Here is a 144,179-nt window from a genome sequence, read left to right on the forward strand (position 1 = left end):
ACTTAATCGGGGTTCCATAAGTTCTCTTGTGTTGACCCCAAAAATAATTAAATTGATTACTTCAGTGATTAGTTTGGTTATTCGTTTTCCGATTAGATTAATTATAGGTTATCTTGTAGTCAATCTAATTGAAGTTTCAAATATTCCACAATCTCTTGTGTTGAGTATTTGAAATACTATTCTAATCATATTCTTATGGTTATTGTAGTCAAATATTCCGTAAGGTTTTCCTTATGTCGAGTATCCTTATATTCCATAAGGTTTTCCTTATGTTGAGTATTTGAACGATTAAGTTAATTATCTCCGTATGATTAACTTAGTTTTTTCCGGTTGCTCCGTGAGTTTACTTGTGTCGAGCACCTTTCAATTAAATTGATCACTTTTGTGGTTTGATTTAGTTGTATATTCCAATTGAGTTAATCATGGGTTTACTTGTGGTTAACTTGGTTGAGTTTTGGATATAAAAGATCATCTTTTTGATTTTTGGTGTCCAAATAAAATTCCTTCTTTTCTTTTGAAATTAAGGTCGCTCATGTTGTTCTCTTTGGGAATGACATGAAATGGGGGAGAGTTCTTTTGAACTTGTGTTTAATGGTAATATCTTGTGGGGAGTGCGGCTGTGGAATTTTTTAGGGGTTATCTTGTATCTTTAAACTCCTTGATGAATGTGGTTAGCTTCGGCTATAAGATTGCATCTAAATTTAAGATGATGTGTGTCTTCTCTTTTGGTCATGAAAAGACTCTCGTGGAAATTTCATTATGAACCCGTTCTTTTAACTTTGCAAATTTTATTGACAAAAAGGGGGAGAAATATTGTAGGTCACACTACAAATACATATGGTTCTCGGATCATTGTGTAAGGGGGAGTGGTTTCCATGATCGAGATAGAGTATTGACTAAGGGGGAGTGATACATATCACCATAGTATTATTGTTAAAGTCGTGATGCAATTGGACTTTGATGTTCATAATAATACTATGACACTGTAAAATAATGATCGAGACTCTTGATTTCTCTCATTATTTGTGTTATGGATCTTCAACAACTATGATGCTAAACTTACAACCTTTGGGATCATTGGAGTACTTGGAAGGATGAAGATTTCAAGGAACGTTGAAGATTAGACTATGGAATAGGAGACACTAAAGTTTATCTTTTTTGTATTCCATATGTATTAATAGTTTTGTCACTAAAATTGACAAAGAGGGAGATTGCTAGAGCATTGCGCGGTCGAACTCACATGTGTTGCTATATCAAGCATGTTTGTCAATGTTAGTGATCAAAACTATAAGTCTTGATTTCTAGCTTATTAGATAAGTCTCGGACTAGGATAGAAAAGGTGTAGTTCAGCTCAAGGACTTCATGGCGATTCAACGACAACGACGAAGATCTACACCAAGGAACCGTAACAAAAAGGTATGTGAAGACTTGAACTTATCTATCACTCAAAAGTCTATCTATTCTATCTCCTACTTCTTATGAGACAAAAGTCGTATGCTATATACACTAGATCAAACACATTTGATATTTCGAGCTGAGTATTCAATGCTTATCTTTTTCTCGAAATTCGTGTGTTGGTAAAGCATCTCGCTTTGATCAGGTTTATCTTCATCTTTCAATCATATTTGCGAATTGCTCTGACGTGAATACGATCTGTGAATAACGGTTGGGATAGCGTCCTCTGAGAATGTCTCAATGATTGAAATGAGAGTTTAGATTACATAACCATGTATTCATTGATCCAAAGTTTTCGAACTTTGATGAGCAAGAAGAATCGGGTGGATTGTGGAATTGGCTTGCCAAGTCCGTGAACCCAGTCCACAGACTCAGTCCGCAAACTGATGGAAGTTTTCGAACCGAAAATTTCTGCTGGGTTTTTCCACTAACTCATTTCCGTGCTCAGTCCGCGAACTGGCGGAAGTTCTCGATCTGAGAATTTCTGATGAGTTTGGAAAACTCAACCGATTAAACTTAAGTCCGCAAACTTGCTGTGTACTTAAGGGGTTATGATCTAAATATGTGCTCTGAACATATATATTAAATTACTAAGGAATGCTTTATGCAAACCGTGGCTATAATGTTCATTGAGCCAATTCTAATCGAATCGAATCATCTTGAATTCAATTGTGTCTTGTGTAGTTATATAAGATCTCATAGCAATTGAATGACTCTCTAACTAGTTCGTTTGAGTCAAGCGAACTAGTTATGATGAATGAGGAACCATGTTAATATGAGAAGCTCATACGGTTACCTTTTGGGTTACTATGTTGAACCAACATAAGCGTACACGTTTGGGCCGGTTTTCACGAACCTGGAAAATGTCTACAAGTTTGTTTGACAAGCTTTGTCTTTCGATCTAACGGTTGAGAGATATTGGCTTGAATCTAAATCAGGTTTCATCTAACGGTGAATAAGGATTGTTTTGTACCTAAGGCAAAACCCTGATTTGAAAGGCTATATATAGGAGACATCTAGCTAGAGCAAAACTTAATCCCCACACACCTTTCTTGTGTGATACTAGTGCGCTCGCTAGAGTCGATCTCCATTAACCCTTGAGTTTCTTCTATAAATTCGGGTTAACGACTTAAAGACTTCATTGGAATTGTGAAGCCAGACCGATACTACTTTTATCGTAGTTGTGTGATCTGATCTTACTTTTCTATCGTACGAGAACAATCGATTGTTTGGCTTGAGAACGTTTGAGTTCTCCGATAGGTAAGATAAAGAAGTCACGAACATCTTCGTCTCACTGTTCGTGATTCCTCGATATTCTTCTTGTGTATTGAGGAATTGAGTATTGAGAGGTGATTGATTTATCTAGGTTTTTCTTCGGGAATATAAGACCGGATTAATCAATTGGTTCATGTGCTACCTTGATTATATCAAAAAACGGAAAAAACCTAGGGTTTATCCGTGGGAGACGGATTTATCCTTTGATAGACTTTTCTGTATGAGACAGATTTGTTTATTTATCAAAGCCTGCATTTTTGGGACGTATCAACTCTTTGTGTGGGTGAGATCAGCAAAGGGAATCAAGTACGTAGTATCCTGCTGGGATCAGAGGCGTAGAGGTGCAACTGTACCTTGTATCAGTGGGAGACTAATAGTGGTTCAACTATAGTCCAGTCCGAAGTTAGTTTGCAGTAGGCTAGTGTCTGTAGCGGCTTACTACAGTGTGTATCTAATCTGGACTAGGTCCCGAGGTTTTTCTGCATTTGCGGTTTCCTCGTTAAAAAAACTTCTGGTGTCTGTGTTATTTCTTTTCTGCATTATATTTTATATAATTGAAATAATACAGGTTGTGCGTTAGATCATCAACTTCTCTAATCCAACCTTTGGTTGTTGATTGTAGTTGATTGATCCTTGGACATTGGTCTTTGGTACCGTCCACGTTATCTCTCTTTGATAAAGACTCGCAGATTTCTATTTGCTTGAGTAAAGATCAAGTCGAGAGATTGAGATAATAACTCCTTGAGATACTTTTTATCTATATTGAGTCTGACTGTCTAGTTGATTCTCTAGCAAAGTATTTTGGAGTTAGTCCATACAGACTGCTAATCGAAATATTGGGTGCTTTTTCAGAGACCTTTAGCTACATAGGCTAGAAATCAAGACTTATAGTTTTGATCACTAAAATTTACAAACATGCTTGAGATAGCAACGCATGCGAGTTCGACCGAGCAATGCTCTAACAATCTCCCCCTTTGTCAATTTTAGTGACAAAACTATTAATACATATGGAATACAAAAAATAAATAAATTAACTTTTGTAGCTCCTATTCCACATGTCTAATCTTCAACATTACTCGAAATCTTCGTCACTTCCAAGTACTCCAATGATCCCAACGGTTGTAAGTTTAGCATCATCGTTGTTGAAAATCCGTAGCTATAACAATAATAAAATAATAGTTCTCAATCATTGTTATACATTGTCATAGTATCATTACACAGCGTCAAAGTCCAATTGTATCACAACTTCAACAACAATACTATGGTGATATGTATCATTCCCCCTTTGTCAATACTCTATATAACATGGAAACCACTCCCCCTTACATAATGATCCGAATACCATATGTATTTGTAGTGTGAACTACATATTAATTATCCCCCTTTTTGTCAATAAAATTGGCAAAGGTAAAAGAACGGAATCCTAATGAAATTTCCGAAAGAGACATTTCATGACCAAAAGAAAGAAACACACATCATCTTATTTAGATGCAATCATAAAGCCGAAGCTAGATGCATTCATCAAGGAGTTTAAAGATACAAGATAACCCCTATAATATTCCACAGCCACACTCCCCACAAGATATGGAAATTAATCGCAAGTTCAAAAAGAACTCTCCCCCATAATATGTCATTCCCGAAAGAACAACAAGAGCGACCTTAATTTCGAATGAAAAGAAGGATTTCTTTGGACATAACAAATCACATACAAGTATGAATTTGAATCCAAAATACTTAATTAAATTAACCACAAGAGAACCCATGATTAATTTAATCGAGATATAAAACCAAACTAATCACAAAAGTAATCAATTTAATTGGCCATACTCACATAAGAGAATCTATGGAGAATGACTAAGTTAATCATGAAAATAATCAACCCAGTCAAAAAAATTATGGAGTCATAACTAAATAACCAAACATGATGATTAATTTAGTTCAATATGCTCCAGATAAAGTACCTTATGGAACAACAACAAATATAACCATGAAAATAATCAACTTTGATTGTTTTAGTGCTCAACATAAGGCACATTACAGAGCCTTACAGTAATGCACAAAAAATATGGATCAGGAAAGATCAATTACTGCGGAATACACAAGGATTCATTCTATTTTCCATCACCATTTGCACAACGACAAACAATAAACATAATCCTTGAAAACAAAATATTTTAACCTATCTTCCATCAATAATTGACAATACAGGCTTAACTTTTGTATTTGTCAAAAGTCCATTCATTCCCTTATCAATATAAGAATATCGACTTACGAAAGACTTTACTTTTGACAAGATATGGGACAATCATAGTTCACGGACGCAAACACACATATCCCATAAACAATTACAATATATAAAACCATAAAGATTAATACTGCAAAAATCATCTTCCAAACAAGTTTAGAATTTAAACCAATAAATCTAAAAAGCATGAAAATGAAAACGTTGGACATAGCTATGTGAAATCACAATAATGGTTATTCCAATCTCTAGTTATTCTTCTAACAAAAACAGAAAAATAGAAGATTTACTAGATGTTAAGACCTTTGAAGAATTCTTTATCGTCCCCGAACTCCTTGTCGTCAACAGCCATTGGGACATAAGGTTCATTAAGGTAGGATTTTATATCAATAAACCTTCTTGGCTGATGATGTCGAACCAGGACCTTCTGAATTTCATGAGTCTTATACACAAAAGCCTTTATTTTTTGAATCTCCTTTCGCATCTCTTTCAAAACTTCAAGAACATCAGAAAACTTCTTAGAGTTTGAAGGAACGGCTCTTGGCTTCCTCACATTCCTTCTTTTTCTTTTCAATGTTGGAGCTAACAGATATTTTTCGTTTTCCTTCATGATTGATGGCTTGACAATCATATTAACATCCTTTCCATCAGAAGACAGAGCACTTGGAGCATCCATAGGAGTACGGGTTTGTGAAAGGAAATCACAGTCTCAACAAGTAGCCTTGGGATAAAAAGGAGTTTCAAATAACGAAAAGGAATGTAGGGTTTCGAAACCTTTAACAGGTTCGTACACGACCACTCTCAACCCTATGAAAAGTAGAATCGTCGATAATACCCTTCCTTTTTGTTTGATAGACACAAAACAAAACTAAGAAAAAAAAAACTTTTCCTAAAGCCTGTGAGGTACAAAATCATTGTCTCTTTGATTAGGCACATGAGACAATATTTTCATCAAACAACACAATTAAATTGTGTTGCGGTGAACAACAATTTTTCCACCATTTTTCTCATGAGAGAAATCCTCAGACTTCTTTATATCAAACCGACTCGACCATACTTTCTTCTCTAATGGTCATGGTTTGTCCTTGGAAACTAACTTCTTAGATGAAGATAAAATCCTACATACCTCAGCGGTCTTCTGAGCAAGTTTAAGCTTCCTTGTTAAATGATTTTCTCTTCGCTGAAGTTTGTTGACGTACCTTAGTTGGTGTTTGTACTTGTAACACCTTGAAAGTTCATGACCCCTTTGAGAACAATACGAACACGTCAATCTAGGATAAAAGTCAGGCTTTTGAGATGTGCACGCATCTAGGCACATAGTGGAACCTGAAACATTATAAATAAAGTTTCCAAAGTATGGATCAACTTTATCTTCCAGAATAGTTGGATTATCTTCTGAAATAATATCAAGATTGATGTATGTATTTCTAGAATTATCAAAATAAATACTTTCACCAAGAAGTGCAACACTTGATTTCTCGTCTTCAGTAGAATCATAGTTGACAGATATTTCATCAAGAGTTGCAGCAAGACCTTTGTTCCCAGTGTATTTTCTACGATTTGGGAACTCCTTTGCAAAATGACCAAATCCTTTACACTTAAAGCACTGAGGCATATCCTCGTCATCAGTTTCATCAATATCCCTATTTTTAGGAGGAACACGATTATGAGGTTTGACTAATGCATTAGGCTTATCTCTGGAGAACCATTTACTTATCTTCAGCAGAAGATCCATAAATTGTCTTGTGATCATCGAGACTGATTTGTCAATATCTTTATCTGATGAATCTGTCTCAGAGTGATCATCTTCAGAGATATACACTTTTTTACTTTTATCAAGTAATTTAGTGTCCTTTAGTGCTTGGAACGCAACATCCCTAGTCTTGGAAGAATGTTCATGATCAAAGATCTTAAGCTTCCCGACCAGCGTATTTCTGGAGAGATTATCAAGGTTATTTCCCTCAACGATGGCATGCTTCTTAGAATCGTATCTGGATGGCAGCGATCTGTGAATTCTCATCACAATGTCCTTTTTAGGAATAGTCATACCCAATGCAAAAGATGCATTAACAATTTCAGACATTTGTGATTAAACTGATCAAATGTTTCTTCATCTGCCATACGAAGGTTTTCCCAATCGGAATTAAAGTTTTGAAGCCTAGCTTCCTTTTCACTGGTATTACCTTCAAAAACGGTTTCTAAGATATCGCAAGGTTCTTGCGACTTAGTGCAGTTTGTCACATGGTGCTGAAGATTTAAGTTAATGGCATGTATGATGGCATTCAAACGGTCGAAATTTTGCTTTGCAGCAAGTACCTCAGCAGGGGTGTATTCACCAATATTCTTGGGAACGTTTACATCACCAACTTCTACGACGGGAGGATCATAGCCATTAACAACATATACCCATGATTGAAAATCACGCGCTTGAAGAAAAGCTCGCTTAACAATTTTCCACCATATGTAATTTGTAGTTGCAGGAAATCCCACAACACACCCCTTGTATTATCATGACTATAATTTCTAGATCTAAACTTATTTGATATGAAAATAAAGATAATAATAATGAACATAGAAAATAAGACACAAGATTTACGTGGTTCGATCAATATGATCTACATACATGGGGTTAGGGATCTTCACTATAATTGTTTGTAATTACATATGGATTACAATTGAGACTCCATTAATGAGTATTTGGAGCTCTTGGTTGAAGAAGGAAGAAGAATATAATAATAATCCAGTTCTCTCTCTCTACAAATGTGTCCTCCCTAAAGTGTCTCTCTCCTTTTTATTTTTTTGATTATCCTCCTTTCTCTCTCTTGCCTTTCTCTTTATATAGGTATTACATAGTGGATGACAGCTCATATGTAGTGGATTACAGCTCATATTCCCCCATTTTCGGATCCCGTGCTACGTTCTCTCAGGCTCTCATTACAATTTCGCAGGCTCTACTATTGTACGATATTTGGATCCTACATCTTGCCTCTTTTTCATTGAATATTGCTTGAAGAGAGATCTTCAGGAAAAAATCCGTTTTTGTAGTTGTAGGAGCGAGATACGTGTTGTTGGAATAGTCTTTCATCTTTGTTGATGAAGGAACGAGCGAAAGAATACTGGACTTGAAAAGTACGTACTTGCCTCTATTCTTTTGTGAAGTTCCGGAGCGTTGCGAAGTAAATAATAAGTATCATCTCTTGAAGTATGTGAAGTATGAAGTATCCTTGAAGAAGTATAAGAAGTACTCAATCCTCGAAATATATAAGAAGTATGAAGTATCCTTTGAGAAGTATAAGAAGTATCCGTCCTTGATTGCGAATAAGAAGTATTGCGAAATTATACTCCACGTTCTCTGCCTCATGCAATGATGTAATGCAAATAAGAATTTAGATTAGTATTCAACATTTCTTTTATCAAAAATTTTCATTTAATTGCAAGTTCAAATCGTTTTTATTTCTTTTGATTTCCTTTGTATAACTTGTTTCGTCTCATCCGATAAACATCTTTCATGGAAATGATCCTAATGAGGTCTTATGCAGCCTGTTGATGGAAGGTCTTACTAGCCTGTTGATGGAAGGTCTTATTTTGCCTCCTACTACTCTCCATGTTAGATATCATTCTCATTTGAAACAAAGAAAAATTTCAAGAGAAATATATAAATTGATCTGTGCGAGATTTTTCTCGGTTTCTTTTGTAATTGTGGAATCTTTGTAATTCTAAAATTTTTGTAATTCTGCGATTATATCGCCTTTTGTAAATCAAATCAAAAATCTTTTATTTTCTGTAAAAGTAAAATATTCAAGGAAAGTGGTACTTAGATTTTATGTGATTCGTTGTTGTTGTCAATCTCGCGCGAAAAATACGTTGCATGAAGTATAAGTGTCGCTTAGCAAAAACAGATGCGAAAGGCAAGAATTAAACCCGCGACCTGCTACTTGCATATTCTCGCACCATACCAACTGTGCTAAGCCTCTCTTGCGAAATAATCAAAGTTCTTGCGAAGTAATCAAATTCCAACTGTGTGAGAGACATTCTGTATAAATTTCGCGTAACAAAAATAAACATGCGAGAAGCAAGAATTGATCCCGCGACCTGCTGCTTGCATTCATGCCTCCTGACCAACTGTGCAAGCTTCTTCTTTGTGAAATATCTCTGCGAAATTATCATCAACTCTCTTCCGTGCGAAATAATCAAAGAAATATTTGTACGAAAAAATACACAGGTGTTGGGACTTGATCACACGACCATGAACTCATTAACTTCGCAGATGACCAATTGTGCTGCCTCTTGTTTGCGAAATAATGAAACAATATTGCGAAATTATTCATTTTTTCGCTCTCTGTAAAAAAAAAGAAAACTATGTTCGCAGGCGAATTCGAACTTGTGACCACGAACGCACATACTGCTCTCTGGACCAATTTTGCAAGAACCTCTCTGCGAAATTAACGCATAACTTTTTTCCTTATTCTTTTATTCTCCCATGCAAATGAGAAAAAAATGAAAAATATGTGTCTCTGCGAATTCGAACCCGTGACCTATTTGTTGTTCGCTCAGCCTTGAACCATCTGTGCGAATTTCTGTTTGTGACAGAAATTACAGCGCCTGCCTCTTATCTTATCTTCGCCTTTCCCTTGTTTCTTCTCCTGAATATGAAAATCTTCCACTGAAACTTCCATTTTTTCCTTAAATTTCACCACAACAACTAATTTTTTTCTCTCACTCTTTTCATGTCTTTGAATTGTTGATGATGTTTACTCCCTGAAAGTGTGATTTCTTCCATGAAATTTCCATTTTTGAACTTAAACTTTGTAGATCTAGATAAATATGAACAGTAGCTAATCTTCATGGAAACTTCTTGAACCAACAAGCTACAGGAGGGATAAATCCTTTACTCCTCCCTGTTTCTAGCGCCAAAAATCCCACAACACACCCCTTGTATTATCATGACTACAATTTCTAGATCTAAACTTATTTGATATGAAAATAAAGATAAAAATAATGAAAATAGAAAATAAGACACAAGATTTACGTGGTTCGATCAATATGATCTATATCCACGGGTTAGGGATCTTCACTATGATTGTTTGTAATTACATATGGATTACAATTGAGACTCCATTAATGAGTATTTGGAGCTCTTGGTTGAAGAAGGAAGAAGATGATAATAATAATCCAGTTCTCTCTCTCTCTCTACAAATGTGTCCTCCCTAAAGTGTCTCTCTCCTTTTTCTTTTTTCTGATTATCCTCCTTTCTGTCTCTTTCCTTTCTCTTTATATAGGTATTACATAGTGGATGACAGCTCATATGTAGTGGATTACAGCTCATATTCCCCCATTTTCGGATCCCGTGCTACGTTCTCTCAGGCTCTCATTACAATTTCGCAAGATCTACTATTGTGTGATATTTGGATCCTACATAATTGAGCCATCGAAGACTGGTGGTACGTTAATAGAGATAGCAACTCTGTCCATAGAGTCAGATCGCTACAAACACAGACTTATAAGGTCTTAAACGTGTTTGCCTGCTCTGATACCAATTGAAAAGCGGGGGTCTAACAACCACACCCAACAATTCGATTAGCAATCTGTATGGACAAAATCCAATTTACTTTCTAGAGAATCAACTAGACAGTCAGACTCAATCTAGATAAAAAGTATATCAAAGAGTTTATATCTCAATCTTCCGATTTGATCTTTACTCAAGCAAATAGAAATCTGCGAGTCTTTATCAAAGAGAGATAACTTGGATGGTACCAAAGACCAATATCCAAGTGTCAATCAATTTAAATAAACAATCCAAAAGGTCGGATATTCTAATTGATTGAACAACGCAAAAACTGTGATATTTCAATTATATAAACAAATATAATGCGGAATAGAAATAACACAGACACCAGAATTTTGTTAACGAGGAAACCGCAAATGCAGAAAAACCCCGGGACCTAGTCCAGATTGAAAACACATTGTACTAAGCCGCTATAGACTCTAGCCTACTCCAAATTAACTTCGGTCTGGACTGTAGTTGAACCCAATCAATCTCACACTGATCCAAGGTACAGTTATGCTCCTACGCCTCTGATCCCAGCTGGATTCTACGTACTTGATTCCCTTAGATGATCTCACCCATAACTAAGAGTTGATACGACCCAAAGTCGAAGACTTTAATAAACAAATCTATATCACATAGAAAAGTCTACAGAATAGATAAATTCGTCTCCCACGAATAAACCTTTGAGTTTTGTTCCGTCTTTTGATAAATTAAGTGAACATGAACCAATCAATAACCCGGACTTATATTACCGAAGAACAGTCTAGTATTATTGATCACCTCACAATAATCTTAATCGACGCAGCGAAAAAACTATTGCAGAATCACAAACGATGAGATGAAGTGGTTGTGATTTCTTTTCTATCTTGCCTATCGGAGATATAAATCTCAAGCCAATTATTTCAATTGTACTCGCACGATAGAAACAGCAAGATCATATCACACAACTACAAGAAAAATAGTATCGGTCTGGCTTCACAATCCCAATGAAGTTTTTAAGTCGTTAACCTGGTTTTAGAAGAAGAAACCCCAAGGTTAAAGGAGAATCGACTCTAGCTTATGTAACTAGTATCACACTAAGGTGTGGAGATTAGGTTTCCCAGTTGCTAGAGTTCTCCCTTATATAGTCTTTCAAATCAAGGTTTTCAATCAATGTTAGCTTGGTAACAAAGCATTCAATATTCACCGTTAGATGAAAACCTGATTAGATTCAAGATAATATTTCTCAACCATTGGATCGAAACCTTAGATTGTTACACACAAATGAAATGTTCAATTTTGGGTTTATGAACAGTACCCAAGCATTAACATTTGTTGGTCAACAATAGTCAACCAAATGGTTAGCCATATGATCACTTTCATATCAACCATATTCTTTTTCACCATAACTAGTTCAAATGACTCAAATGAGCTAGTTAGAGAGTTGTTCAATTGCTTAGATCTTATGTAACTACACAAGACATAGTCGAAGAAAAAATGGTTTGATTCACTCGAATCAGTTCATGAACTTTATAGCTATGGTTTGCAAAAGCATTCCTTAGTTTAAATAAACATTAGTTCAAGAACAACCGGTTTTAGATATAACCTACTCAAGTTCGCGGACTTAAGCTCATGGAAGTGTAGATGGTGGATTTTCAACAAAGGAAAAAACTGTAAAATCATGTGGCATGTTTTCGACACGGCTTTCAGGCATGCAACGATTCATATTTTACGAAGCCATGATGAACATGTTTTCGAAAAGCCCCACTAGCTGAGCGATTCGATCCCTGGCATCTCATCATGCCCTCTATGTAGAATAACATAATTAGGCGGTTCTCCGTAAGATTGAGAGCAATAACGCCTTCAGGACGTATGTGATACTCACTGTTCCTTGACTACATGAGAGAGACCCCCCTCTACATAGAAGAACGATTGGGCGGTTCTCCGTAAGATTGAGAACAATAACGCCTTCAGGACGTCGGTGATACTCACTGTTCCCTGACTATGTAGAAAGACCATGTATAGATCCAGGTGGTTCTCCGTAGATTGAGAGCAATAACGCCTTCAGGTCATAAACAACATTCGTGATTCCCTGACTATGCATCATTCAGAATGGATGTGACGCTTTAACTGGCTAATATCTTTCTGCAATAGATCTATTCTGCCATGACATTCACCACTGAACTCCCGGAATGATCTATTATTTCTCATATTCCATGGTCGAATCCACGGCCTGATCCCATGGAATGGCAATAACAATTGCTCCGATTCTATGATCGAATCCACGGCTTGATCTCATGAATGGAAATAAACTATTATATTATCTCATTATTCTGATTTCATGATTGAATTCACTGCTAATCTCATGGAATGGTAATGGATAATTTCATTACCCCGATTCTATGGTCGAATCCACGATCCCATGGAATGATAATGCTCGTTTTATTATTCTGAATCCATGGTCGAATCCACAGCTGATCCTATGAATTGATAATAAGTAATTACTCATTTTATTACTCAGTTTCATGAATTATTCTCCACTGAATTTCATAAATTAGTAATAAATACTCAACAACCGGGCATCTGGACCATCACCAAGTAAGCCCCACAAAAATAGTGCAAGTGTACTCAACAATGATGCGCGACTGAGCACCTGGATGCACGAACGAGCATCCAAAAAATATGAACAATGAGGAATCCTACGCAAAACAGGAGAAAACAATAAATATTAATAAAATAATAAGAGGCACCCAGAGCCGGGCCCACCGGTCGGCCGGCCATTCCCTAGCCATGGTCGTCCCATGCCTCTCCCATTATTTTCCTTATTTTTGTTATTTCATGAACCCATGAAAACTCCTTGGTTTTAGCAACTTTCCTTGTTTTTGCAAAACTCATGAATCCTCCATAACTTCATGGATTCATGAAGAAATAATATTATAAAATAGGGAAAGGTGTGTGGGACCGGGCAGCCTAGCCGGCCGGCCATGCCCGAGCCGTGGTCGGTCCCATACCTCACAATCCCTATATTTTTATAATTATTATTCCTTAATCTCACGAAACTCCTCTGTTTCAACAAAACTCATGTATTCTCCATAACTTCACGGATTCATGAAAAATAATATTATAAAATAGGGAAAGGTGTGCGGGATCGGACGACATAGCCAAACGGCCATGCCCTAGCCGTGGACGGTCCCACACCTTGCAATCCCTAGTCTTTTATAATTATTATTTTCCTCAATTCATGAAACTCGTGGGTTTGAGCGAAATTCATGATTTCTTTGTATTTTCTCAAATATTGCTCAAATCATGAAAAACCAAAAGCCAACATGGTGACACGACTGGCTAGCCTCTCACGAAAATTTTAAATATTAAAACACTTTTTATTTTGATGTTTACAAAATAATGATGAATTGAGCATACATGCTCATTCCAACAAAAATCAAGAATTTCAGTCAAGATGAAACTCTTCTGAAAATTCACAATGTTGCTCGAACGCACATCAGAAAATACTAAAACTCTCAGTATGGTGACACGGACACCATGGTAACGTGGACATGCCCTTATGACCGACCAGAGTCATTCCTAAGGCTTGCACAAAGCCGGTCCCACAAGTTTTCATAATTCTGACCTAATTTGCTCAATTGCTCATATTGGGCCCAAACTCTCTCCAACCAACCTGGGGATTGCTCAATCGACCAACAAATGGTCCCGCGGCCACAAGAGCTGGTCCCATGCTCTCTTGTTCGGTCTCCATCTTTCATACTCATCACCTAATGCTGAATCCAGCAATATTTCAGAAAATGATGAAACTGGCATTTAATCATCATTCTTTCACCAACCCTCAAACTGAGAATCCAGGTGCATGATCACTCGATCATATGGGCACCACATGGACGCCTATCATCCCATGTGGTCAGTCCCTAGCACTCATAATCCATTTTCAGTGATTCATCAACTATGATCTGAAATTAGGGTTTCAAACAAATGTTCTACGAATCATCATTCTGAGCAAGACTAAAGAAATGATGGACTTATATTAATTCAGAAACTAACATATGAATTAGTCATATAATATTCGGTAATCTACCAATATTTTAATTAATATTTTATTGGGTCACGTCACCAGTAAATAATTCGCCGAATTGAGCAATACTTGCTCAATTTCTCGAATATTGATCCAACTATCAATATTCAGTAATTCATCAGTAATTTGTCGAATTGAGCAATACTTGCTCAGTTGCACGTCAGATTATCAAAAATCATTAATTTTTCGAATTGAGCAATACTTGCTCAGTTGATCGCCAAATTCTCAATATTCAGTAATTTCCAGAATTGAGCAATACTTGCTCAGTCGCCCAAATACTTGTCAGTAATTCATCATCAAATCTACAATATTGACATCATTTCCGAGAACTATGTGTTCGATCCATGAATCACTGAGCATTCATCAATCATGCTCGATTCAACAAAACCTAGACTCACTATCTAATCAGTCAAATTAAAACACGTTTGTTAGAGCATAGCTCGGTCAACCTCGCATGCGTTACTATATCAAGCATATTTGTCAATGTTAGTGATCAAAATTATAAGTCTTGATTTCTATCTTATTAGCTAAGTCTCGGACTAGGATAGGAAAAGTGTAGTTGAGCTCAAGGACTTCATGGCGATACAACGACGAAGATCTGCACAAGGAACCGTGGAACTTCATCAACAAAAAGGTATGTGAAGACTTGAACTTATCTATCACTCAAAAGTCTATCTATTCTATCTCCTACTTCTTATGAGACAAAAGTCGTATGCTATATAGACTAGATCAAAGACATTTGATATTTCGAGCTGAGTATTCAATGCTTATCTTTTTCTCGAAATTCATGTGTTGGTAAAGAGTCTCGCTTTGATCAGGTTTATCTTCACCTAGTGACGAAAGTCATGAAAAGTTTCAATCACTTTGAGAATTGCTCTGACGTAAATCGGTCTGTAAATAACGGCTACATAGCGTCCTCTAAGAATGTCTCAATGATTGAAATGAGAGTTTAGATTTCATAACCATGTATTCCTTGATCCGAAGTTCTTTGAACTTTGTTGAGCAAGAGAAATCGGAGGATTGTGGAATTGGCTTGCCAAGTACGCGAACTCAGTCCGCTGGCCAAGTCCGCGAATTGACGGAAGTTCTCAAATCGAAAATTTCTGCTGGGCTTTTCCATTACTCGTTTGTGTGATAAGTCCGCGAACTGGCAGAAGTTCTCAAACTGAGAATTTCTACTGAGTTTGGAAAACTCAACCGATTAACTTAAGTCCGTGTACTTGTTTGTGTACTTAAGAGGTTATGATCTAAAGATGTTCTCTGAACATGAAACATTAATTATTAAGGAATGCTTTATGCAAACCGTGGCTATAAGGTTCATTGAGGCGGTTCAATCGAATCGAATCATCTTAGTTTCAATTGTGTCTTGTGTAGTTACATAAGATCTCATAGCAATTGAATAACTATCTAACTAGTTCGTTTGAGTCAAGTGAACTAGTTATGGTGAATGAGGAACCAGCTTAATATGAGATACTCTTATGGTTAACCTTTTGGTTACTGTGTTGAACCAACATATGTGTACACGTTTGGGCATGGTTTCACGAACCCAGTAAACGTTTACAATAAGTGTGTTTGACAAGCTTTGTTTTTCGATCTAACGGTTGAGAAATATTAGCTTGAATCTAAATAAGGTTTTCATCTAACGGTGGATAGATTTTTCTTTGTACCTAAGGCAAAACCCTGATTTAAAAGGATATATATATGAGACATCTCGATAGAGCAAAACTTAATCCCCACATGTATGTGTGATACTAGTGCGCTCGCTAGAGTCGATCTCCATTAAACCTTGAGTTTCTTCTCTAAATTCGGGTTAACGACTTAAATAATTCATTGGGATTGTGAAGCCAGACCAATACTACTTTTATCGTAGTTGTGTGATCTGATCTTACTTTTCTATCGTACGAGTACAATCGATTGATTGGCATGAGAACGTTTGAGTTCTCCGATAAGTAAGATAAAGAAGTCACGAACATCTTCGTCTCACTGTTCGTGATTCCTCGATAATCCGCTTGTGTAGTCAGGAAGGATTATTTAGAGGTGGTTGATTAATCTAGGTTGTTCTTCGGGAATATAAGACCGGATTATCAATTGGTTCATGTTACCTTGATTTCATATCTAAAGACGAAACAAAACCTAGGGTTTATCTGTGGGAGACAGATTTATCCTTTGATAGACTTTTCTGTGTGAGAAAGATTTGTTTATTTATCAAAGCCTGCGATTTTTGGTCGTAGCAACTCTTGGTTGTGGGTAAAATCAACTAAGGGATTCAAGTACGTAGTATCCTGCTGGGATCAGAGGTGTATAGGTGCAACTGTACCTTGTATCAGTGGGAGACTGATAGGGGTTCAACTATAGTCCAGTGTGAAGTTAGTTTGCAGTAGGCTAGTGTCTGTAGCGGCTTAATACAGTGTGTATCTAATCTGGACTAGGTCCTGGGGTTTTTATGCATTTGCGGTTTCCTCATTAAAAAAATTTCTGGTGTCTGTGTTATTTCTTTTCCGCATTATATTTTATATAATTGAAATAATACAGGTTGTGCGTTAAATCTTAATCAATTAGAGATCCAATCTTGTGATTGTTGATTTCATTGATTAACACTTGGATATTGGTTTTTGACACCGTCCAAGTTATTCCTTGTGTTTGATTATATAGACTCGCTATTGTTTTAGCTTGAGTATTAATCAAAATAAGTGAGATATATTAACTCCTTGAGGTACTTTATCTTAGATTGAGTCTGACTGTCTAGTTGACTCTCTAGCAAAGTATTTCGGAGTTTGTCCATACAAATTGCTAAGCAAAATATTGGGTGGTGTTGTTAGACCCCCGCTTTTTCAATTGGTATCAGAGCAGGAAAACACATTAAAGACCTTATCAGTTTGTGTTTGTAGCGATCTGACTTTATGGACAGAAGTGCTATCTATGCTAACGAACCACCAGTCTTCGATGGCTCAAACTATCTATGGTGGAAAGTTGTTATGTGCACATTCCTTCAGTCGCGGGACTTCCAATCATGGATATGTGTTGTGAATGGCTATGCGACTCCCGTTGTTATGGAAAGAGATGTTGGTGTACCAAAAAATTTATGTATGTACAATAATGCCGAGTTAGTTGTTGCAAGGCAAAACTCTGACGGGTTGAATGTCATCCTGCATGCTATTACCCCAAACCTTAGACATCATGTGGCATCTTGCACTACGTCTAAAGAATCTTGGAATACTTTAGAAAGCGTATTCGAAGGTAACCCCATTGAAAAGGAAGCCAGGCTTCAAAACCTTAATTCCGAGTGGGAAGACCTTTATATGGCAGATGATGATTCGTTCGATGATTTTTATCACAAACTATCTGAAATTGTTAACGCATCATGTGAATTGGGTAGGACCATTCCTGAAAAGGAAATTGTGATTAAAATCCTCCAATCGCTGCCATCTAGATACGAATCTAAAAGACATGCCATCATTGAAGGAAATAACCTTAATACTCTTTCGCGAAACACACTTGTCGGAAAACTTAGAATTTTTCAATCGCGAATACATGTCAAGGGATGACCACCAATTGTCCTGCAATCGTGTCTCTTCTCCCAAGAGTAAGACATGTCGTCCTAAATTGACGAACGTGAAAAGTGAGAATTGCTTTATTTCTACGTTGTCTCTGCTGATTCAGAAACTTAAGAAAATCCTAAGACGTAGCAAAAGAAAGTCTCAAAAAGATACTCTGTTAGTCAATATAAAGGATAAGAATACCAAGAAGAGCAGTACTAATGAAACTAGTCTTATGTGTGTTCAAGTCTCCTCAAAAAATCCTGAAACCGCGGTAAGAGAGATAACTAAAGCATGGATGAATACTCTTGATTACTTTCCTAAGGAAATCTATGATTGCTCTATAAGTCTTTTTGCTGAAAATTATTCTCATGAGTCTCTCATGACATGCCCATCTATGGATCAGCAAACCTCTCCTGATTATGTATTGAACTCCAGGAGTCTCTCGGAAAAGATTCTACCAAATCGCTCTATTCAGGAGAGTTCATATCAGGATGATCCTAGCACATCAAATCCAAAACAGTCTCCTCTGGCTAACTGTTGTGTGACGAAAAAGGAAAGGAAGTCTTCCCTTCATCAAAAGACGCTTTCAAGAACGGCGCGGAATTGGCAAAGATCAACAGTCAAGTTTTTTAAAACTGTGATGACATTGGACATGAAAGTTCCTCGTAGCTATCCTTCTCAAATGGACAAGCAGAAACCTAGTACAACGAGTGGTTTCTCTCTTTGCATGAGTTATCCCAGTCCAACCTTGGATTGGATGCCTTGTGCTCAGTAATCTTGTTGTAAAATGGTTCTTGTGCTTCGTCCTCTTATACAAGAATCATGATATGCAAGAGTACTGGGATATAATTTTGTTATTGTGTGCTTTTACTGGTCTTGTTCATGAACGAAGTCAACTCCTTAATAACTAACTTCTGTTAGGGTTTGGTAAAAAGGGTGTTTCTGGGATTTCTACACCTTTATTCTTGTTTAAAGCTCTTCCTCTTATGCATTCTCATTTCATCTTCTCTACCATGTCCTCCTCTAGTCTTTCAAGTAAAGAAAGTGATGTATGGACGATTATGTTTCCTTCAAAGAAGATTCGTTTCGACTCTTCTGATAATGAGACTTGCTATGACAAACATGTCTCTTCCTTTGATGAGAACCCTACTGTATCTCAGTTCGATAAGCTCTGTTTAACAATGAATCTCGTTTTGGAACAAGTTCGTGCTCTAAAAAATGAACTTGAAGTCTCTTCCAAAAGACTTGAGCAGAAAATAGATACTCTTGAATCAAGGATTGACCTAATTGAAGATGAGCTCAAAGAATATAGGGAATACGAGAAGAATATTCAAAGTTAGTGAAATGATTTGCAAGAGATTTAGATACCTAGTATGTCTTCTTTTTGGATTAGTTGGAAGAATAACTAGTGCCTTGAATAACGATGATTGTGACTACACATAGCTATCTTTTGTTTCATTCTCTTGTTGTTATTTTTTAGATTTTTGGTTTAAAAATTCTAAAAATATTTGGAGGATGATTATTATTGAAGTATTTTAATGGTTTGATATATTGCAATATTTTAATGGGATATGTATTGTTTGCGTCCGTGAACTTGAAGGTCCCATATGTTGTCAAAAGTAAAGTCGTTCATGATCGGTATTCGTTTATTGGTTTAAGGACGAATCGACTTTTGACATTTACAAAAGTAAAATCCTATGCAATCATGTATTTGATGGAAAATAGGATGAATCTTTTGTTCGCAAGGATAAAGTCTATTATGTCACTATGTGATGCAAAGATAGAATTGATCCTTGTATGTTTATCCACGGTTTTGGTCTTTATTGATCTATTGTTTGTATACCGTGAAGGCTCCATTATGTGTCTTACGTAGAGCACCTTACAACTAAGTCGATTAATGTTGGATTTGTTGGTTGTACCGTAAGATGTTACATGTTGAGCATTGGGAACTAAATTAATCAACTAGTTTGGTTATTTAGTTTGTACTCCATAAGCTTCTTCTTTCTCTCTTATGTTGAGTACATGTACGGTTAGGTTTGTCATATCCCTGATGAACTTAGTCGGGGTTCCATAATTCTCTTATGTTGATCCCAAAAATAATTAAATTGATTGCTTCGGTGATTAGTTTGTTTATTCGTATTCCAATTAGATTAATTATAGGTTCTCTTGTAATTAATCTAGTTGAGTTTTCAAATATTCCACAACTTCTTGTGTTGAGTATTTGAAAGATTATTCTAATCATGCTCTTGTGGTTATTGTAGTCGAATATTCCGTAAGGTTCTCCTTATGTTGAGTATTTGAACGATTGAGTTAGTTATCTCCGTATATTGACTTAGTCGTAGCCTGTTGCTCCGTAAGTTTACTTATGTTGAGAACAATCAATTAAATTGATCACTTTTGTGGTTTGAATTATTTGTGTATTCCAATTGAATTAATCATGGGTTTACTTGTGGTTAATTTGGTTGAGTTTTGGATATAAAAGATCATTTTTTTGACTTTTGGTGTCCACATAAAAATCCTTCTTTCTTTTGAAATTAAGGTCGCTCATATTGTTCTCTTGGGAATGACATCAAATGGGGGAGAGTTCTTTTGAACTTGTTCTTAATGGTAACATCTTGCGGGGAGTGCGGCTGTGGAATTTTTTAGGGGTTATCTTGTATCTTTAAACTCCTTGATGAATGCTGCTAGCTTCGGCTATAAGATTGCATCTAAATTTAAGATGATGTGTGTCTTTTCTTTTGGTCATGAAATGTCTCTCATGGAAATTTCATTATGAACCCGTTCTTTTACCTTTGTCAATTTTATTGACAAAAAGGGGAGAAATATTGTAGGTCACACTACAAATACATATGGTTTTCGGATCATTGTGTAAGGGGGAGTGGTTTCCATGATCGAGATGTAGTATTGACTAAGGGGGAGTGATACATATCACCATAGTATTATCGTTAAATTCGTGATGCAATTGGACTTTGATGTTCATAATAATACTATGACACTGTATAATAATGATCAAGACTCTTGATTTCTCTCATTATTTGTGCTATGGATCTTCAATAATGGTGATGCTAAACTTAAAACCTTTGGGATCATTGGAGTACTTGGAAGGACGAAGATTTCAAGGAACGTTGAAGATTAGACTATGGAATAGGAGCCGCTAAAGTTTATCTTTTTTGTATTCCATATGTATTAATAGTTTTGTCACTAAAATTGACAAATGGGGAGATTGTTAGAGCATAGCTCGGTCAACCTCGCATGCGTAGCTATATCAAGCATGTTTGTCAATGTTAGTGATCAAAACCATAAGTCTTGATTTCTAGCCTATTAGCTAAGTCTCGGACTAGGATAGGAAAAGTGTAGTTGAGCTCAAGGACTTCATGGCGATTCAACGACGACGACAAAGATATGCACAAGGAACCGTGGAACTTCATCAAAAAAAAGGTATATGAAGACTTGAACTTATCTATCACTCAAAAGTCTATCTATTCTATCTCCTACTTCTTATGAGACAAAAGTCTTATGCTATATAGACTAGATCAAACACATTTGATATTTCGAGTTGAGTATTCAATGCTTATCTTTTTCTCGAAATTCATGTGTTGGTAAAGCGTCTCGCTTTGATCAGGTTTATCTTCACCTAGTGACGAAAGTCATGAAAAGTTTCAATCACTTTGAGAATTGCTCTGACGTGAATCGGTCTGTGAATAACGTCTACATAGCGTCCTCTGAGAATGTCTCAATGATTGAAATGAGAGTTTAGATTACATAACCATGTATTCCTTGATCCGAAGTTCTTTGAACTTTGTTGAGCAAGAGAAATCAGAGGATTGTGGAATTGGCTTGCCAAGTCAGCGAACTTAGTCCGCTGGCCAAGTCCGCGAACTGACGGAAGTTTTCAAACCGAAAATTTCTGCTGGGTTTTTCCATTACTTGTTTGTGTGCTAAGCCCGCGAACTCAGTCCACTGGCCAAGTCTGCGAACTGGCAGAAGTTCTCAACCCGAGAATTTCTGCTGAGTTTGGAAAACTCAACCGATTAACTTAAGTCCGCGAACTTGTTTCTGTACTTAAGAGGTTATGATCTAAATATGTGCTCTGAACATGAAACATTAATTATTAAGGAATGCTTTATGCAAACCGTGGCTATAATGTTCATTGAGCCGGTTTAATTGAATCGAATCATCTTAGTTTCAATTGTGTCTTGTGTAGTTATATATGATCTCATAGCAATGGAACAACTCTCTAACTAGTTCGTCTGAGTCAAGTGAACTAGTTATGGTGAATCAGGAACCAGGTTAATATAAGATACTCATATGGTTAACCTTTTGGTTATTGTGTTGAACCAACATGTGTGTACACGTTTGGGCATGGTTTCACGAACCCAGTAAACGTTTACAATAAGTGTGTTTGACAATCTTTGTTTTTCGATCTAACGGTTGAGAAATATTAGCTTGAATCTAAATCAGGTTTTCATCTAACGGTGGATAGAGTTTGCTTTGTACCTAAGGCAAAACCCTGATTTGAAAGGCTATATATAGGAGACATCTAGCTAGAGCAAAACTTAATCCCCACACGTCTGTGTGATACTAGTGCGCTCGCTAGATTCGATCTTCATTAACCCTTGAGTTTCTTCTCTAAATTCGGGTTAACGACTTAAAGACTTCATTGGGATTGGGAAGCCAGACCGATACTACTTTTATCGTAGTCGTGTGATCTGATCTTACTTTTCTATCGTACGAGTATAATCAATTGATTGGCTTGAGAACGTTTGAGTTCTCCGATAGGTAAGATAAAGAAGTCACGAACATCTTCGTCTCACTGTTCGTGATTCCTCGATAATCCGCTTGTGTAGTCAGGAAGGATTATTGAGAGGTGATTGATTAATCTAGGCTGTTCTTCGGGAATATAAGACCGGATTATCAATTGGCTTTTGTTACCTTGATTTCATATCTAAAGACGGAACAAAACCTAGGGTTTATCTGTGGGAGACAGATGTATCCTTTGATAGACTTTTCTGTGTGATACAGATTTGTTTATTTATCAAAGCCTACAATTTTGGGTCGTAGCAACTCTTGGTTGTGGGTAAGATCAACTAAGGGATTCAAGTACGTAGTATTCTGCTGGGATCAGAGGCGTAGAGGTGCAACTGTACCTTGTATCAGAGGGAGACTGATAGGGGTTCAACTATAGTCCAGTTCGAAGTTAGTTTGCAGTAGGCTAGTGTCTGTAGCGTATTAATACAGTGTGTATCTAATCTGGACTAGGTCCTGGGGTTTTTCTGCATTTGTGGTTTCCTCGTTAACAAAATTTGTGGTGTCTGTGTTATTTCTTTTCCGCATTATATTTTATATAATTGAAATAATACAGGTTTTTCATTAAAGCTTAATCAGTTAGAGATCCAATCTTGTGATTGTTGATTTCATTGATTAACACTTGGATATTGGTTTTTGATACCGTCCAAGTTATTCCTTGTGTTTGATTATAAAGACTCGCTATTGTTTTAGCTTGAGTATTAATTAAAACAAGTGAGAGATATTAACTCCTTGAGGTACTTTATCTTAGATTGAGTCTGACTGTCTAGTTGACTCTCTAGCAAAGTATTTCGGAGTTTGTCCATACAGATTGTTAAGCGAAATATTGGGTGGTGTTGTTAGACCCTCGCTTTTTCAATGTCTGCCTTACAGACTCCACGATTTGTGAGATATCAATCACGTCACAAATGGGGGGATATCACTTAGGGTTTTGGTCTGGCGGTCTACGGCACGTGGATTCATCCACAACGAGAAATGTGTGCAAGTCGTGCAAATGGTTGAAGGAGTTAGCAAAGTAGTGGGTGCACGGTCAGTCAAGTCTCCACACGACATGGAACTGACTTTACCACGATTTCCCACTTTCCCACTCTTTCACTCAAGAAACCGTTACACTTACAGGGATCAGTGGTTCATCATTCTTTCAATATAAATAAGTTTAAATCGAGGACAACAAGGATCATCATTTGTCAACAACTTGATTAAAACTTATTCACAGAACTCAACTTCTGCAGTTCGTCAATTTGCAGAAACCTTCAACACATCCACAATCCTTGATCATCATTGATCCCACACAATTCTCAACTTCCCTCCTACAGATCAACCCGTCTCCCTCTTTGTGACCAAATTGACTCTGGAACGGACATTGTCTTGGTTTAGGTCGGAGTCCTACAGATTGATCTCTCGAATCTAAGCACTCCCTTTGCAGTGCATCTGTGTGGGGTTCAGCAGTTTGCTCGGTCGAGGAGTCTCGATAACACGCTCGATTCTTCATTTTCCTAAAAAACCAGCAAACCCTTTTTTCCCATCCACAGGAAGGGGTACACAAACTCCAACAGAAATTCTCAGGTCGAGAACTTCCGCCAGTTCGCGGACTTGGCTCACGCCACTTCCATTTCTCTTGATCAACAAAGTTCGCAAACTTTAGTTCAAGGAATAAGGACTTATACATATATGTGTTTCCACCATAATTCTTATATCCTACCAATGGTTATGTAATCTAAACTCTCATTTCAATCATTGAAACATTCTCAGAGAACGTTATATAGCGGTTATCACATGCCATTTTTCGTCAGAGCAATTTCCAAAGTGATTGAAACATAACATGACTTTCGTCACTAGGTAAAGATGAATTCGGTTTAAGCGAAAGCTTACCAACACATATTTCGAGAAATAGATAGGCGAGTTAAACCCTGCTCGAAATAACAAATGTGTATAATGAAAGTCTATACGTCAACACGACTTTTGTCTCAAGAGTAGGAGATAAAGTAAATATACTTTTGAGTGATAGATAAGTTCAAGTCTCCACATAGATTTTAGTCGATGAAGTTCCATCGTTTCCTCGAGTAGTCCTTCGTCTTGTATGATGATTGCCATGGAGTTCTTGAGCTCAACTACATTTTATATCCTAGTCCGAGACCTTTAGCTACATATGCTAGAAATCAAGACTTATAATTTTAATCACTAACATTGATAAACATGCTTGAGATAACAACGCATGCGATTTCTACCGAGCAATGATCTAACAGAAGAAAAGTTGAACATAGCATACACATTGCATAATTATTAGAACGAGTATCGACGAACTGGTCTCAAAGACGGAGGCGATGTTTATCTAGGAGATTACATTTACAGCTGCTAACCAAAGAGCAATCATGAAAACCAATGACGTACAGAAGGACGTGCTCGGAGTCACAATATTGTCACTACAGTCTTCCCATTAGTATTATACCAAATCCTAGCGACGATATTAGGAGATACTAAAGCCGAGATGTCAGGAAGAACTATGCCATCAAGACGCGCGACGGAAGTCTTAGAACTTCACATAAGAATAGGTGCAAGTATTAATACTTTTAAAATAAATAATATTCTTATTGCTCAGTCCCTTCAAAAAACAATCGAAGCACCACAATGAAGTGCTAGCCTACTTGCTCATAAGCATCTAAGGCACATCTGAAGAATGCCATAATGGTATTATCTCTTGAGCAATGACAGTGTTGTCACTTATAAGCCTTCCAGAGACATATGCTGCTTGATAAGGAGAAATGATTTTCTCCATTAAAGGGTTAAGTCTTTGAACAATAAGCTTTGATATTATCTTGTAAGATGTATTACATAGCCCAATTGGCCTGTAATCTGCAGCACAAGAAGGCTTTTTCTTCTTAGGAATAAGAGAAATGTAGGTTTTGTTGATTTGTCTCAGAATATGCTTTGTTTGAAAAAACCTGTTAACCATTTGACAGACATCAACTCCTACAATGTTCTACTGGCTCTTGTAGAATCCTGACTGAAAACCCTCTGGACTTGGAGCACTCCAGTTTTCCATACCTTTAAGAGTATCATGTATCTCTTGATTTGAAGGAATAGCTGTGAGCTGGAGATTATCTTCATAAGTAATAATAGAATGAAGTATCATGGAAAGCTCTTCATTGAGATTAACAGAGATTGAAGTACTTATTTCCTTCAAATGGGAAGTAAGATGTTCTGAAATATCTTGTCTTCTGTGTAGCCAGTTGTTATTATGATCCTGCAAAGAATCAATGTTGTTCCTCCTTCTTCTTCTGTTGATCTTAGTATGAAAATATTTACTGTTGTTGTCCATGTATTTAATAAATTGATCCCTGGATTGTTGAAGATAAAAGTCACTCGTGTTCATGGTTATGATTTGAAGGAAGCTGCGCTTGTAAACATCAAGTTATTGTTGTTGTTAGAGCACTGCTCGGTCGAACTCGCATGCGTTGCTATCTCAAGCATGTTTGTCAATGCTAGTGATCAAAACTATAAGTCTTGATTTCTAGTATACTATAGCAAAGTCTCGGACTAGGATAGAAAGTGTAGTTGAGCTTAAGAACTCCATGGCGATCATCATACAAGACGAAGAACTACTCAAGGAACTGATGGAACTTCATCGACTAAAAGGTATGTGGAGACTTGAACTTATCTATCACTCAGAGGTCTATCTACTCTATCTCTTATCTTGAGACAAAAGTCGTTTTACTCTATAGACTATGATCACATTTGCTATTTCGAGCCGAGTTTATCTCGCTTATCTATTTCTTGAAATATGTGTAGGTAAGCTTTATATTTAGCCAAGTTCATCTTTACCTAGTGACGAAATTCATGATATGTTTCAATTACTTGAAAATGGCTTTGTCCAAAAATAGTTTGTGAATAACAATTATATAACGTCCTCTAAGAATGTTCCAATGATTGAAATGAGAGTTTAGTTTATATAACCATTGTTGGATATAAGCATTGTGTGGTGACACATATATGTATAAGTCCTTATTCCTTGAACCAAAGTCTGTGTACTTTGCTGCTCAGGAAAACCGGAACAGAGTCTACCCAGTCCGCGTACTGTCGGAGGTTCTCTTCCCGAGAAAATCTGCTGGAGTTTATAAACTTTCTACAAACTTATTCCAGGTACTTAGCTCCGCGTACCTAGTCCGCGTACTTAGGATGGTTATTTCTAAAAACGATTATTCGTGAACTTATACTTATATTAACTAAGGAATGCAAGTTTGCAAACCGTGGCTATAAAGTTCATGAATTGATTCGAGTGAATCAACTCTTTTTTGCTTCGATTGTGTCTTGTATACTTCTATGAGATCTAAGCAATTGAACAACTCTCTAACTAGTTCATTTGAGTTATTTGAACTAGTTATGGTAAAGAAGTATATGGTTAATATGGAAGTGCTCATATGGCTAACCATTTGGTTAACTAATGTTGAACCAACTAAATGTACATGTTTAGTACGGTTACACAAACCTAAAATCGTGCATTTCATTTGTGTGTAACAAGCTAAGTTTCGATCTAACGGTTGAAAGATATTAGCTTGAATCTAATCAGGTTTTCATCTAACTGCGAATATTGAATGCTTTGTTACTAAACTAACATTGATTGCAAACCCTGATTTGAAAGACTATATAAGGGAGAACACTAGCAACTGGGAAACCTAATCCCCACACCTCCTGTGTGATACTAGTTGTATAAGCTAGAGTCGGTTCTCCTTTAACCTTAGGTTTCTACCGATACCCTGTAGGTTAACGACTTAAAGACTTCATTGGGATTGTGAAGCCAGACCGATATTACTTTCTCGTAGCTGTGTGATCTGATCTTACTGTTTTTATCGTATTGAGTACAATCGTAAAGATTGGCTTGAGATTGATATCTTCGATAGGCAAGATATATAAGTAATCACAAACATCTTCGTCTCATCGTTTGTGATTCCGTAATATTTTCTTTCGCTAGTCGATTAAGATTATTGTGAGGTGATTGATAATTCTAGGCTGTTCTTCGGGAATATAGTTTGGGTTATCAATTGGTTCATGTTCACCTTGATTTACTAAAAGGCGGAACAAAACTCGTAGGTATTTCTGTTGGAGACAGGTTTATCTATTACCGTAGACTTTTCTGTGTGATACAGATTTGTTTATTAAAGTCTTCGACTTTGGGTCGTAGCAACTCTTAGTTGTGGGTGAGATCAGCTAAGGGAATCAAGTGTGTAGTATCCTGCTGGGATCAGAGACATAAGGATCGTAACTGTACCTTGGATCAGTGTGAGATTGATCAATTGGGAAATCCGACCTTTGGTTTGTAGTTGCAGGAAATCCTACACTACACCCCTCACAAGATTTCATTAACATTCAACTCATTTTAGATCAACAATCTTAATTTTATTGATGAATCTTTGAACAATCTTACAAGGAAAGATAAAGGAATCAAGAATAACAACTGCTCTAGATTTTCTCTCTCCTATTTACTTGCTTTTCACTCAGAAAAAGATCTCTCTCTTTCCTTTACAACTGAACGACTATTTATAGGGAAATACATAGTGGATGACAGCTACTCTGTCCTTTATTTTCGGATATGGCTTGCGATATTCTCGCAACCTTACGAATGTTAATCTCGCAAACATTCTTATTTTCGCAGAATCATCACTTTTTTCTCATGATTTTAGTTGACGTCATTTATTATGTCATTTCTGGAATTGTCCTGCGACGTTGTTGTGTTGTTCATAATTTCGCTGAGGCATTATTGCTGCGAGATTCTGATCATACATGGTTGTTGATTGAAATTGATTGATCCTTGAACATTGGTATTTGGTACCGTTCAAGTGATTTCTCTTGTATTCAATTAGACTCGCAGATTTCTATTTGCTTGAGAAAGAATTGAATCGACAAAGAGAGATATAACTCTTTGATATACTTAATAATTAAGATTGAGTCTAGTTGATTCTCTTGAAAGTATATTGGAGTTAGTCCATATAGATTGCTAATCGAAATATTGGGTGTGGTTGTTGTACCCCCGTTTTTTCAGTTGTAACTCATCAACTTTTTGATTGATATTACCAAAGTGATTTTTATTCCATAAAGAAAACTTTTTTCTAGATGAATGAAGCTTATTAACTAGCTGATAACCTGGAGAACCTGTGATGTCTATGCTCCAAGCTTTTTCAATAACAGAAGTGCAGCTAGCATCGTCTAACCAAGTAAGAAAAAACTTAAATGGCTTCAAACAATTAGGTAAACTAGCATCAGATAAAAACATTATAGGAGTGTGATCACTACCAACTTGAGTTAGATGCATAATTAGGATAACTTAAATTCCATTTAACATTTCCTAAAGCCATGTCTATCCTAGACCTTCTAATCCCAGTTCCTAAGTTGTTGCTAGACCAAGTATAGTCTTTCCCTTCCTAACCAATATCCCCAAGGCCACAAGTGTTGACAATATTATTGACAAACCCATCAGAAGATGAGGAATCTCTAGTATTATCATCAAGAAGGTGAAAATTTAAGTCACCAATTAGAATCCAAGGACCATAATGGTTTCTACCTATATGTTGAATGTAGTTCCATTATTCTTGATTCCTATCGTAGTCAGGGTAACCATACATACAAGTGTTGATGGTGGTTTTAGGACAAGGGATAAGACCGTAAAACCTTACGTATAGCATGACGTCACCGGTGACACTAGCACATTTATTAGAGCATTTAACGCGCTTATGTAAAAATTACCAGGGTACCCTTTTTCAAACACTGAATTAGGGTTTCGATACACAAAACCCTAAGTCTACGCATACCGCACAACCATTGTGCAAAAGCATGGCCAACATGCCAAATGCACGTACCTTGCAATCATCGCGCAATACATAGAAATTGCACGTACCGTGCAATCATTGCGCAAAAGCATGGCAATCATGCCACTCACACATACCACGCAATCACTGGCAAAAGCATGGCAAGCATGCCAGAATGCACGTACCGTGCAACCATCACGCAATACATAGCAATTGCACGTACCGTGCAATCATTGCACAAAAAACATGGCAACCATGCCAAAATCCGAGACGTGCAATCATTGCGCTACATGGCAACCATGCCCAAAATCCGAGACGCGCAATCATTGCGCTACATGGCAACCATGCCCAAAATCCGAGGCGCGCAATCATTGCGCTACATGGCAACCATGCCAAATCCCGAGACGCGCAATCATTGCGCTATATATGGCAACCATGCCGAAATCCCGAACGCGCAGTCATTGTGTTATATATGGCAACCATGCCAAAATCCCAAACGCGCAATCATTGCCACACGCGCTATTGGCACATGCCAAGCAACTCTTGCAACCTGGCATGCCAAGCCGTGCAAACCAAGGCAAAAGCCGCCACACGCGCCATTGGCACATGCCAAGCAACTCTTGCAAACCTGGCATGACAAGCCGTGCAAACCAAGGCCAAAGCCGCCACACGCGCCATTGGCACATGCCAAGCAACTCTTGCAAACCTGGCATGCCAAGCCGTGCAAACCAAGGCCAAATCCTCCACACGCGCCATTGGCACATGCCAAGCAACTCTTGCAAACTTGGCATGCCAAGCCGTGCAAACCAAGCCCAAAGCCGCCACACGCGCCATTGGCACATGCCAATCAACTCTTGCAAACCTGGCATGCCAAGTCGTGCAAACTAAGGCCAAAGTCGCCACACGCGCCATTGACACATGCCAAGCAACTCTTGCAACCTGGCATGCCAAGCCGTGCAAACCAAGGCCAAAGCCGCCACACGCGTCATTGGCACATGCCAAGCAACTCTTGCAAACCTGGCATGCCAAGCCGTGCAAACCAAGGCCAAATCCGCCACACGCGCCATTGGCACATGCCAAGAAACTCTTGCAAACCTGGCATGCCAAGCCGTGCAAACCAAGGCCAAAGACGCCACACGCGCCATTGGCACATGTCGTGCAAACACTTGCACTTTGGCATAGCCACTTGCACCCGATATGAAACCTACGGCCAAGGCATTCCACGCATGCCATTGGCACATGTCGTGCAACCGTTGCACTTTGGCATGCCGCGCCTACATCAAAGGCCACGATTCCTCTTAAGATGCAAAATATCGACCGTCGAAGGTCGCCACTGAGCCGACACGTCTCTCAAGCTCAACTTATCAAACACCAGCGAAATGCTACATGTTTTCCACAAAAACACTAAATACATCAAAAACGTATGTCACAAACTTGGGGATGCTCATTAGGGTATTGGTTTGGCGGTCTACAGCGTGCGGCATACAAAAATGCCCGTTTCAAGATAGTGTCATAAGAATAAAACGGTTAGTAAATGCAGGAAGTAATGGTGAGACGCTCCTACATTATGGAACATCAGTTCCATCAAATTCCATCAATACCAGGCGTTACCACCTCTTCCCATTTAACTCATCTGTTTCTTTTCTTACGAGGCCAGAGTACGTTTCACTTAGACTTGTACAAATAGGTCTTATCTATTTCCACCAAAACACAAGTTTTTGGTCAGGGAGAAATACCACACTCAGAAAGGCAACTCTTGCTAGCTTTCTCAAAGCTTTCACCTTATGATACAAGTTAAGTACTACTCTTCCAAAGCTGCTCTGGTCTCAACACTCTCTTCGCTTCCCTCCCTAAACCAGCCCTTCTCCTCCTCTTTGTGACCGAAGCAAGTCTGGAACGGCCATTTCTTGGTTTAGGCCAGATTTGTATAGATTGATCTCTCGAATCTAAAGTACTCCCGTGCAGTACATTTTTTTAGGGTTTAGATCTATTTCTCATTCACCCACCGAAATTACCAAAATCAGCAGAAACGATTTTCGCCCATAAACAACAAGCAAGCAGATATTCGGGGCGACTAGGATCATGTTGAACAATAAGATTAAACATGTTGTAACTAGAATCATGAATCTCACAAGTAAAGCCATCTTTCCAGAGAATAAGTAACCCCCCAGATAATCATGTAGGTTCAATAAAAGCTTGATTAGGATACTGAAAATGAGATATGAGAGGTCGACTTTTATCTTTAGGTATTTTTATCTCATAAAGAAAAATTATGTCTGGGTTATGAGTTCTTATTAAATCAAACAGGTGATCTCTTGTAGCAGTGGTCTTAAAACCTTGAACATTCCAAGATATTAGTTTCATAGTGCTATTTAAATGGTTCTTGTAATTTAAAAGAAGCAAACAAAAAATGAAGCAAAACGAGAACCTGGTATCAAAACACTGAGAAAAATTGACGTAACCCCTATTATGGAAATAAATGCATGCACATAAATGGAACATAAAGAAACAAATATAATGGAAATGCGAGCTAAAACTAATTTAAGTCAGAAGAAAACTAATAAATATAGATGTTGAAACAAAATACCTACGTGAACTAAAAATACTTAAATATGAAATTAAAGAAATGATAATGAGAATAAAGAGTAAGATTAATACCTGATCCCCCTTGTGTGAATGCAACATTTGACTATCTCCAGTTGTGATCACTTGAGCATTTGTTGGGGCAGAGAATGGAATCATAACGTTGCTGTGTGAGTAAGTCTCAGATGGCCCAGGAATATTGGATGTAGCATCAACAACCCTGTGATGTTTGCCAAGTCTGTTATCTTCTTCAGGCAAAACATCTTCATCTTTAAGCAGGGAGTCCAAGTTGATAATTTTACCATCTTTTGGAGGAATAAAGACATTCGATTTGACAAACTTTTTCTGATTCTTCTTTATTGCATGAGTCTTAATAGAAACAGAATCATTAGTTGCATCTACAATTGATATGTTTTTACGAATGTTATTAATCTTTCCAACAAAATAAGGCTTCACATGAGCTTTCATCAAGAATATTGCAGCATCCTTACAAGCATCTTTCAAATGGTTAATTATGTAACACTCAGTACATATGCTTCTGGGTTGACGCTCAAAGAAGAATTGTTGCAACTTAGTAACTCCTGCATTGGTAGAACATTTCACACCCCTTCTTAGTGGCATTGAGAGATCAACATTGACACAGGCTTTCACAAGAATTCCACCAATAGGGATTGCATCTTTTGGCTTTATAGCTATAACTGCACCCATAACTTGACAAATTTTAGTAACTGAGGTGACATTCATATGCTCAGGCAATAAGTATTTGAGTTAAATCCAAAAAAGATGAAAACCCCAATGTTTCTATGTGTAAACCATTCCTGGAATATAGTCATGAATAACTAGTAGATGCTTGTTAATACTCCAGGGTCGTTCATCGATTACTTTGTTGAGCAGCTCCCATTGATTGAACTTGATGATCATGATATTTGGTTCAACCTCTATTATTTTTAAATTCTCCAGGGTGAGGAATGACCAAGTGAAAGTGGTGCCTTTTTCAACCATGTCATAACTCATTCTTCCTTCAATGATGATTTTTCAAATAGCGCTGGCTTCCCATATTCATCTTTATCTTCTTCTTCCTTGTTATTGTTTTTGATAACAACAACCTCATTAACATCTCCCAAATCTAGGGTGGCTTGCTTGATCTTTTTGACTAAATCCACAACTTGACTAGATTGAACTTCCTCCATAACGTAATGCTCTGGGTAAAGGTATTCCTCACAACAATGAAAAGAAATCTCATTGAGAGGAATTTTGTGAAATGATTTTTTATGAAGGCTAGGGTTGTGAGAATAACAAATAATAAGACTGGAGATATAATTGATTATGAATAATCTTATTATGTTAATGCGGATGATTTCTAGCCGATAAGTAAGGTAACAAAAATATTTAGAATCTTTCCTAGATATAGAAGAATGATAGATGGAAACAGTGGACGAGAGCAACAAATTAAGGAAACAGAATAACTGCATGCAGCTGATGTTGCAACTGTAACAATAAAATACTCAAAGAAGATGTTAGAAATAAATTTCTGAAACGCTTAAATAAACACTCAATGGAATCAGCAAACATAGGACAGAGTCACGTGTTCAACACGTTGTCCTTAACACAATAGTTGACCGGTACGCCTCAAGAATGAGTGATGCCTATACCCTGTGGTCAAGTTGTATCCAGAATAAAATTTCCCGTTGCAAGTATTGTTATCACTACAATACTTGCACACTCATACGAACTCAACATCAATGTCACAAAGAATAAAACCAACACAAAGGGAGAAAGATGAAAAGAAGAGGATGGTAGCTCTTCTGGACACACATTGAAATGTAGAAGTCGAATTCTTTTTATAGGCAAACAGAGAGGGTGAGATCAATGCACATTAATGTGCGAATCAATATTGCATGCGAAATAATGCTGCATGGTGTCGACATAATTTTGTCAGAAAACAGTCAAAAAATGGTAAGAAAAATGTCGACATCCATGCACATAAAGCCGTTAAGAAAATTATTTTTGGTTAGAAAATAAAACCCAGGTCACACGCCCCCCACATTTAAGACAGAATTTTAATTTGATTGTAAAATATTTAAGGAAATAATTTAAAATCATTTTGTCAAAGTGATAAGTCTTGGTTGATCCATGTCCACGGCGTAGGCACGAACCCGAGCCCTAAGACTAAGTGAAAGCAAAAATATTTCGCCCCAATCGTTCCACCCATATTGTTTTACTAACTATCCATAAAGGAATAGCTATATAGTGGAACTCCTCTTTAGATATACCCAATGTGGGACTAAAGGTTCTATTTCATTCACTCATAAGAAAATGAGTAAGTGTTCTTAGAGACCCAAAGGTCCTAAGTTCAATTCCCACCAAGACCATAAAACCAAAACAATAAACTCATTTTCTCCAACAATCCCCCACATGAATGAAATACCGATAAAAATCAGAAAACGGAAAGAGAGAAATACCACTTAGGCAAGAGGTGTCCATGAGGTCTTGAACCTTTTCTTAGTGAGAAATTGTCGGGACTACTTGATGGACAGTGAACGCGATGTCTTGAACTGCCATCGTTTGGTGTAATCCGCGATAATAACCACGTGTGATATCTCTCTAGGTGCTGTCAAGTTCGTGTCGTTGTGTCCTTTTTGGCCCTGGACAAATCCCGTTTCTCAGAATGCTCTAGAGAATCAGCTCTATTCTCATATGAAGCGACCCACTTCCACAGTCAGATAGGTGAGTTCCATCAAGAGTGTTTACTGCTACACCCCACTTCAACCTTAAATTCAAACTATAGAACTCATTAAGACTTAGTTAAAAGTCATCCTTCACATGCAGTCACACTATCACGTCTACACCATAGGGAAGGGGCGGAGAATGAAATTCTATGATAGTGTTTACCTTGACTCGCCACAAATTAGTTGTCTCATTCAAAACCTTGATCTTGGGATCTCCAGTCAGCAAGGTTGAGTATCCTTCATGGAAAGTTTATTTAATGAGCCTAAGCCCCATCCCCCTCGATGCATTACTAACTATCTCTTTGGACAAACCTTTCGTCAAAGGGTCTGCGATATTCTCCTTGGACCTTAACCATTCAATGGAAATAACGCCTTTTGAGATTAGTACTTTCTGGGTATCGTGTCGTCTACGAATATGTATAGACTTCCCATTATAATAGTTTTTTTTAGCTTTAGCTTTGGAAGCTTGATTATCACAATGTATAGATATAGCTGGGACAGGCCTATGTCAGAAAGGAATGCCTTCTAAAAAGCATCTTAGCCAAGCGGCTTCCTCTCCTGCTTTATCTAACGCAATAAACTCAGATTCCATAGTGGATCGAGCTATGCAGGTCTGTTTGGAACTCTTCCAAGAAACATCCCCACCTGCTAGAGTGAATACATATCCACTCGTATACTTGGACTCCTCTGAGCCCGATATCCAGTTTGCATCACAAAATCCCTCAAGGATGGCAGGGTACCCTTCATAATTCAAACAAAAGGTCAAAGTGTATTTCAAATACCTCAACACTCTAAAAAGTGCATTCCAATGTTCCTGCCCTGGATTACAAGTATACCTACTTAATAACCTACTCACAGCATAAGCAATGTCTGGCCTAGTACAGTTCATCAAATACATCAGACTTCCTATAACTTGTAATAGGTATACTTCCTATTACAAGTATACCTACTTAATAACCTACTCACAGCATAAGCAGTGTTTGTCCTATTACAGTTCATCAAATACATCATACTTCCTATAAGTATACCTACTTATTCAAGTTGTGACACTCCATTACCCTTATTCTTTGTGAGTCTACAACAAGGATCACATGGAGTATGAGCAGGTTTGCAATCAAAATGATTGAATTTTCTAAGCACATATTCAACATAATGAGATTGACTAAGACTATAACCGTTAGAAGTTCTTGTAATTTTCATCCCTGAGATTACATCTGCGGGGCCTAAGTCTTTCATGTCAAAGTTCTCATTTAGCATGCTCTTAGTGGAATTAATTACTTCCATGTTTGTACCAAGTATAAGCATATCATCAACATACAATCATACAATTAAATAGGCATCATTCACAAGTTTAGTATAGACACACTTGTCAGATTCATTGATTTTAAAACCACTAGAAAACATTACATGAACAAATTTTTCATGCCATTGTTTAGGTGCTTGTTCCAATCCATACAAAGATTTTTTCAGTTTACAAACTTTGTTTTCACAACCTTTCACTGCAAAGCCCTCAGGTTGTTCTATGTAAATTTCTTCATCTAATTCACCATGTAGAAAATCTGTTTTTACATCCATTTGATGTATCTATAGGTTATGAACCGCAGCTATAGCAATTAACATCCTAATGGAATTAATTCTCGTAACGGGTGAGTAAGTATCAAAGAAATCTACACCTTCCTTTTGTTTGTAGCCTTTAACTACTAACCTACCCTTTTATTTTTGAATAGTTCCATCTAAGGTACGTTTCCTACTGAATATCCATTTACATCCTATGGCCTTGCACCCTGGAGGTAAATCTACTATATCCCACGTATCATTCTCTTTGATGGATTCCATTTCACTAATACTGGACTCTTTCCATCATGGAGATTCCGGTGAAGTCATGGCTTCTCTATAAGTCTGAGAATCAGACTCTGCTAGTGTTACGAAGTCAGGTCCAAAGGAGGTTTTGGTTCTAGCCCTTTTAACTTTTCTAGGATCAGTTTCTACTTCATCTTCCTCTAAAGGTAAAGTCTGACTGGTTGAAGGGACGTCTAGGGGATCAAAACCTCTCTTACGAGAGTCAGATTTTAATGGAAAGACATTTTCAAAAAAACACTGCATCCCTAGACTCCATAATAGTATTCGCACCAATGTCAGAAATATCAGAACTCACAACTATAAATCTATATGCAGGAGTATGCTCGGGATACCCTATGAAGACACAGTCAACAGTTTTGGGTCCTATCTTGGTTTCTTTAGGTTTAGGGATCTGAACCTTAGCCAAACACCCCCACACTTTGAAGTATGCAAAATAAGGTTGTCTACCTTTCCACAATTCATATGGAGTTTTATCTGATCCTTTAAAGGGTACTCTATTCAGGATATAGCAGGCTGAGAGGACAGCTTCCCCCCACAAGTTCGAAGGTAATCCTGAACTAATTAACATGGAATTCATCATATCCTTAAGGTTACGGTTCTTACTTTCAGCTATACCATTCGACTGAGGTGAATAAGGAGGGGTAAGCTCGTGTATTATGCCATGTTCTACACAGAAATTTCCTATCGGAACTATGTACTCACCACCACGGTCAGACCTAATGGTTTTAATGGCAGTATTCATTTGGTTTTCAACTTCTAGTTTATATCTCTTAAAGGCTTCTAAGGCATCATCCTTACCTCTAAGCAAATATATATGACAATACCTCGTACAGTCGTCTATAAAAGTAACAAACCATTTCTTACCACCTCTAGTTTGAACCGATTTCATGTCAACTAGGTCTGAGTGAAATAAGGGTTTAGAATTTCTATGAACATTTTTGTTAAAAGGTTTTCTAGCATATTTTGATTCTATGCAAATTTCACATTTGTGTTCTTTTTCCAAACTCAAATTGGGTATGCAGCCTACATTAGCTAGTTTATGCATTGACTTATAATTTAATCTAAGTCTACCATGCAAAACATTCAAACACCCACAAAAAATTAAAAATGTTCACTTCATCAATTTTCCTTTAAGCTTATATAAACCCTAAGTCATATAACCGATGCCTGAAAATCATTTTCCTTAGTTATAACAAGTTTTCAAATTTAATTAAGATCTTCAATCTTTAGCATCTACAACAGAACAAGATACAAGATTCTTGCATATACCAGGAACATGAAAACTTTATTCAATGTGACAATATTACAGATATGAGCTTCTTCTCGACCTTTCCCTTTTATGCAACCTCTGTCGCATATGAGTTACTCATATATACATCCCCTATCCTCTAATAGGAGGTGAACAGGTCTTTGTTTCAACAAACATGCTTAGTGGCTCCAAATTCCACCCATCATATCTCACATTGGTTATTAAAATAACTTCCGACATCATGCCACTGAACTCATACTAGTTTGTTTTCAACTAAATTAGCATTAACTTTCTACTAATTAAGGTTTTACGTTGTCTACAATTACTGCCATTTGACCAGGAATTTTACCAACAAAACAATCACCCTTAATTATAGTAATGCTAGATTTAGGTCTACGAAACATACCTTTCTTACAAGAGTTATGCATAGTGTTGTATTTGACGTTCTCACCTTTGTCATCTTTGGAAGATTTTTATTTTCAGCCACATGCGCCTATTATCCATGTCCCATGTAGATGGCACCTTTATTCACAAAACACAATTCCGAATCAGAAAGTATAATATGAATTTTGAAGATAACATCTGGATTTACAAACTTCGTTTGAACCACCATTTCAAAAAAACTCATGGTTATCCCATAAAAACTAATATTGTCAACAACAAATTTATGCTCGTCAGAATTTTTCAGGAACATTTCTCTGTTTTGTAAAATATCGAAAAAATAATTTTACAACTCCAAAAATTCTGAAATTTTACGTGGGTAACTATCAAGATGTATACTACATTATGCCAAAAGGGTTTATCAAAATTCTTTCTACGTTAAGAGATAAATTCTAAACTCTACAGATAACCTAAAAATTCATTTTTTGCTTTTTCACTCCACAAATAACATCCATGATTGTTGGGTGCTATAATTAAAGACAAAGAACGATCAAATAAACAAAATTTATTGATACTTATCTCCTTTATAATGGAAGTGATCGGATTGACAAACCGGATGAGCTCCCCATAAAATTTTGCAGACCCATCAACATCGTTCTTACCCATTGTTACAGATAGAAAAGACTATTGTGTTAAGATTGTTGCAACAATAAAATACTCAAAGAAGATGTTAGAAATAAATTTCTGAAACGCTTAAATAAACACTCAATGGAATCATCAAACAGAGGACAGAGTCACGTGTTCAACACGCTGTCCTTAACACAATAGTTGACCGGTACGCCTCAAGAATGAGTGATGCCTATACCCTGTGGTCAAATTGTATCCAGGATAAAACTGCCTGTTGCAAGTATTGTTAGCACTACAATACTTGCACACCCATACGAACTCAACAGCAATGGCACAAAGAATAAAAACCACACAGAGGGAGAAAGACGAAAAGAAGAGGATAGTAGCTCTTTTGGACACACATTGAAATGTAGAAGTCGAATTCTTTTTATAGGCAAACGGAGAGGGTGAAATCAATGCACATTAATGTGCGAATCAATACTGCATGCGAAATAATGATGTATGGTGTCGACATAATTTTGTCAGAAAACAATCAAAAAATGGTAAGAAAAATGTCGACATCCATGCACATAAAGCCGTTAAGAAAATTATTTTTGGTTAGAAAATAAATTCACCCAGATCACACGCCCCCCACATTTAAGACAGAATTTTAATTTGATTGTAAAATATTTAAGGAAATAATTTAAAATCATTTTGTCAAAATGATAAGTCTTGATTGATCCATGTCCACGGCGTAGGCACGAGCCCGAGCCCTAAGACTAAGTGAAAGCAAAAATATTTCGCCCCACTCGTTCCACCCACATTGTTTTACTAACTATCCATAAAGGAATAGCTATATAGTGGAACTCCTCTTTAGATATACCCAATGTGGGACTAAAGGTTCTATTTCATTCACTCATAAGAAAATGAGTAAGTGCTCTTAGAGACCCAAAGGTCCTAAGTTCAATTCCCACCAAGACCATAAAACCAAAACAATAAACTCATTTTCTCCAACAGCTGACTCTGTGGGTTTTGAATTTTTTTGAAAAAATTGAATGGCGGGATGAGTTACTACCCCGTTCTAATGAGTTGAAACCGATCCAAGACTTCTTAAACATAGCACCATTTATTTATTTTTCGAGAAGAAAAGTTTTTATTTAAGAAAAGAAAAATATGTATAGGGGGTGAGTCGAGAGACTCCCAGAAAAGAGAGAACACAGCACCATTAGCAAAAACAATGATTCCAATCCCGTTTGAGCCCTTAAGCAAAAGCTTGTTAATATACTCAACAAAAGCTATGATCACAACAACAAAAGAGGCAAAAGCCATTAGAAAATAATTAGAATATCAATCACATAAAAAGGGAATCAGAAATGAATTAAAAAGCCATTAAAGAAAAACAAGAAAGGATGTGAAAATAATGAATCTGATAAAGAAAACCAGGAGAGAAGATTTGGAAAAAAAATTGAACGCGCACTGCACAATCATTATTTGAACGAGCAGCTAGATCACTATCCGATGGCTAAAATATGACATCATCCAGTTAGTGACTTAACCATAGTTACAGTCTAGAATTTTACCTATATCTTTCGGTTTTTTTCTAAATTTTTTAGATATTCTCTTAGTTCAAATACCTGATATGTACAATTTCTTTCCATATTTTTAGGCACGATAGAATATCGGATATGTTATTGAGCAAATATCTAAAGCTATTATCCATCATATATATTATCGGAAGTGGGGAATCTAAAGAGATAAAACGTGATCTAACTATCTCTATGTATCTTTTACAAAATTTTCTCCGGCCATTGATTTGCTTGTTTGTAACATTTTGCTTGTTTTCAAGTTACAACCAAACCTCTTAAGACTATGAAATTTTTTGAGTTGAAAGTGTCAAGAACACTTTAACAAATGAAGTCATTATTATGAATAACAGTTCGCAAACGAATTGGGAATACTAACTGGAGTTTAATGTGATAGCTATCACACTTAGCAGGTATTGGAATGCATAAAGCAGGCCGTGAGGGACAGATTCGATAGTCAATACAACACTCTTGGATGATGTTATCCATCAAGACTTTTGGCAGTGATTTGACGGTCTAATTGTGACAATCTCCAGTTTAGGCATAACAAGTAGTCGATCGGTCACATGCACACCATATTACATCTAGTGGGACAATCAGACTTAGAAAACCAATTTACTTCGAATTGCAAAGATTTTTGGCGCCCAGAGTTTTAAGAAAATTATGGAAATTTTGACGACACAGAGTTGAAAAGATTACAAATTTTGGGTAGATTACAGAAAAACTAGGAAGATATAGTTAAAGTTCTCGATCATAACTACTCCCTCCGTCACACTATTGAGTTATTTACTTTTAGATTTTGTCCCACCATTAAGTGATCTATATCACTAGACAAGAAGATATTTCTAAAATTATCCTTTTAATTGATTATAAGAAATATGTATAATTTGATAGACATGTTTATATTCGTTACATAGGTGTTTTAAAATGCTTTTCTGTTAGAACATTGCTCGGTTGAACCCACCAAACGTTGGTATGTCAAGTTTGGTTGTCATATTTTAGTGAACCAAAACTCAAGTTAAGAGTCGCTTGATTATGTACTAGAGTTAAACTTCGTATATGTTAGCTTGAAAGCATTAGGATATGAGACATTACAAGTATTGTGAAGTCTTGAAGATGTGAAGAAGCGAGGAGCTACAACAACAATCATCCTTCCACTTGAGGTTAGCGATATTTGACTTGAACTGTTTCATTCCCTAACGTATCTTTCAAGTCGTGCATATTGAAAACATAACTGCGAAGCATATTTGAACTCTAGATAGACATAGTATTAAGGAATACAATACGAGGTTTATTGCTTAACCATTAAACTTTGTAGATAAGACATCGCCATAATCATTTGAATGCTATTGTGATTACGTATGGGTATAAGGTGAGGATTTCATCCTAGGGAACAATGTTTACATGTGTTCTAAGGAAGTAAGTTCATAAACTTGTTTTGTGAACCGAAAAAGGAAATTGCCAGGTGTCATTGGTTTTGTTATTCATTGCATATCTTATGAACAACCAATATGTGTGATAGAGTAGAACCTCTCACAACTTGTTGTGTTCTTGGTAGAACTGTTCACAAAGGCCTGACTTTTGTGCTGGTATAACTTTTATTAGTAAAACCAATCTTAAGTAATCACCTTGGTATGTATCGGTTTTGTGTCTGCCATTGGGAAGAGGGGAACCGATCCTTGTAAGGGGTGAAGGGAACCGATCCTTGTAAGGGGTGAAGGGGAACCCATCCTTGTAAGGGGTGCAGCGCATAAAGGGGAACCGATCCTTGTATGGGGTGCAGAAAATTTACAGAAGAAAGGAGAACCAATCATGTGAAGATGTGCAACACATATAAGTTAGATACCATATATATGTGGGGAACCGATCTTATTACCTAGTCAACCATATCTTTGGTAAGCTAGTGTGACTATGCGTAGTACTCACATGGAGGTATAACCGAAACTTGTTTTGGTAGAAACGTAAACCCATGATTGTGATTGAATGTTTGGTTTGATCAATCACATAGTTCTTGAAAGTCAGATGAACCAATTCTAAACTTGTTTTGGAAGTGTGGAAAATCGGTTTCAAGATTGTAAGTGTGAAATAGAACTTACAAAGTAAAGATGTCGACAAACTTTGAACACGTGCTGAGAATGTTTATTTCTATAATTGTTCAAAGATATTCCTTAAAGGCTAAATGGAAGAGAATCCCAGAATCGAAACATAAGTAAGTTAAGAATCTTTTAATTAAGGTTATTAATTTATCTTGGTAGGGAAATTATGGAATTAGTAATGTGCATTTATTGAATAGATTTTCCGAGGGATTTCAATTATATTTTTGGACACAGCATTTCCAGGAATTATGAAAACCAAATCTGTGCATTTATGAATATCTTGAGAATATTTTCGGTTTTGGAAATTCCTTGGTGTCCAAACTTCCTTGTATATTAATACACGAAGTTTTCCTATCTAGCAAACTAATCCATCGTAACAATTAGACTTTCTCTTTTGTCATTGTTACTGGTGTAGCCGCCTATCGGAGAGAAGAGTAATCTAATTAGGTGAAATCTCTTACGGCCGCTCGTTTTAAAGTCTTCTTTGGGATTGAGAAGCTCTAGCACGACCCGTTGGTGGGAAACTAGATAATTGCGGTTTATCTTTGTTTTCGATTAATTTGATTGACTAACGATGGTTGAAATCTGGTTGCACCTAGTATGTTTATTCTTGAGAATCTTCTCTTATGATATAAGATTCACTCAAACTAGATCAGAGTTTTGACAGGGATCTTTAGACTGTTGTTAGTTTTAAAGACGATCTTGTGATAATCCATTGTTAACAGACTCCGTTCTGTACGTGATTGATCACAAGAGACTCAAGTGATTGTGTGCAGGTGTTTATTGAAGATTTAAGAAGATTTGAAGACAAAGAAGATATTGAAGATCTGACTTAGGTTTTATAATCTTTGGTGTGCATAATACTTGTTTGGGAAAAGAGGATCCAATTAATAATCGGTTTATCCTTGTGGTAGATTGGATTGATTAATTGAGTAGATCGGCATCAACACGATTCCTTGGGATTAAAGGTGTTGTTGGCTTAATCTTAACCGATTACCTTAGGGTGATTGAACATAAGATAGATCTTGACCCGACGAAGGAGTTTATGTTAAGATAAACAGAAGAGCCTTTGTCCGACTCATATCACTTAGTTGAATAGAGTTGTTACCAAACAGATTTCTTGTTCCTTTACTGTTTGGAATACGAACCAAAGGGATTGTTCCAAGTACGTGACTTATTCACAAGTCGGAGGCGTGGGAATACAAACGGAACTAGGTATACTATAGAATTAGGTACTTGGTCTCAACTATACGAAGTTAGGTGTAATTTTGTGTAGCGGATTAATCCTGAGAGTATTCAATTCTGGACAAGGTCTCGGGGTTTTTCTGCATTTACGGTTTCCTCGTTAACAAAATCTTGATGTGTCATTTACTTTTATTTTCCGCATTATAATTGTTTTATTATAACTAAAGTAAATTACACAAACGTTAATATCCTAATTACTTGATAAGTGAATCCTATTGTGTTTGGTTAAGTCCGAACCTTTTTATCAAGTCACACACTTTGTCGTTATATTGTCTCGATCTAGTATCCATAGACGATCACACAAAGTGTGAACCGATTAGTTGTATTGTCTCGATCTCGTATCCATAGACAATCACTTTCGGGGAAAGGACTTATAGGTAGGAAAAGTTTTAGCTTGAGGTATATTTGGGTACCCTCGCCTTTTCAATTGGTATCAGAGCAAGCAAACACAAAAAGATCTAACAATCTGGGTTTAGTGCGATCCAACCTATAAGAATTGAATCCATGTCTGATTCAGTTAACGTTGAGCAAGAAGATGATACACATCTTAAAGAAAGTTTGTGTTCGATAAATGATAAACAGTTTCGTTACTTATGTTCACTAGTTGAACATAAAAATATTAACTATGATGTGTTAATAAGAAAACAAACTGATGTGACGAAGTCGGATTCAGTTGATCACAATGACATCAAGTCTTTCAGAAAGCTCGCTGAAAAATATAATCTAAAGGATAATATTTATTATTCTTCTGCTGAAAAGATTATCAGGGATTTCTTGATTCATGAAGATGCTGAATTTAATGGTCTTGAACCTTCTCAAGCCAAAGGAGCTATATTATTTAAAACAAGGATATGTGATTCTAATCTTCACAGTCTCTTAAATAATATACAACTGTGATTTAAACAAGAATCATGATAAATGCATTTCTAGAGATAGTGATCTGACTCGTATCCAGTCAAGATTTATTGCTACTCATTGCAACGATGATTATCTCTCTGACAGTTATAATAATAAGCCCTTATACTTAAAAAGGAATGATTTCAGATCATGCTGTTTTGATCAACTTTCTAAGATTAGATCCAGGAAACAATCACTTCATATGATGGTGTCTTATTCCAAAAAAAATCCTGGATCGATACAAGGGGTCTGGTTATCACTCGACTCAAAAAACTTCATGTCACGATTATAATCATCTAGATGATTATTCTGTTAATTCAGATTCCTGCTGTGACACGGAAAATGAAGTTTTTCATGGAAGAATCCCAAAAAGATAGATATTCAGAAATATCATGATGGATCTTGTTCCGAAAAATATGAGCTATCGTTATCTCACACCAAAGACTGATGTTGGTCTATAGAATTTCCCTTCATGTGCTCATTCCAAATAAAAAGGGAAATTCTTCAAAAAGAGCACTGGATTTTGTAAAACGTTCAACAGACTCTCGAATATCTAAAGTATTCTTATACTTTGAATGTCTTTCTATGTCTGTAAAGTGTTTAACAAAACTTTTGGTAAGTTGCTTACAATCTTTTGATCATAAAGTTTTGGATAAACCGATTTTGTTTCCTAGAGAATATTCTCGAAAAATAAGATACCAAATAAAAGTGGGCACAACAATGTTAAAGCAATGCCACTTTTAGGTATTTCATTCTTGCAAGTCAAGTCTGAATCATTATATAAACCATTCTTGGACCGATTTTCTTTTTTGTTTGCTTGCGGTTAAGGATGGGTGAAATAATGTGGACATTGAGTCTCAACTTCGAAAACTTGAAACCTTTCATGTTGAATTCAAGTGTTACTTCTCGGAGGAACATAAAAAGAGTCATATATCTCTTGAAGTTATGTTAGCCTTAATGGGGGATTTTGAAGTTACTCGTTAACTTCTGGAAACAGCAGTTGTGAATGAAAAACTGCTCGAATCGGATCTCTTAAAGTATATTGTGGATTTGAATCTTCTGAAGTAAAGACTCAATCATCTGAAAGAGAAGAGAAAATCAAGGAATCAATGCACCGAAGAATCTTCGGTTCATATGTAGAGGTCTTCTCAAGATTAAGTTATTTGTTGTTATACTTAATCTAGTTTAATAGACATCAATTTGTGATTTCTTTCATTGATTGTATTGGTCTATTATGAATAAAACTATTATGAATAAAATTATTTGCTTTGAATGATTTTCTTGTGATAGTTTTTGGTTTACATAGCCTGCGCTTTATTGCTTTTATCTTATTGATATGTATGATTATGAGATGTATGTTTTCGATTTTACTACCTTAATATTCGATCTTATATGTGTGAACCCTCATGGTTTGGGTGACTTTTTGATTTAGCGGTATTAAGTTCTATCCCTAGTAGGTAGGCTTTATCAAAGGATTATGAGGGGTTCTGATAGAAACAGTATGTGAAAAAGTCACAATATGTTGAATCGGTTTTGGTTTAGCATAAAAGCATACGTGTTTCGGCGGTTTTCAACTTTTGCTTGCAATAGTTAAAACCGGTTTTCAACCTTTCTCTGGTAAAGGTTGAGGTATGTTATTATGCTTTTGTTTACGCATAAGGATGACAACGAGGGAAATTTCGATCTCAATTCTCCCTGGACGAAGATGCAATCATATTGGAGGAATGGATGCGAAATTGAGGTAACAATCTTGTTAGTTAATTGTTTTCCTGTTTAAGAAAAGCCTGAGTTTATATTATATATATGTATTGCTTTTGCTTAACGAAATTTAGGTGCAATTGATTTTTATTCCATGATGTGTGTGTGGATGTGTTTCAATTGATTCATGTTAAGAAAAACTATTGTTATCTTACTTTATTGTGTGGTATCAATCGTTTAGGCTTACAAAATTGTGATACAATTGATGTGTGTGATGATTCAATTGGTTCCAGTTAAGAAAAACTATTGTCATCTTGCTTTTGTATGGTTTCAATGGTTTAGGCTTACAAAATTGCGGTACAGCTGATGTGTGTGTGGTTCAATTGGTTCCGGTGAAGAAAAACCTTTGGTATTTTTCTTTGGTATTGTATCAATGGTTTAGGCTTACAAAATTATAGTGCAATTGCGGTGCTTATAATGTATTATGTTGATTCAATTGCTTCCGGCTGAGGTGAATAATTTTGCAAGTTGATTTATGTTGGTTTGTATGAATTATTTATGGCTTAAAGAAATAATATGTGTACGGGATGAGTTGTTTAGTCCAACTGGATTCCGGATAAGAAACTTAGTTAATTCTGATCTTAGTTTGTCTTATCAAAGTAAGGTTTCGGTTATTCAAGTCTAATCCAATGCCTAAACAAAGAAATACTAGTTAACTAACCTACTATTTGTTTTGTTTGAAATTGAAAGGTTTAAGTATATGGATAATTAGAACCTGATGAGAAAAATGGAGTTTATACTTTATTTTGGTCTTATCGAATGAAGCGGTTGTTCTTGAAAAATCAGTTTAGCAAAAGAACTAATGTGATTAGTCATTTTGGTTTGCTAAACTAAATGGGAAAAATTGTTTCGGGCAATTGTTTCCTTGGTAATATATCAAAATAAAACTACTTGTAGTTTCGGTTTTGATATTGGTTATCAGAACGTGATGTGTGGAACCCTCGTGCCTAACTCTATAGGTTTGCAAGTCTATTCTGAGATTTGTAAGATTCTTTTCGTGTTGTCCTTTATTTTTTCGTTTCATTGTCATTTTTGTGACAAAAAGGGGGAGAAATATATGGAGTAAACAGGTGATACTGGCATTGATTTTATCTTACTTGGTATATATCAATTGGTATCACTAGGAGAAAGAACATTGGTGCTTGAATGTTATATCTAAAGAAAGAGTGAAAGCACAAACTAAGGGGGAGTAACATGTCATATTAATTGGTATAACAAACTCGTGTGGATTGAATATCTACCTATCTTCCTTAGGGGGAGTATTTGCTTTGTTATTATAATGTCAACAGTGACATTTTCAAGGATTGAATGTAATCAACTTTATTGTGTTGTTGTATCAGGAATCAAGCGGATCGTAATGAATTCTCCTAATTTTTTTATTCATATGATGTAAGAGTTTTGTCACTAAAATTGACAAAGGGGGATATTGTTAGAGCATTGCTCGGTTGAACCCACCAAGCGTTGGTATGTCAAGTTTGGTTGTCATATTTTAGTGAACCAAAACTCAAGTTAAGAGTCGCTTGATTATGTACTAGAGTTAAACTTCGTATAGGTTAGCTTGAAAGCATTAGGATATGAGACATTACAAGTATTGCGAAGTCTTGAAGATGTGAAGAAGCGAGGAGCTACAACAACAATCATCCTTCCACTTGAGGTTAGTGATATTTAACTTGAACTGTTTCATTCCCTAACGTATTTTTCAAGTCGTGCATATTGAAAACATAACTGCGAAGCATATTTTAACTCTAGATACACATAGTATTAAGGAATACAATACGAGGTTTATTGCTTAACCATTAAACTTTGTAGAAAAGACATCGCCATAATCATTTGAATGCTATTGTGATTATGTACGGGTATAAGGTGGGGATTTCATCCTAGGTAACAATGTTTACATGTATTCTAAGGAAGTAAGTTCATAAACTTGTTTTGTGAACCGAAAAAGGAAATTGACAGGTGTTATTGGTTTTGTTATTCATTGCATATCTTATGAACAACCAATATGTGTGATAGAGTGGAACCGCTCACAACTTGTTGTGTTCTTGGTAGAACTATTCACAAAGGCCTGACTTTTGTATTGGTATAACTTTTATTAGTAAAACCAATCTTAAGTAATCACCTTGGTATGTATCGGTTTTGTGTCTTTTATTGGGAAGAGGGGGACCGATCCTTGTTAGGGGTGAAGGGAACCGATCCTAGTAAGGGGTGAAGGGGAACCAAGCCTTGTAAGGGTTGAAGGGGAACCGATCCTTGTAAGGGGTGCAGTGCATAAAGGGGAACCGATCCTTGTATGGGGTGCAGCAAATTTACTGAAGAAAGGGGAACCGATCCTGTGAAGGTGTGCAACACATATAAGTTAGATACCATATATATGTGGGGAACCGATCCTAGTACCTAGTCAACCATATCTTTTGTAAGCTAGTGTGACTATGCGTAGTACTCACATGGAGGTATAACCGAAACTCGTTTTGGTAGAACCGTAAACCCATGATTGTGATTGAATGTTTGGTTTGATCAATCACATAGTTCTTGAAAGTCAGATGAACCAATTCTAAACTTGTTTGGAAGTGTGGAAAATCGGTTTCAAAATTGTAAATGTGAAAGAGAACTTACAAAGTAAAGATGTCGACAAACTTTGAACACGTGCTGAAAATGTTTATTTCTATAATTGTTCAAAGATATTCCTAACCGGCTAAATGGAAGAGAATCCAGAATCGAAACATAAGTAAGTTAAGAATCTTTTAATTAAGGCTATTAATTTATCTTGGTAGGGAAATTATGGAATTAGTAATGTGTATTTACTAATTAGATTTTCCGAGAGATTTCGATTATATTTTTGGACAGAGCATTTCCAGGGATTATGAAAATGGAATCTGTGCATTTATGAATATTTTGAGAACATTTTTTGTTTTGGAAATTCCTTGGTGTCCAAACTTCCTTGTCTATAAATACACGAAATTTGCCTTTCTAGCAAACTAATCCTTCGTAACAATTTGACTCCTCTTTTGTCATTGTTACTGGTGTAGCCGCCTATCGGAGAATGAGAGTAATCTAATTAGGTGAAATCTCTTACGGCCGCTCGTTTTAAAGTCTTCTTTGGGATTGAGAAGCTCTAGCACGACCCGTTGGTGGGAAACTAGATAATTGCGGTTTATCTTTGTTTTCGATTGATTTGATTGACTAACAGTGGTTGAAATCTGGTTGCACCTAGTTTGTTTATTCTTGAGAATCTTCTCTTCTGATATAAGATTCACTCAAACTAGATCAGAGTTTCGACAGGGATCTTTAGACTGTTGTTAGTTCTAAAGACGATCTTGTGATAATCCATTGTTAACAGACTCCGTTCTGTACGTGATTGATCACAAGAGATTCAAGTGATTGTGTGCAGGTGTTTATTGAAGATTTAAGAAGATTTGAAGACAAAGAAGATATTGAAGATCTGACTTAGGTTTTATAATCTTTGGTGTGCATAATACTTGTTTGGAAAAAGAGGATCCAATTAATAATCGGTTTATCCTTGTGGTAGATTGGATTGATTAATTGAGTAGATCGGAATCAACACAATTCCTTGGGATTAAAGGTGTTGTTGGCTTAATCTTAACCGATTACCTTAGGGTGATTAAACATAAGATAGATCTAGACCCGACGAAGGAGTTTATGTTAAGATAAACAGAAGAGCCTTTGTCCGACTCATATCACTTGGTTGAATAGAGTTATTACCAAACAGATTTATTGTTCCTTTACTGTTTGGAATACGAACCAAAGAGATTGTTCCAAGTACGTGACTTATTCACAAGTCGGAGGCGTGGAATACAGACGGAACTAGGTATACTATAGAGTTAGGTACTTGGTCTCAACTATACGAAGTTAGGTGTAATTTTTGTGTGGCGGCTTAATCCTGAGAGTATTCAATTATGGACAAGGTCCCGAGGTTTTTCTGTATTTGCGGTTTCCACGTTAACAAAATCTTTATGTGTCATTTAATTTTATTTTCCGCATTATAATTGTTTTATTATAATTAAAGTAAATTACACAAATGTTAATATCCTAATTACTTGATAAGTGAATCCTATTGTGTTTGGTTAAGTCCGAACCTTTTTATCAAGTAGCACACTTTGTCGTTGTATTGTCTCGATCTAGTATCCATAGACGATCACACGAAGTGTGAACCGATTAGTTTATTGTCTCGATCTCATGTCGATAGACAATCACTTTCGGGGAAAGGACTTATAGGTAGGAAAAGTTTTAGCTTGAGGTATATTTGGGTACCCTCGCCTTTTCAATTGGTATCAGAGCAGGCAAACACGAAAAGATCTAACAATCAGTGTTTGGTGCGATCCAACCTATAAGAATTGAATCCATGTCTGATTCAGTTAACGTTGAGCAAGAAGATGATAAACATCTTAAAGAAAGTTTGTGTTCGATAAATGATAAATAGTTTCGTTACTTATGTTCACTAGTTGAATAGAAAAATATTATCCATGATGTGTTAATAAGAAAACAAACTTATGTGACAAAGTTGGATTCAGTTGATCACAATGAGATCAAGTTTTTCAGAAAACTCGCTGAAAAATATAATCGAAAGGATAATATTTATTATTCTTCTGCTGAAAAGATTATCAGGGATTTTTTGATTCATGAAGATGCTGAATTTAATGGTCTTGAACCTTCTCAAGCCAAAGGAGGTATATTAGTTAAAACAAGGATATGTGATTCCAATCTTCAGAGTCTCTTAACTAATATACAACATTGTGATTTAAACAAGAATCATGATAAATGCATTTCTAGAGATAGTGATTTGACTCGTATCCAGTCAAGATTTATTGCTACTCATTGCAATGATGATTATCTCTATGACAGTTGTAATAATCAGCCCTTATACTCAAAAAGGAATGATTTCAGATCATGTTGGTTTGATCAACTTTCTAAGATTAGATCCAGGAAACAATCGCTTCATATGATGGTGTCTTATTCCAAAAAATTCCTGGATCGATACAAGGGGTCTGGTTATCACTCGACTCAAAAAACTTCATGTCACGATTATAATCATCTAGATGATCATTCTGTTAATTCAGATTCTTGTTGTGACACAGAAAAGGAAGTTTTTTCATGGAAGAATCCCAAAAAGATAGATATTCAGAAATATCATGATGGATCTTGTTTCGAAAAATCTGAGCTATCGCTAACTCACACCAAAGACTGATGTTGGTCTATAGAATTTCCCTTCATGTGCTCATTCCAAATAAAAATGGAAATTCTTCAAAAAGAGCACTGGATTTTGTAAAACGTTCAACAGACTCTCGAATATCTAAAGTATTCTTATACTTTGAATGTCTTTCTATGTCTGGAAAGTGTTTAACAAAACTTTTGGTAAGTTGCTTACAATCTTTTGATCATAAAGTTTTGGATAAACCGATTTTTTTTCCTAGAGAATATTCTCGAAAAATAAGATACCAAATAAAAGTGGGCACAACAATGTTAAAGCAAGGCCACTTTTAGGTATTTAATTCTTGCAAGTCAAGTCTGAATCATTATATAAACCATTCTTGGACCGATTCTCTTTTGTGTTTGCTTGCGGTTAAGGATGGGTGAAATAATGTGGACATTGAGTCTCAACTTCGAAAACCTGAAACCTTTCCTGTTGAATTCAAGTGTTACTTCTCGGAGGAACATAAAAAGAGTCATATATCTCTTGAAGTTATGTTAGCCTTAATGGGGGATTTTGAAGTTACTCGTTAACTTCTGGAAACAGCAGTTGTGAATGAAAAACTGCTCGAATCGGATCTCTTAAAGTAGATTGTGGAGTTGAATCTTCTGAAGTAAAGACTCAATCATCTGAAAGAGAAGAGAAAATCAAGGAATCAATGCACCGAAGAATCTTCGGTTAATATGTAGAAGTCTTCTCAAGATTAAGTTATTTGTTGTTATACTTAATCTAGTTTAATAGACATCAATTTGTGATTTCTTTCATTGATTGTATTGGTCTATTATGAATAAAACTATTATGAATAAAATTATTTGTTTTGAATGATTTTCTTGTGATAGTTTTTGGTTTACATAGCCTGCACTTTATTGCTTTTATCTTATTGATATGTATGATTATGAGATGTATGTTTTCGATTTTACTACCTTAATATTCGATCTTATATGTGTGAACCCTCATGGTTTGGGTGACTTTTTGATTTAGCGGGATTAAGTTCTAGCCCTAGTAGGTAGGATTTATCAAAGGATTATGAGGGGTTCTGATAGAAATAGTGGTGTGGTTGGAAAACACACAAAAACTCTTGCAAGTATACAAGGCCAAGTTTTAGTATAGAAAGTAAGCAAGGGATCATTCCACAGGGACTTGGGGTGTATTGAAGTTTCCTAGATAGTCTGAGCTAGTGACAGGCAGTGAAGTTAAGAGACAAAGAAACAAAGAAAATTCAGTGGCAGTGAGCCAAAGGCAGTGGCAAAGAATAAGAAAAACTAAGAACAACTTAACCAAAACAGAACATGGAAAAGAAATTGTGGATGGGAAGTGTAAGGAGATGGATGAGAATTCCCTTCACCTAGCTAGTTCATCTAGGTTAAGTTTTTGTCATATGTCTAGTTAACTAACCTTACAGCCTTAGCTAACCCCTAGTATTGGCTGTCTGTTTAAGGCACAACCAATCACAGACTAACTAGGCAGTGGCTTACTAACTAATGTAGCTGATTAACTCCTTAGAGCCACCACTGACCCCTAGCATTAGTGGTCTTCTTACAGCACCACTAATCACAAATCAGTTGGGCTTTTAGGAATCTAACTAGCCTAAGCTATTTTGAGTTCAACAAAAACCATCCTAATAGCTAACCATCATGGTTCAAAGGTCTTCTCTGAGGTTTAAACAGGGAAAACATGATCATGTGAAGAGACATTACAAACATGCTAATTAACACAAACATAACATGACAGATGGATACAAAACATCACAGGAACAAACATCACACACAGAACACAACAGGATATTACACTAAACATGAACACAACATGAACATCACAAAAATGATCATTAACAGAACTTGGTTCTGGACACACTGGCTAATCCAGGCATAACTTTTACAACAACACCACAGTCTATTTATACCCAAATCCCTAAATTATACAATTAGGGTTTATAGAAAAATACCCAAATTCAAACAGTGAAATTAACTCACCTAATCTTCAAATTGACGTCGACCCATCCTTCTTTGCCTTCTCTCAGTCCTTCTCCTGCTCCAATTCAGTCTTATAGCCTCACCTATTTTACTAATTTCCCACCTAGGGTTTCAGGGGAAAATTAGAGGGGAAATGGGTAAAATAGGTGGCTAGAGATGTATGTAGGGTATGGGGGTGATGTGGGTAGATACGGTTTGGTGGAGAGAGTTGTTGGCGGCGTTTGGTGGAGATGACATGGGAGAAGGTGGTGGTGATGGTGGTTGCAGAGTATGGTGGTTGCAGAGGGTGAGGGAGAAAGAAGTCGATGGAAAGAAGGAGGGGAGTGTTTGGCGATGGGTATAGGGTTAGGTTGCTCGGGTGTGAGGCGGGCTCATCAGATTTCGATGTTAGGCGAGTGATAGGCGTTTGATCGATACATCTGAAATGCATCCAACGATAAGATGGAACATAGCCTTCAGCGACCGTCGGATGAAAAGATACAACGAAACTAACGGCGTGAGATGGAGTTAGGTGTTGTAGTGTTGGTCAGGAAATTCAGACTTTGATGCACGAAGAGGAGGCGACCGTTGGATGATGATATGGATCCAATCTGACGGCTACATGAGAAGTGGGTTATGGATTTGGGTTTTGGTTTGGGAGATAAGTTGGGCTTGGGATAATTCTGAGCCCATTTCTTCTTTAAGAACAATTTCTTCCTCTTCAAGCCCACTTCTAGCCTTTTGGTCTTGTGCACAACATTCTTCGCGGCTTCCTTGTGTAATTCCTCCCGGCTTTTCACCACTCTTCAGCTCTTTTCCGCTCCGCAAGTTATCCAGACTTTATTTATTACCTAAAAATGCAAAATTAAGTAAGAAAAATATTTATTCTTGAAAACAATGAAAATACAGAATATGGGATAAAATGTAGAATTAATGCACAAAAGATGAGTTAAATGCCAAGAAAAATATATAGAAATATGCACTTTTTAGGACTCATCAAATAGTATGTGAAAAAGTCACAATATGTTGAATCGGTTTTGGTTAAGCATAAAAGCATACGTGTTTCGACGGTTTTCAACTTTTGCTTGCAAAACTTAAAACCGGTTTTCAACCTTTCTCTGGTAAAGGTTGAGGTATGTTGTTATGCTTTTGTTTACCATAAGGATGACAACGAGGGAAATTTCGATCTCAATTCTCCCTAGACGAAGATGCAATCATATTGGAGGAGTGGATGCGAAATTGAGGTAACAATCTTGTTAGTTAATTGTTTTCCTGTTTAAGAAAAGCATGAGTTTATATTATACATATGTATTGCTTTTGCTTAACGAAATTTAGGTGCAATTTATTTTTATTCCATGATGTGTGTGTGGATGTAATTGATTCCTGTTAAGAAAAACTATTGTTATCTTACTTTATTGTGTGGTATCAATCGTTTAGGCTTACAAAATTGTGATACAATTGATGTGTGTGATGATTCAATTGGTTCCAGTTAAGAAAAACTATTGTCATCTTGCTTTTGTATGGTTTCAATGGTTTAGGCTTACAAAATTGCGGTACAATTGATCTGTGTGTGGTTCAATTGGTTCCGGTGAAGAAAAACCTTTGGTATTTCGCTTTGGTATTGTATCAATGGTTTAGGCTTACAAAATTACAGTGCAATTGCGGTGCTTATAATTTATTATGTTGATTCAATTGCTTCCGGCTGAGGTGAATAATTTTGCAAGTTGATTTATGTTGGTTTGTATGAATTATTTATGGCTTAAAGAAATAATATGTGTACGGGATGAGTTGTTTAGTCCAACTGGATTCCGGATAAGAAACTTAGTTAATTCTGATCTTAGTTTGTCTTATCAAAGTAAGGTTTCAGTTATTCAAGTCTAATCCAATGCCTAAACAAAGAAATACTAGTTAACTAACCTACTATTTGTTTTGTTTAAAATCGAAAGGTTTAAGTATATGGATAATTAGAACCTGATGAGAAAAATGGAGTTTATACTTTATTTTGGTCTTATCGAATGAAGCGGTTGTTCTTGAAAAATCAGTTTAGCAAAAGAACTAATGTGATTAGTCATTTTGGTTTGCTAAACTAAATGGGAAAAATTGTTTCGGGCAATTGTTTCCTTGGTAATATATCAAAATAAAACTACTTGTAGTTTCGGTTTTGATATTGGTTATCAGAACGTGATGTGTGGAACCCTCGTGCCTAACTCTACAGGTTTGCAAGTCTATTCTGAGATTTGTAAGATTCTTTTCGTGTTGTCCTTTATTTTTTCGTTTCATTGTCATTTTTGTGACAAAAAGGGGGAGAAATATATGGAGTAAACAGGTGATACTGGCATTGATTTTATCTTACTTGGTATATATCAATTGGTATCACTAGGAGAAAGAACATTGGTGCTTGAATGTTATATCTAAAGAAAGAGTGAAAGCACAAACTAAGGGGGAGTAACATGTCATATTGATTGGTATAACAAAGTCGTGTGGATTGAATATCTACCTATCTTCCTTAGGGGGAGTATTTGCTTTGTTATTATAATGTCAACAGTGACATTTTCAAGGATTGAATGTAAGCAGCTTTATTGTGTTGTTGAATCAGGAATCAAGCGGATCGTAATGAATTCTCCTAATTTTTTTTATCCATATGATGTAAGAGTTTTGTCACTAAAATTGACAATTGGGGAGATTGTTAGAGCATTGCTCGGTTGAACCCACCAAGCGTTGGTATGTCAAGTTTGGTTGTCATATTTTAGTGAACCAAAACTCAAGTTAAGAATCGCTTGATTATGTACTAGAGTTAAACTTCGTATAGGTTAGCTTGAAAGCATTAGGATATGAAACATTACAAGTATTGCGAAGTCTTGAAGATGTGAAGAAGCGAGGAGCTACAACAACAATCATCCTTCCACTTGAGGTTAGCGATATTTGACTTGAACTGTTTCATTCCCTAACGTATTTTTCAAGTCGTGCATATTGAAAACATAACTGCGAAGCATATTTGAACTCTAGATAGACATAGTATTAAGGAATACAATACGAGGTTTATTGCTTAACCATTAAACTTTGTAGAAAAGACATCGCCATAATCATTTGAATGCTATTGTGATTATGTACGGGTATAAGGTGAGGATTTCATCCTAGGGAACAATGTTTACATGTATTCTAAGGAAGTAAGTTCATAAACTTGTTTTGTGAACCGAAAAACGAAATTGACAGGTGTTATTGGTTTTGTTATTCATTGCATATCTTATGAACAACCAATATGTGTGATAGAGTAGAACTGCTCACAACTTGTTGTGTTCTTGGTAGAACTATTCACAAAGGCCTGACTTTTGTATTGGTATAACTTTTATTAGTAAAGTCAATCTTAAGTAATCACCTTGGTATGTATCGGTTTTGTGTCTGCCATTGAGAAGAGGGGAACCGATCCTTGTAAGGGGTGAAGGGAACCGATCCTAGTAAGGGGTGAAGGGGAACCGATCCTTGTAAGGGGTGAAGGGGAACCGTTCCTTGAAAGGGGTGCAGTGCATAAAGGGGAACCGATCCTTGTATGGGGTGCAGCAAATTTACAGAAGAAAGGGGAACCGATCCTGTGAAGGTGTGCAACACATATAAGTTAGATACCATATATATGTGGGGAACCGATCCTAGTACTTAGTCAACCATATCATTGGTAAGCTAGTGTGACTATGCGTAGTACTCACATGGAGGTATAACCCAAACTTGTTTTGGTAGAACTGTAAACCCATGATTGTGATTGAATGTTTGGTTTGATCAATCATATAGTTCTTGAAAGTCAGATGAACCAATTCTAAACTTGTTTGGAAGTGTGGAAAATCGGTTTCAAGATTGTAAGTGTGAAAGAGAACTTACAAAGTAAAGATGTCGACAAACTTTGAACTCGTGCTGAGAATGTTTATTTCTATAATTGTTCAAAGATATTCCTTAAAGGCTAAATGGAAGAGAATCCCAGAATCGAAACATAAGTAAGTTAAGAATCTTTTAATTAAGGTTATTAATTTATCTTGGTAGGGAAATTATGGAATTAGTAATGTGCATTTACTAAATAGATTTTCCGACAGATTTTTATTATATTTTTGGACAGAGCATTTCCAGGAATTATGAAAACCGAATCCGTGCATTTGAGAATATTTTCGGTTTTGGAAATTCCTTAGTGTCCAAACTTCCTTGTCTATAAATACACGAAGTTTGCCTTTCTAGCAAACTAATTTTGCAACAATTTGACTTCCTCTTTTGTCATTGTTACTGGTGTAGCCGCCTATCGGATAGGAGAGTAATATAATTAGGTGAAATCTCTTACAGCCACTCGTTTCAAAATCTTCTTTGGGATTGAGAAGCTCTAGCACGACCCGTTGGTGGGAAACTAGATAGTTGCGGTTTATCTTTGTTTTCGATTGATTTGATTGACTAACGGTGGTTGAAATCTGGTTGCACCTAGTTTGTTTATTCTTGAGAATCTTCTCTTTTGATATAGGATTCACTCAAACTAGATCAGAGTTTCGACATGGATCTTTAGACTGTTGTTAGTTCTAAAGACGATCTTGTGATAATCCATTGTTAACAGACTCTGTTCTGTGCGTGATTGATCACAAGAGATTCAAGTGATTGTGTGCAGGTGTTTATTGAAGATTTAAGAAGATTTGAAGACAAATAAGATATTGAAGATCTGACTTAGGTTTTATAATCTTTGGTGTGCACAATACTTGTTTGGGAAAAGAGGATCCAATTAATAATCGGTTTATCCTTGTGGTAGATTGGATTGATTAATTGATTAGATCGGCATCAACACGATTCCTTGGGATTAAAGCTGTTGTTGGCTTAATCTTAACCGATTACCTTAGGGTGGTTGAACATAAGATAGATCTAGACCCGACGAAGGAGTTTATGATATGATAAACGGAAGAGCCTTTGTCCGACTCATATCACTTGGTTGAATAGAGTTGTTACCAAACAGATTTCTTGTTCCTTTACTGTTTGGAATACGAACCAAAGGGATTGTTCCAAGTACGTGACTTATTCACAAGTCGAAGTCGTGGGAATACAGACGAAATTAGGTATACTATAGAGTTAGGTACTTGGTCTCAACTATACGAAGTTAGGCGTAATTTTATGTAGCGGCTTAATCCTGAGAGTATTCAATTCTGGACAAGGTTTCGGGGTTTTTCTGCATTTGCGGTTTCCTCGTTAAAAAAATCTTACCGTGTCATTTACTTTTATTTTCCGCATTATAATTGTTTTATTATAATTAAAATAAATTACACAAACGTTAATATCCTAATTACTTGATAAGTGAATCCTATTGTGTTTGGTTAAGTCCGAACCTTTTTATCAAGTAATACACTTTGTCGTTGTATTGTCTCAATCTAGTATCCATAGACGATCACACGAAGTGTGAACCGATTAGTTGTATTGTCTCGATCTCGTATCCATAGACAATCACTTTCGAAAGGACTTATAGGTCGGAAAAGTTTTAGCTTGAGGTATATTTGGGTACCCTCGCCTTTTCATTTTCAATGGTATGAAGTTTGCGAACATATGTGGTATAGTTTGAGAGATAAATCATTTCAAAATTTCACTAGTTATTATCCATAAGGGTATAATTGTAAAAAATGCTTGAATATACTCTTTTCCCTTGCTTGCCTTAAATATTGTGCAAACTTGAACTAGGTCACTTAATAGTGGGACGGAGGGAGTATGTTAATAACTTGGATGATGTCATATCTTGGTCATCGGATGGTGATCTAGCTGCTCGTTTAAATGATGATCGCGCAGTGCGCGTTCAAAATTTTCCTCACAAGATTAAGATTGTAAAACAATAAACATGACTCCAAAATCCTATGATTAGATGTTACAGATTTTCAGTTTAAACATTAAGATTAGGAAAATAATAGAAACTGAGTTAACCCGTTTAGTCGCCCGATCCTCAGAGGCCTTCGCCCTTTGTTCGGGTCGATTACACTGCATCCACCCCTGGACTAGTTGGAACTGAGATTTTGGCTCCACCCCTGGACTAGTTGGAAATAATGTTAAAGATTTCTTTACATATCAAACAACTCATTGACCCGAAAAAATTACACAAGCCTTTTAAGGACTCCTTTTTCATTTCCCCGCCAATTCCGATATTTTGTCTCTGAATTAGGATTACAATTCATTCAAGGTTCACAATTCCATCCAGAACAATTTCTTATTTAGAGAAAATAAAATCTGCGGCACAAAACCCAGTGGCCACCATGCATAAAGTTGCTCTGTTTTCCAGCGTGGTAGAATGGTGATTGATAATTTCGCACAATTGATTGTCATGCCTCTCCTGAAGGTGTGACATAAACTTTCATTTACAACGCCACCTCTCACGGCTTCAAGGAATTTTGAATCTGCCATCGATAAATACAAAAATTATTTAGTTAGTCATGCATATAAATCTCTTTTGGGTAAAAATAATGGCACAAGTAGATGTAAACCCGAGGGGCTACTGATCCTCCCCATTGATTTATCCTAGATTTTGTCATCCGAGCCTGCAGGAAGGAAAAAAAAAAAAGAAAGAGAAGATTTCTTAACTCTAGAGTTATTGAAGTAGGATTGGGTCTATGATGAGGAAAAGGGAAAGAATTAGAGATATGGACCTCTTTGTTCCAATCTGTGCCAAGGGTAATGCCAGTAAGAATCAAAGTTTGCAAGACAACTCCAGAAATCATCCCAGTCCAAACTCCCTGGTCATTCATTGAAACATTATATCTGAATCAGTCTCACATATGGGCGGTAGTTTTTGGTATATCATAATAGATGAGTTTACCTTCACACCCATGTCCAGATAAGAACCAAGTAGGTATCCCAGTGGAAGACCGACAATATAGTAACATCCCACGTTCACATAGGCTATCAACCATTGCCAACCAGCTCCTACTGCAACACCTGGAACGTGAACGCGAAGAAATGTCAGAGAGGAGCTACATGAGAGAATAAGGAGAGAGGCAGGTACAGACCAAAGAAAGTCAGAGAGATGGTCTAACCTGTTAAGACGGGTTGCACACTGTTGAGCAGTAATGTGAATGCGAAAATGATTGCAAGGTCAGAGACGACAGCGGCGACTTCAGGATTATTTGTAAATGGGAGAGCATAAACATTTTTCAAAGCCAAGATAAGGATCATGAAAGCTATGCCAACCAATGCGGCAGACATCACCACAACTAGTATAGAGAACTTGGCTGCCCTTGGTCTGCCTGCCCCGGGTTCATTAGAAATCCTCACACTAATAGCAGCATTGAACCCTAAGAAAATCATGAATTCCCATCCACTCAGGTTTGTGCTGCCATTGGTATTCATGAACAATGTTAACACACATGTCCAGAACTAACATTTTCATACAGATTACTGTAGTTACTGCGGAATCAAATGACTTACCATATCGAAATTGCAGCTACTGCTATAGCAGCGTTCCTTAATCGACCAGCTACCACAATGAGAAACATCAGATACCAGAATTCAAGGCTGCATCAAACATGGAAAGACCCTTTTAGACCACATCATCTGGTTATCTAGTGCGGTAACATCGCATGGTTGATCTAGCAACGTTTTAGAGAGGGACTGAGATTACCACAACATGATGGCTGAAGCAACGGATAGTCGAGCAAATGCACCCAAATCACGAAATGCGCTCCAACTGAAACCATTCCAGGCACCAGGACAGTTACCCATAACAACATATGCAAATTGGCGCAACACCACCAACCACCATGATACATTGAGTGATACAGCTGCACCAGGCAGCCCTAATTGGAACTGTACTACGAGAAGCCAACTTAAGAATATATGAAACACAAGAGCTATTCCAGATATCCATGCCATGGCCATAACCTTGCTTTGTGACTGTAAGAATTTCTGTAATGGGAAATTCACTCCATAAGCAAACAATTGAGGGATCATGTAGAGAGAGAATTTCCCAGCAAGAACTGCGATTTCTTCGTCTTGCCCAAAGAACCTCAAAATTGGGGTAGCGAAAACGTATATTGGTAGAACAACTAAACAAGTCACACCAAGGATGATCCATGAACGTTGCATGGATACACCTAACATGTGATACTGTTTCGCTCCAAATGCTTGTCCACATAGTGTTTCCAATGCGCTCCCCATTCCCAGCTGATCAAACAATCATTTTTAAGAATCATCAGGATTATTAGTACAAGGACATTCTCAATTAGTGCCATAAGATGGCACTTTTACTTACGGCGGATATAAGTGGTTACGTTCACCCATTATTACAGGTGGTCACGTTTTTTGTTCAAATTGATTCTTTGTTAACAACAGAATATTCAACAAAGATTATCCAAATCATTTTGTCCACCAGTTTTCAACAACACAAAGGGAACGACTAACTAGTTTAAAAGGATTCTAAGTTAGACATGGACTAGAATAAACCGTTGACAAAATTGTACTTGCAAATTATTTGATCAAGTTCTTGAACCTTTTCTCCGGTGAAATCTCAAGATATTGAGTATAGTTGTGCTTAAAACTTAACTATTCGAAATACTACCAATCATCAAAGTTGTAGAGGTACAGAAATACGTACCATGATACCAAAAGCAAGGCCAGAAATGACCATGTTTTCAACAGAGACAGCATCAAGTTCAAGAGTAGTAAGCTGACCAGCAAAAACTTGAGTCATGGCTCCAAGAGAATACTGAGCAATGGATGTGAATATTGCCGGACCGGCCAATAACCATAGTTTTTTATTTTCTATGAGTGATTCTTTTATGAATTCTCCACAGTTTGTTATCTCATCAATATCTTCCTCTCTTCCTTCTCCTTCGACTAACCGATCTCGCAAATCACTATCCATTTTATTCTCCCGGCGCTCTGCCTCCCTCTGTCTTTCTAGCTATTCAGGACTCGACGAACTCTCTATAACTTTTTAAGCCAGTTAAATACATTATTTTTTCTCTCTTATGATCTTGTTGTAATATCCTTTTTCTTTTTACACTCTGCTAACATCAATCAATCGTTGCTTTCTCCTGTTACTCTTACGGATGTGCTAGACTGCTAATTTGCACGTGTTATGGCCCTAGTTAGTAAGTTCGCGAATGATTCGCGAATCATTCACGAATTTTTCCGTATCACGAATTTTACCGTTTTATTCGCGTACGTTTGCAACTCCGAACCCAAGACGCGTATTATGTGGCATTCCCGGATTATTCGCGAATCGTTCACGAACTTTACGTATCCCGAATGATACGTCCGTTTAATTCGTCAGAAATTCTTTAGCTTTTATGTTTTCAAAGGCCCTATTTTTTTAGGCTTTACTGCCTCCCAAGCATACACGGCCCAATATTAGACGTTGTTGTAATTTTTATGAAACAAAAATGACAGAAGAGATTTGAAGGTGAAGGTGAGAGAGATCTAAACCACTATACCACGTCCTCTTTGATGACTAATGTTGTATATATTATTAATATCATCATATTAAGTTTATTTTTTCTTTAAATAACTCACATGTATGCATAAAAATTAGTTTATGACCTTATAAATACTAATTATTTATTATATATAGATACCGAATTTTTCAGATCCGAACTCACATTTATAAATCGAATTATACACGTACGTATGCCGTTCCGAATTACTGACGAATCACGTTCTGTTGACCGAATTTTGGACCGAATTTGAGTTTTACAAAACCGTATAATACTCGTACGTTTGTCGTTCCGTACGTTTGCCGAATCCTGAATTGCTAACTAGGGTTATGGCATCTCTGAAACTTTCTATATTGTACCTAATGTAAATAATTGGTTCTGGTGTTTTTTTCTTTTTCGTCTTTTTGATATAGACCTACCACACGATATTATGATTTTCCCGATTGTCAATTGGCATGGGTGACGAATGAAGGGACGTCAGTGCTGTGGCAAATGAAAGAGAGTACGTTGTTGCCATGCCGACACAACGAATAAAGGTGGTTGTTTGATTTGGAAAGATTTCTAATCTACTTATTAATACTCCACTGGATTAAGATTTCATGATCAATCAATGTAAAGAACATGAGCAACTGTAGTGACTAGTTAGTCGTTCTAGCCGTTTCTTTATGTAAGAAACGCAATGTCTGTCCCCATCTCCACCAAATTTTTTTAACCATACATGTAAATTGTAATCTATCCGAAGAAAGGATAAAATTCATTCAAGGCGCACTGTTGTGAAAACCTCACTTGCATAACATAAGCGTCTTAAGATAGAGCATCCAAAAGAAATCTAGGAGAACATGAATAAGATTACGGGCCAAGGCGAATTCATGTGCCACCAGATACCCAAAAACTTGACAAACATAAGATTAGAGGCAGCAGACAGAGGGGAATTAGTCTTGACCAAATTTAGAGCAGTTTGAACTTTGAAGAAGAGGAAACTGCCCTCTGGAATTAAAAAAACTGATGAAGAGACAGTAAAATATCAGGGTACAAAAAATCCACTGCTACTTCCAGAAATTTTCTTGTCTCTAACATCAATGCATTGTTCATTCCAGCGTGGTAAAATGAGCACCAACCGTTTTTCTCCTGAACGTGTGACATACAGTCCGTTTGGTTTAAAACACCACATCTCTTTGCTTGGAAAAATTTGGATTCTGCCGTCAACCAACATAAAACTGTTAATTGTATGCATAGAGATTTAGTTCACTATGTCATTCGCATTTGGAACAAAATCTATTTGGATAAATATGAAAGGCAGGGGAGTGACGTTTAAGCATACCCCTGTGGTTTTCAGGGTGAGCAAACTGGTTGCACTATATATACTAGCTCTTCCGAAAATGACACAAAAGTTTTTCACAGGGACAGACACAGAGAACCTAGCTTTATTAAGCATGCAATGTTCATGGGGCCATATATATTCATTGTCTATTGATTTGAGTTGGATGACCACATCAATTTGTTTTAGTTAAAAAAAAAATGAGTTTGATTATAACCTGGCTATCTATTTGAGGAGCTACTGAACCTCCCCATTTGTTTATCCTAGATTTTGCCATTAGAGCCTGCAGGAGAAAAAGAAGAGAAAAATCTTAAAAAAATATTGAAGATGGGGTAGTGTATTTGGGTGTGTGCGTGGGGCGAGGGAGAGAGAGAAACCTCTTTGTTCCAGTTGGTGCCAAGGGTAATGCCAGTAAGGACCAAAGTTTGCAATCCAATTCCGGAGATCATTCCAATCCAAACTCCCTAGCCATTCAGAACACCAACATTTGTTAGAATCTGTGAAACAATAAATTTGGAGTTGTCTTACTTAAAATGCAGTTTTTTTAATTATCTTATTAGATGAGTTACCTTTAAACCCATGTCCAGATAGGAGCCAAGTAAGTATCCCAGTGGAAGACCGACAATGTAGTAACATCCAACGTTCACATAGGCTATCAACCATTGCCAACCAGCTCCTACTGCCACACCTGCAACATGAAGGCCAAGAAATGTCAGAGAGGAACAGTATGAAAGAGAGGCAAGTAAAGAGAGGGTCAGGTAGAGACCAGAGAAACCAGAGAGATGGTCTGACCTGTTAAGACGGGTTGGACACTGTTGAGTAGCAAAGTGAAGGAGAAAATGATAGCAAGGTCGGAGACAACAGCCGCGACTTCAGGACTATTTGTAAATGGGAGAGCATAAACATTTCTCAGAGCCAAGATAAGGATCATGAAAGCTATGCCAACCACTGCGGCAGACATCACCACAACTAGTATAGAGAACTTGGCTGCCCTTGGTCTGCCTGCCCCGAGTTCATTTGAAATCCTCACACTTATTGCAGCATTGAACCCTAAGAATATCATAAATTCCCATCCACTCAGGTTTACGCTGCCATTGGTAACCATAAAAAGTGTCAACACGAATATCCAAATTGACATTTTGCACACGCGTAAAATTAATGCAATAGTTATTGTGAAATATGAATGACTTACCATATCGATACTGCAGCCACCACTATTGCAGCATTCTTCAATTGACCAGCTACCACAATGAGAAACATCAGATACCAGAATTCAAGACTGCATGGAACATGGAAAGACGCTTTTAGACCACATCATTTGCTTAGCTAAGATTGTTGTAGAAAAATAGATGGAGAGAGTGGAAGTGAGTGTACCACATCATGATGGCTGAAGCAATGGAGAGCCTAGCGAATGCCCCCAAATCATGAAATGCACTCCAACTAAAACCAGTCCAGGCACCAGGACAGTTACCCATAACAACATATGCAAACTGGCCCAAGACCACTACCCACCATGATAAATTGAGTGATACAGCTGCACCAGGTAGCCCTAATTGAAACTGTACTATGAGAAGCCAACTTAAGAATATATGAAACAGAAGAGCTATTCCAGATATCCATGCCATGGCCATGACCTTGCTTTGTGACTGTAAGAATTTCTGTAATGGGAAATTCAGCCCATAAGCAAACAGTTGGGGGATCATGTAGAGGGAGAATTTCCCGGCAAGAACTGCAATCTCTTCGTTTTGTCCAAAGAACCTCAAAATCGGGGTAGCAAAAACATATATCGGCAGAACAACAAAGCACGTCAAACCAAGGATGACCCATGAACGTTGCATGTAAACACCTAGCATGTGATACTGTTTTGCTCCAAATGCTTGTCCACACAGTGTTTCCAATGCACTCCCCATTCCCAGCTGATAAACAATCATTTTGATGGTTAGGATTATTATAAAAGGATACATTCTTAGCGCCATAAACATGCATGCACGGATTTACTTAATGAGGAAATCTTCTCACGAAAATACCAACCAGCATTTGGGTTTTCTGGAGGTGGGCAAAACAAGTATCGATGTATGTGCATTGTAAGTTTATCATGGTAGACACCAAGTGTACTGGGATAAATATACATCGTGCATAAAACAATGAATTCTGTTTCTATCTGCGGAAGTGCACACAATATTCCTGTATGCTTACCAGAAAACACAAATTGTTTATTCAAACCTCGACAAATCAAAAGCAGTGGAGGTTTAGTTAAACATTTAGACTGTGGCTTGGTGCACCCATTTTACAAGTGGTGATCAAAATGATAGTCAATTTTTGTTCTTTGGATTCTATGTATCTTCTTCCTTAGAATCCCTACCAATAGAATACCGAATGATTCTGTTTACTACCAACTTACAACCTCTCTCATCCACAGACCACAGTGCTATGGAAACTGGCAATTTTAGGCAAGTTACATATCAAAACAAAATTGGTAAAAGTAGGTTTTTGACAATTGCCAGCTTAACTTGCCAAGATGGTAAGTTCAAACAGCTGTACCTGATCATAACAACACCAATTGCGAGGAAAAATTGCCAAAATTTTAACTTAGAGGTAGTTATTTTGGCTGGCAAACACAATATTATGGAAAAGGTTGATTGTCAGATATTGTACGGGTTCTGGAGAACGAGTATGACTTACACAACCATATAAAAGTTGAAATTGGGTATGAAATGAAAGCCAACTTTAAAATGGGTATGAATCATGCTCCTTCACAACCATATTGGGTAGTATAATCTCATAGGCTCATACTCCATCTTGGATCGAGTTTAGCTTCAAACTCACTAACTTTCATGGAGTGTGTGAAGGGTCAAAAACAAGTTGATACTCCATATGCCAAATAGACCAACTGCTATTTTAACTTGCCATATGCATAACAATGCAAAGTCGCTAAAGAGCTACAATATTTGGTTATCCCACTATGATTAAATTTTTAGAGGAAATTGTCATATCTAGCAAACCAGCATTGTGGAGCCGTCATAAGTCATATCAACATTATCTATTTATTTTCTTGAAAAATAATAATCCAACATTATCTACTTACCTTAAAACAACAAGGTGAACTCAATCATTAATTACCACCACTAAAACAATTTTAGTCTACTATACATCTATATATATAGAGAGAGAATATAGAGAGATAGAGATAAGAGATATACCATGATACCGAAAGCAAGGCCTGCAATGACCGAGTTTTCAACAGAGACGGCATCAAGTTCAAGAGTAGTGAGATGACCAGCAAAAACTTGAGTCATGGCTCCAAGAGAATACTGTGCAATGGTTGTGAATATAGCAGGACCAGCAACCATAGTTTTTTGTTTTCTGTTGCTGATTCTTTTACGAACTGTCCCCAGGTTTTTATCTCGTCAATGTCTTCTTCTCCTCCTCCTTCGACTAACCGATCTTCCAAACTGTTATCCATTTTTTTTTCTCCCTGCTCTCTCTCTCTCTAGCTAGTGAGGTGTGAGGACTTGACAAACTCTCGGTATCATCGTTTAGCTGCTTTAATAGATAGTTACTTAAGTGGCGGATTAGGAGACGTTACTGGTGTGACGAACGATGAGAGATTGCCCACGTCGACACATAAAAAACAGGATAAAAAAATAGAGCCGTATCGGAAAAGAGTTCTACTAGCATTTTGGAATTTTTGTGAACAAAGAAATTCTAACATTTTGGAATTTTCATGTAAAAACAAGACTACAAGAGCATGCAAAAATATTTAAGTGTCTTTTAAGAATCCGCGTGAAAACCGGGAAGGAGTACAAGTGGTTCAGTGGTTATACACGTTTTCTTTCTGTGAGATGCAAGAGAGTTGTTGAGGGAGATAATAATAGTGATGGCGTTGGCAGGTGCAGTAGTTTTAAATTTCGTTTATTATGAGAGGGTGACGTGACATGACGTGACATGATATGATATCCATCCAGTTTTGTTTAGTAGTACTGTAGTAGTTGCGTTTGGCCCAGCCGTCGAGAACAAAAATCCACAAACCTTAGTAAATTCTTCCGGGAAAAAATTATTTCAACCCACAGACTTCTAACCGCCAGATCTAGTAGATATAACGTCGTCTAATCCATAAATTAACTATAGCTAGTTTTTTAAAATTTCATCGAACCTTACTGTTCCTGAAATTTCGTAATCTTCTATAACGCAAAGTTTTCATCTTCTTATTCTCAAATCAATGGCTGGATATGTGAGTGAAGATATAATTAATCAAAAGATTTTCCATTCTTCTGGGGAAATAATGTGCAGTGGAGCATAATCCAAGGGTGCAGAGCAGGTTATTATGATTTTTGATAGGACAACAAAATTTCATCTAAAAGAGTGTGAAAATTGTAGTTTATGAACAAGAAAAATTGATCCGTGAGTCGGACATTTTTAGTGTTGCTTAACCAATCCGTTAGAATTTTTGTAAAAAGAAAAAAAATAGTGGTTATGGGTTTTTTTTCTCCGGAATTTATGCACATTACAGCAGCCTCTAATTAAAAAAAATTGTCGGAAAAGAAGCTAACCTGAAATAATATATTGATAGAGTCGATTTAGGAAATCGGAAACCTTACAGAAATTTTTAAAGACGATAGAAAAGTCATACAAGTTATAGTATCTCCACCAATTCTTACCTATCCAATCTATCCTTTCAGAACTAAAAACATTATAGTAAGTAACATGAACTGGAGGACCAAACAGTATAGTAAGTCATACAAGTTATAGTATCTCCACCAAGTTATCAGTCGACCTTCTCTCTCGCAAAGGAGAGGACCAAACATCAAGAGCCAAACTGATCTTGAGAATGAAACCAGTTTGTATCAAAGCACAAGGCAGTGATTGGACTAAATCCAACCCACATCCAGAACATGTAAGTAACATGAACTAGAGGTTTTTAAGTTTAGAGTGCCTATTGCTATCAAGATAGCAGTGACCCAACTAGTAATAACAGTAGCCAAAAAAATAGAATAACCGAAGTAGCTTCTAATAATATTGGGTTATCCAAACAACCCAAATACACGTCATTCCTCTTCTCCTAACTGTCGAATCCTGTTTTGGAGCATACATTTTGAGGCTACAAAATGCTTACCCTAACTAGGTAGGTTGATAAGGGGTGTCTAAAGCTAGTTGAGTTACTTAGATAACTTTGACTAATTTTATTTTATTTTATTCATTTTTTTTCTTTCTATTTAGTTTTACATTTTTCTTCTCCTCTATTCTTTACTCCAGCCTACGCTAACATGACTATAATTTTCATCGTCCTCGACTAAATGTAAAGGCTCCAATCGTTTTTCTAATTTGCAAATTAGTGAAGAGGAAAAAGTTGAAGCAGAAAACGAATTGAGTGAAGTTGGAGAGCAAGAACCAGATCCTCACAGCAAGGAAATGTACAATAAAAAGTGCCCACAAACCGATATCTTATTTTCTTGTATTTGATTGATATATTAGGACTAAATCAAAAAACTAAGGTTTTATGACAGTTACAGAGTGAAGTTCGTCGATAATTGAAAGGAATTATCAGTCGAACTACTCATTGTTCACTACAAAAATGAGGAGTTGTAGCTACCGTTAGAAAACCGTCAGAAGTAGAAAATGGCCGCCATAAGTAGCCCAATAACCGTCAAAAATATATATTTATGAGGGAGGACTAACCGTCATGTTTGGAGGCGTCACAAATGTTTTTTCTGGCGGATTTATTCTATATTGACGGTTTATCAACCGCCAGAAGTAGATCATCCTAAAATTGACGGATTTTTTCCGCCAGAAATAAATCATCAAAGAGACGGAATTTTTCTGCCGTCGACGGTTAACTGCTAACGACTAACCGTTTTTCTATTCTCAAGGGTTTTGAAACCGTCGCTAGTGTTTAAAAAAAATAAAATGAAAATGAAAATTTAGCAGGCGGAATGCATTCCCTTATTTCCTGTCACAACCTGTTACAATACTGCCTCACATAACATATTCACAAACAAACATGCATTCATCTTAACAAAGAAGTTGCTAACATTGACACATGAAAGAGACTTACATTAAGATGTTACCAGTTCCGTCAAAAGACTGGGAACATTGAAATTCTGAACAGAAGGTATATCATCATCTTGTCATCGAAAGTAAAGCTATTAACTAAACCAAAAAAAAGGAACACATCCAAAATGGTTGTGAAGGATTGGGATAAAATCAAAACACACCTGCAAGCAGGAAACCCCAAAAAGAAATGCCACATTCACTTGTATTCAAAAAGACAAACATCTATCCTATGTTGTTTTGACTTGTTAGATATAATCCCCCTGTAAGTTGATGTAGTTACCCTTGTATGAACCACCCCCTTCTATGCATTGATTCTTGCTCTCCAAATTAGGTTCGCAGCATATCGCCAATACGAAAGTCCTACAAAATAAAATCATTTTGACTATCAGAGAAAGATTGTTTAATATGGATTTGGAAAGTTGTGGAACAAATAACGCCTAGTTAACTTTACCACTGAAATCTTAAGGAAATCAACCAAGTGTCATTGCGTAAAGAGAATATATTCCTTTGTTAGTGTCACATAAAGTCATGCCAGGCTCAAAGTTTTAGTCAAGAATAAATAAAAAAACCTAAAAGAATTACGAATTGCAAGCTTGATTGAAGTAAATTAGTTACCTGGACCATTTTGAGGCTTTCAACTTCTTCCTCTAATTCTGCTATCTTCTTTAAAGCTTCCTGAAGATGTCCATTGGCAGTTCCGGTTTCATCACGTGTAGCAAGTTGTGCTTCCAATTCAGATATACGCTTCATTGCAGCTTGAAGATCCCCAATAGTAATCTCCAGTTGTTGTCTAAAGTTCACATTTTCAACATTTAGATCATTGGTAGCTTGAGATGATGATTCCTCACCCCAGTATTTCTTTGGTTTTACAGCATTGCCAAGACAACGAACGCGCCCCCCTTTATCTCGTCCCTTGATGTGTGCAAATGAATCATTTCTTCCTTGTAGCACAATATGAGAACCTGGTAGGTTTGCTGGATACTCTACTTCCTCCATTTGCTTCTATAAACATGTCAATTTTCAAATTAACTTCAATTTCAATGCTTCAGTAACCTTAATATTAATAAAAAAAAATTCAAAGTTGATATGTGATAATACTATACAATTTTTGCAGCTACTTCGGGGTCGATTAATACTTCGTCCGGATCTTCTGTTTTCTTTTTCCTTGTATGGGTAACACCATAGAGCTCACAACGTTTAGGAGGTCGTCCTAGTTCCTTCGCCAATCACAAATAAATATTTAAGCATCTGGTTATATATGCAAATCCACATAAACATTACAAATATTCGTAAACATAACAGTGAATGTACTCTTATTATCTTTTCCATCTTAACTGAACATAAAATTACCTCTACTGCATAGTTTGCATGTGGTCTGGAGCCTGTGGTATGTAGATTCTTTTGTTTTGATCTGTTTTGCTTGTTTTTTTCACTTATTTCCTATACCAATAGAAAGATCTGTGTTAGGAATGCTTATTCTAGGCTTATCATTCAAATAAATTAGTCTCACTTACTTTTTTCTTGGCATCATTTTCCCAAACATCAACTAATACCCTCCATTGGCTCTCAACAACATTTTTTGGTGGATTAGCAAGACGTTGTTCCAGAGTTGGCCACTTTTCATAAGTAAACACGAAAATGTTAGTCGAACTTCAATTTATGAAGAACAATACTAAGTTCGGTTGTCCTATTTTTTGCTCGAATCTGCCGAACTTAGGTTCGCATTTAAAGAGTGAAGTTCGGCTGATAACTTATCAGTTAAACCTATGTATGTTTTTTAAAAGAATTAGGTCTTCAGCCTACCGAACCTAGGTCTAGGCTTTGTAAATACATAAAGAAATTAAACTTTTTTTCAAAAATAAAAAATTAAAACAAAATTTTAAAAACTAAAAGAAAAAAATTGAAAAAAAAATGTAAAAAATAAAGACACTACTGTCATTATAAAATATGGTGGATGAGGGTCATTGTTTTTACCACCTAGGGACTCTAATATGGTGGAATCTAGATATGTCCGGAAGAATTAAAAATTTTGCATGGAAATGTTTAGAAAATGCACTTTCCACAAATTTGAAACTGTCTAAATTTATGGAGGATATACGTCCAAATTGTTCCTTTGGTTGTAATGAAGCTGAAACCATAGAACACTTTCTGATTTTTTGTCCTTTGCCAAGTCAGTCTGGGCTACAAAGCCAAGTCCTGTTGAGCCTTGTTTTGACAGATCCACAACTTTCCTGGATATTTGCAAAGAATGGCTAGAAAAAATGAACCCAACTATTCCTATAGAACTAATATTGACTAAAGCTTGGTTTATATGGAAGGAAAGATGTAACAGAGTTTTTGAAAACACTCAGCAATCTAGTGCTCAAGTAGGTCTAGAAATTCAAAGATTTTTAGAATTCTGGTTTAAGGGAAATACTTCAACTAAGCAAGTCTCAAATGACAAACTAACGATTCCTACTTGATCTCCCCCTAAGAAAGCACAACTGAAACTCCATATAGATGCAGACTGGATATCTGTGAATATGTCTGCAGGTTTTTCTTTAATTCTAAGGAATGATGCAGGAGACTTTGAGCAAGGCGAAGCAGGACCACTCTCAGCGTCTACCTCTGAAGAAGCGGAAGCAATAGGATTGTTGCAGGGAGCCAAATGGGCTGTTGAACAAGGATTGTCCAATTTTTTTGGTGGAAGGTGATTGCAAAAATCTCATTGATTATCTGAACGGGAGAGAGTCTCAAATTGAATGGCAGAACCAAGCCATCATGGAAGAAATTAAAATAGAATTTAAACTCTGTCAAAAAAAAATTAGGCTTTTATTTATTCCTAAAACTGCAAACAATGTGGCAGATATATTGGCCAAGGAAGCCAAATCTTTTAGACATACCATCAATTGGAGGAATGAACCTCCTTCTTGTATTAACTATGCTCTAGAAGTAGATAAATCAAATGTTATGGTAGAAACTACCAACCCAACATTAGATGGCTCTACTCATTTTGATGTAAGGGTTACTAATTCCCAAAATTAGTCTTTTGAATGCACTTAACTTACAAAAAAAAAAAGTGACTCTATTTTGTCCTTATTAAGTATGCCTCTAAATAGATTCTAATTTTTTATAAGTCCACACCAATGTAGTTAATATCGGATATCGGTTCATCTCGGCCGCGACCGATACACTGGTACGATTTTATATCGGGGATATTATCGTTGAAATATCGGTCTAATATCGGTTCTAAATTTACGGATAAAATATAATAGATACCATCAATTTTATAAAAAAAAACAAAAGAGTAACTTCAATAACTTTAAAGTTCAATACTTAAAAGGATAATTAAACAAGTTTAAAGTTCAAACCGGAAACAAGAGAGTAACTTCACCAACTTTAAAGTTTACAAACTAAAATGGTAACTAAACATAGATAATACAATTTTATTCTAAATAATAGATATCATCATCTTCAGTAGCTCCATTAGCTCCATCAAGTAGTCCATTATCAGTGTCTAACATCAATTGATCAGTATCATAGCCATCATATTCAGAATCGGTTGGGTAAGTAGACTTGCTTCGAGAGCTACACGCACCCCTACTATCAACTGGACGACTTTCTTCGCCAAGAATATCTTGAAAATCATCCAAAGTTGCATTATCACCTTCTACAGCCAAGTCATGTAAGTTCTGTGGATCCAACCATTCATCATTTTCATCATGCTCATCAAGAAAAATAGGGTCACGAGCTTTCCCATCATCATTATATTCTGCAATTTCTTTATAACGACGCTGCAATTTTTTGTTATATTGGATAAATACACTATCATTCAATTTTTGTTGTGTTATGCGATTCCGCTTCTTGGTGTTCAACTGAAATACAAAAAATAAGTAACTAAACTGATTGTTTCATGCATTCCAGTTTGTTGTGATAAGAACATACATTGTTGTTTCATGCATTGTTGAAATTTATGACTTTGTAAAGAACATAATGCAACTGTAAAGATAGAACAAGTAAGACTCACATTTTGAAATGTGCTCCAGTTTCGCTCACATGGGGAAGCAGAAGAAGTAAGACTCAATACCCTGATTGCAAATTTTTGTAGGTTTGGGACATCGATTCCTCCATATGTAATCCACCAATCATCTGTCATAAACATGAACAAAGTAGCTAATCAATAGTCTGCAATAGTCGGCAATAGTCAGCATATTATGCAATAGTCAACACATTATGCAATAGTCTGCAATAGTCGGCATATTATGCAATAGTCAACACATTATGCAATTCCTGACAACACAGATGTTATGAGATTTCTAAGAAGCATGTTATATCATTCACACATTTAACAAGCAACTAGTTATGAATAAGCAAGCATCAATCAAGGAACAAGCAAGGAACTAGTTCATCAAGGAAAACAAGGTTTGAAAAAAATACCTTTCCCATAATCACCAATTGCAAAGATCATTTCTTTGAAACTTGGGAAACGAACGGTATTAAATGCCACTGAATTCTCAGTCATCCAAGATGATATGCATTTCCATGCAGTCTTTAATAACTTCTCTTTCACTGCACAGTTCCTTTCAGCGGTGACCTTTTGAGTTTTCTTGTGATCTGTCCTCATATATAAATCAATAGGACCTCTTGTATTACTTTGGGTTATTCGCTTTCTCTTCGTCTGATTTTGAACATGTAAATCAACACCACTACCACTGCCAACATTGCCATCAATTTCAACTTCTTGTTCCCCAACATCTGTGTCAACATCAGAGCCTTCATCAGAGTTGAATGTACGCTGGTACACTAAATCAATGTTAGCCCTATGAGCATTTTTGGTCTTCTTTACAGCAAACAACTGATTTACTTTGTTGATAACAGAAGTGGTTGCATTCGGACATGGTGAAGTATTCCCTGACTTTCCTACGAGATGCTCCTTAAGCCTTGTGATTCCACCACCACGGATTAATTTGTTACATAACAAACAGGTAATAATATTTGGATTTTCTGGGTCTTTGCGTTCACCCCATTCCCATGCCGGATCCCTAGCTTGCGTAGAAGAAGGCAATAAACCACATATATTGTTTGTGGTGTTTGCATTGGATGCACTAGAAGAATTCATAGCCATAACCTAAAACATAAATAGCTAATAAATCAACCAAAATAAAAAAAAAACAATAATAAAGAAGGTCTATTAATAAGAATGAACCCTCAAAAATAAGTGGGTTTTGAAGATGTTGACGAATTTAATTAATCAAAGCAAAAAAAAAAAGACAATAATAATCAATAGTCTCTGAGATTTCAAAACCCTAACCTTCAATTAATCAATAGTCTCTGAGATTTTTAGATGAAGAACATCAGCTAATCAAAAGTTCCTTCCTTAGATTGGATTCTCAATGATGATATTTGAAGAACACGACTTGCTGAATCAGGTATTTGAAGAACACGATCTTTTTTTCACTTCATCTCCTCCACAGTTCCTTTCTTTTCTCTTCCACAGTTCGACTGAAAACAATCGAATGAAAATTTTAGGGATTTAACCTATACCGGAACTGAAAAACCAAGATTACCCTTACACTTTACACAAAATGACCGGTACCGGTTAATTTCGGAAAATATCGTTTCGTCCGTATCGGCCGATTTTATCGGGTAAATATCGTATCCCCGATATCCTTCATACCGTACCGTTCTAGACCGGTATCCGAAATTTCGGCGATATATCGGCCGATATGGCCGATATTGACTACACTGGTCCACACACAACCTATAAGCATATGCCTGTTGGTCCCACTAGTCAGGAGTTGCAACTTCTTCTATCTAAACCAGATTGCAATCATGTAACAATGTTATGTTGGAAGCAATGTAGTCAATATTGGCCGTATCGGCCGATATATCGGGGATATTTCGGATATCGGCCCAAAACGATACGATAAGAAGGATATCGGGGATACGATATTCGTCCGATAATATCGGCCGTATCGGTCGAATATCGGCCGTTTCGGTCAAATATCGGTCATATCGGTCGATATGAAATTTTCCTACATTTCCTGATATGAGACGGTATTGGTCGTTTTCTATAAAGTTTAAGGGTAATTTTGGCGAAGAAAGTCTTCCGGATGGTAGTAGAGGTGCATGTAGCTCTCGAAGCAAGTCTACTAAAATTACTCTTTTGTTTTTTTGATAAAATTGATGTTATCTATTATATCTTATCCGAAAATGTGTGGAGAAATGTTTAATATAAAATTATAGTCTCTAAATCTAGAACCGATATTTCAACGATAATATCCCCGATATAAAATCGTACCAGTGTATCGGTCCCGGTCGAGATGAACCGATATCCGATATTAACTACATTGGTTGGAAGGGCTTTGATAGATACACCGAGAAGCAACACCGAGTTGTGCATCTAGAGGGATCGGATAGTCCTGGTGTGATCCTCAGCATTGGGATAGGAAGTGGGACAGGAATGGGACCCACTCCCTCACTCACACGGTGCTCAGCACGGTGGAATGTGTTCCATCCATCATTTTCGATGTTGGAATTGATATACAATGAGAACAATGTTATGCGTTTCAGTTCTCCACGGAGAGCAGGTGTTTCAGTTCTCCACGGAGGTGGTGTGTCGGTCAAGTGTTCTGATAAATCCAGATGGTGTTGTACTATGTATGCCAACATCAATTGATAACTACAACACGAAATAGTTCGATTCAAAGAGATGGTTGAATGGAACTTCTCTTCAATTAATATTTCTCTGCGAATCATGTTACACATGTAAATCGAAATCCTGAAGTGGGGTGAACCACTTTATGTTTGCTTGCTATTATTATAGTCCTAATCAGGCAACATTTTCTTTTAAATCAAAGAATCAAAGGAATGCAAGTTCACAAAAATCTAAAGTAACTATATACATACCAAACATGTTTTAGTTTTAGTTCACAATAAAAGAGAAAAAACGAAAATCAAATGTGAAGTAAAACCTTATACATGATCGCAGTAGATTGAAATCCTAAAGTAGTTTTAGCATTTCTTTTTGTCATAGTTGATATGTATCCCAATCAAAATTGGGTTGAGAGAAAACCTCGTAATCAGGAGGACCATCCTCAACTACGTTATCAACTGTCTGTATGCTTCCTAACAAAGATGGTTGAAAATTATCGTTCTTCGATGGTAACAGCTTATACAAAACTAACAACCCTAGAGTAAATATAGCTTGCAGCTTAGTGGAGTCTCCTTGAACTGAGAAGAACAAAAGCATTGAGAGAAGGAACGAGTCTAAACAGAATCTCATGATGCACAATACAGTATCCATCAGCTTCCCATCATTGCCTGCAGGAAACCCACGAACTCTATACACGAATAAGAAGTTATATTTGTCCACCACATACCTGTAGCCGAAATAAATTGCACCCACAGGAACCACAAGGGGTGCAAATGCGGAATAGATCAGCGTAAGGGCAAATATAGTAAGGTTGAATGCGTAATACTGAGCAAAATCAAATGTCTGTTTCGGGACAGGAGAGCTTCTATTGATTGGATATTCACAAAGATCTTCGCCATGTAGATCAATTCCATTCAATCCTCGACCATGTGATATATTGTCATCTCTGATACCGTCTTCAAATCCTCTCTCGGATATTAGAGGTCGGTGAAGGTTATCTATGTCCTGGCTTTCTAACGGGTAATCTTCACTTTGTTCGGGAACCAGCTGAAGCATGTCATTCTTTCGAAACCTCTGCAGTTTCTTCTTGATCCAAGGAATAGGAGCCAATAGATCATATGATATCCCTAAGAAAGTGCTCGAGATTAAAAATGCAAGAGAAGAGAGACACGATCTTGATAAAAATGATGCGCTCATGTACTGTTCGATCCTTTGGCAGTCTTCTCCATCCAAATAACAGCGACCCATACTCAGGATCATACTCTCCAAGGAAGATTCTACCAATGCCCGCAATAGGATGAGATTTACTAGGAAGAAGCAAACCATCTTCAACAATGCAGCCCTGTGCTCTCCAGATACAGTAAGATGACGTTCGAACTTGGAGAGAGAAAAAAGAGCAGATGGAATTATTATATACATGCTGACAAATATAAGAACATTCGGCAGAAATTGAAGAATTACGGTAGCAATCCAGCTTGAACTCTCCAACCAAGTCAACCACGATTGAGCATTATCCATAGCTTCTGCATTAATAATTCTTGCAGCACTCTTCAAGGCGGTGATTACAGCAAGAGGAGAACTAAAAAACAGTAACAGCACCAGAAGACAAGTGTTGACAAACACTCTACGAAGTTTCAAGGTGAGCTTTGTCGAACCCAAATGATTCCAGTAGATGTCGGAAGCTGGTGGAGCCCGCTCGACTTTCCAACGACTCCTACCTAATTGTAACTCCATGACAGAGAAGAATTTCCCTGTGGGTCTTTTCTTCTCAGATCGGAAATCCTGAACAGCCTTATTTGTGGTGTACACATCCTTGAATATCACAAATGCAATACCAGCACCTTGTGCTACACCTTGCTTGTAAGCAGACACTTCAGTCTCTAACTCTGCCCTTAACTCTTGCAATCTTCTTAACCTTTCCTCGTCTGTAAAACCCAACCGCGTTTTAACCTGAACCCATAATTCTTTTAACCTTCTCCACATATGTCTAACACGGTCCCAAAACCCTTCCGAAGAAAACTCTAAAATTTCATCAAACTCACCAATTTCATCATCTTCGCTCCCATCAGATGCGATCTGCGAATCAATTCGTGCAACCAACCGAGAAATTTCATTTCTAACTCTAACCAAATCAGACACCAAATCATCCAAAGCACACAAATCTATAGGCACAATAACCTTATAGACTTTACCAGGATATCTATGTTGAAAATACCCTTCCAACAGACTCTTATCCATAGCTAATGTCTTCGGAATCCCCTGTATCATAATTGTAAAAATGGCCACAGAATTGGCACTAGTATCGCTAGGATTTCCATTACCATCTCTAAACCTAGTAATTTTCAAACGCTCTTCTATAGTACAAATGCCAAAATGAACCAAACAAGCTACAATAACCACAAAAAGAAAATGCACCCATAACAACGGCGAACCTTTTTCGATATGATTAATGGTTGTTTTGGAGAACTGGTCAGCAATGGCAGCAGTTCCAGCATATAAATTAAGTGGAAGAACAAGAAAAATGGCCAAAACAGCAATTGAAAGAAGAAGAGTACAACTACCACCTTCAATGAGAAGAAATTGAGCAGCATCAGCACCACAATGCCTAGCAATCTCCCGACCAGTAGCGTGCCACACAGCTAAAAGCTTAGCAATAAGACCAGTTGGACCAGGCATACGATGATCACTTCTAAGCTTAACAAAAAGGAAGATGAATACACAACATAGAGCTCCAACAGCTGAGATATTGAGAAGGTATTGTATATTTCCATACCATGCTTTTTCTCCATCTTCTGATGGAAATGGCGGAGGAGATTGAATTGAATCCATTGGGGATAAAAACAGATTCATCAGACAGTGTAAATCAAGAAATTACATCGAAAATTCAACTTAATTAGGGTTTCAATTTCCCGTGGAAATTTTTGAAACCCTAACCTTATGCGTGACAACAATTTGAGCTGGGAATTCTGTTTCTTGCGGAGAATATCGAATTGTTTTGGGATTGAATCTAGTTTGATGGAAACAATGGGATAGAACGGCAGAAAATTTACAGGGTTCGATTCTTGAAACAAGACGGGGTCGGATGGAGAGAGTTTTTACACTACGGAAAGAGTTGCATCTGAGGACTTCGTAGGATATACGGTGGCAGGGGGATCAAAACTAACGTGCGCTAGCCGCTGTGTGCGCTTGCGAGTTTCCACCGGCTTTTCGTATCTGCCTTTTAGACGTTGTTCGGTTGTTGGTGAACCCAGGTTAGTTTGGGCTTGGTCACGGTCGTGACTGCAGGATTTGTGAAGAAACATGTTTAACTCGGCTTTACTCATGAACGATTTTTTAGGGACCATGGTTTTTTTGAGGGACCATGGTTTTATTAGGCCACCTTCCCAATAGTGATAAGGGGTGTCCTAAAACGCTGAAATGACTAACCTACCCTTAACCTAATTTAATTTAAAACCAACCTAATAACCACCTATATATATAACCACCACCTCCTCCCACCACCACCGCCCACCATCGCCGATTACCACCACCACCACCTTCGATTATCACCACCACCAACACCGATTACCACCACCACCACCACCGCCCACCACCTCCGATTACCACCACCACCACCTCCGATTATCACCACCACCAACCACCGATTACCACCACCACCTCCTCTCACACCACCACCACCGCCTATTTAAGAAATGTAACAACATCAATGCAATCACAATTAAGTTCGGTTACATAATAATTTTATCGAGTATAAAAGACATCAGCCGCAACCTGATTCTGCCATGGGACCACTCCGGAGGTATTTTCCAATAAACCCTTCGCTTTAATTTGATTTTGATTGCTTCAATCGAATAGAAATCATCAAAATAGGGTTTTAATAGGAGTTATAGAGCCATGTTCGGTTAGGTCGATTTTCCAAAAAACCCTAGTTTACTAACCGAACTTCTTGAAAATGATGAACACGAAGAACAATTCGGTTCTATTGGATTTAAAACTAAGTCACCGAACTCTCTGTTCGGTTGTTTCGCAAAAAAATTAAAAATTACAAAGTAACCGAACTCCACCCTTAGAACCGAAAAAAAAAACAAATCCAGTCTAACCGAACTGTGTTGTTGTGGCCACTATGTTGAGTTCCAAAATAACCGAACTTAGCCAATAGAGTTCGGTTTGTTCGCAAAAAAATTTAAAACTACAAAGTAACCGAACTTAGCCAATAGACGCTGGAACTTCACATTTTTTTTGTTTGTTAAGTTCGGTAATTTCACAATTTTATCGCAGAAACCGAACTCAGAGTTCGGTTGGTTAGCTGTTAGGTTCAAGTTTGCGAAAGAACCGAACTTTGTAAACTTATATACTCTTATATTACGTAAAATTCGGTTAGATCAAAAGTGCATGCAGTTTGCGAACCAACCGAACTTTGTACACCAAAGTTCGGTTAGTTGAGAACCAACCGAACATAACGCTGTAACTCCTAGAAATTATTAGAGAGTTCGGTAACCTGCGTGTTTGGAACAAGTAACCGAACTACACTTTCAGATGAGTTCGGTTACTTGTTTATCTCACGGGCCAACCGAACTACAACTTCAGATGAGTTCGGTTACTTGTTCTTCATATAAAGTAATCGAACTGTTCAAAATCCAGTTCAAATCCGGATCATTTTGAAGATTAACAAATATTCTAGGAGAGGATGGAGATGAAGAATCAGATGAGTTTTCATCACTTGAATACTCAAACTTAGTGAATTGGAAAAAAAATAAATTATTTTCCATGTTTTTATCCTTCATCTTCTCTAACTCTACTCTCTCAATAATTCTACTCAACTAATAATAAACCCATCTTTTAATTTAATCTCACTAATTGTTTTTAACTAAATCATTCACTAATCATAACCTAAAATTAATTAAGAGGGTAGATTAGGTATTAAATAAATAACTAGATATGGGGTGACCTAGAATTACTTCTAATGCCATTACCCAAAATAAAACCATGGTCCCCCAAAAAAACCATGATCCCCAAAAAATCGTTCTTACTCATCGGGGTACTAAGAAGTAAGAAGGGGAACTTCGGTGTAGGCCCAAAAAATAATAATATTCTTATTGTCACGTCCAAGATTATTTTTGAATGATTTTTTAAGGACCATGGTTTTTTTGAGGGGACCATGGTTTTATTAGGCCACCTTCCCTATAGTGATAAGGGGTGTCCTAAAACGTTGAAATGACTAACCTACCCTTAACCTAATTTAATTTAAAACCAACCTAATAACCACCTATATATATATAACCACCACCTCCTCCCACCACCACCGCCCACCACCGCCGATTACCACCACCACCACCTCCGATTATCACCACCACCAACCACCGATTACCACCACCACCATCGCCACCCACCACCGCCGATTACCACCACCACCACCTCTGATTATCACCACCACCAACCACCGATTACCACCACCACCTCCTCCCACCACCACCGCCTATTTAAGAAATGTAACAAAATCAATGCAATCACAATTAAGTTCGGTTACATAATAATTTTATCGAGTGTAAAAGACTCCAGCCGCAACCTGATTCTGCCATGGGACCACTCCGGAGGTATTTTCTTACAAACCCTTCGCTTTAATTTGATTTTGATTGTTTCAATCGAATAGAAATCATCAAAATAGGGTTTTAATATGAGTTACAGAGTCATGTTCGGTTAGGTCGATTTTCCAAAAAACCCTAGTTTACTAACCGAACTTCTTGAAAATGAAGAACAAGAAGAACAGTTCGGTTCTATTGGATTTAAAACTAAGTCACCGAACTCTCTGTTCGGTTGTTTCGCAAAAAAATTTAAAATTACAAAGTAACCGTACTCCACCCTTAGAACCGAAAAAAAACAAATCCAGTCTAACCGAACTGTGTTGTTGTGGCCACTATGTTGAGTTCCAAAATAACCGAACTTAGCCAATAGAGTTCGGTTTGTTCGCAAAAAATTTAAAACTACAAAGTAACCGAACTTAGCCAATAGACGCTAGAACTTCACATTTTTTTTGTTTTTTAAGTTCGGTAACTTCACAATTTTATCGCAGAAACCGAACTCAGAGTTCGGTTGGTTAGCTGTTAGGTTCAAGTTTGCGAAAGAACCGAACTTTGTAAACTTATATACTCTTATATTACGTAAAATTCGGTTAGATCAAAAGTGCATGCAGTTTGCGAACCAACCGAACTTTGTACACCAAAGTTCGGTTAGTTGAGAACCAACCGAACATAACGCTGTAACTCCTAGAAATTATTAGAGAGTTCGGTAACCTGCGTGTTTGGAACAAGTAACCGAACTACACTTTCGGATGAGTTCGGTTACTTGTTCATCTCACGGGGCAACCGAACTACAGCTTCAGATGAGTTCGGTTACTTGTTTTTCATATAAAGTAACCGAACTGTTCAAAATCCAGTTCAAATCCGGATCATTTTGAAGATTAACAAATATTCTAGGAGAGGATGGAGATGAAGAATCAGATGAGTTTTCATCATTTGAATACTCAAACTTAGTGAATCGGAAAAAAAAAATATTTTCCATGTTTTTCTCCTTCATCTTCTCTAACTCTACTCTCTAAATAATTCTACTCAACTAATAATAAACCCATCTTTTAATTTAATCTCACTAATTGTTTTTAACTAAATCATTCACTAATCATAACCTAAAATTAATTAAGAGGGTAGATTAGGTATTAAATAAATAACTAGATACGGGGTGACCTAGAATTACTTCTAATGCCTTTACCCAAAATAAAACCATGGTCCTCCCAAAAAAACCATGGTCCCCAAAAAATCGTTCTTATTTTTTGTTTCCGTAACACCCATAATTATATGAAATTTCGAAACCGGGTTTTGCATCCTACTTTTTCAGGGATATAATTGGCAAGCAAACTTGGATATAACATATCTAAAAAACCGTGCCTTGGAATATTACAAATTTTATATCGTTTGAAATATTTTTAAGAGAGCTACGCAACGAGTATAAACAACAATATCAATTTTTTGTTTTTCACGAAAAAATCGCAGCTAATCATCATTTTAGGCAAAATTTTCTAAAATTTGATACATAACCATTATGCAGCCACCAAAAAATATGCATAACACATTATGCAGATACAACAAAAAGATGCATAAGATGTTATGCAATCATATTTTGGTTCATGCATTTACTAATTTAATTATGCAACCACTAAAACGATATATATGCCTGAAAAAATAACATCACAAAAGACGTATAACGAATTATGCAATAATTTTCTCGACTAGATAACAAGTTATGCATCCATTGTTTTGGTTAGTTTCAGTGCTTACAAAAAAAGTTGATGCATAATGCGTTATGCAGCCATATTTTTGGATGTATATCAAGTTATGCATCAATTTTTTTATTTCAGTGCTTACAAAAAAGTGGTTGCATAATGCTTTATGCATCCGTTTTCACGACTGCATAACATGTTATGCAGATGTTATTGTAGGTGCATGACAAGTTATGCATTCTTTTTTTTTGTTGGTTTCAATACTAACAAAAAAGTTGTTGCATGGCGTGTTATGCAACCATTTTCTGGGATGCATAACAGGTTATGCAACCATTTTCATAGCTACATAACAGATTATCAACCATTATTACCAACACCAATACATCCGTAGCTTCCTAACCAACAACACCAACTCCTCAAACTTAGCTTATTCAATGTACACCATCAAAGCCAAATTCAAAATCCACACTAGTCATCCTGCATTATGATGAATAATGATGCACCTTTACACCGGCATAAATTAAATTAGAAAACCACAAAATATCCCAGACTTTTGTTAGTTTGTTTAACAAAAAGCTGTCTCCTAGATCTAATATAACACTGAAATATATTTTCATTTAGCCACTCTGAGCAAAAAAAAAGCTGGAAACTAAAAGAGACATCAAACATAAGAAGCTTAACTGATTCCATCAAAAATGACATCTGATAGTTGTCTATGTTTTAACTTCTCAGCTTCTGGACGGTTGAGTGATGTTTATTGCTTCACAGATGAAATAATATTGCTACATGATTCTTCCAGTAACAATGAAGTCGGGTACAAATAACATCAAAATTCTTCACATTTCTCTTTTGAAAATGAGAACCTAATGCAAGTAAAGTAAGGTAGGGTGAAGAATTCCTTGGAGTTTCAATCACCACATTTTGACATAAATTCCTCCATTTAATGATACATTACTGTACAAGTTTGAACATTTCTACCAAATCCCTAAGCCCTACAAGAAAACAAGGATAACCGTATACTAGAAACGAACCTAATCAAGATTAGTAAAGTAGGGTGAATCTAGAAATTGTCAGTGGCCAAAAATACTTATATAATATCGAAGAAAAACTCGTCTTTGTGCGGCCTGCTACATGCAAATTCACTTATGCCTTCTCCAATATCTTAGTTGTATCAAAATACATACAAATTCACTTATGCCTTCTCCAACAACTTAGTTGTATCAATATGGTATTTTCGAGCTGCAGATTGTCGTTCCAATCATAATACATCCAACCACTATTCCTCTTGATAACATAGTATTTCTTTCGGACTGCCTGCCCAGGACTACTATATCAAAATAACAAATTCCGGCGATTACCAAGTATATAACCAAAAAATGTATGTTTGTTCAAAAAAAATTTGTTTGTAAAATTGTTCAAAGAAGCTACACAACAACTATTTATGCAATTCGGTCAGATAAGATGTATTAAACATAAAAACCATGTGTAAATGTAATAAACTCCAAGAACTCACTATCCCAAGCAAACATAATTAAAATTTATCACACCAACGTATTCAGTTTTAACAACAAATAAAAATAGCATTTGACATCAGGAAACAATGTATAACAACTCTGAAATTTAATAGAACTTAATTCTCAATTGGATAACTATTTAATACAACTGAAATTTCATTATAAAAATCTACTAAAAGCTAGGGTTTTTGCTCGATTCGATCCATAATCGAATTTATTCATAAAATTGATCTGAAAATCATGAAATCGCCTTTGGAAACAAACAGTCCAAATCACGGTTTGGGAAAACTTACAAGGAGAGTGATTAAAGAAACTTCCACGAACCCTCATGAATCCGAAAATCTTTTTTCCCTTTCGCTACTTGCCTCTCTTAAACTGGAAAAAACGATCAAAGAAAATCAGATCTTCTTCTCTTTTGTTTTCGCCTCTATCTCTCCGAAAATGATAATTATGAAAAATATGGTTTTGTGAATAATTTTCACCGAGGAATTGGGGGTGCGCGTGAAGATTTCCTTCTGTGGGTTTCACAATGAAGAAAAGGTTTGCCTGTAGTTTTCACTACTAAGAACTAGAAGTTGTTAAGGAATTAATCAGTGGAATGTTTACCAGTTCGAACTCTCTACGGTGAGTGTGTAAAACCAAATTTGTTTGGGGAACGTTTAGGTAGTCAAGAAATTCCAAAGATTTTAGGTTGGAATGAAAACAGCCTTGTCCAAGTCACTAGTGCACTCCAAAATATTCCAACCAATGGTTTTTATGAGAATCTTAATAAGCCTAAGACGAGAAACGAGAGAAACCGATAAAGAGAATTAAAGTAAAAGTATTTATCTACATTTTACTGCATATAAATGAATCCAATAAAAAAACCGGCAACAAAAACAAGTTTTCTTTTACTTAACCTTTTATTTCGGATTTCCAGTCCTGATATAGTTTGTTTATCCAAAATTATTAGAGCATTGTTCGTTCGAATTTGCAAGGTTTGCTATCTCAAGTTTGTTGTCAATGTTAGATGACATAACTATATTTTGATTTCTAATCTATTAAAGTCAAGTCTTGGACTAAGTAATAGGTTGGTAGTTGAGTATCATACATCACTGAATAGTCCTCGAAGATTGAAGATCGACGAAGACATTTGGAGAACTTCATCAACAAAGAGGTATGTGAAGACTGAACCATTCTATTTACTCGCATGCATTGTCATTTTATCTTTATCAGCCTATGTCGTATGACTTCTAGTAGATTTTATATTGCAAATAAGAAATTTCGAGTCAAGTTTGTCTTGTTAAACATCTCGAAATATGATTTAAGCAATGGATGTTCTTTGGTCTTTATCAATCTTAGTCCGAAACAATTTATTATTCAAAAATTATTTGTGTGCCATATGGATCATTTGAAAATTTTCCAAGCAATCATATTTTGTATTTATGGCAAATGGGAATGTTTTAACATCAAAAGAGAGTGTAGATGACAAAATATAACATCTACCTGATAACTGACAGTTGAAGAGTAAAACAACTGAGATATAAATATATCATTTATTTTTATATTAGGTCAAACAGTGTTTGCCTGCTCTGATACCAATTGAAAATGCAGGGGATACCATCTACACTCAACTTTTTCTTTCGACAACCTGTATAGACAAAACTTAATACAATAGCAAGTAGACCAATCAATATGTATATAGAGTTTATATCTCAACATGTACTCAATCAGTATTTGTATAAACACAGGGTTCGTGAACCTGATTGTTAAGCAAAATACTTGGACGATCCCAAAAATCAATATCCAAAATCAATCTAGTCGTATCCAAATAATCCAATCGGAATTCAACCAAATGATTAAACTTGTTACCTATCTTTCAAAATACGAATTATACAAGAAACAAGTCTCGTAAGTGATTACAATTAAACAGACGTATCTACTTAGATTGAATACGCATAAATCTGTGTAAATCCAATTATAAAGATAAACAATATAATGCGGAAAACAAAAAAAACACAAGACACCAGAAATTTTGTTAACGAGGAAACCGCAATAGCAAAAAAAAAACGGGACCTCGTCCAGATTTGAACACCACATTGTATTAAGACGCTACAGACACTAGCCTATTATCAAACTTCGGACTGGAATGTAGTTGAGACCGAACTCATCCTTCAAGCAATTCAGTTACAGTCGCGTTCCTTACGTATATTGAACCTCGCAAAGCTATATGCACCTAATTCCCTTAGATGACGTCCTTTACAACCTAAGAGTTGTTTCAGCCGAAGTGAAGACTTTTGATGAGAATCTAACTCTAAAAGATAAAGCCTATTTGATTTCCATTTAGATCAAAGATCAAGGTGCGAAAATCTGTTTGAAATATACAAAGCTAGCAAACCTCACAAATCCGAAACACTTACACTCACTTAAATGAGAAGCCTGAATCTTTTTACGAGTTCTCAAGAACAATCTTCAAAAGGTCAACTAAAACCAGTTTTTCAGATATCTATCTTGAGGAATCACAAAGTCTGAGACGAAGAGTACTTTGTGGTTACTATCTATCTTGCCCGAAAGAGATTACGAGAACCTCGATAACAGAATAACAAGATCAGGATACACAAACTATCAAGGTAAAGATAGTTGAACGTGGCTTCACGAATCCCCAAAGCGAAGTATTTTACTCGTAGACCTAATTATGTTTCTCTGAGGAAATCTAGGTTAACAAAGGAAGACTTTAGAATCCACTAGACACAAAGTATCAGGGATTGATTTTCCCAGTTGACAAAGATGCTTTATTTAAAGTTTTTACAAGAACATGGATTGCTTAAAATTCAAGCTAAGATAAATTGAGAATCAAGCGAACTCTATTCTTTAAAAATACAATAGAAAAATATATACTTAAGTTCGGTTACGAAACCGTGTATTGTAGGATTAATTATGATGCATACACATAAGTTTTTGAGTGATCAATAAAGTCTTAGAAGTGTTTAAGAGAGTCCTAGTAATGCTAAACATATTATGAAGATAAATCTTTGAGCATATACTAAAATAACTAGGACAGTTAGTACAACGGTTCGCCAACCGTAGAGCTTGTTCACGAGTCAGGGTGTTGCAGTTCATGAACCGAGTTCGCCAACCCTATAAGATTGCTGAACTCAATTGAAAACGGTTCGCGAACAGGGTTCGCCAACTGCTAGCCTATCATACCAACTTCGAAATTCAGTTAACCACGGTTCGCCAACCGGGTACGTGAACAGTACCCAACTGAACTTAAGGTTTGCGAACTTGTTCGCCAACCTTCATGTATTTCTGAAACTCAGATATCTATGGTTTGCGAACCGGCAAATCCACGTTGGTCTTATCCATCCCATCATTCTCCAGAGCTCTTCTAATGTGTCTCTCCTGATCTGGAAAAGGAAAAGCTTCAAATACCAAAGTACACACCTAATATAGGTAAGAAAGCAATCAAAACACCTGAACACAGGTAGTCGAGCACATAAATGGGTCGAAACTAATTCCAGGAGATGACCAATTTGGCCACTACAAAGGAATGAGCCAAAGCCCAAAAGATCTAGAAAATTACAGAAAAATGAACTCACATAAGATAGATAGAGAAAATGAAGTCCCGAGAAAATACCATCATATTTTGCAAACCGTAAACAAAATATACGTGTGGGAGTTCATACTTTCCACATCGTATAATTGGTTTACGGTGGGGAATCAAAATATCCCCACTATAGAATCGTTTTACGGTTGGGAAATATTGGTTTTTCCAAAAGTATTCTGAAACTAATCTCAAAATCCCTATTTTAATCAAATCTAACTATATATGTAATCAAAATCAGCAAAAAATGGTGGATATTTTTATTCCTACCTGATTAAAGTAATCAGCGGCTCGGAATCGACGATTTATAATCGTTGAAGAACAAAAAAGAAAAGGAAGTTGAAGACCCAGGAAAAGGAAGAAAAAGAGAGAAGAAAAAAAGAGGAAGAGGCCACGTACATTTAGTTTTGGTTTTTAATTAAATTTATGCCAACTATTTAAGGGTAATAAGGTGGTAATCAAATTAATCAGAAGGTATTTTTGTAATGAATTAGGTCCCTCATCCACATTGTGGACATTTAAATCCATGGAGACAAGAAAAAAAGAGGAAGAGGCCACGCACATTTAATTTTTGGTTTTTAATTAAACTAGATTTTATGCCCGTGCTACGCATCGGGCAACTCCGCAAACCATCCACCATCATTTTGGGTTTTTCGCCCCGTCGTACATTTTTTGATTTGGTGTCGCGAGGCTTCGCCCCGTCCCGTCGCTTAAGATTTTTGATTTGGTGTGACTTTATACTTCGTCTCGCCTCGTCGCTTAGGATCTTTGATTTGGTGTGGCTTCATCTCGCCCCGTCCCGATGCATACTTAAGAATTTTGATTTGGGATGGCCCCGCTATAAATTATGGTTTTCTATTGATGCAAGTCTATCAGAATTCCATTGGAGAAGCATGCACTCATCCGTAGCTTAGAGCCCCATCCCGATGCATGTTTGGGATTTCTGATTTGGTATGAGTTTACCTTTCCAGTTCGGTCGACATCCATTTTCATCCAATTTTCAAATTATGTATTCAAACCCATGAGAAAAACTTACACAGAATTATCTACTTTCGGGTCACCGGAAAAATCTATAGGGTCACCGAAAACTTGCCGAAAAAGTCACTGCCGGACACTTGAGATTCTTCTCATCTGACAGAATATGCCGTCACTGTCCGTTATAGTCAGCAGTCGAGATAACGGCAGACGAACGGTCAAAGGGGTCAAGTCAGCTATTGAGTCAGAGGTTTAACACGGGTGACTGGTCTGAGTTGAAGGTATCCGAGTCGCTGAATCGACTCGTCTGACCAGAATGCCTTGGCTGTAATCTGATGAATATTCAGCCACTTCCGGCCTTTGTATTCTTCACTTGCCTGCAATTCCTAAACATTCACCTAATTCAATCAATTCGATTCTGTAACAGGGCTTCAGTACTTTGCTCTCTTTTGCTGACAAACAACCATAAACTCACCATCTTCTTCAAGCTGCTTCATTCAAAACCCACTTGAGATCGAATTCACATCTCCGGCATCATCAATTCCTGCTCTATCTCAGGAACATCACTGCAAACAAAAAGAAAGAAAAGACGCAAATTTCAAACTACTTACACAAACAAACTGGAACCTAATTTCGGGGACCAATGATGAGGTTCCTAAAATGGCGCGACTGTGTAATTTTGAGACTCCCAACATATAAGCACTCATCCATCTCTTATATCAGTTACTTCAGGAGTGTCATGTTTAAAATATATTTTGGTCGTATTAGTGGGGTACCGATGGAGCATCCTTCTCATTACGGAGTTCGGTGTTCATAACATGATCTAAAAACAAATACACGGTAATTGAATATGAGACAGTTATAGGTTATACCTTGGTCCTTTTTAACATAGTCCATGGCCACGACAGGTGGTTTCTCAATTCTGGAATGGTGTATGTGACGACTGAGATCATTGATTGATTTATCCCCACACAGGGTGATGTACACACTACAACAACTGCACCAACAAAGAGAGGCCCATTAAATATCATATAGTACCTGGATAATTATAACCTACATAACTGCAAAGTAAGCTCGTGGATTCCTTGCGCCTAGGGAGCTTTTGTGTTCAAAGCATACAAAAAATGTACACAACACCAACATCATCTGATTATAACAGGATCACAAAAAATTTAGTCTCAAGCTAATATTCCCTTAAAGTGCAAATAAATAAATAAATAAGGTATCCTTGGTAGTCACATAACTGACCAGTTAGATACATTAGCAAGAGGCTTAATCTCGGTGTTCCATTTTAAAACTGTAGTTTCATACTCTCACGAAGATTAAGGTGATTGAGATTATCTAGTTTGGTATGATTTTTTTTCCAATACTAACTAAATCTATAGTTGCATACTCTCACTTAATTCAGTCCAAATACTGGTCGAAAGTAGCAAGCAATTCAGTTAACCCTACTGATACCAAAAAAGCTAAAGAGCTTACACATAAAATCAAAATACTGTAACTTAACGCGCTTACATCTCTGCAATGGTTCGTTGCAACTGTGCAAAGCCTTATTCCATTAGACGGCTCTTGAGCACAGCAAGCTATCTTTGATATAACAAACCTATACAAAAATAAAAATTATGCATATACTTTACTAATATCAAAAAGTGCTAAGAACCTATGGTGTCACATGTGGGCACACAAAGCACAAAACAGCCTCACTAATTTATGGCAATTGATGAAGGGTCCATGATACTTAATCTATCAAGCGAATTCAAATGAAATAGATATTAGTTATGCCTCTAACCTGATAATAGATCTTAGTAGCTTACTTGTGGATTACTAATGAAATTGTTCTGCATTTCGAAAGCATTGAAACTAACACCTCCTAAATACCAGCTTCATTGTTGAGTCCATTCAATTGACAGAACCCATCTTCAATCTGACTGTCCATCAATTCATCTCCCTTGTGATTATCATCTTCCCTTTAATGAATCAGTTTCTGCTGATTAAAATCCTAACATACATCTAATCCAAACCATAATCAAGCAATTTCACTCGCAACCCATTTCTTCTCAGCAGCAGCGGGTTTATTATCTTCAACAGATCCCATCGATTCAACCTCGTACCCATACATTTTACAGCAGTAAATCTCTGCCTCCATCGATCTCTTCCTTCTCTGATCAATTCCATGTCTCCATTCGATCACCGGCACCAGAAGCAGCAACATCAAATCCTTTCTTCTCTGCTCAATACAGTACAGATCGAACCCAAATTCGATTTAAACCTGAATCAAACATCAACCAATTCTTCCTAATCGAACTTCATTGCATAAACCTAACTGTTCTTTCCCTGCAGTGACAACACCAAATCACGGTAGCAGAAACAATACCCATCTTCAATCTCCATTATCATCTCAATTTCCCATGGTTTTCTCTTATTTCTCATCATCTCTCTGCGTTCTATTTCATCTCTCAACATCAATCTCAGATCCCATTCCAATCTCCGTCTGTTGAGCAGTGGTAACACTCAATTCCATCTCCAACTCTGAATTTCTCTATCCATTTCCTATTTTTCGATCTCAATCAGCTCACGGGTTTTGTCGGAGAACAAAAGTATGGTAGGCATTTGTTGCAGAAGAATAAGAAAAGTATGGTGTTCTTTACGGATTTATTGTATACCTAACGGACGTGAGTAACGTCCAGTTAAGTATTTGATGTAAACCAAGTGTAAGTAATTAGTTAGGTGTAAATTTACAAATAAGTATTGTATACTCACGTTTTGGCTAAACGTGTTACAAACGGCCAGTTAAATACAGGGTACAAACATCGTGTAATTCAGGTTTTAATGTCTCATGACTAACGGTGTTACAAACCGCCAGTTAAATACAAGGTGTAAACAGAGTGTAATTCAGGTTTTAATGTCTCAACCAATAGAATCCCGCCACTTGTCCTTTCCAGAATTATTCTGTGTGAAAGCTTTTATCTAATTTAATTTGAGAGGGGTGTCATATTTACCGTGCGACGTGGGAGCTCATATGACTTAGTGTTTTAAAGAGTGGAGATTTATGCTAACTATTTAAGGGTAATAAGGTGGTAATCAAATTAATCAGAAGGTATTTTTGTAATGAATTAGGGCCCTCATCCACATTGTGGACATTTCAATCCATATGAGCCCCGGAAATCAAACGTTGGAGCCCCTTAGTAAAAAACGGATGAGAAAACACACGTCCACGTGCATAATCAAATACAAAGGTCATTAGATTCGATGCACTCATGCAATGTCTTGTCAGTAATCATATGTAATCTCCCACATGGAGATGGGTCATGGCAACACTATATTATTTCATTATCTGTGGGCAAGCCAAGCAAGATTAATCATTTGTCCAAGTCTAAGCCATATAGTTTTGCATTTCTTTGTGGTAAATTAAGACTTTATTGTCCCCATCGGAGTTATACGCACCTCTTTTTCATATTTTGCTTCGACCAACTTCGCTTCACTCTTGTGAAAGGAAAAATAATGCGTTCTTGATCATACAAAATTTCGTTCAATAAATGTGTGCTAATTGGTTATATATTATGCAAAGACATGTGAACATACTTTCCGTTTCTTAGCCTTTGGAACGCCTAACGCGGTTTCTTCCTTTCTTTTTGTTAATCAACAGCCTTCTGTTTCTTTTGTGCTTATAGCAAAGCAACCGTGTCCAAATTCCATCTTCTAAACTCGGTGTCACCTGACTACCTCTGAGGAGTACTTGGAGTGGCATTACGAAATATGCCAACTATATAATCCACGCCATATTTAGCGTGTGGTTGTTCATGGCATTACGAATCATATGCAAGTGAATTATATACAACAAACCCTACAAGGAACGAGATAAAGACCGTAAATGCGTGATGTTTGTGGAAGAAGAAGATAATATTTTTAAGCTGATTAATTGGTGTGGGAACCCCCGGTTGGTGGTGTTATCATCAAGTTGGAAAATACTTCAAAGGAGTGACAATCTTGACTGTGTACCCAATGTTTTTGGATGCAACTCCCCCTCATAAACCCTATCAGCAAATGTCTTTATCAGACCATAAGACACTGACACTTGATGGATTTCCAACGAATACAATTCAACTATTATCAAATAAGTTAAGAGTGACTAATATAATTAATTGATGGGTTCCATCAGCAAAAATTATTTGATATTGAAGAATCATACCTGCGAAATCTTGCATGGGTCATCTCAGGTTGTGATGAGAAACCTAACTTAGATTTAATTTGACTAAAATTGCAAGATCATTTGTTTCACAAAATACTGTAAAAAGAATAAAGATTGTCATTAGTTTGAAAAAAATTAATTAACTCAGTGCCAGGGAGTTCCATCCAATGAATCAAACAGACCACCAAAACTAGACCTATAATTTGTTTTTGACCATACTCCTCAGATCAGTTCTAAGAAGTGTATTACATTATTACTTAAAGCACTGATTAAGCACGTTAAGAAAACAGAAGTGCTGTTTCCTAGTTTAGGATATTAACCAAGAAACAGTTAATTGCACATAAAAACACTCTGGTTAGTTGTTGTTTATTCCACCAAATTCTAATCAGCTAGTGACGCATAAACTACTTGTACTTTTAGACGCAAGGTCACTGCAGAAGAAATGCGATTGCTATCTGCGTCCTTAAGGAAAATGTTGCATGAATTTGTTCTACAATTTAATCATCTTTGGTGTTAGAGAATAAGTCTTCCTGCGTGTGAATCACTTGAGTGCATTATCAGGTGTTATAGGTGTTAGTTAGTTATTGGTGTTAGTGCACTGAGTCACTGACAGGTGTTAGTTTGTTATTGGTTGGTTACTAGTTTCAGCTGTAATGAGTAGGTTCGCATGTAGCTTTAAATATTTGTTTCTCTTCCCAGTGTTTGTCACGAAAAACAAGAATCAAGAAATTCACGAATCAGAAATTCATCTTCTCTGGGTCCAAGAGCATAGCTCAGTGGTATCCCGTCAACTCCAGTAAGGAGGAAGTTAGGGGTTCGATCCCCGCCGCCGTAAAGGTTTGTAATAGATTAGTTGTATAGTGGGTTTAGCGGTGTTGGGTCTGGCAGTGGGGCTAGTCCAACTGGCTGGGTTCGGGTAGGGGTATGGGTCCGGCTTTCGCGTTTTAGGGAAGAAAAAAATAATTCATCTTCTCTGAGAGATTTGTTTAACGACATTCTTCTCTCTGACAGGGTATCAAATACCTATTTCAAACCCTAACTTTCTTCACATCAAACCATTACTTCATCAACAATGGTTGAAACTGAAAAACATATCTCACTTACCTTCAAATCACCATCAAAACTATCATCAACCAATTATACCTTATGGAAATATCAAATTTTACCTTTATTACGAAGTTATAATCTCTTCAGATTTGTCGATGGATCGTTTCAATGTCCGATTAAGTTCTTTCGCAAATCTACTCCCGCCGGTGAAGCAGTTCTTGCAGCTTCATCTTTGCCAGATCCGGATCCAGACAATGATTTTGTCTGCATTCCGCTCTATAATTACTGGATTAATCAAGATCAAACTATTCTATCTTGGTTGTTTAGTACCTGCACTGAAGAAACTCATTCACAAGTAATCGATTGTACCTTCCTCATGAGATCTGGACTAGATTAGAACATAATTTTAATGCTTCTACTGAATCAAGATTGATGTGCAACTTACTTAATCCAGGTTTCACTCAGATGAATGGGTTTCACCCATTTGATCTATTAATGGATATAAGTACTATGTCTCCTTTATTGACTCTTATAGCAGATTTATATGGATTTATCCTTTAGCATATAAGTCAGAAGTTCTTGATACATTTATCAAGTTCAAATCTCATGTTGAAAATCTACTGAGCAGAAAGATAAAGTTTGTACAATCTGACTGGTGAGGAGAGTATAGAAATGTGTCTACATATTTGGATAATTGTGGCATAGGACATAGAGTTTCCTATCCTCATGCTCATGCTCAAAATGGAACTGCTGAGAGAAAACATAGGCACATGGTTGAAACTGGAATTGCTTCATTGTCTCATGCTTCTCTTCTCATTTCTTATTGGAGTTATGCTTTTGAGACTGCCAATTACTTAATTAATAGACTCCCAACACCTACACTACAACAAATTTCACCACTTGAGTGCCTTTTTCATATCAAATCTTATTATCAATTATTGCGTACTTTTGGTTGTGCATGTTTTCCTTGTCTCAGACCCTTCAATACTCATAAATTGGAACCAAGATCAGTTGAATGTATATTCTTGGGTTACAGTAAAATGCATAAAGGATATAGATGCCTCAATCCTTCCACCAACAAAATCATTATTTCTAGGGATGTTAAATTTGCTGAATCAGAGTTTCCCTACAATCAACTACTTCAAGCTATTTCTTCTGACACTACTTCTGCTTCAACTATGGAGAATCTACCATCTAAAGTTACTTCTTCTGCTATTTCTAATGAGGTAGATGTTGTTCTGTCAACTACACCTACTGCTTCGTCTTCAGTGCCTGCATCTTCACCTGCTCCCATTATTAATGATCATTCTATGACCACTAGAGGAAAGAAAAGAATTTTTAAACCAAAAGTGTTTGCCTCAGAAGTCCAAACTGTTTGTGAAGACATTGCAGTTCCTACTTGTTACTCTGAAGCTTGCAAAGATCTAAATTGGAGAGCTGCTATAGATGAGGAGATTAATGCATTACTGCAAACTGGGATTTGGAAATTGGTGTTAGTTGGTTCAGATGTCAATGTCATTGGTTGTAAATGTATTTTTAGAATCAAAAGAAATGTTGATGGTACCATTGAGAGATATAAGGCTAGATTAGTAGCCAAAGGATTTAATCAGGTTGAAGGAATAGATCATCAAGATACATTTAGTCTTGTTATCAAACCAACAACAGTCAGAATGATACTTTCTATTTCTCTCTACAAGGGTTGGAAAAGCAGGCAACTTGATGTTAAAAATGCATTTCTGCATGGTCATTTGTCAGAAGATGTGTTTATGGTTCAGCCTCCAGGGTACACTGATAAGCTTTTTCCAAATCATGTTTGTAAACTACAAAAATCCTTATATGGATTGAAGCAAGCTCTAAGAGCTTGGTTTGCAAGGCTTAGTCAGTTTCTATTACAATGTGGATTTCATCCTTCAAAGACAAATACTTCTTTGTTCTTCACAGTCACATCTTCTGCAGCTATATATGTACTTGTTTATGTTGATGATATCCTTGTCACATGAAGTTCCCCTGATGCAATTGATCAATTACTTGCTGATCTTGGTAGAGAATTTGCAGTCAAAGATTTGGGAGAATTACATTTTTTCCTTGGAATTCAAGCTACAAGAAACAGTGAAGGTATTTTACTTTCTCAAGAGCAGTATATATCCAACCTATTGCTCAAGACCAAAATTTCATTTGTTCATCCTTCATCTACTCCTATTGCTACCAGTCATTCTACTGCCATTGCTGCACCATTTAGTGATTCATCTTTGTATAAAAGTGTAGTTGGAGCTTTACGGTATGCCACAATCACCAGACCATATATAGCATTTGCAGTTAACAGGGCTTGTCAGTTTATGCAGTCTCCCACTGAAGCTCATTGGACTGCAGTTAAGCGCATTCTCAGGTACTTGCAGGGCACACTAAGCTATGGACTGCAGTTTAAACAATCTAGTTCTCTGCAACTTCAAGCATTCTCTGATGCAGACTGGGATGGAGATATTGCTGACAGTCGTTCTACAAGTGGCATGGCTATCTCTATGGGTCCTAATCTAATTTGTATCGTGATCTGGATGATGCTACTTCAGAGATCATTTGGATACAATCTCTCATGCAAGAGCTTCATTTTTCTTCACCAAGACCTCCTGTTCTTTGGTGTGATAATATGGGTGCCACTTGCCTGACTGCAAATCCCATTTTTTCACAATCGTATGAAACACATCGAGATTGCTTTCCACTATGTTAAAATGGTTGCCTCCAAATCCTTAGAGGTTCGTTTTATTTCCACACAAGATCAAATTGCAAATATTTTCACCAAAGCTTTAGCTGTCACTCGGTTCTCTACTCTACGTTCCAAGCTCAGTGTCTCTGCTGATTCTTAGACACTGCACTTGCGGGGGTGTTAGAGAATAAGTCTTCCAGCGTGTGAGTCACTTGAGTGCACTGTCAGGTGTTACAGGTGTTAGTTAGTTATTGGTGTTAGGCACTGACAGGTGTTAGTTTGTTATTGGTTGGTTACTAGTTACAACTGTAATGAGTCGTTTTGTCTGTAGCTTTAAATATTTGTTTCTCTTTCTTGTGTCTGTTATGAAAAACAAGAATTTCATGAATTAGAAATTCATCTTCTCTGACAGATTTGTTTAACGATATTCTTCTCTCTAATATTTAATTAAGATTAAGCATATAAATTAGAAAAATAATGCAAAGCATTTGCATCAAGTTTTCTTTTTCGTACATTAAAAAATTCAGTAAGACAACGCAAAAACTCTTCATCCCTGCACAATCAAACTTTCTTTTTGTATTTACCATTTTCATGAAGTTAGATGGCGGAGTCAAAAACTCACAGAAATCTCCACTAATCCAACATTAACTGGTTTGCATTCTCATCAGCTAGATCTTGGTACTACTATTCGGAGAAATCAAAATACTGCACAGCCCAATGTCTAAAACACAGTATAAGACGGGTGGTGTAACCAAGGTTTGAAAAACACCAGTTAAAACGGTCACATCCATATATCGTGGCCGTGAGGGTCCCCGAACCCCGTGCCTATATAACACCTATAAATAGGAAATAACGACAGTTTTTTAGGATCGTCTTTCTATTTTCACACACGTTATAACCATTTTTTTAAAATTGAATTTTACGTTTTTTCCATCTAAATAACATTTTAACGTAAGCTTTTTAGACAATTTTTCCTGTTTTCACGTCAGTTATAACCGTATTTTAATAAAAAAGAATATAAAAATATTTTATTACAATTCTTTATATTTAAATTAAAGATTAAAAAATTACAAGTAATATTTTAAAAATAAAAGAATAAAATAATAATATATAGAAAACGTTATTAGACCCGTTATAATTGTTTTCACGCACGTTGTAATTATTATATAGGAATTTAAAACCATAATTCTTTTTCATTTTCTATTTAACCGCTACAACGCCCGTTATTTTAGAATAACGTATAAAAAACATATTTTTTATCTAAATAACACGAATTTTGTCTGGAACGTGTTCACACTCGTCAAAACACGTTATAACGGTCACGCTGGTCAGTCGTGACCTGTTTTCAAACCTTGGGCGTAACACCTAGCAAGTTACACTAATCCGTGTAATGTAATGACGGAAAAATCGGTTATGTTGGGATTCGGATCGAATCCCGGATAAACGGGCCCACACTTGACAGCCTTCGAGTTCCTTGTTTTGGACTTTAGTGCGAAAAAGGGCCACAAGGGTTAAACTTAAGTTAACACCAAAATTAACGGACTAATTCAGAAATTAGAAATATCAGTTGACGGTGATTGCAAAAGAAAACATATGTTCTTCTAGTTTGTTTGACTTTGACTAAGGATTAAATTAAAAAACAAAATGTATTTTATTATTTATAAGTCCTTGCGTGGAGCCCATAGATGGCTAATGCTTTGCTGTCTATAAGCTCTATCTTTGCTGGTTTTTATGAGGTTTGTCTGCTCAGCCTAGAAAGAGAAGAGAGAAAGAGTTTGTTTCAGTTTTGTCCAATCGACACATAGACTTCAGAGTCAGTCCATTTGATAGCTTCTCATTCTTTTTCTTTTCTTTTCATATCTCAATTCTCACACCTATATCACTCACAATCAAAAGAAAAAGAAGGAAGAAACAAAAAGCTTATCATCAATCTGATTTGATGGATCTTTCAGATCTAATGCTTTCACAACCACATGGATTGTTATTCTTTTCAACTTAACTCTTTTTATTTAGATCTCCATTGCCTTCTTCCAGCTGTAGAAAGAAACTGATCACAACAGAAAGAAGAAGAAGAAGAAAATAGAAGCTGTTTGAAAAAGGTGTGTTTTCTCTTTTCTTTCTCTCAATTTAATACTGAGGTGGTGTGAGGGTTTTTGAGGAATTTTAAATTCTGGGTTTTGTTAATTGTATGAAAATGGAAATGGGTTTTTCATTTTCAGCTCTATGATGATAGTTCAGGATGACCCCAGTAGTTGAGAGAAAAAAAACATGAAATTTGTGGTGGAGAAGTAGGATTGAATTTGACATTTTGACACCCTGTCTTGCTTCCACCTCACTCTTTCCCCTAAATTTTATTTTCTATACTGGATATTTCTGCCTGTTTTGTATTTGAATTCCCATTCCAAGACCACCAAAGGTTTGAATTTACCAAAACCAGAGTAAGATTTTTCTTCATTCTTCATATATTTGTTATTTGTATATTTGAAATTGCATTATTTGTATCTCTAAGTATAATTTTTCTGTTCATTTGGCTATGCAGAATTATTTGATTATCAAATTGTTGATTTTACACTCCTTAAAGGAAAGGAGTAGAAAAGGGGAGGATCGGATTTTGTTACATTCATCATAAATGTGGAGAAATTGGAGGCTGTTTCAGTGAGATGAGGGATGTTAGCAGGGTTGATGAACTTTTTGAAAGCCTGCTGGCTACCGTCCGACCATTATGGACAGACGGGTTCAGACACGGTGGGTCGGCAGGATGGACTTCTCTGGTACAAAGACAGTGGCCAACACATGAATGGAGATTTCTCAATGGCCGTTGTTCAGGCCAATAATTTGCTTGAGGATCAAAGTCAGCTTGAGTCGGGTCCCCTGAGCTTGCTCGAGTCTGGTCCTTATGGAACTTTTATTGGAGTATACGATGGGCATGGTGGACCTGAGACTGCACGCTTCGTCAACAATCACCTTTTCCAACATCTCAAAAGTATGATTTATATTCCTCATTATGAACTTTGATTGATAGGATGCTTGATGCGATTCTTGTGACATGACTTACTCATTTGAAAGATAACTGAGAGACTATGCACCAATCTCCATCCTTAGTCTATGTCAGATTACCAGAGGCGCAATATTCCCCCAAGTTTGGTTTCACATTAGCTCATTCCCAGCACCGCTTTTGTGACTAGAAAGACCCATGACCTGGTGAACCGAAAGGAATTTGTTCAATATGAAATTCCGAGGGTAGAGTTTGTTTGTCAACCGGTTAAGGGGAGTGGGAGCTCGAGAGCTCTATATCTACCACCTATCTGATAGTTGATTACCACAGGATTGGTAGAGTCAGTCTAGAACACTAAAGTAAAAAGCAAATAGAAACGTAGCTGTTTATTTTGATTTCACTGGTTATTACGTATTATAATGTTCATCTCTGACTAAGTAAATACTTCCAGTTCTAGGATAAAATCTATGATGGTAATACTTCTTTTTTTCTTGTTGTTGCAGGATTCGCCACCGAACAAAAATCCATGTCCGTAGATGTGATTCGAAAAGCATATCAGGCAACAGAAGAGGGTTTTCTCTCCGTGGTTACTAAACAATGGCCAATAAAACCTCAAATTGCAGCTGTTGGTTCTTGCTGCCTTTCCGGTGTTATTTGTGGTGGGACTCTATACATTGCAAACCTGGGTGATTCCCGGGCAGTTTTAGGGAGAGTAGTCAAGGCTACTGGGGAGGTTCTTGCGGTCCAGTTATCAGCTGAGCACAACGCTAGCATAGAGTCTGTGAGACAGGAGCTGCGTGCAGCGCATCCTGATGATCCACACATAGTAGTTTTAAAGCATAATGTGTGGCGTGTAAAGGGCCTCATTCAGGTATGTTTTCTTTCTGCCGCTGTCCTTGCTATATTTATTTTTTTTCCTCAACTGTCTTTATTTCCTCATTTTAGCTTATTTTAGCTAGATAATCAGCAACCCCCATTAGAAGTCGAATGCATCTTGTAGTTCATTGAAATTGGAACTACCTTGGTGTAGTTGGTGACTACAGATGTTGTCCAATTGATCAGGACTAGTTCTGGTTAATTTCCACCTTTTGTAAAGAGTTAGGAATCTGGGATATCAGATTCTAGAAAAGATTTTTGGTAGAAGATTCTGATTTAGAACTTGATGAAAGGTTTGCCACTTAATTCCAATCATCTGATATTCATGGTTCTAATTCTCTAAAAAGTAACTTTGTATTTTCCCGTCTTTCATCATTTTGATGACAACTAGTTTCTTTGTATAATTTTCCCTTTTGCTCTCAGAAAAAAAATTTCTCTGAAAAGTAATCTTATCATGTCATTGCAAAAAATTCTCTGAAAAGTAATTTAGCTTTAAATTATTAAATGGCCGTTATATAATATATGGTTGGCATACTGTACTTAAACCCAGTCTAAAAACTTGTTCCTGCTGAACTTGAAGTTTGTAGACTTGTTCAAAAGGATGTTCTTGGTAATATAGCTACATGTCCTTAAAATAAAGTTTTTCAGTGACAATCTTGTATTTTGGTTGTTACAATGTAATAATGGTAACTATGAATGTTAAGTTCTTTCCTTCTAATGGTAAAGAGTTGATGATGCAGATTTCTAGATCTATTGGTGACGTGTACTTGAAAAGAGCTGAGTTCAACAGGGAGCCTTTGTTTGTTAAGTATCGCCTTCGTGAACCTTTCAAAAGACCTATACTGAGCGCAGATCCTGCAATTTCCATGCACCAGCTGCAACCACACGATCAGTTTCTTATATTTGCATCTGATGGGTTGTGGGAGCATCTTACCAATCAGGAGGCAGTTGATCTAGTTCAGAAACATCCACACAGTGTAAGATATCTTTACAATATTCCCTATGATTCCTCTTTTCTGATAAAAGGTTTCAACTTGCACTAGTTCTTGTCTAGTTTTCACTCACGCTAAACATGGGTGTACGGATTTTGAATACCCAATCGAATCTGTGACCTTGTTCACCCATGCTGAGATTGTTTGAAGAAAAATTGAACTCCTTGATGTCTGGCACATATGTTTCTTGCCTATCAGTCTTGGACACAAAATCACGAGATTTATTTTTACTTTCTACTGTTCATCCAGGGAATTGCTCGAAGGCTAGTGAAAACTGCACTGCAAGAAGCAGCAAAGAAAAGAGAAATGAGATACTCAGATTTGAAGAAGATAGATCGTGGAGTTCGTCGACATTTCCACGATGACATAACAGTCATTGTTGTATTTCTTGATCCAAATCTTGTTAGCAGGGCCAGTACAGTAAGAGGTCCAACAATATCTGTAAGAGGGGGCGGGATCAACATCCCGGCTAATACCCTCGCACCATGTACCACTCCTACAGAACTAGGTACCACCTGAAGAATCCAACTGGATGTCTCTCTACTATGCCAAACGCAGCACCGCACTTTGGGTCCTATACATGAACGAACATCGATCGTAACACTCGCAACACTGCTGCGATCCAAGAGAGAAAAGAAAATCCTGAAGAACTCCTTCGCGTCTTAGTTGTACACTACAAAATTTTAACTTTGTGGGAGAAGAAGAGAAATTTTAGAAGCATAGTTGCTAAGCAGATGACAAGGAAAAAAAAGAAGACAGAAGTTCAAAGGTGAATAGTTGGTACAATGTCTCTGTTTATAGTATAGTTCCATCTTATGCTTAGTAGTTTTTCTTCTTTTTCTTTCTTTTAGAGAATGGGGTAAATTATCTTTAATTTTTTTGTAAATTGTATATTACAACTTACAACATGTTTATTAATGTAAGTTTTTCTTCATCCCCTTTCCTGCTAACTTGTTATTACTTTTTCCAGTCACATTGTTGGTAACATAGTATGACAGGGTCCAAGTTCTATCTCTAATTTTCTGTTCTGTATATAATAGTTGGGGACCAATGTAGTAAGAGAATATTCATGTACAGAACACATTCTTTTGTTTTCCTTTTCTTATTAAGGTTAAGAGATGTTGTTTTTGGTTTGCATGTGTTAGGTTTATTATTATATTATTATATAATTAATAGCAAGAAGACATTCATGTAGACTCCATTTAATCATCCTGCAGCATTAAAAAAGATATAAAGAAAAGGCTTTCCTGATATTCTTGCCGTTGTTGGAGTTGTTTGTGGTGGAAACAAAAATGAAGGTGTTGTCAGCTGATATTGCTCTTGAAAAGTGTATAAGGTGTATTTTTGGATTGTTTTTAAGAAGTGGTTTAAGTCAAAATTTGAAGTAGTTAAGATTTTAGAAGGGCACTGCTCATGATTATGTTAAACAAACAGTTTTAGGGTTCAACAACACATATTTTAATCAATGTTAAAGAAAGTTGAAGACTAGAGAGATTGCAAGGACTGAGGAGACAGTTTCAAGGGAAAAGGACTGCTTTTTTCTTCAATGACAGAGCATATTTTCACTCTACCCAATGAGTTACATAGAGAGGGTAGAGCCGTAGAGGCTCATTCATCCAAACACAACTGCTTTTACTTTTGTTTTTAAATCGTTTATTATTTACAGTATAAAATTCACATATTTTAAGATATCAGCTTGAAGCTTTGAAGTGTTTCTCTTTCTTACTTTCTCACCTCTAATTCTCTATTTGTCTATGGAGATTACATTGAGGAGACAAGACAGCATGAACAACACAAACACTACCAACGTAAACAACAAAAACTGTCATAAAATGACAGCATCACCTTCACCAATCTAAGCTACCCAACTCTACTCTACTCTCATCTACTTAGATTTATATAATCCGATAGACATCTTCTCCCCAAATTCATCTAGGTAGAACCCTGAACCATCACGATCACATATAATGTTCGCCCCACCATCAGGCTCACATATAACATCCGTCCCACCATCAGGCTTACATATAATGTCCGCCCCCATTTTGAAACCATCAGGCGCACTTTATACTTACGCCCCACTCCAAACGGTTATTATACCAACGCCCCAGGCCAGACGGATTTTTAATCTCCGCTCGACCAAATTTGGTTTTGGTCTTGGTCCCAGACCAAATATAGTCTGGAATTTGGGTTTAGTCTGGTTTTTGATCTTTACTCTCTTCCACTACGTCATGTATTTGGACCAAATATTTTGGTTTAGTCGTCCATTATGTACGCTCTAACCTAACACTATAGACTATACTCGCCTACTTATTAACGAAAATGATATCTATAAATAAGGAAGGATCCATCCATACTCTTAGATGGACAAGGTCAGACAAGATTTGCGCCATAAGATCAGATAAAATTTGCGCCATTTTTTTTGCAAAACCCAATCGATAATGAATTTAAATATTTTGATGATATGTTCTTCTTATAAGACTCTACATTCCTATAAAAAAATGAACGCAGTTCGAGATAGCAAACCTCACCATCTACCAATCTTAATTTCAACCGTTAAATTTGAACGACTGATATTCAAAGGGGTAGATTGTCGTTTTATACATCTCGAATTGTATTCATTTTTTGTAGGAATGTAGAGTCTTATAAGAGGAACATATCATCAAAATATTACACTTAAATTCATTGTCGTTTGGGTTTTGTGAAGAAATTGCGCAAATCTTGTCTGACCCTTGTCCATCTAAGAGGACACCAGATTTCTAGCGATTTTTCTTTGAAGATTTCAAGCTAATATTTCGATGGTATATTCTTCTTATTGAATTCTAGATTCCTACAAGAAATAAGCACAATCCTAGATGCCGAACCTCATTATCTACCAATTTTAATTTCGACTGTTAACTACCAACAATTGATTTTCAAAGTGGTGGATGGTGGTATTATATTTCTTAGATTGTGCTTATTTCTTGAAGATTATTGAGTTTCATAAGAAAAATGTATCACCAAAATATTGGCTTCAAATTCATCTTTTGGACTCTAAAAAAAGTTATGTCGAATCTTATAAGGTAGTATCTATGTAAGATTGTCAGTGGATCCTCCCTATATATATACGGAGGGGTATAGTTTCCGATTATATCCCTATAGAGATGATACCCACTTTATCTTTCCCTAATTGTAATGCCAGAGTCGCTCCTTGACTGTCCTCGATTTTCTTTTCGGGATATTTCATAGGTAATATCTCAGAGAGCAGAGAATCGTTGGCTTATTAAACCCGGCCAATTTGAGGATGCCTCAAAACAATTTAGGGCCACATAGTAAAACAAAATATGCTCATTGTGTAGTAGCGTCCAAAACCCTTATCCACTTATTTTAAAATGGCTAATATGATTTTGAATACACGAAGTATAGATTTATCGGGATTGGGATCCCGCAAATCTCACCGCGTGACACAGTTAGGGTGAGTCCCACAATGATTAAAAAAAAGCACCCCTATAATCTCTTGGTGGGTCCCAGGGATTTTGTGTTTCCGGGTGTATTTCTAGGTCAAACACACTCGGTGTGTGTAGCAAAGCTCTTTTGAATAATAAGTCATATAGTTATGATCATAGGTTATATAGTTAGTGTGGTGCAAAATCATTATTGGTGGGTTTGTTCGTATAATTCACTATTTCGATGATTTATAATCTTATGGGGTTACAAATTTCGAGATTCATGTAAATTCTTCATGTGTTTGGTAACTTATTTAAAATTCCTATGATTCCTATAATTATCTTGTTTTAAAGTCCATATATTGTTTGGTATTGCACTCATAATCTTAAAATTGTATACATATGAGATTTAAAGTTGAAAAAAGTGGGTCCATAAATCCTTTGATAAGTTTCCCAGCAAATCTTAGGGGGAGGGGGACTCCATATGGAGGATTTGCTGGAACACTGATTCTCGTAGGAAACATGATTCCAGGGATTTGGGCAACCAAACATACTGAAGGAAACGTAATTCCACCAAATCCCATGGACCCATAAATCCCACTTTTAAAATTCTACGTCCAAACCCACCATATAGTTTTAATTTTTATAACGAGAGACTGTGTTGGAGAAGAAAAAGTTGGGGAAATATTAAAACAAATATAGGTATTACTGATTTTGGTAACAAAAATGGTAAGTACAAAGAAGTAAGCATATCTTCATCTAGCAAAGGAGATCGTGCTACCATTCCGATGATTAGAGATTATGATTTGGGGTATATGTTTTGATGACCGAAAATTTTGTATTGAAACCCTAGATGATGTTTTTTTGGAAGAAAATGAAAAATCACACCTAAATGAAGATAATAATGCACCAAAGCAACAAGTATTGTGTTAATAAACTCAAAATATCCCTTTTAGATCGCATAATTCGCAATAAAACTCCATTTTTGCATGCATTTAATGCCATTGCAGTCCCAGGATCAGTAATCAACATAGTATTCTACTGATTAGAACTAACGTTCTAAAATCACTCTATAATATGTAGTTTAGTCAAGTTTGTTGACTACCAATTACGAAAAGCAGCCCCGAATTGAATTTTATTTTCCAATTTCAAAATTTTGAATTCGTATAATTGGTAGTATAGTCAACTTTGATATATGTTGATTACTATAGTCGCCCAAAATTTGTAAAGTTCCTAACTTCAATTTTTTTTTTAAATTTTGATGTCGTACAATCGACAGGTTAGTCAGGTTTGATACCTACCTATTATGAAAGTAGCACCAGATGTAAAAAAATCCACTTGAATATTTCAAAATTTTCAATTCGTATAATCGGTAAAAAAGAAGTAACCGTACCTACCAATTATTTCGAGTTCAGATTTGATCATTTAATTCAAGATCTAAAGACAGGACTTTTGGTCATCCATTGTTAACAGACTTCGTTCCATGCGTGATCGATCATTAGTGGAATCAAGTTGTTTGTGCAGGTATTATGAAGACTATAAGATTTTCTTAATTGTATTCTGGTCTTTGTGATAACTTCGTGCACACTTGGTTGGCCGAAATCCGACAATCTCGTTTATCTTGATAGACCTTCTATAGATTTTTGTATAGATCGACAATCTATCACCTAGTGTTTCTCTTCAGAAACCGAATTTGATAGACTATGAACTAAGATTTGATTATTTCGATAATCTTGATCTTAATTGATCTAAGCCGATACAGAAAAGAGTTTATATTATTTAAATTGAAGAACCTTTGTAATTCAACAAATATCTCTAATTTAATTCTTGAGATTGATTAGAGGGGTTATTGAAACAGATCAATCCTCTACTGTTTTGGAATACGATCCAAAGGTGTTGAGTGCTAGAAGACTTCGTAGCATGTGAATCGACTTAAAATAATGTATTTTATCTTAGGATTCGCGTGCGTAGACCAGATTGGTAGTAGGCTCAGGGATACTGAAGGAACTGAGTAACTTAGAGTTAGTTTACTTGGTCTCAACTATACGAAGCTGGTTATAGTCTTTGTATATTGGCTTAATACTGAGAGTATTCAAAATAGAACAAGTTTCTGGGGTTTTTCTCATTTGTGGTTTCCTTGTTAACAAAACCTTGTGTCGTGTGATTTACTTTACTTCCGCGTTATATTGAATTGTCTTTGTAATTGAAGTTCATATACTAGTACAGTAATCAAACACTTGGTTTGATCCTATATCTTGGTTCGGTTTAGAACTTACACTATATACCAAGTGTACATATTGTGGTTGTCATCTTCTTGACAATTCCATCTATATTAGATCATACTAGATGTGTCATGAATAGGTTGATATCGAAAAGATTGTGGTGTACTTAGTTTTCTCGTCATTTTAGTATCCTAATTTAACCAGATAACGTTCATATTCTCTTTGAGTTAAGAGTTGAAATCTTCTGACAAGGTGCACATCCATAAAATTTGCGTTGACATCTCATGGAAGAATATGCGCATATAGAAATTTGGTGCCAATGGATCAAAATATCCTCAAACTATGAAGAACAATGTTAGATCGTTATTAACTGGTTATCGATAGTGTTAAGAGTATCCACTAATATCATCGTGGGTAAATATCTCATCTGCAAAGGAATTATCGACAGAGTTTATGTAATTGGAAGATATAGACTTCTGTCCATATTGGGGTGTTTTATCACTTGTATACGCTAGCTTCCACAAATTTGAGTTGCAAATATGATGCTTATAAGAACGTGTTATGAGATAGCTAAGGTCGCTTCTTGTACATCGTTATGACAACGAGTTTTCACGTGCACTTAATCAGGTTGATGGAAGTATATACTTGTAGTCTTAAATGACTCGACTAATCGCAAGGGTGATAATTATGTATCTTTACTCGTGAAGATTTTAAATGAAACTTTTACATGTCAGTGGTTGATATTGTATCATCCTAGTAATACTCTGGGCATTGGTGTGAGTATTTTATTATTATTGTGCTTTCAAAGAATAGTTTAGTTAATTTATTCATAAAGCATATCAAACTTATTACTCGTGAAATCATTGTCATACTTCTGTTCGAGACGTGCTAAGTTGCACTGTTTTTTCTACTATAACATGATTTCCGAATTTGATGAGAAAGACTTCTCGTCGTTCGAGGTGAAAAGGTTATCGCCTGAAAAACTGCGTAAAGTATCTTAGTTTGCACAATATAATCCAGGATGTATCTCATATTGATGTTTTGAGCAATGAAAGACATGTAAAATATTTGGTATCTTCAAAAATTGCAAATCAAGTTACTTTCTTTGGAAACTGTGATTGGAGTAGTAAGTCAAAAAAAAAATACCACAATCGTGGAATGACTAGTTGATTCAAACTATTCTACTCCTCCTAAGGAAAAGTAACTAATCACAATCATTGAATGGTAGAGCCATTAAAGTGACTGTTGAAGGAAGATCAAATTCTCCGAGTACAGTTCTCTTTATAAGAGAACGTCTAAGCAAATGATATGTAACCTCAAATTGAGGGGATCTCCATAAGACATGCGTGCAGAGAAATTTGCATTCGTAATACAATGATTATTGGTGACACACTTAAAGTGATTGTTGGTGGTGTTAACCACACTATATAGGGAATGTTGACAAATGAATGATTGAGTTCATATAATTAGTATGAAGGGAAAATAGTTATTTTATATATACATGCTATTAAGGCAATCATAATTTCCCTCGGGGGATCCAATTATTGTGAGTAGGATTGTTATCCTTTAAGGTGTCAATGTTAGAGCACTACTCAGTTGAACTCGCAAACGTTGTTATCTCAAGATTGTTTGTCAAGTTTAGTGGCCAAAACTATAAGTCTTGATTTCTAATCTACTTATAGCTAAGTCTCGGATTAGGATAGAAAGTTTAGTTGAGCTTTAAACTTCACGGTGTTCATCAATTAAAGACGAAGAACTACTAAGGGGGGCTTGTGGAACTTCATCAACAAAAAGGTATGTGGAGACTTGAACTAATCTATCACTCAAAAGTCTATCTACTCTATCTCTTATTTGAGACAAAAGTCGTATAGCTATATAGACTTCGATTATACACATTTGATATTTCGAGCTGAGTTTAACTCGCTTACATATTTCTCGAAATATGTGTTGGTAAGCTTTCGCTTTACCAATTTCATCTTATATTCTTGACGAAAGTCAAAAGATGATCATGTGAAAATCGCCTGGTAACATCTTATATGATTTGCGTGAGACAATCATTTGGTGCAGACTCTGAATGTTTCATATTGATCATTCGATCACTTGAAAATTGCTTTGAAGCTAATAGTTTGTGTGAGACAGCTATTCCCGTCTTCTAAGAATGTTTCAATGATTGAAATGAGAGTTTAGAACAATTAACCATGATTAGGAAAGTATGCATACTTCTATACTAATTGTTGCAAGATATTCCAAGTCCGGAAACCATAGTATGCATACCCGTATGCGTACTCGTTGGTTAGTTGAAGTCCGGGAACTTAGTATGCATACCCATATGCGTACCGGCGTAAGTTCAAGTCCGGGAATTCAACTGAGTTTGGTGGTATGCGTACCCGTTTGCATACTGGCGAACCCATACCAAGTCCGGATACTTAGGTATGCGTACCCGTTTGCATACTTGAGTAGGTTATGTTCTAAAATCGGTTTGTTCATGAACTAATACATTTATAAATTAAGGAATGCAATCTTTTGCAAACCGTGGCTATAATGTTCGTGAATTGATTCGATTGAATCAAAAATCGATTTTGCTTCAATTGTGTCTTGTATACTTCTATGAGAATATAAACAACCCTAGAACTAGTTTCACTTGAGTCATTTGAACTAGTTATGATTAAGATGAACAAGGTTGATATGAAAGCGTTCGTATGGCTAACTTCGGTTAACTATTGTTGAGCCATCAAGGTGTACACGTTTAGGTACGGTTACCCATATCTAAATGAAGTCACTTTTCATTTGTGTGTAACAAGCTAAGTTCGATCTAACGGTTGAAAGATATTATCTTGAGTCTAATCGGGTTTTCATCTAACGGTGAATGTTGAATGCTTTGTTATCAAGGTAGCATTGATTGCAAACCACGATTTCAAGACTATATAAAGGAGAACTCTAGCAACTGGGAAACTTAATCCCCACACCTCATGTGTGATCCTAGTTGCGACTAGAGTCGATTCTCATTTAACCTAGGTTTTTCCTAAAACCATTATAGGTTAACGACTTAAAGACTTCATTGGGATTGTGAAGCCAGACCCAACTATTTTCTCTGTAGTTGCGTGTTCTGATCTTGCTGTATTCTATCGTATTGAGTACTATCTTCTCTAATATTTGCTCGAAATTTAATCTCCGATAGGCAAGATAAAAAGTAGTCAAAAACATCTTCGTCTCATCGTTTGTGATTCCACAATATCTTGTTTCGCTACCATAAGATTAAGATTATTGTGAGGTGATTGATATTACTAGGATGTTCTTCGGGAATATAAGTCCGGTGTATCAATTGGTTCATGTTCACATTGATTTATCGAATGACGGAACAAAACTCATAGGTATTTCTGTGGGAGACAGATTTATCTATTCAGTAGACTTTTATGTGTGAGACATATTTGTTTATCAAGTCTTCGACTTTGGGTCGTAGCAACTCTTAGTTGTGGGTGAGATCAACTAAGGGAATCAAGTGTGTAGAGTCCTGCTGGGATTTAGAGGCGTAAGGAACGCGACTGTACCTTGATCAATGTAAGATTGGTTAGGGCTCAACTACATTCCAGTCCGAAGTTAACTTGTAGTAGGCTAGTGTCTGTAGCGGCTTAATACAATGTGGTGTTCAAATCTGGACTAGGTCCCGGGGTTTTTCTGCATTTGCGGTTTCCTCGTTAACAAAATTTCTGGTGTCTGTGTTATTTTTTTTCTGCATTATATTTTCAATATAATTGATATATCACAGGTTGTGCATAGTTCAATCAATTAGATGATGCAACCTTTGGTTATTGATATAAATTGATTGACACTTGAACATTGGTCTTTGGTACTGTTCAAGTTTTTTCGCATAATAATCAGTCGCGCGGATTCTATCTGTTTGATTTGTTGATTACATTGTGAAACAGAGATATAACTCTTAGATATATTTCTTGATTGAGCTCTCTTTATTAAGTGGTGCTCTCAGAATTATATTGGAGTTAGTCCATACAGATTGCCTAAACTAAATATTGGGTGTGGTTGTTATACCCCCGCTTTTTCACATAATCAACTCAATGGGTGCCTTAGTAATATTATTTTGGTTATAGCAAAATGGAATCGAAGAGAAACTCATCTCCCCTTCTTTATTTCTTTCTTTCTTTATTTATTTATTTTCTTCTCCTATTTATCTTCCCTGGTGGTTCAGAGAAAAACAAATTTGTGACACATCGTAAAATTATACCTAGCGTGCCAGGGCGAGCAAGTCAAAACTCCTTGATGCGCGACTCTAATGCTATTAACCGGGCCTTTAAACTTCTCTTCACGCCAGGAAAATGCATGTTCATTTTCCCTTGCAAGCAGGCTCAACAAGCATGATACGGCTAGACTTAACTTCCACACTGTTCCAACCAAACCTTGTTTTGCGAAAGGTTTAAATCCATAAAGGCTAATGTCGATGTATTATTTCATACATCACTGGATTCCAAGTACTTTATAGCCATAATACATGTCGTGAACTTGCACATATACCATTGTAAGCCTATGTACAACTTCCTTAATTAGCTTGGGAATTGCTGAAAGTATGCAATGATCTTGCTCGTGCCAAGCATGTATCAATCAGGCTCATGTCGTACTTTTCTTAGGATTATGCAATCTCCGCTAACTTGCATACCGATATTGCTTACTTTTTTGTCCATGCCAATACGCCATTGGTACATGTATGCCTACGTCGAACACCTTGATAGCAAGTATGAGCATCCAAGGAATGGAATGCGACTCGCCTCATCAAGTATAAACACAATCATCTCTTGTATCGCGTCAGCGAGTCAGATGGTATGAGAGATCAATATGCCACAATCATCTCGTAATTAGATGATATGAGAAAACATGCTGGACCGGAAATGCTGCAACTCATTGTGGATGCCTACGTACACTTCTAACTCAAAAGGTATCAAGCACCGCTGACCGCAGTTCATCCTCGAAGGGACAAAGAACTTAAGACAACTCGTGTTGCAAGGTCGTGGCCAAGCAATAATGGCCTAGTATGTATAGGCCATTCCATCAAAATGAATCAAGGTGGTGCATATTTGGTCTGAGTTATGACATACATATGCCTTCGCATCATATGCCCAATTGGCAAAGCTACGCAGTTTTAAATGAGGGCTAACCATCAGTTATGCTCTTCCGGCTAAGATATGAATCTTACTTGTGCATAGTCCGCATATGCACCTTCAACCAACTACCCTTCCCTATATATATGTCTTAAGGACATTTTTGCAACTTCAATTTGGGACCATTTTGACGTGCTTGCTTCACTATTCATGGTCGTTGGCATGTATCTCTGAATAACTGGCTACGATGGTAGTGTTTCCATTATGGCCTTTAAAGCCATAATAGTTGTACATTATCTCAGCTTGCCTGCTTCGGCCTGATGTACCATTCGTTACGATATTGGCCATAGGACAATGACCTGTGTAATGCGCCATGTTAGCGCTACTTTGCTCAAGATCATGCTCCCAACTGGCCAGATGTACTAGATATTTGGTGCGACATTGGCCTTTGGCCAATATAACTCACATTATGCGCCATACTTGGCATAATATTTGCCTTTGTCCAATATGTGCGCCATTTTGGTGCACTATTGGCCTTACGACAATATGTCTACACAATGCACCATACTTGGTGCCATATTGGCTCTAAGTCAATGTTCCTCTTAACACGCAATGTAAGCTTGAGATGAAGCTTCATCTCATATCACGACGCATCTTTGAGCATACGCCATGCAAAAAATACAGGGTGTCACATCATTCACCCCTTTCGTCCCCGAAATTCAAAAAAGAGTTATTATGGACAAATGAAAAGACGAGGGTACCCAAATACACCACAATCTTTTTTTCAACCTATAAGTCCGATGCCAAGTATGTTCGTCTATGGACAAAGTCGAGACAATACAACAACTTGATATTCACTTGACAATAAGGAATACCTAGAACGATACAAACACGATATCAATCGTCATTTCCCGGGAAGGCAATAATAAATACATAACTTGCAGTCAATAAGGTACGGTACAAGACCGATTGACTATAGGATCAGATTCAAGTGATTAGAATTAACGTGCAAGTGTATTTAGTTTTAATCATAATCAACAATTATTATTGCGGAAAATAAAAGTAAATAACACACACAAGATTTTGTTAACGAGGAAACCACAAATGGGGAAAAATCTTGGGACCTAGTCCAGTTCCGGATACTCTCATAATTAAGTCGCTACTGTAGTTGCAGGAAATCCTACACTACACCCCTCATATGATTTCATTAACATTTAACTCATTTTAGATTAACAATCTTAATTTTATTGATGAATCTTTGAACAATGTTATAAGAAAATATAAAGGAATCAAGAATAACCACTGCTCTAGATTTTCTCTCTCCTATTTACTTGTTTCTCACCCAGAAAAAGATCTCTCATCTCCTTTACAACTGAACGACTATTTATAGGGAAATACATAGTGGATGACAGCTAATCTGTCCTTTATTTTCGGATATGGCTTGCGACATTCTCGCAACCTTACAAATGTTAATCTCGCACACTCTCTAATTTTTGCAGGACCATCACATCTTTTTCATGATTTTAGCTGACGTCGTTTATTATATCATTTCTGAAATTGTTCTGCGACGCTGTTGTGTTGTTGATAATTTTGCTGCGAGATTCTGATCCTACATCTTGCCTCTTCTCATATCTTCTCTGCGAATTAGAGAATGATGTGAGAAATGCCGCAATTATCGATCATTTCATATTCTGCATTTATCACACGTATCCTTTTTCCCGTCTGTTTCTTGACACGTCTTTTATAACTGCTGCTTTTTAACCGCTTATATCTTTCCGCATTAATCGTGTTTATCTTCTCGAGAAAAAAATTCCTCTATATATACTCTTTCTCACTCTTTTTTTCTTTCTTTTTATTTTCTCTGCAACTTCATCGTTCTTCTGTAAATTCCGTTATTGCAACTTTTCTTCTTTCTTCTGCTTTCAATCTTTTTAAGTTCTTCTTCATACTGTTCCCTCTGTAAATCTTCATCATTCGTAATTTTCTTCGAAATAATCTTCCTGCTAGTGTTTTCCATGGATTCATCAAGGTTAGTTTTTGTTTTTTCTTCCTTATGGGTTTTGCTGAAATTGATCTTGCTTACTGCCTTATTTGATGTTGTTTATGTGATTCCCATACTGTTGTTATTTCAGCAAAAGCGCCTCCAACACTAAATTTACGGTTCAGAACCCTAATATTCCCAAACCGCAGCATAAGATTGTTGTACTTAAAAGAAAGTCTGCGAATCAGAAGGGAGTAAGAAACATTATTCTTTTCTAATAACAATATGGTTGCCTCTGTTTCTTATCTGGATTGTAATTCGCAAGGTGATAAAGATGTCAATAAACCTCTCAAGAAATCTCGCCACCTTAAAACTGTTGAAACCTCTGTTCCATTCCACTTACTTATCTCTTCTAAATCTCCTGCGACATCTTCGCAAGATAAACCATTCTCCAATTCGCGAAAAAGCTGCCTCAGACTTCATTTCTTCAACTGACCTTTCAATGATTGAAACCCCCATTATTGATCCTTCTGTGAATGAAACTTCTTCTCTTCATATTGATAATGTTTCTCAACCTTCTATCATTGCCAAATCTCTACATGAGCCTCTTCCCTTTTCGAAAGAAACCGTGGAAGGAATAGATATTGCTTTCAAAGTTTTTTCTGAAGTCCTGGATGATGGCAAGAAATCTTCCATTGATCCTGTCAAGTCTGGTATTTGCAAAATTCTGAGTAAGTATTTCGGTTCTGACAGAGCTGCTCCACAAACATCTTTGGAAAAAGAGTGTAATGCTCTTCGTCTCGAAAATCAAAAGCTTCAGAATGTTTTGCTGGATCGTGACAATCTTCGCAAGAAGAATGATGAATTGAGAGGTATGATTTCCTTATTTGTGTCTTCAGTTTGCCTTTCTAATGATTTTATTCTTCCCATATTTAATTATCCTTGAAATCCCTCTTTCGCATGTTAAACCTTAAACCAGAAACGAATAATGAAGAGATATCAATTTGAATCTGCTGTTGAAGATGCCCGTGTTGATAAAGAGATTTTGATGGATCAATATAACCAATTAGATAACCTCTATTCATGTTCTGTTGATCATATAAATAATCTTACCAATGAAAATACCCAATTAGTTCAGAGGCAAGATTTATTAAGTAATGAAGTATCTCGCCTTTCTTATTCTTTAACTAAATCTAATTTAGGGATGAAAACTTTATCAGATGAGAATAAAACCTTATCTCAAGAGAAGCGAACTTGTTTAAACAAGATGGTTACGAGGCTGCACCCTAATTGGGGTTTTCTTCAGGCCGAGTGCAGTATAAACCAAGACTTGTCAAGAATGGCAAGGTACGCTTCAAACGCCCCTGGCACTCTTGACTCAACTGTGTACCTCGGCGCCTTGATCAGATTCTGCACTCCTTGGGAGAGTCCTTATTACCTTAGTCGCGCAACCTAAGTCATATGCTTAAGCTGAGAATCCAAGGCGCCTCTCCCGGATGGGCTTTATTGACCCCAAATCTCCATGACTCAGGTTCCGGTGGCGGTGTAGCCTTTCCCTGAGCCATGCAACAGGTACCTCCTTATATGACGTACTTTAGGTCTTACATTTTTCTCTTGCGAAATTTTATTCGCGAACTAGGGTGTACGCCATAAAGGTTCGCCCCTTTCTTTTATGTCATTGTTCTTTGATTATCTCTGCGAAAGTTTCGCACATCATGATCTTGTTTTGATATGAAGAATCTCGCAATTATTCTTTCAGAATCCATAACTTCTCAAAGCTTCTTACGGATAATATCTTTTTAAGTACAACCTGTTCCATGGTCTGTCAAGTCTGTGACCAACATCTCTACCTTCTGGATCCATTAATATATAAGATCTTGTTCCAAATATCTCCTTAATGGTGTAAGGTGCATCCCATTTTTTCGCTAATTTTCCACCATTTTCTCGCTGATATATTGGTGTCTCTCGCAGAACTAAATCTCCTGGTTGGAATTCGCGTACTTTGACACGTTTATTATATTCTCGGGCTAATATTTGCTGATAATTCTCCATATGTTGTAAAGCTCTTTCTCTTCTTTCTTCTAATTCATCAAGTTTGTTTAAGATCAAACCCGCATTAAGATTTTTCTCCCAAGCTTCTCTCTTTGTTGTCGGAATAACAACTTCTGTTGGTAACATCGCTTCAACTCCGTATGTTAAACAAAAAGGTGACATTCCAGTAGCTTCTCTTCTAGTTGTATTATAAGCCAATACTGCATTATGTACTTGTTCGCACCATGTTCTGTGATGTCTTTCCAATTTCTTCTTTAATATATCTGCAATTATTTTGTTTGTTGCTTCCACCTGTCCATTAGCTTGTGGATACAAAGGAGTAGACTTTCCACATTTTATCTTAAATGCATTAAGTAACATTTGTATGTTCTGTCCTTCAAATTGTTTCCCATTATCAGATACCAACTGCGCATGAATTCCGAATCTGCAAATGATATTTTCGAATACGAATGTAAAGATATATTTGTCGCGAATATGCTGTATTGCCTTCACTTTTGTCCATTTTGTGAAATAATTTGTTGCGACTGTTAAGTATCTTCTTTGTCCAGAACCTGGTAAAAATGGACCCACAATATCTAATCCCCATTTTCCAAAAGGCCACTCACTGGTTGAAGATGACAATGGTGCTCCAGGTGCATGTATTTTCTTTCCATGCCGCTGACAATCTTCGCAATGTCTTGAAATTTGTTTTGCATCTTCGTGCATGTATGGCCAGTAATACCCTTGCATTTTTGCTCTAAGTGCCAAAGATCTTCCCCCGCTATGATTGCCAGCATCCCCACTATGTAACATTTTTAGCACTTTTTCTCCTTCCTCTCGTGTCAAACATCTGAGTGATGGTCCACTAAAGAATTTTCGGTATAGCAGCCCATTTCTTAATTCATAATTCGTTGCGCGGATTTTTAACTTGTGTGTTTCCAATCTATTTCTTGGTGTTTCTCCTTTCGCCAAATATGCATGAAGTTCCATTCTGCAATATGCGATATTGTTCGTTTGTTCTTCTTCTTCACCGTCTATTATCATCACGTCCACTTCTTCTTCTTCTTTATTGATTGAAGGTGACAAGAGTGTTTGTATTTTTATGCATCTCACAGCTGGATCTGTCATCATGCTTGAGATGAAAGCGTCTGCGAGTCTATTATCCTTCCTTGAAATGTGCCTCCATTTTATTTTTGAGATTTTCGCTGACAATTATTCAACGAGCTTCTTGTATTTCTTCAAGGATCCTGGTATTTTCTAGTTTCATTTCTATTGCGAATTTTAAGGCATGTATCACAGCTTCATATTCCGTTTCGTTATTAGTGGATGCGAATTCCAATCTTATTGAAAAAGCCATCTTCACTTCTTCTGGCGAAATTAAAATAATTCCAACTCCATTGCCTTCTCCATTTGATGATCCATCTACCAATATCTCCCATCTATTTGGTTCTGTTAATAAATCTTTTGGATCTCCGTGTTCTTCTTCTATATCCATCATTTCTTCTACCGCTTCATCTTCTTCTAAAGGAAATTCTGCCAAGAAATCTGCAATAACTTGTGATTTTGGTGAAGACAAAATTTCATATTTAATATCAAAGTGGCCTACTTGTGCATTCCATCTCTCCACTCTTCCTGATCTTTTAGAATTCTTCATCACTGATTCAATTGGTACTTATGTTAATACCTTTATCTTGTGCGCTTGAAAATATATGCGGAGCTTAAATGATGCATAAACTAATGCTAAGATTAGCTTCTCAATCTTTGAGTAATTCTTCTCGGCAGTATTAAAAGTTTTGCTAATGTAATAGATGGGTTTCTCCACTCCCGCGTCTATTCGCAATAACACAGCGCTTAATGCATGCGACATCGTCACAAGATAGATCAATAATTCTTCTCCTGATTCTGCTTTTTGTAAAATAGTTGTATTCATAAGATGTTCTTTGATCCCTTGAAAAGCTTTTTCGCATTTATCAGTCCATTTGAATTTCGCACCCTTCTTGAGTATATCGAAAAAATATTTGCATTTGTCTGATGATCGCGAAATAAATCTCCCCAGCGAAGCTAGAAGTCCATTCAACTTCTGTACATCTTTTATTGTTGCTGGTGTTGGCATGTCACGAACTGCTTGCACTTTTTCTAGGATCAACCTGTATTCCTTCCTTTGATACAATGTAGCCTAAAATTTTTCTCGATGCAACTCCAATAGTACACTTCTCAGGATTCAGTTTAATGTTATATTGCCGCATTTGTTCGAAAATCTCCCTCAGGTCCTGTACATGGTATTTGGCTTCTTTACTCTTTACTAACATGTCGTCCACGTATACTTCTAATATTTTGTGTATCCATTTCGCGAACACCTTCTCTACCATTCCTTGGTATGTTCCTCCCGCATTTCGCAAACCAAATGGAATTTTCGTGTAACAATATGAACCTATAGGGGCGAAGAAAGCAGTATGTTCTTGATCTTCTTCAGCGAGAGGGATTTTGTTATACCCTTTGTACCCATCTAAAGACGATACCCTATCATTTCCTGCTGCGGATTCCACCATTTGAGGAATATCTGGTAACGGAAAACTATATTTAGGGTAAGCTTTGTTTAAATCAGTGAAATCTATGCAAATCCTTATTCATTTGTTTTATTTGGGACAATGACCATATTCGCTATCCATTCTGGGTATTTAGCTTCTCTTATGATTCCCGCATCAAGCATTTTCTGTAGTTCTTCTTCTATTTGGGAATGGTAAGCTGTTGCAATTTTTCTTATTCTTTGTTTAAATGGTCTCACATTATTGTTAATCTCCAACTTGTGGCATGCAATTGATGGATCTATTCCCGATATCTCATCCATGCTCCCTACGAAAACGTCTTTATATTCTCGCAAAAGGTTAACAATTATTTCTTCTTCTTCTACATCCATCTTGGTTCCAATTCTCAATATTAGAGGTTCTTCTATAGTCCCAACGTTTACTTCTTTTGTTGGTTCTGCGGCAGTGTAACTGGACTTGGGTTCTCCCATTGGTGTTGGTTATTTTATTGTTTTCACAGGTCCTTCTCCTTCTTCCGAAATTTCGCTGGGTATTCCCTTGCTTTCTTTTGCCCTTATCATATATTTCCAAATTCTTCTTCTTTCTTTGCCTCCTTTGCCAACTTTCTGCGAAATTGTTTCCTTTTTGCTTGTCCTTCATAATGCTTTACTTCAATTTGATGACATAATTTCGCATTGTCAACATCTCCTCTGATTTCACCCATTCCATTTGGTGTGGGGAATTTAATACATTGATGCAACGTTGATACTACAACTTTTATCGCATGTATCCATGGTCTTCCTAGCAACATATTGTATGGCGATTCCATATCCACCACGCATAGTGTTACGTGTGATTCGATCTCTCCTAGTGGAATTCGTACCACTATTTCTCCTTTAGGTTTTGTTGTGGATTTTCCAAAGCCATGAACAAAATATGTTGAACTGGAAATTTCTTCATCTTTAAATCCCATTCCCCTGAACGCATGATAAAATATTACATCCACTGAACTTCCTGTATCGATTAAAGTTCTGTTCAATATCCATTCTCCCGTGGATTTTGTTGTTGTCTCTTTCTCTTTTCGCGTAATAGACACTGTAATGCCAATGGAGATGTGTGGTTCAAATTTTCTTTTGGTATTTATGCCGCCATGAATGTGATTTTTTGCTTTTCCCAATCTTTCAAGGGTGATATCTTTTCTACCGCCATAACCTTCCTTCCTTCAAAATTACGTTTATGTATTCTTCCTTTGATGTTTTCATGGAATTCATTAACCATGGTTTTTGTTATCATATTACACTCCAATCTTTTGTCATCTTCATTGACTCTAATCATTTTTCTTTTAACTGGTTCCCTGTTTCTAGTGCCATTATGTAGTTGCAGGAAATCCTACACTACACCCCTCATATGATTTCATTAACATTTAACTCATTTTAGATTAACAATCTTAATTTTATTGATGAATCTTTGAACAATCTTATAAGAAAAGATAAAGGAATCAAGAATAACCACTGCTCTAGATTTTCTCTATCCTATTTACTTTTTTCTCACCCAGAAAAAGATCTCTCATCTCCTTTACAACTGAACGACTATTTATAGGGAAATACATAGTGGATGACAGCTAATCTGTCCTTTATTTTCGGATATGGCTTGCGACATTCTCGCAACCTTACAAATGTTAATCTCGCAAACTCTCTAATTTTCGCAGGACCATCACATATTTTTCATGATTTTAGCTAACGTCGTTTATTATATCATTTCTGAAATTGTTCTGCGACGCTGTTGTGTTGTGTTGTTGATAATTTTGCTGAGATATTATTGCTGCGAGATTCTGATCCTACATCTACACAAAGTACAAACCCAACTTCGTATAGTTGAGACCAACTAAACCACCTCTAGTTACTTAGTTCCTTCAGTATCCCTGCGTATACGACCTACCAGTCACACACGTGAATCCCAAGACAGAAAATCAATCTTGAGTTTCTTTACAGATGTAAAATCTTAAGCACTCAATTCCTTTTTGATCGTCTTACAAACAATAAAGGAATAAAGTTGTTTGGTATCTATTCCAATAATCTTTTAGAAAAAGATATGTTAAGTTATGACAAAAGCTCTTCCGTTTAAACAAGTAAACTCCTTTGTCAGGTAAGATCAATTTGAATTAGTAACTTAGATTCAAATCCACAACTATCAAATTCAGATATTCAAGAATACCACCAAATGATAGTTGTCGATCTAAACGACTTTATGATTAGAAAATTTTAATCTAAGTCGGATCCTAGCCGATCAAGGTATGTGCACAAATCACGAGATACGAAAACCAATAAAAATATTCTTGTCTTCAAATATTTAATTGCCTTTTTATGTACCTGCACAACTCAAACTTGAATCCGCTTATGATTGATCACACACATAACAAATTCTATTAACAATGTATGATCACTAGTTCTCTTTGGATCTAAAAACAGTTCTAAAGATCACATCAACACTTTGATCTGATTTGAGTGACCTTTATGTCAGAAGAGAAGTCTCTCAAGAATAATCAAACTAGCTGCAATCAATGTTTCAACAACCATTAGTCAATTAGATCAATAACCGAAAACTAAAATATTGATGCAATTATCTAGTTTCCCACCATCGGTACTCGTAGAGATTCTTGATTCCACATAAGTCTTTAAACGAGCAGTGGTAAGAGATTTCGCATAATTAGGGTACATTCCTCTCCGGATAGACAGCTTCACCAGAAATAACACAACTGAAGTTTGCCTGGCTCTTAGGATAGTTTGCAAGAAATGCAAACTCAACTATTTATAGACCAAGGTTGTTTGGACAACAAGGAAATTTCAAAACCGAAAATATTCTCAAGATATGCAATAAGTACCTAATTTTGGTTTTCCTATTTCCAACTAATATCCAACCTGTAATTCAAAAAATCTCTCATTAGAAAATATCTAATATTAGTTTAGCACCTAACTAATATAACTTTCCAAGAGATATGTTTTGATTTGCTTGAGAATCAAAAGCATATAATCGAAAATTCTTCATTACTCCCTCCGTCCCAAATTGGATGATCTAGTTGGTTTTTAATTTTGTCCCATAAATAGATGAGCTATCTCTCTAATCAAGGTAATATTCCTAAAACTACCATTTTAATTGATTATTGTTACTATAAGAAATATGTATAGTTTGATAGCCATGTTAATATTCGTTACGTAGGTGTTTTAAAATGCTTTTCAACGGTATAAAATTTACGAAAAACCGTGGGATAGTTTAAGAGATAAATCATTCCTAAGTTTTACTAGTTATTATCCATAAGGGCATAATTGTAAAAAATACTTAAACATACTCCCCTTTCCTCCTTTCCTTAAGAATTGTGCAAACTACAACTAGCTCATCTAATTTGGGATGGAGGGAGTAAAAGATTCTCAATATTTCAGATTAGGATCACCTTGAGTATCAAGGAATATCTTTGGACAATAAAAGATAAGAATTATACTCATGCTTAAATTATGTCGACATCTGGAACTTTCCTGATTAGCAAACCATAATTCCAAACTTACACAAAACTGTAAACTAATACGTGAGTATGAAGGATCAGTTTTTCTCTTGGGAGCGGTTCTACCATGACTCCTAACATAGGTTAAGTTCGGTTCTACCAAGTCTCCAAATATAGGTAGGGATCGGGTCTACTATGATTCCAAACAATAGCTAGGATCGATTCTACCAAGAGTCCAATAAAGGTAAGGATCAGTTCTACCATGACCCCCAACAATAGCTAGAATCGGTTCTACCATGTATCCCAAAATAGGTAAGGATCGGTTCTACCAAGGTTCTCAACAAAAGTCAAGATCGGTTCTACCGCATATCCCAAACTAGGTAAAGATCGGTTATACTATAGCTCTCAACATAAGTCAAGATCGGTTATACCAAAGTTATTACCTAGGTTCGAAATGGTCATCCAATAGATTTTCAATGAAAACCAGACCAAAGAGCATATTTATTTCCTTTTGATTACGAAACAAGTTTCGTTATGTACTTCTTTTAAACATATGCAACAAACATAATTTCCTAAGATGAAATCACACCTATAACGAATACACAATCAAGTAACGAGTTACATAGAGTATGTCAATGTCACATTTATGAAGTTCGAAAGATAAACGTTATACTTCATAATCAAATATTCATCCTTGAAAATTTCATCATACTAAAATGATCAAGTCTAATACTAGATATTAAATATAAACTCTCATGTTATGGTTTCAATCTTAAACGACTTGAAAGCAGCGATATGAATGGAAACAAGTCAAGTCAGTATCACAATACCTCATGTTGAAGGATGATGTCTTCGTTGTAGTCGATACGTCTTCAGGTCTTTAGAGTAATACTTGTATGTCTCAACATTCCTAAACTTTCTAGTCTAACCTAAACGAAGTTGGTCTCTAGTACATTTAATAAAGCGACTCTAATTGAGTTTCGATACTAAAATATGACAACCAAACTTGACATACCAACGCTTGGTGGGTTCAACCGAGCAATGCTTTAACAACAAACTCTTCAGTTTGGATTCCTGAGCATAATGTCCCATACCAAGATGCTCAAAAATCAGACAATGTTTCTTCAGTTTGTTATGGAACATCAGTTAGGACCTTCTGAGTAAACTTCCTCTACCGCATACTTAGAAATCCAAAAAAGAGTCCACAACGTTACCGAGAATATCGATTTGGCAAAGCCAAAGGATATTTCAATAAGGTATCCTAAGCAGGCATCCCACACTACACTCTCAGGAGTCCATAAGGTTCACAAGATTGGTGCCAAGAATTTGGCACAAGTATAACACGACAAGCCACTTCTTTTTATAGTACTGTGTAGAACAATATCCAGTTTCCTCCCGTCCCAGACGGTGTTCGGGGTTTCCACTTGTGAGTGGGGTGCTAGCCGGACTGATAACTCTCACCGCTGGCCAATTGCTAATGGGTGGGGATGATCAGTCCCATTGTATGCCTACCAATCTGAACGTTCTTCCATATTTCCACTCGTAAGCGGTTTCCATTTAGGCCTCGCAAACTCACAATATTTAAACAAGCTCAACTCGACCGGCAAAATAACTGGCATATCATTTAAAAACTCTTTCTCCCATAAACGTTGGCCAACTCTCCAACTTTATGTTTTCCATTCAAGGAAAATACTCTCTGACAAGCTAACTCCGCACAATCCCGAGATTTTTCTAGGAACTTTCTCTTACACCAACTGTGACAGACCGAAAAATTACACCCAAAGTGCCAGGGCGCGCAGGCTATAACTCCCCGATGCGCCACTATGATGCTACTAACCATGTCTTAAAACGTCTCTTCACGCTAGGAAAATGCACGTTCATTTGCCTTTGTAATCATGCTCGACAAGCATGATGCATATAAACATATATTTCACACCGTTCCAACCAACCCTTGTTCCGCGAAGGGTTTAAAACCATTGAGGTTAATACCGATGCATTATTTCATGCATCGCTGGCATTCAAGTCCTTTCTAGGCATAGTACATTCCTTGAACTTATCGCATAAGCCATTGTAAGCTTATGTCCAACTTCCTTACTTATCTTAGGCGTTGTTGAATGCATGTATTGCCTCGATCGTGCCAGGAATGCATCAATCAGGCTCATCCAGTATTTTTCTTAGGCTTATACAAACTCTGCTAACTTGCATGACGATATTACTTACTTTCTTGGCCAGGCCCAATGCGCCATTGGTATATGCCTACGTTGAACGCCCTGATAGGAAGTATGACAATCCAAGGAATAAAATGCAACTCGCCTCATCAAGAATGGCCACTAAAAATACGAGGGTACCTAAATACACCACAATCTTTTTGTTTCAACCTATAAGTCCTCTTACCAAGTGTAATCATCTATGGACAAAGTCGAGACAATACAACAACTTCGGTATTCACACTTTGTGTGATTGTCCATGGATACGAGATCGAGACAATACGACTACCAAAATGTGATACTTGATAATATGTTCGGACTTAACCAAACTCTATAGGATCACTATCAAGTATATCAGAGTTAACGTAAAGTACAATTTACTTTAAATTATATAAAAAATATATTTGCCGAAAGTAAATCACACAGCAAGATTTTATTAACGAGGAAAACTGCAAGTGCAGAAAAACCCCGGGACCTAGTCCAAAATTATACTCTCAGCATTAAGACGCTATACAAAATCTACACCAACTTCGTATAGTTGAGACCAAATAACTACCCCTAGTTCACTTAGTTTCCTCAGTATCCATGCGTTTCTGACTTCAAAGGTGACACACTGGTACGATTCCTTTGGATCGTATTCCAAACAGTAAAGGAACAAACAAATATTTTTGGTAACAACTCTATTGATTCTTTCCAAGATAAAGATACCTTAAGTCATACGCAAAGGATCTTCCATTTGATATAATAAACTCCTTTGCCTGGTTAGATCAATCTATCCAGTAACTACCAAAGCAGTTAAGTTTAGACTCGCAATCAATCAGTATAGATCTCAACGAGAAACTATAAAGCGATACCAATCCCACGCAACTAATCAATCGAATAAATCCGATTCTAGTTGGATCCCAGACGATTAAGGTTTGTGCACACATAAAGATATGAGAACTAATAAGAAATCTTCCTCGTCTTCAAATCTTCTTTAATCTTCAATAATAACCTGCACAACACCACTTGAATCTCTTGTGATCAATCACGCACAGAACGGAGTCTGTTAACAATGGATTATCACAAGATGTATTTAGATCTACAAATAGTTCTAAAGATCCCGTCAATACTTCGATCTAGTTTGATTGAATCTTATATCCGAAGAGAAGATTCTCAAGAATAAACAAACTAGGTGCAATCAAAGTTTCAACAACCCTTAGTCAATCAAATCAATCAAAAACTAATAACAATGCAATTATCTAGTTTCCTACCAACGGTACTCGTAGAGCTTCTTGACCCCACGAAAGTCTTTAAATGAGCGGACCTAAGAGATTTCACCTAATTAGGATACTTTCCTCTCCGAATAGACGGCTCCACCAGAAACAACAAGAATGAAGTTTGCCTGGCTCTTAGGATAATTTGCTAGAATTGCAAATTTAGGTATTTATAGACCAAGGATGTTTGGACACCAAGGAATTTCCAAAACCGAAAATAGTCTGAAGATATGCAATGAATGGAAAAATTCGGTTTTCATAATTCCAATAAATGCTTGTCCAATATTTACGAAATCTCTCAATAGAAAATCTCCAGTTAGTAAATGCACATCACTAATTTTTATTCTCTAGAGATATATATTTTCTTGCTGGTAATTAAAGCATATAAACCCAAAAACCTTAATTAAAAGATTCTTAATTTATCTCGGCACATGATCTCCTTGAGTACCAAGGAATATGAATGTCTTTGAAAAATAAATGATAAGAGTTATTATACGTGTTCAAAGTATGTTGACATCTTTTCACTGTAAATCTTTATTCATATTTACATGGATTTACATTCTTGGAATCGATTATACCACACTTTCAAACAAGTTTAGAATTGGTTGACTTGTATTCCAAGATAACTATGTGATTGATCGAATATCAAATCACATACATGGGTTCAATCGGTTCTACCAATCACTAGGATGGGTTATATCTCAATATGGAAATACTTGTGATCGGTCACACACGTTACCAGGACTGACTACATCAGTTACCAGGATCGGTTCCATATTCCCATGGTATTGCTTGTGATCGGTCACACCAGTTACCAGGACCGGTTACCAGGACATGCTACCAATTACAAGGATCGATGACACAACACTTGTGATCGGCCACACCAATTACTGGCATCGGTCACACCAATTACAAAGATCGATCATACCATCACATGGTGATTACTTAGGATCGGTTACACCAATTAATAAAAACTAGTCATACCAAATCATAAGTCAGGCATTGTGAATAGTTATACCAAGGTACATAACCAAGGTTAAGATCAGTTCTACCATCTCTCACACATATTGGTTATCCAAAGATTTGCAATGAATAACCGAACCAATAAGCCTAATGATTTCCCTTTCGATTCACGGAACAAGTTTATGAATGTACTTTCTTTAAAAAAATGTAAAACATTGTTTCCTAGGATGAAATCTTCACCGTAACCCATTCACATAATCATAACAGTATATACAAGATTATGCCGATGTCATATCTACGAAGTTCAAAAGATAAGCATTATAGTTCGTAGTTTAATCCCTAATACTATGATCATACAAATATGACCATGCCACATCACTAGAGTATTATACAATATGTACATTATATACACCTTCCCAGTTATGTTTCCAACATAGCACGACTTGAAAGACACGTTAGGAATGAAACAGTTCAAGTCAATATTACTAACCTCAAGTGGAAGGATGATGTCGTTGTTGTAGTTCATTACTTCTTCACATTATTCAGGTCTTTAGAGTAATACTTTTATGTCTCAACATCCCTAGACTTTCTAGTCTAACATAAACGAAGTTGACTATAGTATATAATCAAACGACTTTAGATGAGTTTTGACATACTAAAATATGACAACCAAACTTGACATACCAACGCTTGGTGATTTCAACTGAGATATGCTCTAACAGCCGTAATCATCTGCTGCATTGCATTAGCGAACCAGATGTTAGGAGAGATCAATATGCCGCAATCATCTCGTAATTAGATGATATGAGCGACAACGTGCTGGACCGGAAATGCTGAAACTCATTGCGGATGCCTATGTACCCTTCCCTAGTTTGAAAGGATCAAGAATAACCGTAATTCATCCTCGAAGGGACAAGCAACTTAAGCCAACTCGTGTTGTAAGGTCGTGGCCAAGCAATAATGGCCCAGTCCGTATAGGTCGTTCCGTAAAAATGCATCAAGGTGATGCATATTTAGTCTGCGACATGGCATAGTGAAGCATTTGCATCATATGAACCATTGTCAAGGATACGCAACTACAAATGAAGCCTAAGCATCATTTATGCTCTTCCGGCTAAGCTATGAAGCTTACTTGTGCATAATCTGCATATGTACCTTCAACCAACTACCCCTCCCAATATATGTCTTAAGGAAATTTTTACAACTTAAACTTGGGGACCACTTTGACGTGCTTTCTTCGCTATTCATGGTTGTTGCTATGTATCTCTTAATAACCGGCTATGGTGGTTTTGTTTCTCTTCTGGCCCATATGCCAATTCCAATATTTACAGCTTTGATGGTTGTATATTATGTCGACCGGCCTTCTCTGGCCTGATGCAGCATTTGGTGCCATATTGTCCATAGGCCAATGACCATGCGTAATGCACCATGTTAGCGCTAATTTGCTCAAGGCCATCCTCCCAACTTGCCAGATGCACTATTTGGTGCAATATTGGCTCATGGATTATATAACTCACGTTATGCGCCATACATGGCGTAATATTGGCCCTTGTCCAATATGCCCAACATAATGCACCATTTTGGCGCGATTTTAGCATTTAGCAAATATGCCAACAGAATGTGCCATATTGGCTCTAGGCTAATGTTCCTCTTAACACGCAACGCAAGCTTGAGATGAAGCTTCACCTCGTCTCATGGCGCATCTTTGAGCACGTTCCTTACGAAAAATGTGGGGTGTTACAAAATCTCTCCTGTAAAACTTTCCACATATACAGTTAGTGAAATCAACGAATCAAGAAGAGAGTGGATAAGTTTATAGATTGGATTTGATTAGAACTTTTGATTGAATTGAAGAGAGGTGATTCTGTGAGAATTAGGGTTAAAACTTAGGAAATCAAGTGAGGATTTGTGTGCGAAATTATCGAAGAGAATTAGTTGATGAGGACGTATAGATGATGAAGAGATGATGTAACTGTAATTCATGAAGGAGATCAATTAGAGATTGACGAAGTAGACCAGGGAGAACCAAATTGGTGTTTTGAGATATATGTTAAGTTTATATGGAAATTGATAGGTTAATCGGGTTGTTGATAGATGAAGATCAAAAGGGTTCTTGTCTAATTGATATTGCAGAGTTATTTTAATGAGAATCGGGAATTATGGTTTTCTTAGGAATTACTGATGAATTATAGATAGTGAAGTTGGAGTAGAAAAGACAAAAATATTGATGTTGATAAACAAGAGACAAATTTTGTCAGGTGACATGGTCCATAGTCCATGGATTAAAGAGGTAAATAACATAAGGTAAATTTATGGTTTTTATTTAAATAATTATATGAAATTTTAGAAACAGAATTTGAAATTGAATCTTTGGTCGGGTATGATTTAAGTTGATATGATATTAATTGTATTTGGTCCAGTTTGATTTCTTTATGAAATTGGCATGATCAGATTGTGGATTCTTCGTAAAATAAGACCTAGTGTTCTTGAGATTGTATTAGAGATGATGAAGAGAAATTAGATAACAATTATGTATCGATATAAATATGTAAGTCAAATATGGTGGAAGGAATGAGTTTTGGTATGAAATTGAGTTGTAGCTGGAGTTCGGTTGTATTGAATCACAAAGAATAAGTATCTGATTTTATGAATTAGGGATTGAGATTTTAAAACTACAACAGGAGGAATGAGGTGTTACAGGTAATGGGTGGTCTGCCAGAATGGTATATGATCAACACTAAAGTTGTTGAGTTATACTTTGTGAGTTGCATATGGGGTTTGTGAAAAAGCGGGGATCTAACAACCTCACCCAATATTTCGCTTAGCAATCTGTATGGACAAAATCCAATATACTTTTAAGAGAATCAACTAGACAGTCAGACTCAATCTTAATAAAAAGTATATCAAAGAGTTATATCTCAATTTCTCGATCCAATACTTACTCAAGCAGATAGAAATCTGCGAGTCTAATTGAATACAAGAGAAATCACTTGAACGGTACCAAAGACCAATGTTCAAGGATCAATCAATTTCAATCAACAACCAAAGGTTGGATTTCCCAATTGATCGATTCAATGCACAACCTGTGATATTTCAATTATATAACAAAATGTAATGCGGAAAAGAAATAACACAGACACCAGAAGTTTTGTTAACGAGGAAACCGCAAATGCAGAAAAACCCCGGGACCTAGTCCAGATTAAACACACATTGTATTAAGCCGCTACGGACACTAGCCTACTACAAACTAACTTTGTTCTGGACTGTAGTTGAACCCCAATCAATCTCACGCTGATCCAAGGTACAATTGTGCTCCATACGTCTCTGAGCCCAACAAGATACTATACACTTGATTCTCTTAGCTGATTTCACCCACAACTAAGAGTTGCTACGACCCAAAGTCGAAGACTTTAATAAAAAAAATCTGTATCACACATAAAAGTCTACAAGAATAGATAAATCTGTCTCCCACAAAAATGCCTACGATTTTTGTTCCGTCTTTTGATAAATCAAGGTGAACATGAACCAATTGATATACCAAACTTATATTCCCGAATAACAGCCTAGAAATATCAATCACCTCACAATAATCTTAATTGACTAGCGAAACAAGATATTGTGGAATCACAAACCATGAGACGAAGAGTTTGTGACTACTTTTCTATCTTGCCTATCGGAGAAACTAATCTCAAGCCAATCCTTACGATTGTACTCAAATACGATATAAACATCAAGATTAGATCACGCAACTATATAGAAGATAGTTGGGTCTGGCTTCACAATCCCAATAAAGTCTTTAAGTCGTTAACCTACAAGGTCCCGATAGAAACCTAAGGTTAAAGGAGAATCGACTCTAGCTTACAACTAGTATCACACATGAGGTATGGGGATTAGGTTTCCCAGTTGTTAGAGTTCTCCTTTATATAGTCTTCAAATCAGGGTTTGCGTTCTAAGTTACCTTGGTAACAAAACACTCAATATTCACCGTTAGATGAAAACCTGATTAGATTCAAGCTAATATCTTTCAACCGTTAGATTGAACTTAGCTTGTTATACACACATGAAATGTAACTTTATTTAGTTTTGAGTAACCGTACCTAAACGTGTACAAGTCGTTGGTTCAATGGTAATTAACCATAGGTTAGCCATATGAGCACTTTCATATCAACCTTATTCTTATTTACCACAACTAGTTCAAATGACTCAAATGAACTAGTTAGAGAGTTGTTCAATTGCTTAGATCTCATAGAAGTATACAAGACACAATCGAAACAAAAACAGTTTTGATTCACTCGAACCGATTCATAAACATTATAGCCACGGTTTGCAAAGATTCAATTCCTTAATATATAAATGTCTTAGTTCACAAATTAAATTGTTTTTAGAAAATAACCTACTTAAGTACGCATAATGGCTCACGGACTTAAGTACCCGGATTAAGTTTGTTTTCAGTTCACAAACTCCAGCAGAAATTCACGGGACGTGAACTTCCGGCAGTGCGCGTACTGGTACGCGGACTTTAGTTCTGGTTATCCTGAGCAGCAAAGTACGCATACTTTGATTCAAGGATATTGGACTTACACACATATGAGTTGTCTCACAATGTTTATATCCAACCATGGTTATGTATTTTAAACTCTCATTTCAATGATTGAAACATTCTTAGAGGACGTTATATAGTTGTTGTTCACAAACTATTTTTCGTCAAAGCGATTTTCAAGTGATTGAAACTAATATGACTTTCTTCACTAGTAAAGATGAACTTGGCCAAAGAGAAAGCTTACCAGCATATATTTCGAGAAATAGATAAGCGAGATAAACTCATCTCGAAATAGTACATGTGTATAATAATAGTCTATATAACAATACGACTTTTGTCTCAAGATAGGAGATAAAGTAAACTTTTGAGTGATAGATAAGTTCAAGTATCCACATACCTTTTTGTCGATGAAGTTCCACTAGTTCCTTGAGTAGTTCTTCGTCTTTGCATGATGAACGTCGCGGAGTTTAAAGCTCAACTACACTTTCTATCCTAGACCAGACTTAGCTATTAGTAGACTAGAAATCAAGACTTATAGTTTTGGCAATTAAATTTGACAAACAAGCTTGAGATAGAAACGCTTGCGAGTTCGACCGAGCAGTGCTCTAATTGTTTGGATGAATGTACTTGAATTATGTTGATGTATGTGATGAAATGCAACTTGAGTAAAGAGGTATCGTAATACTGTGAATGGTGATGGTAAGTGTTGTCTGAGTTGAGTAGATTTAGTTATTGTTTGAAGATACAATTTTGCAGGTAATAATGTGTTGATAAATTTCAAGTAAAATTGATGAATTATTGTTTTGGCCTAGACTGTGTTGCACCATTATGGTGCGACAGAAACCTTTGGCCTAAGTTAAAATACCTATGATGCGCCATCATGGCGCATATGAGACGTGGCCCGTGCAATGGATCAAGCCTTGAATCTTTCAGGCCAATAGATACCTAACTGATTTGACTCGCCCGACTCAGGGATCTGACTAAGTTAGCTCGCTGATCTTATTTGACTCGGTTGATCAGACCAGTTAAATCGTTGGCCAGGTTCTGACCATTTGACTGGACTTCGGCGTTGATTGTTAGTTGACCAATGGCCGATGACTTTTCCGACCACTTTTCCATTGACTTTTTGGGCCAATCTTCCCACTTATTAGTTGATCAATTTGGACATAAAACTAGCAAGGAGAATGTAATAAAGAAAGATATTGTGGAATGCTAGATAGAATATTGAGATAGAGCAAAGTATATCGACTGGGATTCTAAAAAACCATTTGTGTATCATTATCATGTTGATTCAGATGGTAATTATACGTTCAAGATGATGATGGTGAGCAGTTCTATAGACTTCTAGGTGGGAATTCTTGAAGTAAGCATAGTTTGCCATCAAAACAGGTGGGAACTCTTGTAACTTTCTTGTAATCATTAAGTCTCTTTCATCTACGAACATGACGAGTTGAATGGTTGTGTTGTGTGATATGCGTTGCCAATTTCTCCGCGAGGAGAGTCTATGGTTTCCTCATATCTCCTTGTTAATTTAACTAGGGGCGTAAAAAGCAGTCAATATTATTATAGGGGCGCAAAAACAACCATTATTACTATAAGGCGTATTTATACTAGAGGTGTAAAGGGAGCCAATATTATTTTATACATATTTTATCTGGGGAGATTGGTTATTTGCATATTATGCTTGATTGTTCAGTCTTAGTAGTACGGTTGGGTTACTATGATCTTACTTTTGGAAGAAATTCTAGATTCATGATGAGGATAGTGCCCTTTGTGAACCTGTTGTGCAGAGTCGGATCATAATAATCAAAACCTTATTATATATTTTTAGACTTTGATGACGGTACCCGAATTCATGAGGAGTACACATTTCTCGAGGATATCATATGGTATCTGGGTTTATGCTATTATTTGAGATTGAAGTTATCATAGTGTCATCTTCTCCATTGAGTAGGGCGAGATTATGGTAACATATGTTTAGGTTATTCTAACACCATTTCCATTGAACATCTTGGGGGTGATCTTTCATAGAGATTGTTTGGGCACCAATGTCTGAGGAGATGAAATTAGAGTGATATTTTGCTATGTGATGTGCATAAAAGATGTTTTATTTTTATTTTTCTCTAGTAGAACCGTGAAGCATGTTAGTGATTACTTGAATGTTTGTATTTGTTTCCACTGAACACCCTTTGGTATGATCTTCTCACTCAATTTCCACATTCAGTTTCAGAGACAGATCAAGTAGTGTTCATGAAGATGAATGTTCGGGATTCAAAAATTTGAGCTAGGATTGGGAATCTAATTGAATGTTGATTTAGATTATGCCACTTTCATAAATTTGAATATATCTTAAAATCAACTCACTATTTTATATGTAATATTTGATAGATGTTTCTTATATATATTCTCAGAGGGAGTATAGTTTTGGGTTAAGCTTTGTATGAAACCTCTAATTTGATGTTTAGATAGATGATTTAGATCCTTAATGCCTTGTTATGTACATTGATTTCTTAAATTATTAAGTAGCTTAATTGTGGTGCGTTACAGTCTAAGTGAATGCCTATTAAGCCCGGGAAATACTAACCTTCTAATACGCCCATGAAATAGGCATTTGCTAGATTTGATACATACAATATCTTTTGATTTGGAACTCTTGAAGAGCTCTCCAAAACACAAAATGCTTAAAACAGGAGTTCGAGGTGGAAATCTCGGTAAAATAAGATCTTAATCAACAGAATGAGAATTGCAGCTAGTAGTCCATCAACTTCGTCAACCTTAAAATTTCAGACATGTTTAATAGAACAAGCTGGCGCAATTACAGTTGTGTGATGCTTTTATGATTGATCGATCTACATCTCAACAAAAAAAATGTATCATTCAGTGGTTTATATTACACCAAAGACGTGTAAATGGTATAATAACCGAAATATGCTATAGAGATATAATAATGGGTTTGTAATAAAAATATGGGTTATTTGGTTTTTGGTACTCAGATTTTAACCAAAAGTTGGGTTTGGTCTAACATTTTTCCAGCCTTTGCGTTTGGTATTTGGACCAGACGTTGACCCATGTTGACGGTCTTAAGTTTTGACTATTTTTTTTTGGTAATTATTAAAAAAATAATAAAAATAAATATCCGTTGACCCATGTTGACGGTCTTAAGTTTTGACAATATTTTTGGTAATTATTAAAAAAATAATAAAAATAAATATCTTAACATATCATTCTTCTCTTCACTTTTCATTAACCTATCCTCCTCCTCTGGTCGTTCTTACAGCAAAACTCCATCCCGATTACCTTCTACTGATTTGTACCAAAACCATTCCAATTTCTTCTCCTGATCATTTAACATCGACAATCACTAGAACCCAATAATCATTCATTCAATCAAAACCCTTCCTTCTTTTCTCGTTTCAATGACCGATTTGTACCCAAAGTACAGCCCCTTCCTTTTTTTCCCGTTTCAATGACAATCACTAGAACTTATTAATCATTCATTCAATCGTCAACAATAATACTTTCTCTTCCATGCAAATCGATGGAACAAATTCTCATTATTCCTTCTTTGTTCATTTCCAACAACCACCAACAGTACTCTCAATTGGGTTAAGGGGTATGGTAAGCTGTCAATTGCGTATTTGTTTCTGTTGCAATTCCTGTTTGTTGCAAAGATTCAAAAATTATTAACTTTGAAGGATTAAATCATGGCGATAATAAAGACCATGGGAGAATTTTTTTTGTAATAAGATTAATTAGGGTTTGTTTTTGTTAATTTCAATGGTTATTCGTTTTTGGGTTTTCAAAGTTAACAATTGATTAATGATTGATGTAAAGCTAATTTATTTGATTAGGATTTTTATCAAATGTTAATTTGTGTCTCTGTTTGTTCATGTGTTATCAATCAGTTAGGGTTCATAATTGGGGAAGAAGACGAACCAGCCGTGATTTGTGACTCAGTCATAAATATCTGATTTGTTTCCAATCGACCTTCCAGTGTAGTTTTGAGTACTAACTACTAATCTAAGATTTCATTTTGTGTCCATAGCCGAGAGATGTTTGATAAACGATAAGCTCAAATGTTGTCCAGAAATGTTTCATATCTCATCATGTTGTTGCTCCTTCTTGGCGATAGTAGTGTTGGAAGATCATCGAAGAAGATGATTTATGGTGTTGATTGGATCGGAGTTGTGAGTCGGAGAAATCGGTTTTGGCCTGATGGTGTGGAGCAGATAGTTTGTAAATGTTAGGAAAGTAAAGGTTATCATGGTAATTTTGTATAACAAACTTTTTTTCTTCATAATTACCAAACTAAAGTCAAAACTTAAGACAATCATGGTAATATATCGAGACATTGGTCCGAAAAAAAGTTCCTTATCTTCGTGGTACCACTAAGCTTGATCTTTTGTATTAAAGATCGTAAAATGTCTCCCATAGAGAAAGTAAGTCAGATTGTTTAATTTTTGATTTTCAAGAAGTGTCGTGAAAGTCCTAGTTAGTAATTTGATAGTAGAGGATACTTGTTCTTCCTATAATTGGTTATGATTTTCCAGACAAAGCTGATGGAGAATAAAAGGTTAGCACATTCAGACGATCATTAACAAATTGCACAAAGAAAAATCAGATCTAATTTATGGATTAAAAGAAGCAGTTGAAGACATTAAATGACGGTTCATGATCTGTATGTTGTATTACCAGGCACAATGATCAACTGAGAAGGCTAATTGTATCATACGTATTTTTCCTAGGGGTGTAAATAATACCCGAAAATACTCGGCCTGCATGTATCCGCCCGAGCCTGCCTGTACCCGAAGTAGCCCAAAGCCTGTTATGGCCCGTCATGTACCACCCGGCCTGGCCTGGATTAATTTATTGGGCGGTCTCGGGCTTTGCGATTAATTATGATGCCCGGCCTGGTGCCCGGCCTGAAAGCCTTCTATGTGCCATTAATCATTTAATATCCTCTTAAAAGACTTAAAAGTTACAATTTTATAATTGTCAATTTTGTGTCAAGAAAAATAAAATATATAATTGTTTTTTTACTTATAATTAACCTTTTCAAAACATTAATGGTAATATATTTTATTATTAGAAAGTTTATTGTACTCTAATTAATTATTTATTATAGGCTAAAATTAAATATTTGTCAGTGTAATTTAAATATAAAATAATACTATCACTTATGATATGCGATGTTGGAAAGGAAAGGATATTGTATTTAATACCGTTCATTTGAAAATTTAAACTTAAAAAAAAAAATCAAAATAGTGGCATGTCCGGCCCGATCTGGCCTGCCCATATAAAAAGCGGGCTTTGGGCGGTCTTTGGGTAGCAAATTATCTACTTGTGCCCGGCCTGTCCGGCATGAATTTGTTTACGGGCTCACAAATATTTAAGCCTGGCCTGCCTGGCCTGCCCGGCCTGTCTTAGTTTTTGGGTCGGGCGGCCCGGCCTGCCCGAATTTACACCCCTAATTTTTCCCATGATGCATGCTCAAAGATGCGTCATTGGCTTGAAGATGAAGCTTCATCTCAAGCTTACGTTGCGTGTTAAGAGGAGCATTGGCCTAGAGCGGATATGACGCCAATTATGGCACATTCTGACGCCAATATCGTGCCAAAGTGGCGCATTATGCTGGGCATATTGACCAAGGGCCAATATTGCACCATCTCGGTGCATTATGTGGTTACATTGGCCTAGATCCAGTAACACGCCACTATGGTGCAACACTAAGCTATGTCCAAGAGCCAATGTCGCACCAAATGGTGCATTAGGCCAGTTGAGAGGATGACTTTGAGCAAAGTAGCGCTACCATAGTGCATTACGCGGGTCATTGACCTATGGCCAATATCGCACCACAATGGTACATTAGGACAGCGCAGGATGGTCAATATAATATACAACCATCATGGCTGTAAATATTATGATATTGGCCTATGGGCCGGAATGAAAACACAACCATCATAACCGGTTATTCAGAGATACATGGCACCGACCTTGAATAGTGAAGCAAGCATGTCAAAGTGATCCCCAACTTTGATTTGTATAAATGTCAATAAAACATATATAGAGAAAGATAGTTGGTTGAAGGTGCATATGCGGACTATGCCCAAATAAGCTTCATAGTTTGGCCGAAAGAGTATAAAGGATGCTAAGGCTTCATCTACAACTGTGTATCCTTACCAATGAGACGTATGATGTGAAGGCATCACTATGCCATTCCGCGGAAAAAGTATGCATCACCTTGATGCATCTCGAAGGAATAACATATACTGACTAGGCATATTGCTTGGTCACGACCTTGCAACACGAGTTGGCTTAAGTTGCTTGTCCCTTCGAGGATGAACTACGCTCAGTGCTTGATCCCTTTATATTAAGCTGGTCCAGCACGTTGTTGCTCATATCATCTAATTGTAAGGTGATAGCGACATATTATCCTCTCATATCATTTGACTAGGTATTGCGATGCAAGAGATACTTGTGGACAAACTTGATGAGGCAAGTTGCATTTTATTCCTTGGATGCTCATACTTCCTATCAAGTCGTTCAACGTAGGCATGTACCAATTTTACATTGTGCATGGCCAAGGAAAGTAAGATATATCGGTGTGCAAGTTGGCGAAGCTTGCATAAGCCTCAGGAAAGTATTGCATGAGCCTGATTGATGCTTCCTTGGCACGTGCAAGATCACTGCATGCTTTCAGCAATGCCTAAGCTAAATAAGAAAGCTAAAGATAGGCTTACAATGGCCTATCCACGAGTTCAAGGCATGTACTATGCCTAGAAGAGACTCAGAAGCCAGTGATGCATGAAGACATGGATGGGCAAAGAATTTTAAGGCTTTACACCCTGCGTGGAACCAGGATAAGTTGAAACAACGTGAAAGCTAAGTTTGTTGCATCATTCTTGTCGAGCATGCTTGTAAGGGCTAATGAACATGTATTTTTTTGGCGTGAAGAGGAGTTTTAAGGAATGATTAGTGGAATCAGAGTGACGCATTGGGAAGTTATGACATGCGTTCCCTGGAGCGATAAGCGCCATTTTTTGGTCTGTCACAGTTAGTATCAGAGCAAGTTTTGATATAACTCTAGAGACTGCGCGTAACAGAATTGTCCGCAAATATTTTCATTGACAGGAAAAATAAGGTTGGAGAGTAGGCCAAATTTTGCGCGAGAAAGAGTTTGCAACCTTTATGGCAGTTACTTTGCAAATCGAGTTAAGCTTGTTTAAGTACTGTGAGTCTGCGAGGCCTAAGTGGCAACCCGAAAGACAGTTACGAGCGATAGGCAAATAATGGGACTGATCATCCCTACCCGTTAGAAACTGGCCAACGGTGTGCATTGTTAGACAGACTAGCACCCCACTTACGAGTGGCTAACCGAAAGACCGTCTGGGATGGTAGGTAGCTGGAATTTGCTTCATACAGTACTAAAAAAATAGGCTTGTCCCGTTAAACTTGTGCCAAATTCTTAGCACCAACTTTGTGAATCTTAGAGACTCCATAGCATGTAGTATGTGATGCATCTTAGGATACCTTGTTGAGATATCATTTGGCTTTGCCTAATCGATATTCTTGGTAACATTGTGGAATATTTTTGGATTCCTGAATACACAATATGGGATACTTTCTCAGAAAGTATTAATTGATGTTCCATGACAAATTGAAAAAACTTTGTGTGATTTCCGAGCATTGTCGTATAGGACATTATTCTCATGAATCCAAACCAAAGAGTTTGTCGATAATAGTTTTTGTTTGGAATTACACCATTACAGTGCATAATGTGGGTTACATGGGACTAGAGATAATAACGCGCCATTATGGCGCAACATATAAGTTGTTTTGACCAAGAGACAACGGCACACCAAAATGGCACATTAGGCTAGTTGGGAAGATGGCCTTGAGCAAAGTTGCAATACCATAGCGCATTACGTAGGTCATTGATCTATAGCCAATAACACACCACGATGATGCGTCTGGCCAGTGCATGATGGCCTAGATAATGTACAACCATCATGTATGTAAATATTGGGATTGACATATGGGCCAGAATGGATACACGTACAACCATCATAGCCAGTTATTCAGATATATACGGTAACGTCCATGAATAGTGAAGCAAGCATGTTAAAGTGCTTCATAACTTTGATTTGTAGAAATATCAATAAAACATATATAGGAAGGGGGGAGGGGGATAGTTGGTTGAAGGTGCATATGCGGACTATGCCCTAATAAGTTTCATAGCTTAGCCAGAAACGAATAAATGATGCTTAGGCCTTATTTATAGCTACATAACCCTACCAATGAGGAGTATGATGCGAAGGCATCACTATGCCGTAATAAAAACTAGGCCTATTGCTTGGCCACGTCCTTGCAACACGAGTTGCCTTAAGTTGCTTGTCCCTTCGAGGATAAACTACGATCAATGCTTGATCCCGTTAGAATATGGAAGGGTACGTAGGCAGTCGTAATGAGTTATAACATTTCCGATCTAGCAAGTTGTTGTTTATATCATCTAATTGCATGGTGATCGAGACATATTGGCATGTCATATCATCTGTCTCGGCATTGCGATACAAGAGATGATTATGGCCAAATTGCATTCCATACCTTGGATGCTCATACTTCCTATTCAGCTGTTCGATTTAGGCATGTACCAATGGCGCATTGTGCATGACCAAGGAAAATAAGCTATATCGGTATGCAAGTTAGTGGAGATTGCATAAGTGTATGGCATGAGCCTGACTGATGTACCCTTTGCATGAGCAATATCATTGCATGCGTTCAGCAATGTCTAAGCTAAATAAGGAAGCTGGACGTAGGCTTACAATGGCCAATTCGCAAGTTCCTGGCATGTATATTATGCCTGGAAAAGACTCGGAAGCTAGTGATGCATGCATATATGCATCGGTAAAGACTTTTAAGGCTTTATAACCTGCGTAAAACTAGGGTTACTTGGAATGGTTTGGAATCTAATTTAGTTGCATCATGCTCGTTGAGCATGCTTGCAAAGGCAAATGAACGTGTATTGCCTGGCGCAAAGAGGAGTTTTAAGGCACAGTTAGTTCATCAGAGTTGAGCGTCGGGAATTATGGCCTTCGCTTCTTGGCGCGCTAGCCGTAATTTTATGGTCCATCACACTACTCATCAGGGGGAGTAAATCCGTAAAGAACTATGGATATATATATATATATATATATATGGAATATTGGAATTTTAAGTCAGGTACTCTTTTTTCTTTGTCAAGGTTTTGTCCCAATCGGGTTTTACTTGTCAAGGTTTCAATGGCGCATGCAAGTCTACTGCTATCCGCAGTTCGAAAGGTTGTACTCTTATTTTTTCGTCTTGTTTTTTGTCCCTTTGAGTTTTCCCTGGCTTGGTTTTAACGAGACAACATCACTTTTTCAGAGTTCTTATGTTTTCCTGCGTTCACGTTTTGTCATTTTGGATATTTCTGGAGAGATTTTCAATGAGATAATAGTCTTAGAACGATGGTCATCATCTAAAGAGATGTGTATTCATATAGTTTCTTAAGACGGGGTTATCAGATAATCGCCATGTATTAGTGTGGTTTGGGTTTTTACCGCACACAGTTTTTCACGATAAAATATTATCGAATCAAAATGAGCAGCGCCATCCTATAATATTTTTTTTCGAAAAAGTTTTCGACCAGACAACAATATCCTAGCAACCTACATTACAAGAAGCTTCAAGTGTACACAACCACGTTTTCCTCTAATTAGCTTATTTGTGCTAGCTACTTAACATTCTGTGGCATGCTTTCCTCCAATTAGCTTATTAATGCTAGATACTTAACATTTTGTGGCCTATATATAGGCGGGTTGGTTCTTTGCAACTAATGAAATTGCTGCTAATACAATATTTTTTTGATTTCTCATGCTTCTTCCCTTAAGCTAGTACCCGCAACAATATGAATTTCTGACATGTATGTTTACCCATCTACGGTTCGTGATAGATACTTATTGTAATAATTAAAATAAAATAAAAAAACAAAAATCAAAAAATATGGATAACGGGTCCTTCATTTTACATCTGAATATCCTACTTTGTATTATTCAATACTCTTCGTTTAGTTTTGAACACTAGAATTAGATTGCGACTCTCTCTCTCTCCTCTTTCTTTTTTTTCCCTTTCTCAAGAAAAAACAAAAAACCTTAGAGTTGTCTTCCTCAGATCAGGTCCAAAAGGACCAGATTGAGCAAGAATTCCTTTTTCTTTTAAAGTTTTTGGTAGTAGGTAATGAATAAGATGTTTTTACATCGTTTCTGGTGTCTTTGGACATATTTTTTTTGCCATTTTGGGGCGATTTTTTCATCGTTGTGGGCGAGTTTTTCGTCGACGGTTCATCAGTACATCGCTCTCAATCGGCATCCGTGTTTGTGTGGATCGACAAATTTATGGGAAAATGACTCCTTTGTTTTAGGAGCATCTCTTATCGAAGAAGAATACAATCTAATTAAATGGTCGGAATTTACTTCCGGATATACCATCATCTCTCCCTTATACATAAAAAGAAATTGGGTATCTTTGCAGTTTATTGCTCTTTCTCTTAGTGATCTACTTGTAATTGATTTCCTTAGAGCAGTTCCTATGGACTCAACAAAACAAGAATTTGTTGATTTTGATCCCACTATGGACTCAACAACCATGAAAAACGGATGGACAAACCAACAAATTTGTTGGTTTGTTGAGTGAGATGGAAGAATAAGCGCGCGCGCGATGGAAGATCGGGCGAGCGCGGCACAAATGCTGGCGTGTGAGCCAAAAACGCCGGCGCTTGTCCTTCAACCGCCCGATGTTACTTCACACGCCAGCGTTTTAGGTAAACGCGCTGCGTTTTTCATAAAAGCGCCAACGACTCCTTTCATCCAATGGCTGTTACTCATTTTTGTTTCCTTATAAATTCAGTTCATCTCCAAACTTGAAACTCACACCTTCTTCATCAGTACCTCAAAATTACACAATTTTCATAC

The 144,179-nt window shown here is 36.7% G+C and overlaps 4 protein-coding genes, 3 long non-coding RNA genes and 1 pseudogene across 12 annotated transcripts; 3 read left to right on the forward strand and 5 right to left on the reverse strand.

Moving 5' to 3' along the window:
• The first annotated feature begins 57,012 nt into the window (after window positions 1-57,012).
• LOC113356933 lies at window positions 57,013-64,464 on the forward strand. The gene is made up of 3 exons (XR_003363303.1): window positions 57,013-57,027; window positions 59,366-59,371; window positions 64,407-64,464. It is a non-coding gene; the product is annotated as an uncharacterized LOC113356933 (long non-coding RNA).
• LOC113356932 (protein DETOXIFICATION 33-like) lies at window positions 59,906-62,838 on the reverse strand. The gene is made up of 8 exons (XM_026600170.1): window positions 62,455-62,838; window positions 61,483-62,024; window positions 61,290-61,376; window positions 60,899-61,194; window positions 60,682-60,800; window positions 60,512-60,598; window positions 60,350-60,403; window positions 59,906-60,262 (listed from the first exon to the last, which is right to left on the reverse strand). The coding sequence occupies exons 1-8, from the start codon at window positions 62,722-62,724 to the stop codon at window positions 60,239-60,241; spliced, it is 1,479 nt and encodes a 492-aa protein (XP_026455955.1). The 5' UTR covers window positions 62,725-62,838; the 3' UTR covers window positions 59,906-60,238.
• LOC113356931 lies at window positions 64,024-68,150 on the reverse strand (annotated as a pseudogene).
• Window positions 68,151-70,761: 2,611 nt separating this feature from the next.
• Window positions 70,762-72,272, reverse strand: LOC113361509. The gene is made up of 5 exons (XM_026604737.1): window positions 72,179-72,272; window positions 72,015-72,104; window positions 71,768-71,881; window positions 71,280-71,666; window positions 70,762-71,024 (listed from the first exon to the last, which is right to left on the reverse strand). Exons 4-5 carry the CDS (start codon window positions 71,658-71,660, stop codon window positions 70,992-70,994), a joined length of 414 nt encoding a protein of 137 aa, XP_026460522.1. The 5' UTR covers window positions 71,661-71,666; window positions 71,768-71,881; window positions 72,015-72,104; window positions 72,179-72,272; the 3' UTR covers window positions 70,762-70,991.
• A 5,248-nt stretch (window positions 72,273-77,520) lies between these two features.
• LOC113356934 (CSC1-like protein At4g35870) lies at window positions 77,521-80,427 on the reverse strand. The gene has a single exon (XM_026600171.1). The coding sequence runs from the start codon at window positions 80,146-80,148 to the stop codon at window positions 77,674-77,676; it is 2,475 nt and encodes an 824-aa protein (XP_026455956.1). The 5' UTR covers window positions 80,149-80,427; the 3' UTR covers window positions 77,521-77,673.
• A 10,224-nt stretch (window positions 80,428-90,651) lies between these two features.
• On the reverse strand, window positions 90,652-93,421 carry LOC113356935. 4 transcript variants are annotated; one of them, XR_003363305.1, is made up of 4 exons: window positions 92,455-93,421; window positions 92,156-92,243; window positions 91,513-91,637; window positions 90,652-91,206 (listed from the first exon to the last, which is right to left on the reverse strand). It is a non-coding gene; the product is annotated as an uncharacterized LOC113356935 (long non-coding RNA). The 4 variants fall into 4 exon arrangements; XR_003363304.1 differs by having other exon boundaries at window positions 92,430-93,421; XR_003363307.1 differs by lacking the exon at window positions 92,156-92,243.
• Window positions 93,422-100,324: 6,903 nt separating this feature from the next.
• LOC113356936 (probable protein phosphatase 2C 60) lies at window positions 100,325-104,390 on the forward strand. 2 transcript variants are annotated; one of them, XM_026600172.1, is made up of 5 exons: window positions 100,325-100,676; window positions 101,117-101,560; window positions 102,076-102,443; window positions 103,189-103,425; window positions 103,690-104,390. In XM_026600172.1, the coding sequence occupies exons 2-5, from the start codon at window positions 101,245-101,247 to the stop codon at window positions 103,957-103,959; spliced, it is 1,191 nt and encodes a 396-aa protein (XP_026455957.1). In that variant the 5' UTR covers window positions 100,325-100,676; window positions 101,117-101,244; the 3' UTR covers window positions 103,960-104,390. The 2 variants fall into 2 exon arrangements, with proteins under 2 accessions (XP_026455957.1, XP_026455958.1); XM_026600173.1 differs by lacking the exon at window positions 100,325-100,676 and adding an exon at window positions 100,827-101,015.
• Window positions 104,391-136,438: 32,048 nt separating this feature from the next.
• On the forward strand, window positions 136,439-137,718 carry LOC113361510. 2 transcript variants are annotated; one of them, XR_003365156.1, is made up of 2 exons: window positions 136,439-136,809; window positions 137,097-137,718. It is a non-coding gene; the product is annotated as an uncharacterized LOC113361510 (long non-coding RNA). The 2 variants fall into 2 exon arrangements; XR_003365157.1 differs by having other exon boundaries at window positions 136,439-136,804.
• Window positions 137,719-144,179: the final 6,461 nt, after the last annotated feature.

This window comes from Papaver somniferum, chromosome 3 (genome assembly GCF_003573695.1).
Source record: "Papaver somniferum cultivar HN1 chromosome 3, ASM357369v1, whole genome shotgun sequence".
Classification (NCBI taxonomy): domain Eukaryota; kingdom Viridiplantae; phylum Streptophyta; class Magnoliopsida; order Ranunculales; family Papaveraceae; genus Papaver; species Papaver somniferum.

Excerpts from the sequence above, each read along its gene's own strand:
- LOC113356932 (XM_026600170.1), bottom strand. The coding sequence starts at position 62,724 with ATGGATAGTGATTTGCGAGATCGGTTAGTCGAAGGAGAAGGAAGAGAG. Across the intron at positions 62,025-62,454 it reads GCCTTGCTTTTGGTATCATG|CTGGGAATGGGGAGCGCATT; the intron begins GTACGTATTTCT and ends TTGTTTGATCAG. Across the intron at positions 60,263-60,349 it reads GAGGATCAGTAGCCCCTCGG|ATTCAAAATTCCTTGAAGCC; the intron begins GTTTACATCTAC and ends TATCGATGGCAG.
- LOC113361509 (XM_026604737.1), bottom strand. The coding sequence starts at position 71,660 with ATGGAGGAAGTAGAGTATCCAGCAAACCTACCAGGTTCTCATATTGTG. Across the intron at positions 71,025-71,279 it reads AAAGCCTCAAAATGGTCCAG|GACTTTCGTATTGGCGATAT; the intron begins GTAACTAATTTA and ends TTTATTTTGTAG.
- LOC113356934 (XM_026600171.1), bottom strand. The coding sequence starts at position 80,148 with ATGAATCTGTTTTTATCCCCAATGGATTCAATTCAATCTCCTCCGCCA.
- LOC113356936 (XM_026600172.1), top strand. The coding sequence starts at position 101,245 with ATGTTAGCAGGGTTGATGAACTTTTTGAAAGCCTGCTGGCTACCGTCC. Across the intron at positions 101,561-102,075 it reads CCTTTTCCAACATCTCAAAA|GATTCGCCACCGAACAAAAA; the intron begins GTATGATTTATA and ends TTGTTGTTGCAG. Across the intron at positions 103,426-103,689 it reads TTCAGAAACATCCACACAGT|GGAATTGCTCGAAGGCTAGT; the intron begins GTAAGATATCTT and ends CTGTTCATCCAG.